This window comes from Vitis riparia, chromosome 9, assembly GCF_004353265.1.
Source record: "Vitis riparia cultivar Riparia Gloire de Montpellier isolate 1030 chromosome 9, EGFV_Vit.rip_1.0, whole genome shotgun sequence".
Classification (NCBI taxonomy): Eukaryota; Viridiplantae; Streptophyta; class Magnoliopsida; order Vitales; family Vitaceae; genus Vitis; species Vitis riparia.
Window position 1 is genome coordinate 473,827 of NC_048439.1, and position 102,571 is coordinate 576,397.

The 102,571-nt window shown below is 37.0% G+C and overlaps 10 protein-coding genes across 15 annotated transcripts; 7 read left to right on the plus strand and 3 right to left on the minus strand.

Moving 5' to 3' along the window:
• Positions 1–6,981: 6,981 nt before the first annotated feature.
• LOC117921540 lies at positions 6,982–20,934 on the plus strand. 3 transcript variants are annotated; one of them, XM_034839450.1, is made up of 12 exons: positions 6,982–7,309; positions 7,448–7,533; positions 7,646–7,859; positions 7,944–8,126; positions 8,236–8,335; positions 8,432–8,462; positions 12,914–12,956; positions 13,499–13,651; positions 14,585–16,679; positions 16,858–18,253; positions 19,178–19,261; positions 20,429–20,934. In XM_034839450.1, the coding sequence occupies exons 3-12, from the start codon at positions 7,801–7,803 to the stop codon at positions 20,491–20,493; spliced, it is 4,209 nt and encodes a 1,402-aa protein (XP_034695341.1). In that variant the 5' UTR covers positions 6,982–7,309; positions 7,448–7,533; positions 7,646–7,800; the 3' UTR covers positions 20,494–20,934. The 3 variants fall into 3 exon arrangements, with proteins under 3 accessions (XP_034695341.1, XP_034695339.1, XP_034695340.1); XM_034839448.1 differs by having other exon boundaries at positions 6,983–7,309; positions 16,837–18,253; XM_034839449.1 differs by lacking the exon at positions 7,448–7,533 and having other exon boundaries at positions 6,983–7,309; positions 16,837–18,253.
• Positions 20,935–22,365: 1,431 nt separating this feature from the next.
• Positions 22,366–28,634, plus strand: LOC117921696 (ABC transporter B family member 19-like). Its single transcript, XM_034839656.1, has 9 exons — positions 22,366–23,679; positions 23,822–23,876; positions 23,983–24,158; positions 24,297–24,461; positions 24,548–24,843; positions 24,933–25,249; positions 25,367–25,590; positions 25,685–27,616; positions 28,208–28,634. Exons 1-9 carry the CDS (start codon positions 22,480–22,482, stop codon positions 28,553–28,555), a joined length of 4,713 nt encoding a protein of 1,570 aa, XP_034695547.1. The 5' UTR covers positions 22,366–22,479; the 3' UTR covers positions 28,556–28,634.
• Positions 28,635–29,290: 656 nt separating this feature from the next.
• LOC117922215 lies at positions 29,291–32,963 on the plus strand. Of its 2 annotated transcripts, none has more exons than XM_034840263.1 (5): positions 29,291–29,581; positions 29,959–30,692; positions 31,428–31,664; positions 31,900–31,991; positions 32,125–32,963. In XM_034840263.1, the coding sequence occupies exons 2-5, from the start codon at positions 30,045–30,047 to the stop codon at positions 32,735–32,737; spliced, it is 1,590 nt and encodes a 529-aa protein (XP_034696154.1). In that variant the 5' UTR covers positions 29,291–29,581; positions 29,959–30,044; the 3' UTR covers positions 32,738–32,963. The 2 variants fall into 2 exon arrangements, with proteins under 2 accessions (XP_034696154.1, XP_034696156.1); XM_034840265.1 differs by having other exon boundaries at positions 30,014–30,692.
• Positions 32,964–34,015: 1,052 nt separating this feature from the next.
• LOC117922216 lies at positions 34,016–37,501 on the minus strand. 2 transcript variants are annotated; one of them, XM_034840267.1, is made up of 4 exons: positions 37,140–37,501; positions 35,564–36,226; positions 34,668–35,015; positions 34,016–34,521 (listed from the first exon to the last, which is right to left on the minus strand). In XM_034840267.1, exons 1-4 carry the CDS (start codon positions 37,359–37,361, stop codon positions 34,246–34,248), a joined length of 1,509 nt encoding a protein of 502 aa, XP_034696158.1. In that variant the 5' UTR covers positions 37,362–37,501; the 3' UTR covers positions 34,016–34,245. The 2 variants fall into 2 exon arrangements, with proteins under 2 accessions (XP_034696158.1, XP_034696157.1); XM_034840266.1 differs by having other exon boundaries at positions 37,116–37,501.
• A 1,522-nt stretch (positions 37,502–39,023) lies between these two features.
• On the plus strand, positions 39,024–43,649 carry LOC117921965 (25.3 kDa vesicle transport protein). The gene is made up of 6 exons (XM_034839909.1): positions 39,024–39,205; positions 39,962–40,174; positions 40,681–40,841; positions 40,959–41,105; positions 42,816–42,892; positions 43,205–43,649. Exons 2-6 carry the CDS (start codon positions 39,987–39,989, stop codon positions 43,286–43,288), a joined length of 657 nt encoding a protein of 218 aa, XP_034695800.1. The 5' UTR covers positions 39,024–39,205; positions 39,962–39,986; the 3' UTR covers positions 43,289–43,649.
• A 427-nt stretch (positions 43,650–44,076) lies between these two features.
• On the minus strand, positions 44,077–50,453 carry LOC117921964 (3-oxoacyl-[acyl-carrier-protein] synthase II, chloroplastic-like). Its single transcript, XM_034839908.1, has 13 exons — positions 49,455–50,453; positions 48,487–48,692; positions 48,192–48,395; positions 47,780–47,890; positions 47,583–47,678; positions 47,369–47,414; positions 47,202–47,281; positions 46,654–46,722; positions 46,452–46,536; positions 46,172–46,326; positions 46,009–46,089; positions 44,657–44,716; positions 44,077–44,521 (listed from the first exon to the last, which is right to left on the minus strand). The coding sequence occupies exons 1-13, from the start codon at positions 49,837–49,839 to the stop codon at positions 44,405–44,407; spliced, it is 1,695 nt and encodes a 564-aa protein (XP_034695799.1). The 5' UTR covers positions 49,840–50,453; the 3' UTR covers positions 44,077–44,404.
• Positions 50,454–56,041: 5,588 nt separating this feature from the next.
• Positions 56,042–59,780, plus strand: LOC117921713 (zinc finger CCCH domain-containing protein 62-like). The gene is made up of 9 exons (XM_034839673.1): positions 56,042–56,303; positions 56,406–56,524; positions 57,014–57,128; positions 57,237–57,298; positions 58,178–58,229; positions 58,352–58,463; positions 58,562–58,660; positions 58,751–58,869; positions 58,952–59,780. The coding sequence occupies exons 1-9, from the start codon at positions 56,128–56,130 to the stop codon at positions 59,457–59,459; spliced, it is 1,362 nt and encodes a 453-aa protein (XP_034695564.1). The 5' UTR covers positions 56,042–56,127; the 3' UTR covers positions 59,460–59,780.
• A 572-nt stretch (positions 59,781–60,352) lies between these two features.
• LOC117921991 (peroxisomal (S)-2-hydroxy-acid oxidase GLO4) lies at positions 60,353–66,319 on the plus strand. The gene is made up of 12 exons (XM_034839942.1): positions 60,353–60,440; positions 61,928–62,075; positions 62,161–62,285; positions 62,366–62,412; positions 62,486–62,563; positions 62,716–62,840; positions 63,039–63,096; positions 63,672–63,734; positions 64,085–64,154; positions 64,500–64,600; positions 65,628–65,732; positions 66,010–66,319. The coding sequence occupies exons 2-12, from the start codon at positions 61,933–61,935 to the stop codon at positions 66,187–66,189; spliced, it is 1,095 nt and encodes a 364-aa protein (XP_034695833.1). The 5' UTR covers positions 60,353–60,440; positions 61,928–61,932; the 3' UTR covers positions 66,190–66,319.
• LOC117921992 (peroxisomal (S)-2-hydroxy-acid oxidase GLO4-like) lies at positions 60,356–76,018 on the plus strand. Of its 2 annotated transcripts, none has more exons than XM_034839945.1 (12): positions 60,356–60,440; positions 71,162–71,309; positions 71,386–71,510; positions 71,591–71,637; positions 71,711–71,788; positions 71,941–72,065; positions 72,318–72,375; positions 73,366–73,428; positions 73,784–73,853; positions 74,110–74,210; positions 75,182–75,286; positions 75,568–76,018. In XM_034839945.1, exons 2-12 carry the CDS (start codon positions 71,167–71,169, stop codon positions 75,745–75,747), a joined length of 1,095 nt encoding a protein of 364 aa, XP_034695836.1. In that variant the 5' UTR covers positions 60,356–60,440; positions 71,162–71,166; the 3' UTR covers positions 75,748–76,018. The 2 variants fall into 2 exon arrangements, with proteins under 2 accessions (XP_034695836.1, XP_034695834.1); XM_034839943.1 differs by lacking the exon at positions 60,356–60,440 and adding an exon at positions 67,685–67,986.
• Positions 76,019–76,165: 147 nt separating this feature from the next.
• Positions 76,166–93,210, minus strand: LOC117921990 (protein PHYTOCHROME-DEPENDENT LATE-FLOWERING). The gene is made up of 12 exons (XM_034839941.1): positions 92,858–93,210; positions 91,718–91,799; positions 91,526–91,590; positions 83,313–83,396; positions 82,714–82,794; positions 82,320–82,481; positions 82,130–82,228; positions 80,726–82,047; positions 79,420–79,643; positions 79,184–79,332; positions 78,172–78,210; positions 76,166–78,071 (listed from the first exon to the last, which is right to left on the minus strand). The coding sequence occupies exons 1-12, from the start codon at positions 93,020–93,022 to the stop codon at positions 76,494–76,496; spliced, it is 4,050 nt and encodes a 1,349-aa protein (XP_034695832.1). The 5' UTR covers positions 93,023–93,210; the 3' UTR covers positions 76,166–76,493.
• Positions 93,211–102,571: the final 9,361 nt, after the last annotated feature.

Here is a 102,571-nt window from a genome sequence, read left to right on the forward strand (position 1 = left end):
CAACCCACCCCCCCCCCCCCCCCCCCCCCCCCCCTTCAATCAACAACACAAGCTCTAATCTTGTGAAGTAAACCACTGATAAACAATGCATACCCTTTTAAGAATCAAGAAGAAACGGAGATATACGATAAAAAAGAGGGAAACTTACACAAGTTTCAGTGGCCAAATTGAAAGTGCTTTTGAATTTGACAACAGTGACTTCATCACTTAATGGAATTGTGAGCTTGTCTTTTTTTTGCTAGCACCCAGGTCTTTTAATTGATGAGATGTCCTAAAGCCAGGCTTTAGCCAATGTTTAAGGTATAAAGCCTATGACAAGATAGTTTGTCCTCTCTGTGGAATTTGATGATGCAAACCTTTATAAAATTTGCTGCTTGCTTTACATAAGGAGCAAGTCCATAACAACTGAGATAAAATATTATTGCTTGATGGTGCAATGGTCAAATGTCTTCTAAATAATTACCTAGATGGAAGATTGGGAATTCTTTATTCTTACTTTTAGCAGGAACAATTGTTTAATATTTCGAGAAGGTAAGAATTCAAATACTAACATACAAGCATCAGATTTTCTTGCTTCCAAAGGTATCATAGGATGCGAGATTTTCGGATAAGCAATCAACAACAAGCCCATTACCAAAAATCTTGAAGATAGAAAGGGAAATTGGGGTGTCGGTGGAATTAGAACACTGGACAAAGCACCAAAGTGGGATCATAGAGAAAAGGTTGATACTTGATAGTAACATCCCTACAGGTCCAAGGTTGAATGATGTTCAGTTTCCCATAACAAGCAAAAATCATGATTACTTCAGAGAAAATCATGGAAACCCTTTTGCTCATAAATCCAAAAATTCAATTCCCATAACAGCTAAACAATTTGATTTCAACCCAGTTCACTCTTTCCCATGTCAATCAAAATACAGAACCCTATATGCCATTAAAATAAAAATAATTAAAAAAAAAAAAAAAACACAAGAGAACCCAGTCAACGAATCAATCCAAAAACACCAAAGAGTGATAGTGCAAAATCAAAGAAAGAAATCATCACACTTCATAATAAACAAATGGAAATAACTGCATGAAATTTTGCTCTGTAAAATTCCCAAAAAAAAAAAAAGCCCAGAAAAGCAAACGTTAGAAATTTAAACGAAGAAGCACTTACCTGAGCTAGAACCAGGCTTGATCTTGAGTTGGTGATCTCCGGGAGAAATCGGGAAATAGTAAAGAAATTAATAGGCTTGAAGCAGATGGATAAGAGAAACAGTGGTGCCCTTCTCGGCGACCACTTTCCGCCGGAGTCGGAGGAAGTAGCTCAGTACAGAAAGGTGTCCGATCCTGGAGAATTGGCCTCCTCCTTCAGTGTTTTTCTTTACTTTTTTGTTTCATTTTTAGTTCTAGCTTTTTTTCTTTTTTTTTTTTTGAATATTAGAATATCAAGTGTTTATAGATAAGTGATATGATTATATTTAGTTTCAAACAACTAAAGGAAAAATGTGATGAAAGTAAAATAAAGAGGAAAGGTGAAGAAAAATATAAAAAATTAATAAATTTAAAGTTTATAAATTATTTTTATGTATTTCTTTAAAATCATTTCACTTAGTTTCATCTATTTTATAAAAATTAAATAATTTTAAATTGTATAAATTTCTAACTATTTTTAATTATATTTTATTTTATTTTGTATATTTTATCGTGAAATCAAATATGAAAAAAATCATTTTCCTTAAGTTATATTTGACTCTCATAAATTATTAGGGAAATAAAAAATTTTTAAAAATATTTTATTATGTTTGATTGTATTATGAAAAATATAAAAAAATATAAAACATAATTAAAATAGTTAAAAACCTATGAAATTTCAAATTATTTAATCTTTATATTAAATAATTAAAATAAATTTAAATAACATATAAAAATAATTTATTAATTTTAAATCTAATTTTATTTTATTTATATTGTTCCTCTCAAAAAAAATTCTTACATTCCCTTCAAATTTTTTGGAAATAAATATAGTTTTAATATATATTTTTTTTCTTTTCTTAGTATTTTCTAAGAATCAAACATATTCTATGAAAATCACTTTGAAGTGATTTGGAAAAGGGTTGAAAGCAGTTCCTTGTGATATCTAGCCAATTGGAAACAAAATTTAAATCATGTGTGTCACCTTATAAATCTTTTTAGATAATGACTTGCTCTTCATTAAATATAAGAGTTGTTGTTTGTCTAATTGAAAAGTTACGGGTACGTCTAAAAAAATTTGATTTGTGACAAGTTAGGCTTTTAAAGACGATAGGACCACTCAAGTGGGGGTTAAGTGCAATCAAGAGCTCATGTCAATTTTGCAAAAGATTGACATAATATTTTCGGGACTTCATGCAAATCCTATCTAGAAACTTTGAGATACTGACATCTTCAAACTCTATACCTATATAGACCTTATTATAGCCTTTTTAGGGTTAAAGGAGATTTTTTTTATTGTTGGGATTGAGAGAGTCTCGTTAAGAGAAAATTTAACGAGCCATACCATTCTCAATCTCTCATTTGAATGATTCATTCAAGAATATAGGGTTGAAGGTTTGCATCCCTCTAGCAAGACTAAAGAGTATTCATTAGAATAATCGAAGGTTGTTACGTCACGAATGTTGATCAAGTTGTAAATATTAGAGAGTAAGTCTTTAAGGTAAAATGATTAAGTAAATTTATGTAACTTTATCTCATATAGTGAATTTAGATTAACGATTTTAGACCATGTGATTTTTTATCTCCATAGTTAGCATGAGAGTTTTTTACATAAAAAAATTTTATTATCTCAAGTATCTCTTGATTATATTGACTGACTAGATATTTTATTTATCAATACTATTTTGTAAGGAAAAATTATGTATAAGATATAATATTTATTTTATAAATTTTTAGTTACACCAATCCACCTCGCTCGACCCACTCTGGTTTTTCATAAATGTTTATAATATATTCCTTGCTAACAAAAGCACTATAAACACATTAATCAACGTTATTTTCAATTAAAGTCATAAAATATAACTATCATTGATTATGTAAGAAACTCCTTTTAATCACGTTCACACATTTTTCGTAAAACCCACTAAAACTAATAATAAATAACATCTATATAGAATGAGATGAGTTATTGTAAATGTTAATCATGACCTATATTTCAATGGGATGTAATAAAAATATCATGTTTATATATACAGTGAGTTTTTCTTAATCATGTAAACGCATTTTAAAGTTATTAAGATTTATTGGATAAAAAACAAATAATTTTGGAATAAACCATTACAACTTACAAGTTACAAATATATGTCGGGTTTTCTATATTGATTTTCAAATCATATATTGAAATAATTTTTTCAAAGTTTTTGATATGATCGCATTTTTGAAAGGCTTTGAGGTAATAGGTTGGAAACTAAGATGCTTATAGTATAGCTTATTATTTTTTTCTTGGCCACTTCATTATTATCATCAAGTAAATAACAAAAAGGGTAATAGAAGCAAATCAATGGAACGCCGTTCTCTTTCTCCCCTACTCATTGTGGCATTAGTTTCCCCATTTTCTCTCTCTCTCTCTCTCATTTTCCCAGTAACCAAACACATTTTCAACAGATTTCCTCTTTCATGATAAAGACGTGGCGAGCAACCATCTAATTTGATGCCGTAAGTCAATGGTGTACAGGTGCCCCCACCGACCATCCAAGTGGTGGGTAACCACTAAATTCAAATGCAAACCCTTAGAAATTTTATTTAAAAATAAAAAATAAAAAATAAAAAAGAAGGTCGACTCATCATGCAATTAGGATTCTTAGATCCAAAATGATTCAATGGCCCAAACCCATTGACCACAAATCCATGAAAGAGGGCCCACACACATAGTGCAATCACAACCGTCAAATTCCTCATCATAACACCCCCAAGATTACACTCTTTTTTAAGCTTAACCTCAAAATCATCCAAAAGTCTACAAACCCAAATCAAATGATTTTAATTAATCATTACATAATTACATTACATATAACATAAAGTGCCACGTGGCATTCAAAAAGCTCAAGTGATCAATATATAAATATTTGTTTAAATTTTTATTTAATTTTGGATAATGGGGTTTATTTTTTTTATAAAAAGTAAGTGATACGTGTCAAAGGTGTCAACTTCAACCCAACCAAAGCAATCATATTGGCCACTCAAAAAAATGGGTTCATTTCACACCCGGATGGGGGACTGGCCACATGGCCTTTGAAAGTGAAAGTTCCAAACTATTAAAAACAAAAGAAAATCATAGAAAAACCAAGAAATCTATGCCAATGACAAGTAGCTTAAAATTGGACTGTTGCCTGTTGTTTGGGAGGTGGGAAAATGCCCCCTCCCAAATGGGCAAAATGAAGCCATTTTCAATTCAATTAATGCTTCGACAAAAGTAAAATAAGCAACCAAGAAAACTATTTCTAATATTGTATATATCATTACATCATTTGAATTTTTTAAATACATCATACGACCAATTTCATAACGAAAATAATTTTATTTATTTATACTTCGATCTAGATCTCATTTATTTGAATACGAAATTCATTTTTTTATATATCAGTTTCATATTTTTAAATATTTTATTTAATATATTAGGTTTTAACTAAACAATTCAAATTTGAAGTTTGATACCGTACTACCTTAACAATTTTTTTTTATCAATTATTAAAAAAAAAAAACATAACAGTTAAATAATCTTATATTAATTAATCCCGATAACTCTTATAACTCCCTATTTGTACAATTTTAACATATTTTTCAAGTTTTTTTTTAAATTTCATATTAAATTTTTTTTATATCATAAATTATTTTTAAAAACTTCCTCACTCTTATAAAATAACAATAATTTAATTGAGATGTGGGTAATAGATAAAAATATAATAATAATAATAATAATAATAATTTGATATTTTGAATTGGGTGTTCCACAAGTTTGATAACAAAGGTAAAATTTTTGTGAATTGGGTCTACATCTTTGTGTGGAATAAAAGTCAAAGTGAAAATTTATCTTTAATTGATGCCACCACATAGAGTGAAAGAGCAGCTGACCCATCCAAACAGTGAACTAAATTGGTTGGTCCAAATCTATTTATTCCATTTTGCCTACTTTTGAACTTCCCTTTATATGGTGAGTACCGAGTACTTACCTAGCCAAGGGCTATCCCTCCTCTACGACCTCTCTACAATTTAACTTATATCAATAGGTGAGAGCCCATATGATCTAGGGTTTGGAGACACATAGGGCACCTACCCTATGGAAAATCTAATCACAAATTTTAGTTTAATTAAAGCAAAGCTACCAACTTAGCATTTTATTATAGTAAAATCCACATCATATAAATTATTTTTAATAAAAATAAAATAATTATGATATTTTTAAAAATGTTAATTAAATAAAAATCCAATTTTTTCATATAAATTTGAGGAAAATGATGGCTTTCTACATTTTCAAAATTATGATTTGATCCTTATAAAATATGATTTTTTTTATTTAAAAAAATATTAAATTTACTCTTAAACATAAAATTACTCATACTACAATATTGGACCCAAAAAAATTTATCAAAAATCTTATTATTATTTTTTACATTCCATATATAATATCTTAATTTAAAAATATATGTATATATATAGGTATTTTTATTTTTATTTATTTTTGGTCATGATCAGTGTCAGGTTTTCCTGGCAGATGATCCAGGGACAAATATTTTCATTGTGCAGAGGGCATTTTCAAAAATAAGTGGACAAGTGGCTCTTTTGTCCTTCTGAGGGGTATTATGGTAAAGAAATATCAATCATTTTTTTTAAAAGAATTTTGAGAAAAATCAGACTCGCGGCTTGAACCGCACGATGTGTCGACCTTTGACTCTCACTTTCAAAAGCTCCATTTTTATTGAACCGTTAAATGTAGAATCTTATTTTCAGGGGGAATGTAGACAGTTGGGTGAGGCTTGATTGCCTGCTGAATTTACCCAATTACCCCTCCTCCTCAATGTGGTCCAACCAAGCCCCTTAGCTTTCAAAGTAAGTGTACAATCATATCCTCCGGCATTGGTCCTCCTTCTTTCTTTTTACTATTATTATTATTATTATTATTATTATTTTAAATATGGATATGAATTTGTAGCAGATAAAGCCCTAAACTAATTATTCAATGAGATTTAGTATTTGATTTTTTTTTGAAAGAGAATTTACAGAATTGATTATAAAAAAATCATTGCATTTATGAAATGCATAAATATATCATTTGATTATGGGATTTATTATTATTACTTATTAATATTGTTGATTTTAGACATTTTCTAACATAATTTATTTATATTTTGAAAAAATAGAAATTCCTATTAATTAAAAAATATTAAATATCAAAATCATATCAAGTATTTTTGGATGTTAAACTTACTATATGATTTCATTGACCAACCTAATGTTTTAAATTCCACTTACATTTAACTAATTCAAGGAAGAAAAAAAGGTAATATTATTCTTACTATACCACTTTTTTTTGCCCATTCTCATGTTGTAAAGGTTTTTATAACGATTTTAAAAGTACTTATATTGACATAAATAGAGAGTTAAACAAACCCTCGACATTAAGGTCGATGATCAAATTTGATATCATTTATAATAATTTACACCTAATTATGTAAATATTATCGTACTGAATTAAAAAAATTATTATTTCTCTCGTATTATATCTATGTTATTACAATGGTAGAAGAAATGCAATTATATTATTTTACATTTATAATTTATTTTTCTTAAAAGCGTATTTAACTTTTTTTTTAAAAGGAAAAGGGTATAATGGTAAATTAGAAAGGAGGGAGGTGAAGTCCAAATGGGTAATTCAAAATGGAGAAAAAGAGAGTGAGTGTCCTGGGGGGTAATCCTTGTTCAGAATTAAGATTACAATTAAAATTTTGTCTGAAGCACCCACCACGTCCACCACCATCACTCTCTTCTCTCTCTCTCTCTACTGTATCTAGAGAGAGAAAGTTAAAAAAGAAAGAAAGGGAAAAAGAAAAAATAATTTATCATTTTGAGAAAGGAGTAAAGCGAAAACCTTCACCTACGAGACTCCATTGGTGGAGGGTAGGGTTTTCGTAAAACCAAAAAAACATAAAACACAAAACACAGCAAAATTCACAACACACACCGCCACTCTTTCAAACCACCCACAGAGGGAGAAGGCCGGAATGTCGGTTCCCACATGACCCGATTCGGGCGATCCGGTTCAGCCTTCCGAGATCTCGCCGCGTCGCCTGCTCAGGTGAGTTCCGATTTCCGACGATCCATTTCGCATTTGCTTCAATTCTTTCTCCCACTTTCCAGGGTTTGGTGGAATCAGATCTGGGTTGCTTCTGATTTGTGCTTTGGTTATGCTTCTGTTTGTGGTTTTTGTGGGTAGGATTTGCATTTTTTGGATTGGTCGATTTGAGTGGCGTCGGTGTTTTTTTTCCTCACTCTTTCCGTCTCTAATTTCGTCTCCAATTGGTGGGGTTTGGTGATTGGTTGGATTTTTTTCAGTTTGTTTGTTTGTTTGTTTGCTTCCTTTTTTCTTTTGTTTTTTTTTTGTTTTAATGTTTGATTTTTTTTTTGGTTGCAGAATCTACATTGTGGTTCTAAGGTTTTGTTGGTGGGGTTTTTGATGGTTTTAAGATTTGATTAATCAAGATTATCGCGATCTGCGCTGAGAAGTGCATACATTTGATTATATGAAAGAGGGCGCAGAAGAGGGAGTGTGAGTACAATCGAAGGAAAATGAAATCGGACGGGGCTCTTGACTATGCTGTATTCCAGTTGTCGCCCAAGCGGTCAAGGTGAGGATATTGTGGATGGGGTTTTATATTATGGAGATATTTCTATATTTGGTATTGATGTTTGTTGGGTTTCATTTTGGGCAGATGTGAATTATTTGTTTCCAGAGATGGAAACACTGAGAAGCTTGCATCGGGATTGGTAAAACCATTTGTGACTCATTTGAAGGTTGTGGAAGAACAGGTTGCATTGGCAGTTCAGTCTATTAAGCTCGAAGTTGAAAAATATAAAAATGCTGATTTGTGGTTCACTAAAGGAACGCTGGAGAGGTATGCTGATTTTCTGTGGAAAATTATTCGGCTTCTTGTGAACAGAGTTTGAAGTAGAAGTGGGTCTATTTTCGGCCTTTTGATTTGATTCGAGCTTCTTGTTTTTCAGGTTTGTGAGGTTTGTTAGTACACCAGAGGTTTTGGAACTGGTCAATACATTTGATGCAGAGGTGTCTCAGTTGGAAGCAGCCCGGACAATCTATTCGCAGGTAGGAGCTCCCAGGTTATTCATTGGAGAATATTTGCAATAATAATCCTGTAGCATACCCTTTATTTTACTGAATTTTGGGACTCTTCTATTTCAGGGGGTAGGAGATCCAGTTTCCAGCGCATCAGGTAGGTCTCATTGCTTTGAATGAACTCTTACAACTTTAATTTGTCTAAAATTACTTCCATATAGAATTTAATGCTGGTCCATTCTTTTTCTTTTTCTCTGTACCCTTTTAAATACACATGTAACTATGGTGTTTACATGAGATTTTGAATTCCTTATATTTCCTTGTGTGGCATTCTTCATTATGTATGAAGAGGAATCATGTCTAGTTCATTCCTTCCCATTTTTCACTTTATCTCTGATGAGGCATAAGTGGGACTGCTCACGGAGAAAGTTACTAGAAACAGAGGAATAGTTGCATAGCTAGGTTTAGTGATCTACCAATGACAGTAGTGGTTTTTGATGTCTTGGTTAGAAACCCTTAGCAGGATGGATGAAGTGAAGAAATATTTTTTTGGAGCGTTGTGTTCAATAAATGCCATGTCATTCACTACATCATGTTGCAGGTTTGCTATGTAGGCAGCCCATTTTATATAGGAGAACCTTAGATTGTCTATCTACAATTAAACAAGTTGAGCTAGGGTTTCACTCCTTTATGATAAGCAGAGGAATGAGGAATTAACATTGTGGCTGTGAGAATAAAAGTGAGAAAAAGGAAAAAGAAAAAGATAGAGAAGAAAAGATAAGGAAACCTTAGAGCCTCACTAAGGGCTTCTAGAGGTTTCACTCTAAAAGCAAAATAATGGAGTTTTACCATTGGAAATTGCAAGGTATGCAAAAACATAATATTATTCATCATAATTTCATTTTATAACAATTAACCTTATTCATAGGCTTTAGGAAGCCCTAAAAACTCAATTAAATGATGTCAAAAGAATCCTAACCTTACAATAACTTATTATGATCCTTAGTTCTTTCTCAGAACTCCTAAAACCTTCCAAATGATAAAATGAAAAAGAAAAGAAAACCTTTCTTTCTAGAATTAAAAAAATTAAAAAGTTATAGGAACTTCTTGTAATAGGAATTTCTAATAAAGAAGATTTTCTAAATTCTAAAATGATTTGAAACAGAAACTTCTAGAAAAAACCTTTTTTTAAAATATAACAGCTTAACTTAAATAGAAATTTCCAATAAAAAATTCTCAAATTTTAAATGAGGCTTACATACCTACTAATTACTAATTATGATGGTAAAGAACCCAAATTAGCAAAATCGTCCTTTTTTTTTTCATGAGTATACCTTGAAGACTCACCTCTAGACACTGTCAATGCTTGGTAATATTATTCAAATTTAAATTGAATGATGTCTATATGCAATAAGAAAAATAAGAACTTTCCTATTAGAAAAGTAAGAAAAAAAAAGAAGGAAAAGTGAGAGCTTAGAGATGGCACCAGTAGGTGATAAGAGAAATGTGACTAAACGTGAAGGGCATTAAAAGGATAAAGAAAGAGCCAAATAGGATGGATAATGATTCAATAAGGAAAAACCAATGGTTTAGCAGAAGATTAGGTTGATGATGGGGCAAGCAGGGAAGAAATAAGGCCTTAGTTGATTGTGTATAGGTTGATAAGGTTTCTTGTGGTTGAGTTGTATGGAGGAATGCAGTTGCCAATTGTGACCTCCCATGAATTTATCTGCTCTTGGTAGCTTGGACATAAATGCAAGAAATTCTTGCTTATACTTGTGCTAAAATAACTTCTGTTTCTTATTTTCTTTTTCCATAGTGGTAGGAGAGGCTATGAATTCTTGAAGTAATACCTTAGACCTTAAATATCTCAACCTTAAAATCAAGCTTGAAAACAAAATTGAGTGAGTTGAAAAATTCATGTCTTGTTCCTTTGGTGGCTGCAATGATCCATGATTGTAAGCCTGGATTTTAACTCAGAGTAGTGACAATGTTAAGGCATTTTTCATGTGCATTAATGGTTATGGGAAGGAATTTTTAGGATTGTGGTGTTCATCTATCAGCCATGGGAAGCTCATTCTAACTGTCCTTCCATAATATGAATAACATGGGACTATGCATGGGTCTAAAGAACACAAAACTTGATTCTTGGGTTGTGGATTAGTTTGGCACTCCATGTTAGGTTCCTTAAGGATGGAATTCTTGCTGGAATGGCTTGGGTGTCGCTTACAGAGGGCGTCTGTGAAACACTTGCAAAAGTAACTTTGTGTAGTCATGCTCAGCTGCATGTTTATCTTCTGCAGTGAAATTTAAAACTAAAATTGATGTTTTAGGCTGAGTGGTACATGGTTTTGCCTCTCTTGGTAACATTTTTCCAGATTGTTCTATCATCTGTTGGCTTAACATGCGGCTTTGAAGTTGAATTGGTTTTTGTTTCTATCCCCTTGTTGGCACGTCTTTTTCCTTTTCCTTTTCCTTTTCCTTTACAGCAGGGGGAAAGGCGGTTTAGGGATGTTGTGGGGAGACAAACATATTTGAAGATTTGAAGTACAAACATATTTTAATATCTTCAAATCTATATTAAAAGGATGCTTTTTGTGCTCTGTATTCCATGTTAGAGACATAATATATCCATGTTCTCTTTCATAGTTATCTTGGATTTCTACCATTTAGATGTTATTATATCATACGGCTTCTACTTGCCATTGTTTTTTTTTTTTTTGATAAGTAAAGGTTTAAGTTAATTCTACTTGCCATTGTTATTCCGTCTTTTTTTATCATTCTCATATTCACCACACTTTGTTAGTGGGGTTTTTTGTTTCCTTTTTCTAAACTAATATACAACTCTAAAACAGAATTTTTGGGCTTAGTGGGTTGAATTTTTTGATACAGAAACAAAGATTATTGAAGTGTTTGTCAGCTTGCCATAGGCTTTTTTTTTTTCCTCAACAGGAAGCATACAAATTTTATTGGAAACAAAATGAAGAAATATAGAGAAGGGTATGAGATCCTTGAACAATATCAAAAGGAAAGAAAAAAGGGAAAAAGAAAAAAGAGTATTGGACATCCACGAAAGAAAACCAGACGAGGGCACAACAGGAACTTAATCCACTTTCAAAAGGAAAAAAAAAAAAAAAGAGAGAGAGAGAAGACTCAATATGCTATGGTGCTGTTAGGGTGTCACTTTCCTCAGGGATAAAGTTGTTAGAGAATAGACCAATAATTTAGGAACTGTCAAATTGAAGTGGTTGGTACTGTGCTCTCCATGTCATTGGCTGCCTCTTTTTCGTAGTTGTTATGGGGATGGGTGTTGTTGTTGTTGGAGACACAACCCATTCTCTTCTTTTATGGTTATCTTCAATTCTATCTTTTGGAGGTTACCATATCAAACAGCTTCCACATGTCCCATTATTTCTAATACTCCCATGAACTTGTTGGTTGCATTTTTTTTAATTCCTTCTCTCTCTGAACTGTTGTATAACTATAGACATGACTTTGGGCCTATAAAGAAGGATAAGAGATCCTTCAAACAAAACCCACTGAGGAAAACCCATTAAAGCAAAGCTTAAATGAGAACCAATCCAGTCCCAAGAAAACAAGCTCTCAATAAGCTAGACATAGTGCTGTTAGACAGTTCATAAAAGCCAAAATTATTGGAAAATGGGCGAAGAGTGTAAAAACGGACTCTGGCATGTGGAGTGACAAACAAATGGAGAAACAAACAAATGCTTTACCTGTTACAGAGGCTTGAACCCAGGATTTCAAGAACAGTTTTTGACAAAAATATTTCTATGCTGTCTAATGTCTAGACAACAAACTAATGGTCAAATAACACTATTCAAAACAAGTGCACTGTTAAATGCATCTAGATATGCATGACATTTCTTTTCTACCATGGGGCCAGCCTTTAAGGTTATTGAAGGCTGTCAGCCTTGCCTTGCAAACTGGATTTGAGGAAATAAAATATATATAGAGAGAAAAACACCATTTGCATGGTGACTAGGTTCTATAAAAAAATCCAAGTAGAGCCAAAAACAAGAATTGTGGTGTTTCACTTAGGAAATCAAGAAACTACAATATGAGGTAAAAATTTCCATATTAGGAAGATTTGGAATTGGTTAGGGAAGTGTTCATTTAATTCTTGTCATTTGTAAATAATTCACAAATTATTGGTCTTACTATTTTCTTGATGGTTTTATTTGGTGAATTGTTGTTTTTAGAGAGGAGAAGAAAGTTTGATATCTGAAATCGTTTTAAGTGAATTCTGATATTGGTTAGCTGTACATTAATGCTGTGTGTTTGCTTACATTGGCTCCTTTGCCTCTCCTTTCCCAATTTCCAATGGCAGCTCAGCCATGTTGAAGTTGATACTGAAGAAAGAGCTGAAATCATAAGTCTTGTTTTGGAATATTTTATTTGTCATATTAATCTTTAAGCCGCAGTTTTGGCGGCTTTTTTAAATACAATTTTTATCCTTTACTTATCAAAAATAAAAAAATAAAATTTATTTGTCATATTAGCGAGCTGAAACCATAAGTCTTGTCTTGGAATATTTTATTTGTCATATTAGCTTGTTTACACAGTTGCCGGACCTGTAATTTGTTTCAGGTGGAGATGTAACAGGATCCATAGCCGCAGCTGACGCAACCAAGTAATACCTCTCTTTCTCTCTCTCTTTCCAGTTTGCTTTAGTTGCCAGGGATACATTATTTATTTAGATGTTAGCACAAAATGTTAGTGTTTGAAGCAGGGAGAACCTGGATAATGACCATGCCTTTAGATGAAACTGGATGTTTATAGTTTACAATTAGAACTGAACTGCCTGTCAAACCAAAAGAAAGAGAAAGTATCCAGGACCTTCATTGTGGCTGGTGTGATACAACTACCTATTCATATTTTTCCATTCTCAAAACTTAAAAGCCAGTAAAAAAAGAAAATTACTTGGATTTGTAAATAATTACGGAAATTTTTTAACAATTAGAGAAATAAATTTTGAATTTTTCATTTTAATGAAGAATTACCATTTTATTTATTTTTACAGTCAATTAATTCTAGATGAGATAGTAGAACATGAATGGGTGGTTAAACGGAGGTGTACCTGATCATGCTAACATTACGCGAATCACCCTCAGACTGATGTGTTGATGATATGCTGAATGTCAATCTAATGCTCTAATTTTCCCATTTACACAGGAAGGAGCTCCTGAGGGCCATTGATGTACGACTTGTCGCGGTTAGACAGGACTTAACCATGGCTTGTTCTCGGGCATCAGCTGCTGGTTTTAACCCAGAGACAGTAGCAGAACTCCAGATCTTTTCTGATAGGTTTGGTGCCCACCGGTTAAGGTAACAATTCTGGAATCATGTCTTCAGGCCAAACCTTCGTCTCTCTTATGTCACTTTTAGCATTCTTTTTCTTGGTAGCCTACTGTCCACCAGTGCAATTTTTTTTGAAATTTGTCCCCAGAAAGTGTGGACATGGAAAGGGTTTTGCTTGATTTTCAAATGAATTATTATTCTAATATCTAGGAAATTTAAGGGCCTATTGGGCAATTGTTTTTAAAAAACAGTTTTTTGTTTTTTAGAACAGGAAACAATGCTGAGAATTTATTAGCTCTTTTCTTGAAAATTTCCATTTTTCTACCGGGAGAAAAATTCATTATTAAACTTAGTCCTCTTTATCTTCTCTCTTCCCTGCTTTTATCATATTGCTTCATATACCATCAAATGTCTGGTTTGGGATTTGTTATTTTATCGGAGGAGATGAAGTGGGCCTCTATTGGGTTTTCTGGGCCCGGATTCCATTTCCAATATGTTGCATGATCGTACAAATACTTGGGTGGGCCACCATGCAGTAGAGTGGGTCCAACATGTGTTATGGTTGCTGACATGCTGTTGCATTACCATGAGAGTCCCCATATATATATATATATATATATATATATATATGATATATGGAGCGATGGTTCTTTCTGTTGGGCCCACCGTACTTGCTAATCAAATCTCAAAATCAGTTTCAGTTATCACACTCTAAAAATAAAAATGATAAAAACTATATAAAGTTAAAATAAATTAAATATTTGTTCCGAAAAAATAAAGAATAAAATAAAAACCCTGCATGTCACAATATGGCAGGTACAGCCGGTATGGCAGGTGTGGCAGTTCAAGTGCTGTTTTCTATTTTTCGAAGTTCGATCCGAAAAATTACAAAAAGAAAAAAAACTATTTATTTCCTAAAATGTAAAAATATTTTCTTATTATTTTTTCTTTCCTCCGCAGTGAAGCTTGTAGCAAATTCTTTTCATTGTGCCAAAGGCGGCCGGACCTCATCAGCACCGCAACATGGAAGGGCGGCGCCGACGACCGAGCCGTCAGGTCATCTTCCGGGTCGGACATGTCCATAGATGAGCCGCCCGAAAACAAACAGCCGGCGGCCCAAGAGCCTGAAGTGCCGAAGCCCTCCACGTGTCAGCCAACCAAGTCCACCACACTCAACTTCCCTGGTCGACGTAGCCTAGGCGAGAAGGAGAAGGAGAAGGAAGGCGACGGTGGTCCCGAGAAAGAGACTCCGACTCCGACTGAACCGTCGTCAGCGTCTTCAATTCAGGGGAGTCAACCCGCGAGGCGACTCAGCGTGCAGGACCGAATTAACCTCTTTGAGAACAAACAGAAGGAGAGCTCTACTAGCGGTAGTGGTGGAAAAGTCGTGGTTGGGAAGTCCGTTGAGCTGAGGCGGCTTTCTTCTGACGTGTCATCCGCTCCGGCGGTGGTTGAGAAGGCTGTTCTAAGGAGATGGAGTGGGGCCAGTGACATGAGCATTGATTTGAGCTTCGAAAAGAAGGATACGGAAAGCCCCTTGTGCACGCCTTCTATTTCTTCCCTTCCGCAGACCAAATCTTTGACCGATACAGCAACTCCAAATAGTGCCGAACCCAAGGGTGTTTTCCCCCCTAGACCCTGTGATTCTGGGTTCAAAGATCCATCGAATAGTGGGACTGGGTCGGTCTCAGTCCGGGCTGACGACCATCAAGCAGTTTCACAAACCCAATTCAGATCTTTTCAGGGTAAAGCAGAGAAGCTTGGTTTTACCAATCATTCGGCTTTGCAAGAGAGGTTGAAGGGTTCCTCTGCAGGTGAAGATCACGGTGTAAATAAAGATCAGGTAGCTTCTGAGATACAGTCAAAAGTTGTATCTGATCGGGCTGAGCCCGCAGGATTGAAAAACCAGGGCTCTGCTCTCACTCAGTTTGGAGTTTCTTCCAATAGAGTGGATGATGCTGGAAGTAGAGATCAGGCAATTGCTCAATCGGGTTTTTGGGGCTCTCTGAGACAAGCTGTAGAGGTTGCTCCGAATTCTAAGGATTTATCAAGTTCTCAGGCTCATTCCAAATTGCCCTCCGGGCAGCTGGAAGGTGGAATTGGTTCAAAAGTTAGGGAAGCTTCGTTGTCTGTAACAAAAGGGTCTGTGGTTGATGAACTGACTCCTCAGCCCCAGTGGAAGTCCTTTGTAGGAGAAATTGAGGAAGAGGAAAAGAGAGATTTGGCATCGTCAGACAAGAAACCCACAACAGTGGACGATTCTACACTGCAGAGAATGAAGTTCCAGAAGCAGGTTTCTGGTCCTGAACAGATCAAGAAGTCACAAGTAAAGAGGGATGAGAGCAGTTCCTTTTATGGGAATACTAAGCCTGCTTTTGCTGGTAAAAGGGGTTCAGATAATCAAGAGAGCTCCACTTCGTTCTCAACTGCACCTATAGAACAAGTTCAGAGGGTAAGGCAGTCTAAAGGAAATCAGGAACTCAATGATGAGCTGAAAATGAAGGCAAATGAACTTGAAAAGCTTTTTGCAGAGCACAAGCTTCGAGTTCCGGGAGATCTGTCCACCTCTTCAAGGAGAAGCAAGCCTGCCGACATGCAGGTGGAACCAGTAGTAAGTTCCCAGTACAGAAAACCCACAACTGAGATTGATTCTGCACAATTTCCTGACAAGAACATGATGACACCTGTGGGGAGTTCCAGTAATTTGGCAAAATTCAATGTTAGTCCAGTAATGAAAACTGTAGATAATGAAAATTATGGAGATACTCTCAGGCAGAATCTCTCTGAGCTTGGTTTTTCAGATGATTCTAGAGGAAAATTCTATGATCGGTATATGCAGAAAAGAGATGCAAAACTGAGGGAAGAATGGGGTTCTAAGAGGGCAGAGAAGGAGGCCAAGATGAAGGCTATGCAGGATACCCTTGAACGCAGTAGAGCGGAGATGAAGGCCAAATTTTCATTATCAGCAGACAGAAAGGATTCGGTATCCAATGCTCGTAGACGTGCTGAGAAACTCAGATCGTTCAATATGAGATCCGCTATGAAGAGGGAGCAGGTATTCTTTATTTTGATCATCTTATGAAGAAATAAGTCATATGATTATTAATTGGTAGATTTGGATGCTTTTTTTTTTTGAAAATTTTATGGTCAGTTTATTTTTTTTTTCCAAGTATCACTTGTAACTGGCAAATCATTGGTTTTCTTTTTGACAGTTGTCAATTGATTCCATTCAGAGTGAAGAGTATGAAGATGAATCTGCATTTCTTGAACAGAAGCCTTATGGTCAAGATAAATTGTTTAGTGAGGCAGCTTTTGGAGATAGTGCATCTAGGAGCACCCAAACCAAGAAGTTTTTGCCTAACAGGAATTTATCTTCAGCCACCCCTCGCACCTCAGCAACACCAGTTCCACGGTCATCTGCAAAAGCTCTCAATTCTAGTTCTGGGAGGCGAAGAGCGCAATCAGAAAATCCCCTTGCACAGTCTGTTCCCAACTTCTCTGATTTCAGAAAGGAAAACACAAAGCCTTCTTCTGGAATCAGCAAAGTAACACCGCGATCGCAGTTGAGAAGCATTGCCCGCACCAAGAGCAACAGTGATGAGATGACTCTTTTCAAGGAAGAGAAGCCAAGGCGATCTCAGTCCTTGAGGAAAAGCTCTGCTAATCCTGTAGAGAGTAAGGACTTGTCTGACTTGAACTCTGATGGTGTGGTTCTGGCACCATTAAAATTTGATAAAGAGCAGACTGAGCAAGGCCTCTATGACAAATTTTCTAAGAATGTGGAGTCAAAGCCTTTTCTTAGGAAGGGCAATGGCATAGGTCCTGGTGCTGGAGCTAGTATTGCTAAGTTGAAGGCCTCAATGGCATCTGAGGCTTTGAAAAATGAAGAAGAATTTGATGAGTCTGCCTTTGAGGTGGAAGATTCAGTGGATATGGTAAAAGAGGAGGAGGAAGAAGAAGAGTTTGAAACCATGACGGCAGAAGATGGTACAGATATGGATAATGGAAAACCAAGACTGAGCAATGAATCTGACAAATCAGGTAATTCTGAGTCTGAAAATGGTGATACTTTAAGATCTCTATCTCAAGTGGACCCTGCCTCAGTAGCTGAGTTGCCTGTGGCAGTTCCTTCGGCATTCCACACAATAGGGTCTGTGCAGGAGTCACCAGGGGAAAGCCCTGTGTCATGGAACTCTCGCATGCATCATTCTTTTTCTTATCCAAATGAGACCTCAGATATTGATGCATCTGTGGACTCTCCAATTGGAAGCCCTGCATCTTGGAATTCCCATTCACTTACCCAAACAGAGGCTGATGCTGCTCGGATGAGAAAGAAATGGGGAAGCGCTCAAAAACCTATTCTCGTTGCCAACTCTTCCCACAACCAATCTCGCAAGGATGTGACAAAAGGGTTTAAACGGTTATTAAAGTTTGGAAGGAAACACCGTGGGACAGAGAGTCTGGTTGATTGGATATCTGCTACAACTTCTGAAGGAGATGATGATACTGAAGATGGACGTGATCCTGCCAATCGTTCATCTGAAGATTTGAGGAAATCGAGAATGGGATTCTCTCAAGGTCATCCATCTGATGATAGCTTCAATGAAAGCGAGTTGTTCAATGAACATGGTAACCTATATGTTTCCTGATCTTTCAGTATTTGAGCATCTTTTTTTAAGGCTGCTTACATCAAATCAAGATTTAATTTGTTTTAGTAGAAATGTCTACAGCAATTTGCTACTTTTTTGAGTTTATATTTTTTTGAAGGATTGTGATGCATGTCCACACCTTCTTTCCTAGATATGAAAAATTATTATATTCATAGGCATTTTTGAACAAGGTCTCTCCAAACTCGTCTTTAGTTTATGGGATAATTTTAATTTATATGATTTAGTTCAATCAAAGGTGTTGTTTAGAAGAATGATCTCAATAGATCAAGTTCAGTGTCTGCAGCCTTAACTTCAACTCCTCTTCTCTATGAGGGAGTTGCTTAGGCTGCAAAGGTGCCATTTGGTGGTTCCATGAGCCCAAATGACTGTTTAAATCTCTACCATTCAATTTTTGAGTTCATTCGGAGGTCCAACTGGGATTCCTAATGTTGCTGAGCAATTAATCTAGGAAATGATTTGAGAACAAAAGAAATCTCTGCCATTCAATTTTTAGGTTGAGTTGGAGGTCCAACTAGGATTCCTAACGTTACAAAAGCTGAGGCTCATCTATGAGTTGATTTGAGAACAACCATAAAATCTTTGTTGTGCATCTCTCTCTTGTTTTCTTCCTTTGGGAAATTTCTGCTTATCAGAAACTGTTCTCAGTTTAAGACATCCTTTTCTTTTTCCTTTTCATATTCTACCCTTAAGCGAAAAGAAAAAAATCTAGCAAGCTTCTTTTTCAACAACTTTTTGTTTCTCAGGTTCAAACTTAAAAGAATGTTGTTTTATTTTATTTGTGCTTTATTTTTCTGTTTTAGTTTCCTTTTTATGCTTATGTTGTAGAGCAAGATATATGTCTAGATTTACAAGTTGAAAACTCAGTGCTGCTTTTTTCTTACAGTTCAAGCCTTACATAGCTCTATCCCAGCACCTCCTGCAAACTTCAAACTGAGGGAGGATCATCTATCTGGAAGCTCTTTAAAAGGTGAATGCTTATCTATTCTTGTTCAGTAGTTTGTCCTTGCCTTGTTGACTGTAGCTTTATGATTGCTTTAACTCTTAAGAAACACTGCAGTTGTGTGCAAAAAAGACATCCCATTCTGTATTTTTGTGGCAGGGATGGTATTTCTTACCTGACCTGACAAATCGCATGGGGTTGATGTCTGCCTTTCCAGCCCCATCTGGTTAGGTTCTGATATCCTCCTCTATGTCTCATTTATGAGTTAAATCTGGTTCATGTTGACCCTATCATAAGCACATTCTCTAGCATCACCAATTACAATATGCATCAGCTTAGAAGGGCACTCAAATGGCAACATGATTATCCTGGGAACTGCTGTAGGTTTGAGATAAGTAGTCCACTGTCATTGATTCAACATGTAAATACTTCAAACCAAACTTTAAAAACAAACTTCATGATTTGGTTATAACAGTACCACTGTTAATAGAAGGCCCACATTAGATTTAGAAAACAAATGCCAATTGCTTCCTTTTCAGTCAAGATCTCAGGTCCTAAACACTCGTGTATGGTGCAATGATTGGTAGTTATGGTATTGCCAGTGGTAAAAATGGTTCTTCCTAAGGGAAAAATGCATTGTTCTATTACAATCTGTTGCACCTTATACATTGCTTTGGACCTAAATTACTATTCCTACCTAGCTTGTGATAGTGATTTATTATCCAGTATTACAATAAACTAATATTGATATTTGGATAACATGGAGAAGAAGTGGGAATGGAAATTTGGTTTTGGGATTGAGTTTGTTCACCTTTCCAATAAGGACGGGGCTTTGGTCATTTGTGAAATTGTAAATGTTTGAGCTCAACCTGACTGGAATGACTGCCACCTTCGTATCTAGTTACATTGGCATGATTGAATGGGTTCTAACCAAGACAGCTAGGGTTTTTGCCACTCAGCAAACTTTTTTGAACCCAATATTATTATATGGCTGTTTAACTGCTGCCACCCCTATACCAAGTCTATGGTTGATGCAATTGAATGCTTCCTTTCTAACTGCATATCTTGGCCTTTGGAATTGACAATTTTACTTGTATATTGTAGTCTTTTGCATATATCTGATATAAATATATTAAATCTAATATTACATGTAAATGATCAATCATTTGTTCTTTTCTGGTCTAAATTTTACAGCTCCACGATCATTCTTCTCACTCTCATCCTTCCGGAGCAAGGGAAGTGACTCAAAGCCCAGATAACTGCCACTGAGAAAAACCCAGAGCTCTGAATGTCTGGTTCATCATCAATGGTGGGGTGTAAAGGATGATATATATATATATATAAATAGAAAATGCTTGAGGTAGGCACCATACAATCATATATAAAAGACCTACAATGCCATCTTGTATACTCCATGGATCTGTCAGGCCTTCCTCACAATTTAGTCAGTTATTTCTGATAGTTGTGTTGAAATATGTTGTATATTGTATTGAGCAAAAAGTCGCCAATTGGTGTGACATCATTGTGATTTTGGTAGTCCAGGGCATTCTTTTTCTCCTCTTCATTTGCTCTTTAGCCTTGTGTGATGTATATCAGAAGTTGAACTATTGTTAGAATCAGAAATGTTGACAGTTTTAAGAAGAGTGATGTGATTATGCGGAGTATAAGCTTGTAAAATATGGCTACTCTTTGTCCTATCATCATCATCATCATCATCATTGTCATCTTCTTGACTGCTGCTATTTTTCTGGGCTGTGATCTTGGTTGGACTTGTGGCCATGGAGAAACAACACATTTACTTCCTATTATTTGATTTCTGAGATTAAAGACTTAGATAAGGGCATGTGCTATTTGTTCATTCATGTCAAATGACAGGTGAATTCAGTAACTAGTGGCTGATGAGCAATATCAAATTATCCATTTTCTTTTGTCTTCTGTTTGCAACTAGGAATGGAACACTTCCAAGGCTGTGTTTGAAATGTTGGAGTAGAGAATGAGAATGAGTATTGTGTTGGAATTGTTTTTCGGAATGGGAATAGAAACAAAAAATTCATTGTTATGGAAACCAAATCAATCTGCTGTATTGTTGTTTTTGTCTTATTTTCATTCCTATTCCATGTAGTCCAAGGGAATAAGGAACTAGAGCAAGAAATTCATTCCATTTTTGATACGTTATTGCCTCTGGATTATTTATTAAAAATGAGAATAGGAATGAAAAATCAATTATCATGGAAATGGAAATCAGCTCTTTTAGGGATTTTGATTCTTTTACTTCTATGCATTTGGTCTAGGAGAATAAGTACTAGAATGAAGATGAATCATAATATTATGAAGAGAAAAAAAAGTTACAATCTCAACAAAAGTGAGTTTTGGTTTTCACGAGTATGCCATTTTTATTCCTATTATTGTTTCTAATAAGTAATCTAAATGCAGTAATAAATGTGAAATAGAATGAATAGGTTCCTATTCCTCGATGCCAAACATGCCTAGAAGAATTCAAAGTAGGTGAAATTTTCACTTTTAACTGCCAAACCTTTTTGGTTTGTCCTTACATAGATTATGTTCATCATGTTCTTGTCATTTGCAGTTCATTGTCTGATTCCATTCATCTGGTTCCATGGTTTGGCTAAGACACAACAAACTTCCCCTCTCGGACACTAGGACACAGTCATTTACATGAAGGCAATGAAGAAGAAAACTTCCCCAAAGTCCAAGAGCAACATGAAAATTAAAATAAGTTGCCGGACATATGACCATATCTTGAATCAAACATTCAAACTCCATCACCATCTTCTGTACTTCCTATGAATGACATTTGGGTTGACATTGGTTCTTGAATATAGAATATGAGGTCAGACACATATTAGACTATGCTCTGTTTACTTTTATCACAGGCCGGCTATGATCATAGGGAAAAATGATTGGATCAACATCCGTTTGATTCAAGAGAAATGATCAGTTTTTTAATCATATTCTGCAATAAAATATAGTGTTAAATGGTTTTCCAACTTTTCATTTTCGAAGAGAAAGCACATAGAAGCTTTGTGGAAAGCCCCCCGGAGAGAAAGACAACTCTGTGAGGCTGGCTGTGTTTGATGACTTTAATTTTTTATTAGGCGAAGGAAACAAAGTTCTATGTATACTAAGCCTCCAAATCTGTCATAAGGTTCTCATTGTTTTACTCTCTTCCATTTCATGTCTCTGTTCTCTTTTCCACAACTGACCCCCACAAGTTTCCCATATCCATGGCTGACTCCTCCTTTGAGACAGACTTCTCTCTCTCTGGCCACTCCGGCAACTATCGCCGACGCCACCACCCTACACCCGTTAGATCCAACCATGCATCTAGTTCATTCACATGGTTCAGCCCTCTCGACATGTCTCAAAATTACTATCCAAGAAGACTCAGACACCACCCTTCTCCTGCCAGCCCTTTTTCCACAGACAATGACTTGTCATGGCAAGGTGAGCTTTCATGGCAGTTTGAGCCTTCTGGGTGGCAAGATAACCGCAATCTAGGTGCAGTATTGAGCCCTTGGATTGCCACCCCTTCTTCAGATAGACACCAGTCGTTCCAGAGGTCAGCCAATGACTATTATCTTTCGCATACTTATGGTGGTTTCCAGAGCTTTACTAATCCATATTATGAGTATTCTGGCTATGGTTCAGTGCCATCCAGGAGGCTTGAGCTCCAGAGCTATGTTGATGGGGATCATGGAAGTTCATTTTTTGGAAGGCACTACACTTCTGGTGAGTATAGCAGGTCTCATGGATTTCCTAACTTGGGAGCCATCAAGGAGGGGAGTCCTGGACATCATGGTCCTTTGGCAGACAAGGATGAGCTTAGTTTGATCAAACACACCTCCCCTGAGGAGTCTGAACTCCAAATAAGCCTGTTTGAGACTGATCTGGGTCATCACCAGCATGAGGATCCGCGCTGGTTTTCTGTATCCCACGCTTACATGGATGTTGAGGATAACAGCGTCAATGTCAGTCATCATCATCATGATGGTGGGCATCGTCATATAAAGCAGGAGGTGGACAATCTTGACAATGGACTGCATAGTTTTAGTCCTAGTTTTGAGAAACATGGCCATCACGGCCATGGCTATCATGACCATGGCCATGACCATGGAGTTTGGAAATCAACCAGTCATCATTATGATACTGATGAGGGGTACAATGACAACGACCGGGATTCTGCATACGATGAAGATGAAGACGACGAGGATGATGGAATGGCACCAAGGTCAGTGGGGCTGTTCAGCTTATTCAGGTATTCAACAAAGTCGGATATACTTCTTGTCATCTTGGGCTGTTTGGGAGCCCTGATTAATGGAGGATCTCTTCCTTGGTATTCTTTCCTCTTTGGTAATTTTGTGAATAAGATTGCCAAAGAACCAGACTCAAACGACAAAACTGAGATGATGAAAGATGTTCAACAGGTAAGAGTTCCTTTGTTTTTCATTAGTTTATGAATTCCCATCAGTTATAGTGATATTCCTAGTACAATTTCTAAACTGATCTTTATGTCTTAACTTTGAACACTACTCAATTTTCTTTTCTTGTTCGATATATAATCATCAGATATGTCTGCTTATGGCTGGACTAGCAGCAATAGTGGTGGTTGGAGCATACATGGGTAAGAGGAAAATGACAATTTACATTTCCTTTCATTGGGAATTTTTTAAGTCAATTTCAAATATAAATCTGTTCTATAGATATCATTCTGATTACTGGGTTGGCAGAGATCACTTGCTGGAGAATTGTGGGGGAGCGTTCATCTCAAAGGATAAGAACAAAGTATCTAAGAGCGGTTTTGCGCCAGGATATTGGCTTTTTTGACACACAGATCAGCGCAGGCAATATTATGCATGGAATTTCAAGTGATGTTGCACAAATCCAAGAAGTGATGGGGGAGAAGGTTTAACTCTAATCCCTTCTTGCCTTAATGCACTAGCTTTTCATTTAGTATTTTGATTAGTTCAAATTCATTACTTTGATTTCAAGTCTTCCCCTAAGGATTAGTAAGCCTGCAATGTGTTTCTGTATTGAATTGCAGATGGCTCACTTCATCCACCATGTATTTACCTTCATCTGCGGTTATGCGGTTGGGTTCTGGAGGTCATGGAAGGTATCTCTAGTAGTCCTCTCAGTCATCCCATTGATGATGTTCTGTGGTATTGCTTATAAGGCCATTTATGTCGGTTTAACTGCAAAAGAAGAGGTGAGGCACAGAGAATAGTACAAAACTAACCAAGTTGAATCTCATAGGGACTCTGTAAAAATTTAACTATGGTGCTTTGTTTTAAGGTTTCTTATAGGAGAGCTGGCAGTGTAGCTGAGCAGGCCATCAGTTCAATTAGAACTGTGTTTTCTTTTGTTGCTGAGGATCATCTGGCTGAAAGATATGCAGAATTGTTGCAGAAATCAGTGCCCTTTGGGGTGAAGCTCGGGTTTGCAAAAGGTGCAGGCATGGGAGTAATCTACCTAGTTACTTATTCAACATGGGCATTGGCTTTCTGGTATGGATCCATCTTGGTCGCTAGAGGAGAAATTTCAGGAGGTGCAGCCATTGCCTGTTTCTTTGGAGTCAATTTAGGTGGCAGGTAATGCCTTCTTCCAAATGCACCTGAAATTTTTGTGTTTTCTGCATTCATTTCTCAATACATTTTCAATACTGTAACTCTTTGCACAGAGGCCTGGCATTGTCATTGTCATATTTTGCTCAATTCGCCCAAGGAACCGTAGCAGCAAGCAGGGTGTTTGAAATTATTGATAGAGTCCCTGAGATAGATCCCTACAGCCCAGAAGGAAGGAAGCTCCCAAGTATCAGGGGAAGGATAGAGTTCAAAGGTGTTACTTTTGCATACCCGTCTCGTCCCACAGCTGCAATTCTCCGGTCTCTCAATCTAGAGGTTCCATCTTCAAAGACCCTTGCTTTGGTTGGTTCCAGTGGAGGTGGCAAGTCCACCATTTTTGCCCTTATAGAGAGGTTCTATGACCCTGTAAAGGGTAAGCTGATCACCATCTTATAGTACTAGTTTAATGATAGACTGATAGACTGATAGGGAAGAGGCCGATGTTTGGTTAGTTTCATTCCTAATGGTTGAATTCTAAATGTTTTCTCAGGAATCATCACCTTGGATGGTCATGATATAAGGACCCTGCAAGTGAAGTGGCTTAGAGGTCAGATAGGCATGGTAGGCCAAGAGCCAGTCCTCTTCACCACCAGCATTCTCGAAAATGTGATGATGGGGAAGGAGAATGCCACCAAGAAAGAGGCCATTGCTGCTTGTGTTGCTGCCAATGCTCACAGCTTCATCTCTGGCCTTCCTCAAGGCTATGATACTCAGGTGCAAACCACACAAACATTCACATCAGCATACATAATTGCAGTCTTTTAACTCTTTAACAACTCTTACTTATATGATGCCTAATTCCTGGCAGGTTGGAGACAGGGGAACCCAACTCTCAGGAGGCCAGAAACAGCGCATTGCATTGGCTCGAGCCCTGATCAAAGATCCCAGGATCCTCCTCCTAGATGAGCCCACCAGTGCTCTAGACCCTGAGTCTGAGTCAGTAGTCCAACAAGCCATTGACAAGATCTCTGCTGGCCGGACAACCCTTGTCATTGCTCACAGACTAGCAACTGTAAGAAATGCGCACACCATTGTTGTTCTTAATCACGGTGCAGTTGTTGAAACTGGTAACCATCATAAGCTCATGGAAAAATCCGGGGCCTATTACAATCTTGTCAAGCTTGCTTCTGAAGCTGTATCCAAGCCTTTGTCAAAACAAGATGGTAGTATTATTAAGGCCACTAAGTTTCCCTCTTATGAGAGGTCAGTTTATGAAGTGTCAAAATCAAAGTACATGAATGAAGCCTCAAGATCAAAGTACTTAACATCTATGCAAGAACAATACAAAGAAGAGGAGGAAGAAAAGCCAGAGCCAAAGCCTGGGAAAGTTCTAGTTTCAGAGATATTTAAGTTGCAAAGGCCAGAGCTTCTGATGCTTTTACTGGGGTTTCTCTTGGGCATGCATGCTGGTGCAATTCTCTCCATTTTTCCCTTTATTTTAGGCCTAGCCCTTCAAATATACTTTGGCGATGACACATCCAAAATGAAAAGAGAAGTGGGTGTGCTCTCTTTAGTAATTGTTGGGCTTGGGTTTGGGTGTGTAATAACCTTGGTAGGCCAGCAAGGTTTCTGTGGCTGGGCAGGCACAAAGCTTACCAAGAGGGTGAGAGACCGCTTATTCAGATCCATACTAAAACAAGAACCGGGTTGGTTCGATTTCGACGATAATTCGACTGGAGTCCTTGTCTCTAGGCTCTCCATTGATTGTGTCACTTTTCGATCAGTTCTTGGTGACCGCTTCTCAGTCCTACTAACGGGGTTGAGCTCAGCTGCTGTTGGTCTTGGGATATCATTCTTTCTTGATTGGAGGCTAACTCTCTTGGCTGCAGCTCTCACTCCACTCACCCTTGGGGCAAGCTACTTCAGCTTGATTATCAACGTCGGACCAAGATTAGATAACAGTTCTTATGCCAGAGCTAGCAACATTGCTGCTGGGGCAGTCTCAAACATAAGAACAGTGACAACATTCTCAGCGCAACAACAGCTAGTCCACACCTTCGATCAAGCCTTATCAGAGCCAAAGAAGAAATCAGTGAAAAGGTCACAAGTCCTAGGCCTAGCTCTTGGATTTTCCCAAGGGGCCATGTATGGAGCTTACACTCTAACCCTTTGGTTTGGTACTTATCTTGTTAAAGAAGACAAAACAAACTTTGGTGATGTGTTCAAGATCTTCCTCATTCTTGTGATGAGCTCATTCTCAGTTGGGCAATTAGCTGGTCTGGCACCTGACACTTCCATGGCTGCGACTGCAGTTCCTGCTGTTTTCAGCATCATCAACCGCAGGCCGATGATCAGCAGTGATGGAGAGAAAGGTAGGAAGGCTGAAAGATCAAAACCAGTGGACGTAGAGCTGAAAATGGTGACTTTTGCATACCCTTCTAGGCCAGAGGTGACTGTGTTGAGGGAATTTTGTCTGAAGGTGAAAGGTGGCAGCATGGTGGCATTGGTAGGGGGAAGTGGGAGTGGGAAATCAACAGTGGTATGGCTGATACAGAGGTTTTATGATCCAAACCAAGGGAAGGTACTGATGGGAGGAGTTGATATTAAGGAGATGAATGTGAAGTGGCTGAGGAGGCAGATAGCTTTGGTGGGTCAAGAGCCTGCATTGTTTGCTGGGAGTATTAGAGAGAATATTGCTTTTGGAAACCCTAATGCTTCATGGGCTGAGATTGAAGAAGCTGCTAATGAAGCTTACATTCACAAGTTCATCAGTAGCCTCCCTCAAGGTTATGAAACACAGGTACCATCTCTAATCCATTCAAGTATGCATTGGTTCATTAAAGACAGTTTTTCCAAATATATAAACTTCTCATTGAAGAATTAGTATTCTTACATTTTTGAAAGAAGATCCTTGTTTTGATTTTTCAACACTATGTTTCGTTCTTGAAAAATTCGAGAAAAAGAAAATAAAGAAAAAGAAAAAAAATTAAAATGTAGATTTAAAATTAATAAATTATTTTTACATTCTTTTTCAAATTGATTTAACTTATTTGTCCTTATTTATATATAAAAGATTAAATAATTTTAAAAGATTTAAAATTTTAATTATATTTGAATTTTTATATATAATTTTTCATGCTTTTTGTAAACCAAACATGGTAATCAACTGCAAATTGATTCCATTTTGATCCAGATATTAAAGCTGAAACTCAATCAATGCTTATTTCCTTTATTTATTGAGCCTACATCCAAACCCATAAAAGATTGCCTGTGAAATTGGGCATTAGGGTTGTAACCCATTACCAAATGAAATTAAATTAGTAGCTTAACAATGGATTAGCATACCATCTATTGCAGATGTGACCCACCTCCTATTTCCTTTGAAATGCAGGTTGGTGAGAGTGGGGCCCAGCTATCTGGTGGCCAAAAACAAAGAATAGCAATAGCAAGGGCCATATTGAAGAAATCCAAGGTGCTACTCCTAGATGAAGCAAGCAGTGCGTTGGACCTTGAGTCAGAGAAGCATGTCCAAGATGCCTTGAGGAAGGTGTCCGAAAGGGCCACAACCATAGTAGTTGCCCACAGGCTTTCTACCATCAGAGAAGCCCATATGATTGCAGTAGTTAAAGATGGTGCAGTCGCTGAGTATGGCAGCCATGACACCCTCTTGGCTTCCCATCTCAATGGTGTCTATGCTAGCTTGGTTAGGGCTGAGACTGAAGCCAGTGCTTTTTCTTGATAGCAATCAACCCATTTAAACATCGCCAAAATTGACTCATTAGCTTTATTACAGAGAAATCGAACTTCATCTTAATATAGTGATTGTAAAGTCTAAATTCCATGTCATGCAAAAACATATAATAACCAGCCAATATTGATAAAATTATTTAGTTAAAAAGTATTTAGAATCAATGTTTTACATCTCTCGAAAATTAGATGTTTCTATTTGATATCCATAACAGGTGATGCTTTTAAACTAATTGAATTTAAAGCGTTAATGATGCTTTTGAACTAGTTAAATGTATTTTAAAGCCCTGAAGACACGAACAATATCAATTCAAGATTATTAAGTCTTTGTGCTATGATTTTGTCAATTTTTATGATTGTAAGTTTCTTAACCAATTTTAAATTAACAAATTGAGAAAATTTTAGTTTAAATGATATTAAATTATTAGTCATAAACTTTCAATTTTGTTATGACATGTTCTAAATGTTTTTTTTCTCTCTTTATTTTTTTTTTGGTTTCTGGTTTTTGATTTTGTTTTTTTTTTCTAAAAGAAAAGGAATGCCAATAAAAGAGCCAAATTTCAAAGGAAGTGAATGTGACTACAAACATTCTCCAACATGGCCCATAGGTGAGGGTTGAGGAGGCATACAAGAAGGCTCACCTTTCCAATGGCTCCATTCCCTCTACTCGAAAAGGGAGATGCCACCAGGAAGAGACCCACAAATTTCTCACCAAAATAACCCTCTAATACTCTAAGGAAACCTCCCACATAACCTTCCCATACAGGGTACATTCAACATTTTGCATGGCTCTCAAGGCCCATATGCCTAATTCTCCCATGTAAATACGTTCTCTTACCTTTGAAGCCAAGTGAAATTGATGGTTACGTGCCTGGCATGCAAAGCTAAAGAGGTTGTGGTTCAACGATGGAGAAACTACTATCAAACCTGTCCTGTTCTCCACCATCTTTGCAACACTTGTTTCTTCCTTCTCTTCTCAGAGTGGCCTCTTCAGTTGCCCTTTTTCTGCTTCCTCCAGGTATTTATCACATATTTCAATTGGGTTTTCTCCATTTTATTGTCTTCAATTATCTTATTAGTATTTTGATTCACATGAACTGCTACTGTTACATTTCAAAAGGAAATTACTAGGAATGTTACCTTAGGAAAAGGAAGATTAGAGTGGGAAAATGATTGGGTTTTGGGGTTGTTTCATGGAAATTGGATGAACCCATTGAAATTTCAGAGGGTTTTCAGAGTTCATTTCTTAAAATTCCATGTTTAGAACAATGGGTTTATCCAATTTTTCCTGGGACATTCATGAGGCTAAACCCTAAATAATTTTGAGGGTTTTGGGTCAAAAGATCAGGTAACTGATACTACTATTTGGTATTGCATTGGTTCTGTAAAATACAGATGATCTGGGTAAACTTTCTGGATTTGTATCAACATAAATTCTTGGTCTAGACAGATTTATTTTTGGAAAAGAGAGGGCAAAGGGAATGGCATCATTAACACCCGGGGTACTGCTTAAGCTTCTTCAGAGTATAAATTCCAATATAAAGGTTCGAGGAGAATATCGGTCTGTCCTTTTACAAGTGATCAGCATTGTTCCTGCCTTATCTGGATCAGAGCTGTGGCCAAACCATGGCTTCTTCATAAAAGTCTCGGACTCTTCTCATTCGACATATGTTTCACTATCCAAGGAAGACAATGAGCTTATCTTAAACAATAAATTGCAGCTAGGCCAATTCTTCTATGTTGATAGAGTGGAAGCTGGAACCCCGGTTCCAATTCTAGTTGGTGTGAGACCAGTTCCAGGAAGAAATCCATTTGTTGGAAACCCGAAAGATTTGATGCAAATGTTGGTGCCTTCTGAGGGTCCTGTCCAAGTTGATCATGAAGGAATTAATGGCTCAAAATTGAGTGAATTATTGGAACCAAAAGAGGAGAGTCCAAGACAGAAAATTGTTATCAAAGAGGAGAAGGTGGTGGTTGCATCTAGGTACATGCAAGGTGTTTTGACATCAAATTCAAAAGTAAATGGAGTGGATTGCAATGGTGGAGGGAAGAACAATGAGAATGAGAATGGTGGAGCAGGAAAAAAGGTTGGATTGTTGAAAGGAAGACAGCAAGAGCTTAAAGGTCAGGTATGATTCTAGCCTAATATCCATTTCAAAGGCACATAAACCAGATTTCTTATTACGAGTCATTACCTGTAAGTCTGCATAAATATGAATTTTCAATGCAAGTTATATAACGGTTCAATAGCCTACGAAAATTTATACTTGCAGGCTGCGATTGAGAGCTAATGGGATACTGTTTAGCATTCTATATGCCCTAGTTGTTCTGTTTATTGTTCATCTCTTTATTTTTCATTCAATTATTTTCTCTTCTATTCCCATAGTTCCATTGTCATCTTTCTTAGTCACATTTCTGCAAAATAGCACTGTGTTTTAGAATCCAGTATCATGATCTGTTGTGTGGTTGGGCATATTACAATTATTCGTAACTTGTGGGCTTACCATTAGACATTATGACACCTTGTACTGATAGCCTAAAGACAAAAAATACAAAAAAAATTGCAAAATTAATGAAATCACAGTTGAAAAAATCGAACAAATTTCTGTTGAGTGGAGATCTCACACAAGAGTGAGATGTTGGCTCCTTATGTTCTAAAGGAGGATGAAACCTGGGAAGTGAATGACCAGAATATTGCACAATGTATGCATGGTGCAGGTTCTTTAGAACCACTTTTACTGCTGCCAAAGATTCTTCAAGGAAATGATGCAATATTCTATCAAGCTATTCAAAATCATAAATGTTTGTTTATAAAAAATGTCGTGTTCCAAATTTACTGACAGCCACTGGTACTAGCATTACAGACACACTCAATGACTCCGATGCGCAGTCAACAAGATGCACTTGTATCAAAGCCAGAGGTTGCTGTATCCAATGCCAAGGAGAGTGCAGTGCCTGTGAAGGGCACAACTACAAAACGCCCCACAAGCAAACAGGAAACCATCAACTCGAATTGTTTGTTAAATCTTAAAGATAAAAATCATTCATCTGAGAAAATTTCATGGATGTCTCTGCCTGCCAACCTTCTGAAGCCTGGAAAGGTACATTTCCTCTTTCCTCCACTTGGTTTTGATAAAATAAGTCATATGGTTTCTATTTAATCAGTCTAGTTATATGGATATTAACAAAATTCGTGCTGTGAAAAAAGGCATTGGGCTACCAAATAGAGTCAACATTGATGCTTGTCATTAATATCCAAATAGAGAAATTTTACTAACTTCTGGAATAAAACTTCTGAAGATTCTTCTTTCTTCTTCTTTATTATTATTTCACAAGGGAATGCTTAGAAGGAGAAATTTAGCTTCTTTGATTGCAGCAGAAGCCCAAAAGGAGGCATCCACAGCTGCAGTTCTTGTCAAATGCCTGGGGTAAGCATTCCTTCATTTTCCATATTGAATTTCATCAACTTAGAAAACCATGTTTTCCTCATAAGGCACGCATACATTTATAAATTTTTACAGTTCTTACTTCTCTTTTTCTTTTTTGTCCCTTCTTTTCCAGTATGTTCGCTAATCTGTGCTCATCTTCCTCAATGGAGAACCCCCACCTCTCTCTCACAAAGTTCTTTACACTCCATCAACTCATTGACCAACCAAATGCCACAACCCAATTGAAGGATAAATCCCTTCATCTGTCTAACAATTCATCTCCACAGGCAGATAAATCTAGTAAAAAGACAGGTCTAATTCATGGTAAAAGTGCATTGAAATCTGCAAAGCCCTCAATAGAGCTAAGTGGGACTGAGAAACTAGAGTGGGCAAAAGGGGATGGTGCCAAAGAGATCAAAGAACTGAAAGAGATTCTCTTGAATGAGACACAATCTTGGTTTTTGAAATTCTTGGAAGGAGCATTGGATGCAGGGTTTCGCATCAGCACCATGGAGAAGAAAAGTAAGGAGATTGTAGGGCGGCGAATGGAACCTGACAATCACATTGCTGTCACATTATCACAACTTAAGCATGCAAATGAGTGGTTGGATAAACTAAGAAGCAAATTGAGCTCAGAAAACAATGAGTTAGTAAAGACCATTGATAGGTTGAAACAAAAAATATATGCTTGTTTGCTTGCTCATGTGGATTCTGCTGCATCAGCTCTAGAGAGCCGATCTGGTTGATTCAGCAAAAGGGGATGACTTTAGGATTGTAAGTTTCTTTCTTGCAAAGGAATAACTTAATATTTAAGGCAATCTGCATTGCCAAGTAATGATAACTTAAGCCAAACAGAAGCTACTGTAAGTTTGGCCAAACACGTTTGAAATACAAATATGTTTAAGTTATTTGTGTACCAGAACAAATAAGGCCATTGAGGCTAATTTCAATAAAAGCTTGAGAATTCATTCATTCCCTTGATATTTTCTGTCATAGCACTATGTTCTGATCAAGTAAAGGGCAGATTGTTACTTCCTTTCCTCTGGGGGAATGCCCAATGTGCCTCTTTTTCTCTCATCCAGCATTACCCAGAAGAATCAGATAACCAGTCAGCCCCAGCTGTTTGGAGGACTAGGCCAAAGTATTATTGGGTTGAGATGGTCAGCTGCCTAATATTGAATTCAAGCTTCAAAGACAGCTAGTAACTAACTCACCTGCGTTGTCTTCTGTCCTGCTTGATCATTCTAAGGTTTCGGTTATAGGGGATAGGATCCAAGTGGGAGAGCCAGGGCACATGTAAAATCTCAGATCCAGGTGCTGATTGATCCAGCATGTGCCCTGCTTCTCCAGCATGGTTTAGCTACCCCAAGTAGGTTACTTGAGCATCATAACAACACTTGGTTTTGCAATTGCCTCAATGAAAGAATGTCTCGAAACCTGAAACAAGTCCTGCAGCTAAGACAAAGGGATCATGGTTAAGTCACAGGATTCACACAAGTTCTGATATAGTGTCATTATGGAGGAAAAGTTTACTTATATTCTATAAGCCATGATGATTAGCTTACATGGAACCAACCAGTGAGGTCGGCCAGCATTTTTTCTTGTATGGTTGAGGGTGGGTGGTTGGTCCAGTGGCTGGACTCATAAAATCAAAGTGTTCTTTAAGCAAATCCAAGATGCGTGTGGAAAACAAATGAACTTTGGCTGAGTGACTGTTGAGGTTTGGCTGCCAAAAAGGCAGTCCATGAGGTGGTGATAGTACAATCAATTTCAAGGAAGAAATTTACCAGATGCCGACATAAGGTATTCCCTCAACCAAAGGCCGGTCACCCACCATTGACCAATTTGGAGATCTAAGAGGGCTGGAAGTTCTAAATTTATAATGCCGGCCTGCCGCTCAACAAAGGTATTCAGATGGCTAAATTGTTTATTCATACAATTATTATCATACCATAGTTCGTTCAATCATCTTAGGTGACAGACAGAATGTTTCAATTTGGAATGGCATTTGAAAGGGGAGCAGATGAAACCGAAAAATATTAGCAGTCAAGATTCCAATTCATATATTTTCAATCCACACTTACACAAGTACCTCACTCATTTGACGAAAACAGCAGCAAACAATAATAACCATCTTGCTATCTACAAAATGTTGCTAAAATTTACGTGTACCACCAGTCTTTCAAACTCTTTTATATGAATCTATGTCCATCTCGAAAGAAGCATCATATGACATCCATTGAGTACAGAAGCCTTAATACTGTCTGAATGTCAGGTTCAAACGGCCAGGACGGAGATTTGTTTCTTTCAACAGGACCTGAGGAGAAGTATTTGGGAGAATGGAAGCTACCCCATGAAAAATACGTCTAGATTCACCCCCGAATATCAAAACATCTCCTGATTTCAATAAAACTTTGTCTGCATTGAAAACATCCCTCTGATTACTATATAAGAATTCTGCAGAGTCGCCAATGGAGAAGGAGACCACTGGTAGTCCTTTCCGAAGAGTCTCTTCTCTTTCGTCTCTATCCTGAATGGGATAAAGCAGATGATATCAATGAGTTCGCTAAGTGCAGCAAGGTTACAGAGCAGTGATGTATTTGTCAAGATAAGCCAGTGATTTGTCTAAAATGCATCCAACAAGGTGAATATGATGACATACTGCTTGTTACGAACCTGATGGAGACCAAGACGACCACTAGTTGTGTAAAAATTGACAATACAGATGTCTGGTGTCATCCAAGGAAGTTCTTTTTCCACCTTGCTTGCTTCAATTTTTTCTTTCGAAAGAAGTGCTTGTGAATCTTGGATTGCTTCTTTAACCAAATGAAAAAATTCATCAGGAATAGGAGGTGGTTTAGCATTATCAACTGGTCGTTCATCTTCATATTTGCCCGTCTCAGGGTCCCAATTCTTTCCAAGGCACATCATCTGCAAATTCAGTTTTCCTCCATCTCGATAACCAGGTTGGTAGAAGCCTCCAGATCCCAGACCAAGTTCTCGACATTTCTTTACTATTTTAACCTAGAAGCATATAAATGGTCACAACAAGGTCAGCAAACATGTAATCAAAGAAAAATGGAAAGAGAGATAGCCAAGCCATTTCTTTAACATCTGAAATCTTTTTTGTTGAGCTAAACTAATTAGGAAGTGATAGATAGAAATTAAACAATATGGGTGCTAGTGTGTTGGTTGAAAAGGACTCAAAGGTCTAATCTATTGGCTTGAATATGGGCCAACACCAACACAAAGAACAAATGTTCAGATTTCTTACTGACCAAAGAGGGTGTCTCGTTACCACTATTCTGGTATAGTCCAGAAATTTGCTGACATATTTCTCTGACTTCAACTATCTACAGATGACCTTTTGACATGAAATTTAGAAGCCAAATAATGGTGATTTGTTCTATTAAATGTCTCTAAGAAATGGCAGGTAGGTTATCATATATACCTGGAACTCAAAATTTTGCTACATGTCAATGAAAGGAAACTTCAGTTACATTCTTGGCATTTAAAGGGGAAGGACTTAACAAATCATACTATAAAAAGAAATGAGAAACAAATAGCAGTACCTGATCACTGGAGGAAATGTAACCCTTCAGAAGAACCATTCCAGAACTTATCACGTCTCCTTTTAGCCCTTCTTCAGCCCGCTTGCTTTCTCTTCGCTTTTCTCTATTCTTTGAAAGTAAAGGAGCTTTTAGGACTATGGAAGTTCCAGTTTTCACTGGGCAGATATCAAAAGGCTCAACTACCCCTGGATGCTCAGAAAGCTCTATATTTCCAGTGCCTATGGTCTTGCTAAGAGAATTTTTCTCAAATTGGGGTCCTTTGTTCTGGAAAGGCATACTGTTAATACCATATTTAATTGGAGTCTGAATCTGAGACTCATTCTGCAGGTTTTTAGTATTTTCTTTGAGTGAGAGATCAGACAATGGGGGAAGGTGATTCTCATGGGCTGAATCTGAAGCAGATGAGCACCCAGATGGTTGTGAGCTACTGCTTGCTGTCTCTAGTGGATTTTGTCCATGCTGATTTATACCCATATGGGAAAGTCCTTCGTTATTACCAGATGACGGCCGATCCTGCTTGTAAGAATGCCCTAATGTGAGTTCATGCTCAGATTGCCTTGAAATACTACCTGGTGACGGCTGCTTTGGAGCTTCCCTTCTGTTAGGGGGTGTTCCATCCTTGCACTCAAGAGCATCATTAGTCGAATGTCTTCCAGCTCCAACCTGTAGTTTGGAAAAGAAACAATGCCCATGAAAGCCCATCTGTAAATCTTCACCTTGCTATCATCTATAACATATAGCGAAATAAGCAGTACAAAAATAGACAGAAAATAACAAACTTGGCAATCAATGTTACTTAATACAAAAGTTTTCTTCTAATTGCTTCTCTTTCTGAACCTCAGGGCATCAAACCACAATGGAAAGAGTCATAAAACACAAAACCATGCCCCCAAATTTGATGTTTTTTAACTATCAATTTAACCCAAAACACTTAATCCCCTAGGTGATGGGCTGATAAAGTACATTAAACTAATTAACACTTAGGTTAATGGCCTCAACACCCCTAGTTACGTCCAACCTCTTCTTATACACATGTTCAAATGATTTGGAATAAAGTGGTGATGTATGAACCCAAGACCTTCACGAAATTAACGGTCCGTTTGGCAACATTATCACGTACCGTTCTGAAAAAAAAGTCTTTGAGAACAGTTCTTAAAAATAATTCTCAATTGTTTTCAGGAACAAAACAGTTTTCTAGGATTATTTTCCATGAAAGTACTGCATCCTTATGCACAATGCAAAATTTTTCAGTGTATTTTTCGCATTAAAAGCACTGCCAAACGGACACTTAAGCTGCTCGTGAGGAATGGTTCTAGCTTGATATATATAGTCAGAAACAAGATATGTAATGACACATTTCCACATTCAGACGCCATGCATGTAAAATTCTACAATTCCTACACTAATATCCACACCTGAAACACACAAATCATAAAAAAAAATCATACAAGATCACCAAAACCGGCAACTGCCCAATTCAAACGGCACCGTCTCACTACGCGCAAGATCAGAACAAATTGAGAGGAAATTGAGAGGGATTCAATTTTCTTACGGGTACATAACGAAGTGAGGTTCCGGGTACATCACGAAGTGAGGTTCCGGGTACATCACGAAGTGAGGTTCCGGGTACATCATAAAGTGAGGCTCCGGGTACATCATAAAGTGAGGCTCCGGGTACATCATAAAGTGAGATTATGACCCCAGACCGCGAGGATCGTCCCCTGTATCCTCCGGCCCTTCGAGCACTACCCCGGTTCCCCCTGTATCCTCCGGCCCTTCGAGCACTACCCCGGTTCATGTTCCTTTCCCGGAGAGCGAATCAGAGGATCGATTTGGCGTGAAGAAAACGGCAGAGATGCGATGGGGTGTGACGCAGGAGAATGGGAAGTGATGTAGAAGAAATGGAGTGACAACAGCTTTCCTCTTTCGATTGGGTATTTATTAGTAATATGGTGATGCTTCAGATTCCCTTTCCTCTTAACTTCCGGTCCACGTTTCCTTCCGGGGAATTTCTATGTTTGGTCCTCAGGAAAATTTAATGGAAAATGCAAAGCAAAGAAAATAACGAGAGGAAAAGCAAAAAGAGAGAAAAATAAAGGAAAATAAAAAGTAAAATTAAAGATGATAAATTATTTTTATTTGTTACTTTAAACTCATTTTATTTATTTTAAATTATTAATATAAATATAAAAATTAAATAATTTTAAAGTGTATAAATTTTTAATTAATTTTAATTATATTTAATTTTTTTGGAATATTTTATATGACAATCAAATAAGAGAAAATAATTTTTTTAATATTTTTTTTTCTTTGTATTTTTCGAGAACCAAACATAAAAAAAATGTCAAGAAAACAAAAATGAAATAGTGAAAAAGTAAAAATTAAAAATAAATATAAAGTTTATAAATTATTTTAAATAAAATATAAAAACAATTTATTAACTTTAAATTTATTTTTATTTTTATGCTATTTTTCCTCTTTTTTTTTTCTTTTCCTTAAATTTTTTATTAAACAAACACAACTTTAATATGTTTTTTCTTTTTTCTATTACTTTCCTAAAATCAAACATAGTTTTAGTTTTGTTTTTAGTTTTTAGTTCTAATTTGGTTAACTTTCTATATGGTTAAACACCTGATTAAACTTCATCGATTGATCATAATTCTCCCGGTTCGTCATCGATTAAACATGAGATCAAAATACCCATTAATATGTATATTGTTGTTTTAAGTCATGGAATCTCACCACTTTAAAAAGAAGTCAAGAGTTTGTTAGATATATAACATATAATACCAATGATACTACTTTCTTTGTATAAATAATGTTAAATACAAAATTTTAAAATATATTTTTTATGTTTCAAAATTTTCTTTTAGTGCCCTAAAGAGAACTTAAAATACTGCAAATTTGTTTTAAAAATCACTTTATTGTTTTAAAAAAAAACCTAATAAAAACTATTAACATATTATGTTTTGTTTTTGTTGTTGGTTATTTTATTTTATTTTTATTTTGGTATAATATTTTTTTAAATAGTGACTTATTCTCAATTAAAGATTTGAGGTTGTCATTTAATTAATTAGACCGTCACATATAAGTTTGAAAATGTTTTAATAAAAAAAAGTTACTTTCTTTTTTTTACAAGATAGAGTTGGATCAAAAAATTTAAAATTGAGTAAAATGTGTTGGTTATTTTTCGAAAAGTTGAGATTTTATTTTTTAGAGAAATTTTTGTTTCCAATATGTCGACTCTGAAGCCTACATATATATCTTTGAAATTTCGGGCAAAGATTCACTATACAACTGTGAGGGCTGTGAGTGTAAAATCAAAGGCTAAATTGGGGTTCAGCCTAATTTCAGAAGCCTCAGAAGAGTTACTGAAATTATAGAAAAATTCAAGGACCAAACGGCAAATTAACCGACCAGGAAAGGCTGGTGTTCATGAAAACAACCATCGCATTAAAGGAAGAGTCCAACTCGCCTTATATTTCCCTTCTCTCCCAAAACCCTATTTAGGGATTCTCTGTCTTTTTCTTTCATTTTCTTTAGGTTTCTCGCCCAGATCGGACGCTCTCTTCATCGTCGAAATTAAAGAAAGAGGATCGGAGGGAAGATCCGAAGAGGCAGAGGGAGACAAACGCATGAGAGGTATTTCAACATCTATCTAGATCTACATCTTATGCTATCGAATTTTCGAGTCTATATGCCATATCGCAATTGGAAATTGTGAATTCTTTTTAGACAATTTTATTGATGATAGTTTTCAGATGCGGAGATTGAATTGATAGAGTAATTTGATTTGCATGATTAGGGACTCTGAAAAGGCATAATGGTGCAATTTCAGGGCTTTGAATGACATAATTTGATTACGTTAATAATTTATGGGGATTCTAGGGGAAGAGCGTTGGTTTTTATCACGTATGATCATAATTTTGCGAATTATGTGCATGTAAAAATAGCTGGATTCCTTTGATTGTGCTGCTTGTATGACAAATGGCAGAAACTGAGTGTCGACTATAAGGATAAAATCTTAAGATTTGTGTTTAGATTAAAATCTTTAGAATGTGACAAAAGTTGAGGCAATAATCCGATAATTGAAGAATTTGTTTCATTGGATTATTGGTATATTTCTTTCACATAGGATTCGCCAAGGACTTGAGACTGTGGATGGCAGGTCTAAAAAGGAATACTGTTACTATTGGTAAGCAGCTATTATAGAGAAATTCTGAATTAATGCTGCCTCTTGTTTCACGGGGGTTGTTATATGAACAATTAACAGATCACTGCCTGAAGTGTTTGTTACTGTACCTATGTTTGCATCTCAACTTGGGTCATATTTGACTTGTTTTCCCTTTCTGGCTATGCGATTTTGATGTTTGAGACATTGCATTTGATCTTGTATAGCTGAAGACTTTTGAAGAAGTAAAAGATGGTGAAGTTGACGTTGATTGCTCGTGTTACTGATGGGCTTCCACTAGCAGAGGGACTTGATGATGGTCGGGATTTGAAAGATGCTGAATTCTACAAGCAGCAAGTGAAGGCCTTGTTCAAGAACCTCTCAAAAGGCCAGAATGAGCCCTCAAGAATGTCAATTGAAACCGGCCCTTATATTTTTCAGTATCCACTTGCATTTGTCTATCTGATGTGCTTGTTGTTGTATCTTATTTGTAGAGTTGATAATCATTTTTCATTCTTGTGAAATTTCTGGTCTTGTTGGTAATATGTGCATTTTGCTCCATGGATATAGCTTATAAGTTCCCTATTAAACTTCTGTACACTGTCTACAGTATCATGAATTATGAGATCTTGTTGAAAATGCCTTCTGCTTCATCATGCTTACCCAATGTGCACTGCTACTTTTGATCTTATTCACGCAGACAAATGTAATAGTTTCAAAGACTAATTTTATGCTTACACATGTACCTTGCTAATTTTGGAAGTTAGATCTTTCCTAGAGAATTGACTCAGCTTGGGAAGCCTCTACCCTTTTTTCAGTCAAATGTGGTATTCCTGTTATTATTATTGTTATTATTATTATTATTATTATTATTATTATTATGATTATCATCATTTTATTCAGGTGTACACCTGAATGTTAATGTTACCTTGACCAAAGTTCTCAGTTATATTATTGAAGGACGTGTTTGTTACTTGACAATGTGTGATCGCGCTTATCCAAAGAAACTTGCCTTCCAATACCTGGAAGATCTCAAGAATGAATTTGAGCGCGTTAATGGGAATCAAATTGAAACTGCTGCAAGACCTTATGCCTTTATTAAATTTGGTGGGTTTTTATTTTTCCTTTCTATTCTCTAGCTAATCGTTATTTTGTCAATCTTGTTGTAGGTCTTGCTTTGCTGAGTTTGAATTTTTCCTTTTTCTTTTTGGTTGTGTTTTAAAGATACATTCATACAGAAAACAAAGAAATTGTACCAGGACACCCGTACTCAGCGTAATATTGCAAAACTGAATGATGAGCTTTATGAAGTCCACCAAATAATGACTCGCAATGTGCAGGAAGTACTGGGAGTTGGTGAAAAGTTAGATCGTAAGTTGCTATTTTTATTTTTAAGTACAGTACTTCTCTTGGATCCAATTGTTCCAGTTTTTCTTAATGATTTGTACAATGCATCTACTATATACTAAAGAGAAATGCCAAAATATTCTATTAGGAGCTGCAAAATTTTAATATGAACTGAGAAATGGTTGCAATTTAATAATGCATATTTAAGTGCTATATAGATTCAGAGATTAGTATATTCCCATGATTGTGTCTCCCGGAGTGTATCTCAGCAGTATTTCCCTTTGTCAATCAATGGGTGGTACCAAGTTTGAGCCTTTGCAGTATTTAAGTGGTGTAGGGAGGGACAGGCCCATCTCACATAGGGATGGCAACGGGGCGGGTTCGGGGCGGGGCGCCCCCCTCCCAACCCCGCCCCGTTTATTTAAAGCAACTCCCATCCCCGTCCCATTTAAAAAATTAAACGGGGCGGGGCGGGGCGGGGCGGATGGGTATGCTACATTCCCCCGTTTAACTTTTTATTTAATTTTAATTTTAATTTTTTTAAATTACTTTTAAAATTTTTAATTATATTAAAATAAATATATTTTATAAATAATTAAATTATTATATTTTTTATAACTTATTTTATTAAAAATAATTTATTCTTATCTATATATTAAAAATAATAAAATAAAAATTAAATTAAATTAATTTTAAATTAATTTTAATTTTAATTTTAATTTTATATATAATCGGGGCGGGGCGGGGCGGAGCAATACCCGAATCCGCCCCGGGTTTCAAAAAAAATCCCAAACCCGTCCCATACCCGTTTAGGAAAATAATATCCCGTCCCATTAGGGGCGGGGCGGGGCGGGTACCCGAAATGACCCGCCCCATTGCCATCCCTAATCTCACAAAGGGTTTGTTTTGCTGGAAATTGTAATAAAATGCTATCCTGTCAGTTCATTATTAAAAAAACAATAAAAAATGTTGAACAACCAATTTGCCTAAAAGTTTAAGCTTGTAGGTTTAGGGTGACAATGGATATCCTACTCTCCAACACCTTCCCTCGCAGCCTCCATTTTTGGGCTTAATATATTGGGAAATGAACATGCAGTGGTAAGGTTTGAACACTTGGCCTCTAGCCAAATAAAGCTGTGATACCGTATTGAACAACCAATTTTACCTAAAAACTGAAGCTTGCAGGATTTAGGTTCACAATGTATATCATGCTTTCCGACTAAAGTATTGTCTCATGATTGCTTGCTTGAATTCATTAGCAATTTTACATTCATCACACACTTCTAGCACATTCTGGTGAAATATTCTCTACTTTTGGCTTGATGACAACATTGATTAATTGCTTAGGGTGCTAACTATGCACAGCCTCTATGCCTGCTTTTTCGAAGCATGGATTCTCTGAAATTACTTTGAAATTGCTGTTGCAGGCATGGGGTATGACCAATTAGCGGGCACCTCAACCTAACTACCCTTTGGCCACATATTTGAGCATGTCTGGGTAGAGGTTGGAGTAGAAGTTTGTGACCTTAAATCATATCATGTTAACACCAACTCAATTGCAGTCACCCTATTTTCTCATGTGATTTTGTTCCCATGTGACACTCTGCTGGTTGCCTATTTTTTTATGCCTATCTCCTCCTGTTCATAGATATTTTTGATATGTTAAGTTTCTTGTTTAGTACTTATTTAGCATATCCTGTGTAATAAAATTTGTTTCTAATTTCAATATTGCAGAGGTCAGTCAGATGTCCAGCCGGTTGACATCAGAATCTCGCATATATGCTGATAAGGCAAGAGATCTAAATCGACAGGTTAGTTTTATCAAATTATTCAGTGGTCCACATGAGATCCATCCTGTTCCACCTTTTGGGAATGTTACTTTCTGTTGATGAGGGATTTGGCTTTGGCATGGATGTTCTCATCATCATGCTCAACCTGTGGTTTTCATGACCCTCATTTGCGATCCATGAGCAGAAGAGGAGATATGCTTGCTTTTGTTTTTCTTATGTAGGCTAAAGCTGGTTCAATTATGCCTCTACAATTCGATGTTTGAAATTTAGTATCTCCTGTAGTACATATAACTGGGATCCACATCTTATGAGCTAATGTGACTATAACTGTAGGCTTTGATTCGGAAATGGGCTCCTGTTGCAATAGTGTTTGGAGTCGTCTTCCTCCTCTTCTGGATCAGAAAGAAGATTTGGTGATTCCACTGCCAGTGATGCGGTTTCTGAAACTTGTTGCACAAATTTCTGGCCTCCTATCCATCACAACGAGCTGTCTCTTGTGGCATAGCATTCCAGGCTTTGAAGACTTCTGATTGGGTGCCTTATTCACATAAAACTCCTCAATCATGTTTGAAGGTGACCTGCTAGTTTTTGCTTGTGGCACAGTCGAGTCACGAGGACTAGTGTTATAGGTGCCTCTTAAGAGCGGAAACAAATGTGGAATTTTGTAAGAGGCCTTCTTTATAAAGACCGCCAAGATATATTCACTAATATTAGAAAGATCTTATTTCATTTTTCCTTCATGCAGGTTCTCATTCATATACATACATTAGATATTGTTCATTTTGGTCTCTTCACTGTCTCATTAATCACTCCCAACAGAATTTCAATACACTTTTCTGATCACTTACAATCATGGTAGCTTTTGTAATAAATTAGGGAGAGATCAAATAGCTATGAATAGAACAGGGTTGGGTCAAAGCTCAAGGGCAAGGTGAACAAGGGCTCATCTTTACTAAGAACATGAATCCATTGCTTTGTTCTTCCCTGATAGTGATTTGATCAAGTTGGATACTGCTTGTGCCCTAAGGATGATAATAGCTCCATCCAACAATGGCCGCATCATATGCAACAACTCTACATTTTTCACAACTTACAGATGAAATAGTCTATCAGATGGAAAAAAGCCTCCCATGCCCAGAAACAGCCAACATTGAGCTCTACTCCCAAGCAGTTTGATCCGACTCCTAATGACCAGTTTAGGTATCTATTGGAAACCAGCCAACCATTCAAGGGGTTGCAATCAACAAACTGTGGCCAAGGCAATATGAACCTCAGTCAAATGTATAGCATATATTCCCTACAAGATTTGAGAATGTTTATACAGCTTCCACTACTTGCCTGTTCTTACTCTTTATGAATTCGGTAAAGAAAACCAGCTAGTATATATCAATATCATGTTAAATCTAAGAAGAACAAGTGAAAAAAAATGAGGTCAGCAACTGTCTATGGCCTGTGATCTTAGTAACCCATATGTCGGCATAGCTCCTCTCTCAGAATTACAATGGATCTCTACAAGCCGCAACCACATTGCCTTCACTTGTATGGGGCAAATAAGATGGATGAGTTGTGTCCTCCAAAGCCAAATGAGTTAGACAGAGCCACCTTTATGTCCAACCGTTCCTTCTTAGAGCCCACGAGCAAATTTGTGTCCTGATTTAGAGTGTTTTCCATATCAGATGTAAACCTTAGAGCACATTTTGATAGGGTATAAAGCTGTGCACCTACTCTAATGGCATGTGTGTGTGCATAGATTATTCATGTAGTGAGGAACCAAGAAAAGCTTACCACGCCTTGGTCAGGATTTTCAAGATTGATGTTTGGATGGACCCATCCAGTTTGTATTGCCTGCATTTGAGAGGAAAAAGCCAGTTTCAGAATTAAAGTATGAAATGGAAGGAAAAATACCTTCAATTCTCCAGGGCAATTCCTGGCACCAAAAAGAGAAACATAGATGCTTTCCATCAATTAGGGACCCACCTTTTGTTTCAAGCATGTCCATCAGTTTATTTGGTAAATCAAGTCCTTTCCCTCCTTGGGGAACGCTAATTTTAAGGTTTTTTCTTTCATGCGGTTCCACAATTATCATAAATTCAAAAATTATGGAATCATGGTCATCAACCCAAGCACCAATGGGCAACCACATTTTCCCCACGATTCCAGTTCTGGATCCATGGGATATGGATATGAGAGGAAACACAATCCTCAACTGACTAGTCTCCTAGACTGATTGAAGAAAAACTGACTGGTCTTCTTGGTTCACACCCTTTTAGTAAGGACAAACAGAATCTTTAGTAGGAAGTAAGCCATGAATTGGAATGCCAAATATACATAAGATGATGGCAATATCATAAGTTCAGAACTTCCATCATTTTGGTTTCATATGCCAAACATTAGGAAGTGAATGCATTGAAGGGAACTCATAAACGTGAATTAGAACAGCTAGCTAATATACCAAAAGAAACCAATTACAGGTACCATGAATCACTAGCATCCACCAAAGGATAGGCTACAGAGAGTTTATTTTACTGTCTTCAACAGTGTGTGTACAACTCCTAATACAAGTTGTTTTTTAGATAAGTGAGCGCAGATATATTAAGAGGCAAAAAGCCACAAAGCATACAGGAAGTATACATAGCAGCCTAAGCAAAACAAAAGACCAATACACTCACCAACCCTTAAGGAACAGTAAGCCATTCCAAAAAACCTAAGAGTGAAGAGGACTCCTCTCCCATATACACCCTAGCCCAACTCCACAAGTTATAAACAAAATAATTTTTCAGCTTCTGAATAGCTAAAGAGCCCCCCTTGAAAGCTAATCTATTTCTCTCCTTTCAAACCGTCCAAAAAATACACAATGGAATGGAAGTCCAAATCTTTTTCCTCTTTTCCCCCACAAAAGGGCCCCTCCAACTAAATAACATCTCTTTAATTGTCTCTGGGAACACCCAATTAGGCCCAAACAAGGCTAGGACAATCTCCCAAAGAACCCTTACAACTATACAGTGTAAAAGAATATGATTTACATTTTCCTCTTTACAACCACACAAAAAACACTTGTTGAAGTTCCACATCATGTTTTGTTCAAATTATTTGAGTGATTTCAGTATATTGTTTAGCAGAATTCAGATGCTGATTACCTTTACTGTTGCAACAGCTTCTACAGCACCGGAAGCTCCTAGTAGGTGACCAATCATGGACTTAGTTGAGTTTACTCTTAGCTGAAAAAAGAGAAATCAAATAAAAAATGATAACAAAATCATAATAAAATCTTACGAGATATATAATGTAATTTCATATAACCTTGGGATTCTGGCCAAAACAACGAATTAGAGCTTGGAACTCTTTTAGATCACCAGATGGGGTTGATGTAGCATGTGCATTTATGTAATTGACATCTTCTCTAGCTACCCCAGCTTGAGCTAAAGCCTTCTCTATGCAAAGAACCACACCTGTCCCTGATTTTGGGAACAAAATCGCGAGTCATTAATTCAAATCTCAACCAGCCTTACAAAGTTTTTCCATGACTGTAGTAGCATTCTTCAAGATGAAACTTATTAGCCTAAAAGCCATGATTGCTCACCTTCTGGATGAGGTTCAGTCATGTGATAAGCATCACAAGTGAAGCTTCCACCCAAAAACTCTGCATAGATATTTGCACCTCTTCTCTGTCATACAAGTAAGAAAAGATATTTAAGCTGAAAGTACTCAGCCATATGAAGCAGCTTTTGAAAGAGCCTCTATGTTCAGTACATGTAAACAAAACTGAGTTGCAGAAAGTATACCTTTGCATGTTCTAGCTCTTCCAGCAGCAGGACCCCAGCTCCCTCTCCCATGACAAACCCATCACGATTCTGCTCAGTTAAAATCATACCTCATATCAAGAATTGCATCAAGAGGAAGAATATAGAATCTTAGATTTGGATAACACGAGTATCCACCGTCGTCACAATCATTCCAATGGTATCATGCAAGAATCTTAATGGTATCAGCTAATCTAGAGATTATATGCAATATTTTTTTGACCAAATCTTTCACTCTTAATCTTTCCTGATTTTGAAAAGCATATGGTTAAATTAAGCACGTATCTTGACTCTCATCATGCTAATATAGCTTTGACTGGCAAACATTATTGCATTTAGGTTTTGACTGATAAACTTCTGCGTGTTTACCATGCTTGTTTATGGCCAGATTAACAAATTATATGTGGCAAATAGGGCAGAAACATATCAAGAGTCAGCTTTCTATTTCATGTTGTGGACCCAAGGTTGGCACACTTCATGACATAAGAAAAAGGTTGACCAAGTAGAAGACTGAAAGTTTGAAATAATACAATATCCCATGGGCGTGAAGCTTTTGCTGGATCGCTATTCCTCTGTGAAAGAGCTCTGCATGCCACAAAACCTCCCAAACCTGCAATCAAATCATCACATAAAAATGATAAGTTTGTTAAGATGATTAACATAGACACATCCAGAATGAGAAAGGCATAAATAATACCTATCGGTATAATTGCTGCATCAGAACCACCACAAAGCATCATGTCCTGCAAGTTTCCACATGTTAAAAAGCTCGTTTCTGAAAAATGTTCACTCTGGTTTTTTCCACATTTTAGTACTAGATACTGAATAAGCTGGAATAAGCTCCTACAAGAAATTCAGAATTTACATAAACTCGCATCAATGTGTTGGTGAGACTAAATTGGGCCACCTACTGTTTCACCTCTGATGATATGGTTTGCTGCATTAAGTATACAGAAATTGCTTGTTGCACATGCTGTAGATATTGAGTAGTTTGGGCCCATCCATCCCTGCAGTTTAGCATTTAATAAAAACAAAAGATCATGTTTAACAAATTTGGAATACATCATAAATCTATCCTAATTTTCCAGCAACATTGACTGTGACTTACCAAATCCATTGCAAGCATAGCAGAGCCCATATTAGTTGTAGCAAAAGGCACACAGAAAGGGTTCATCTTCCTATATGAAATCCTTAGGGCTTCAATAGCATCATTAAAAACCTGTTTAAAATAGACCATTATGCCATAGGAAGTAAGCAGAAGAATACTTGAGTATGGAAATTGATGTTGATTCATGGATAAATCTGGAGTATGATGGTAAGGTGTAAAACCAGTTCCGTGATGTCTCCCATATCTGTGGTTCACCTGGCACTCATTAAGAGGCTCTGTACCATCCTATTTTGTGCCAGGAGATCTTCAGAGCAGTGGCTAATAGAAGAAATTTGGTTTTCAAAGTGTCAATTGTCAGTTCTTGGCAAACAATCTTTGTTTGTGCCTTATGTGCATGAAAGCTTAGACTTACCTTCATTCCTCCCATTGCAGAGCCTATCAAAACCCCACATCTAGCTTTGTCTAACTCGCTCATGACATCTTCAGTTACACCACCATCAGCCAGTGCTTTCTTGCCTGCAGTGAGCATATAAAGCATAAATTTGTCTGCCCTCTTAGAAAGTTTTGGCGCAACCCATCCATCTGTTGAGAAAGACTTGATTTCTCCAGCAATTCTCTGTTTAAAAAAAAATACATAAATAAAAAGTAGAATCAACATCTGGGACTGAACCATCACTGCAAGGGTCAGAGAATTGGTAAGGACCTACCGTGGGAAACTGAGCACAGTCAAACGCCTCTATCTCACTTATGCCACTAACACCTTCAAGAAGATTATTGTAGAAAACATCCAGATCATGACCAACTGGAGTTACAACTCCCATGCCTGTCACAACAACCCGCCTTTGCTTCGTAAGAGGTTTCTTCTTTGCTGTGACTTCTGCTGCAGGCTTCACAGCCACTGCCATATTTTTGTCTAAAACCATAAAAAAAATGCACAGATCACAATTCGGCATGCATGATGAACATTACCATCACTAACTACCACTAGCAACATGCAGCAGCTCACTAATTACTGAGCTTGTGTACCTGGTGGGGGGCAGGATGTGGGGTATTTGTACATCATTGTTAGAAAAGAGGCGTTATTATGGTGCATTACACCGCCTACATCACCATTAATTGGTTTAAGATATAGAAGTATGACTATAATAACTTATCTTCTTTCTCCACCAACTTCTATTGCTTGAAATTCTGCACAATAATTAGATTCATGGTACCTGCTACTTTCTCTCCATAAATTCACAACAACAGACACCATTTAAATTCACAAGTCCTTATTCCCACCAATTAATGAGTGGGGAAATTTCAAGCACTAGATTGAACAAGATAACCACCTTGCTTGTACATTAGATCTCAAACCTCAAAATCATGTACTAAGATAAACAAGGAAAAATTGTACAAACTGCATAGATATTAGGCCCCCTTCAAGAGCCCACATCCTTAAGCTAAACAAAAACAATTGAAATAGGCATCAAACAAAATGAACTCAGTACCCTATCTAAATATACCCTGCAGAAGATCTAAGAGGATGGATCAGGTAAAGTACTATCAAGTCCAAAGTTCTTTGTAAACTATAGCAGAACCTGATAATTTCAATTATAAAAGAAAATGCATAAAAGGAATCAGCAATGATTGAAACAATATAACAAAATCCTGGCAAAAAATTCAGAGTCATTACCAGAATGGGCAGCTCGATTCATGCGCCTTTGCCTGTGATTCATTGGGGAGGGCTTGGATCCGAAGAGTGAGAACCCATTGTCGCCAAAGAAGGCCAGAGATGAGGAGAGTCCTTTGGAGCTGGAATAGGCCTCGCAGGGCTCGAAAGCGAGACAAGAGCTCATCAGATTGTGGATACTGGACCCATAGAAAGATGAAATCCAGCCACTTGAGAAATAATCAACACCACCATTGCTGCATTGTAGCCTTCGTTTGGCCCACCGACTCAGTCTCTTTGGTGTCTGAAACATTGACGATTTCAGAGGGTGGTCTTTCTCGCATGCCACTGACATGCAAGCTGCGACAAGCCACGTACAGAGAGGAGACGCAACAGAGGAAGCCGCCATTGAAAAACCCAAGCCAAACCAAACAGACCCAGATAAATAATTCAACAACCCAGCAAGAATTAGCAAGAAATACAATCAAAGCAGAGAAGAACCAATACAGCAAGCCTTGAAAGCCCAAACCAAGCAAACCCAGATAGAAAATTCACAGAGAAACGCAATCAAAGCAGAGGAGAGTCGCCATTAAACAGCCCAAGCCAAACTAAACAGACCCAGACGGAGAATCAAGAACCCAGGAAGAACTAAGAGGAAATGCAATCAAAACCAACCAAACCAAACAGACCCAGACGGAAAATTTACAGAGAAATACAATCGAAGTAGAGGAGACTCGCTATTGAAAAGACCACGAATTCAGCCAGAATCTAAAAAACCAAACAAAAACCACGAAGACCCAGATGGGAAATTTAAGAAGGAAGGGAGTGAGAAGTGAGGAAATGGGTGGATTTCATATAAAGAAGAAGTGGGGTGATACGGGAGTTGGGATCAGAGGGAAAGAGCAGAAGGGAATCGAAGCGCTCATGGATGTGAAGCAGTTTGAAACACCTGGGATTTTCACCAAATCTGAGTGGTGTGAGATGGAGGATGGAGAGTGAGTATACAAAATATGCAAGAATACAAATGGATGGATCTCTGATCACAAATATGTGTAACAAATAGGACTCCTGTACGTCCTTGTAAAAAGACCCTTTACCAGTTTATCCTATAATATCAGGTTTTCACACAAACATTTTCTAGGGAAAATAAGAGAAAATTTACTATATTCTTTTATATAAATAAGTCATAAATATTAGCCCTTACATATGAATAAAGTAAAGTATGGCAGAAAAAATTAGAATGCTAATTTGTTTTTGGAAAACCAAAAATTTAATTATTATTCAAAAATTTTCCTTTTTGTTAAAAAAAATAAAAATTGTCAAAAAAATTTTACTCTCATTTATCAAAATTTTACATTAAGAAAGAATGTCCAAAATATTAATCTTGTCGGAAAATATTTTGGGACCCATTAAAAATTAAATTCATATATATATATATATATATATATATATATATATAAATGAATGAATAAGAACTTGATATTTAAGTATCAGGACTCAAGAACTATGAAGCAATGAAGATGTGGGTAGAATTGAACTACTTTTTGAGGTGCAATATGATGATCATATTTATTATCCAACAACTATGCAGGAGAATTATGAATGGAAGAAAGATTGCAAATTCTAGCAAAATGACAGTGAGGGAGTGATTTGAGGTAAGGATTTAAGTGGGTTTAGTGATACCTTTGGCTTCATTTTACTTCTCACAAGTCACAACTTCCATTAAAGTGAGTCAGAGTTTTTGAAAATGAACTTTATTTGCTTTACCAAACAAATTAATTCCAAAAAAAAAAAAAACCCAAATCAAATTGTTTAAAGTGGTTTTTTTTTTTCATCTGTTCTTCCTTCTTTTCCCTTTACAATTCATTTTTTTTTCCTCAGATGTAAAAGTCCATGAATTTATTCATATGCCCATGTTTTCTTCCATACCTAAATCTAGAAAAACCCTAATTCTAATCCCTGAATCCATTCCTTTCATCCTCTTTTAGGTGCCTGCTGCTTTTTTTTTTAAATGGAAGGGGATAAATATTAGGGTTAGTTTTATTTATTTATTATTATTGATTTAAATATTTAAAAAAAAGATTAATTGATTAAAAGGGAAGAAAATATCCCAAATTTGTAAAACCACTATCTCTCATTTTTGAACTTAAAGAATGACCAATTTTTAACATAAATACCCTTCAATATATTTACTATTTACATATATGCTTTAAAAGAAAATGCTATTTTTATAAGAAAAAAAGTAAAAGTGTTCTTGTCCAAAATTAGTAATTTTTTGAGTAAAAAAAGTGAAAGGTTAGATTCGTAATTTCATACAAATATATATATATATATATATATATATATATATATATATATTTGTCTCTTTTAATTGATTATTCCTAAAAAAAACAAGGAAATCAGGATATATGAGTAAATTTATATATTCTTTTATATTTATGGTAAATATATAAAAGGGGGATCATTGAAATGGGAGGTGTATATAAAATTCATAGCTTTAAAATTCGTGCGCAAATCAATCCAAAGTCACCTGTCCTTGAAAATGCTTTCATCTATTAAACATGGAGCATCGTGACAGCAATCCAGACCATTGGAAGTATATTATAAATCTAAGCCGTTGGACGAGGGTATAAGCAAGTAAAGCCAAAGTGACCAATTATGGAAAATGCTTAATACATTCCTTAAATATCCATTGAATGTGAGGACATTGATTAAAAAAGGATACCCATTTACTGTTGATCTAAAGCCTTGATAGGGTGAGAATGAGAGAGGACTTGTTCTTGAATTCGAGGGCTTAAGATCAAATGAAGCACTGCAACTTAAGAGAAAAGATGAAATTTCATTGGTTTTGCTTGACAATTAAGCAATGGTTTTTATATGTCATCATCGAATTCTAAATGCCTTTTTTATGTCATTAATTAGGTTGAGGGATTTGTTTGTGGTTTCTTTACTATATTAGTTCGGTATATACAGAAAATGAGATTAATCAAGTCATGTCATATATACATTTTAAATGTTATTTTTTTGTACCTAAATCCAATCTTAGTCTTATATTTGATCTTATTTATATGTATTTTGATCTCATAAATTTATATCTTCCTTCAATAATCTAGATTTTATAATCGTTGGAGTTGAGTTGGGGTATTCAAGTGGGTTGACCCAACCCGACCCAATAAATGAGAGAAATAAGGGGAGCAGTTTTTAAAAGTTTAAAATTATCAAAAAAATTGTTATTATTAAATAAATAAAAAAGTTTAAAGAGATTATAAAGAATTCACCGAAATGATTTAATGATTTAAATAAATGGAGTTTCCCAAATATTAAACTTTGGGAAAGGTAGATTATAAATTAGTATGATAAAGTATGGTAAATTTGTTAAAATGAATTAACATGTTCACTGAAAAAAAGATTTCTTCTTCTTCATCTATTATTTTTGTTTTTACAACATAACAATCAAATCTCGATTCTTAGATTTTTTGAATAAAACATCAATTTTTTTTTTCTCATAGAGCTATCTCCCCTTGAAAAACACCATAGATAGAGAAATACATCTTTTTTTTTTATTTATTTTCTCCTTGAATACAAAATAAACATACATTTTACTTTTCAAGAAAAAAAAAATCATTTCTTGAAGTTTTTTTTGTTCTTCTCCGTGAAAATAAAAGTCAAGGCTCTTATAAATGAGAGAAATAAGGGGAGCAGTTTTTAAAAGTTTAAAATTATCAAAAAAATTGTTATTATTAAATAAATAAAAAAGTTTAAAGAGATTGTAAAGAATTCACCGAAATGATTTAATGATTTAAATAAATGGAGTTTCCCAAATATTAAACTTTGGGAAAGGTAGATTATAAATTAGTATGATAAAGTATGGTAAATTTGTTAAAATGAATTAACATGTTCACTGAAAAAAAGATTTCTTCTTCTTCATCTATTATTTTTGTTTTACAACATAACAATCAAATCTCGATTCTTAGATTTTTTGAATAAAACATCAATTTTTTTTTTCTCATAGAGCTATCTCCCCTTGAAAAACACCATAGATAGAGAAATACATCTATTTTTTTTATTTATTTTCTCCTTGAATACAAAATAAACATACATTTTACTTTTCAAGAAAAAAAAAATCATTTCTTGAAGTTTTTTTTGTTCTTCTCCGTGAAAATAAAAGTCAAGGCTCTTATACTATGAGACAATAATTGTTCTTATATTCATAATTTCGTCCAAAACTTGAGAAGAAAAAATTAATTAATGAAACAACTAATTGAGATTCTTGGGTATTTCAAAAGATAACCCAAAAATCTTATTTTTCATTAATAATATGTTTTTAAAGAGATAAGTTGCATTTTCGAGAGGTACTACTCCCATGCTTTAGTATTTTTCCTTTATTTATTTTGGCTTGGATAAGATATTTAAGAAATACTTAATTGGATAAGATATTTTTCCTTTATTTCCAATGAGGTACCACTCTCATTGTGCTCAGAGCTTTGACCCAAAATAGTGCTTTTTAAAAAAAAATTCCAAAAAATAAAGTTGTTTTGAAAATAATGCCCGATCTAATGCGTCTGTGCCACATAAGCTGCCACGTCATAAAACCGTAGTTGGTGACTACGGTTTTATTTTTCTAAAGTGGTTAGAAACCGTAGTTACCAACCACGGTTTTAACTTTAAGTTTAAAGCCGTAGTTAGTGACTACGGCTTTGACTTTTTTTAAAAATGGTCAAAGCCGTAGTCACCAACTGCGGTTTTAACTTTATATATATTTATATATAACTTTAATTTTTTTAATAAAAATATTATATTATTTTGATTTTAAATATACTTATTTTATTATTTTAAAAATAATAATATATGAAATTAAATAATTGATATTTTTAATTTGATATAAATATATTTTTAAATTTTAATAAAATAATATACTCTATATTTAATATAAATATATTTAGTTAATTATATTTAAATATAAATAAAATATAATAAATTATGAAAGCCTATTAAAAAACAAATAATATAAATTATTATATTAATTAATAATTTTTTATATACTATATGTAAGTGGTATATAATGTCACATGTATATAAGTTCAATTAAGTTTAAAATTTATCATATTTTAATTTAAGTTCATAATATTATATCGATATGATAATAATTTATTTATATATTTAAATAAATATGCTAAATTTTAAACTTAAATTAAACTTTTATATATATATATATATATATATGTGTGTGTGTGTGATATTATCTACTACTTACATATAATATATAAAAAAATTATTAATTAATATAATAATTTATATTATTTTTTTCTCCAAATAGGCATTTATAATTTATTTATTTTAAATAAACATAATTTATTATATTATATTTATATTTAATTTTAATTAAATAATTATATTTATATTAAATATAGTGTTAATTGTTTTAATAAAATTTATTTATATATTTAAATAAAAATGTGATAAATTTTAAACTTAAATTAAACTTTTATATATATATATATATATGTGTGTGTATGTGTGAGGTATTATATACCACTTATATATAATATATAAAAAATTATTAATTAATATAATAATTTATATTACTTTTTTATTTTTCTAAATAGGCATTTATAATTTATTTATTTTAAATAAATATAATTTATTATATTTTATTTTAATTAATTAATTATATTTATATTAAATATAGTGCCTATTGTTTTAATAAAATTTAAAAATATATTTTTATATCAAATTAAAAATATCAATTATTTAATTTCGTATATTATTATTTTTAAAATAATGAAATAAGTATATTTAAAATCAAAATAATATAATATTTTTATTAAAAAAATTAAAGTTATATATAAATATATATAAAGTTAAAACCGCAGTTGGTGACTACGGCTTTGACCATTTTTAAAAAAAATCAAAGCCGTAGTCACCAACTATGGCTTTAAACTTAAAGTTAAAACCGTGGTTGGTGACTACGGTTTCTAACCACTTTAGAAAAATAAAACCGTAGTCACCAACTACGGTTTTATGACGTGGCAGCTTATGTGGCACAGACGCATTAGATCGGGCATTATTTTCAAAACAACTTTATTTTTTGGATTTTTTTTTAAAAAAACATTATTTTGGGTCAAAGCTCTTGTGCTCATCTACTACTCTGGATCCAGACAAACTATTCACTAGACCTTAAGTCCTCATTTCAGATGACGATAAATATGAACGACTATAGGAAACGAAATGACAATGAGGGCCCATAAGACATTGATTTTGAATTTCATTTTTTTTAATCTTAAAAGAAGATTATGCATGAGCTAGACATTAAGGATTAATTAACTCAATATTTTTTATTGATTGATTTAATTATTTTAATATTTTTTAACTTATTTTTCATATTAAATGCAACAAGTAATTGATTAAGATGGAATGGTTACAAAATTAGTTTTTTTTTAAAAAAAAATTAATGTATTTTTAAATATTTTTTTAGAATATCATGAGAGATAATTTAAAATATGAAAAATATTTTGATATTTTTTAAAAAAAGAATGATATTTTTGTTAATCTTTCTTTGTATTCAAAATATTTTAGCCGTTTTTCCTCTCATTTGCAACGGTCGCATTTTTCATCAGACAAACCCATCCAAAATCTTTGACAGAACCTCTCTTGAAAAGAGGGATCTCAGAAGATCAAAGACCCAAAGAACTCATCAATGGCGCCTTCTGAGCAACTCCCTAATGTAGTTATGGAAGAGGATGATTACAGTGAAACCGAAGGATCCGACTCTGAAGATTCGAATGATTCCCAAGATGACCCAACATATGACATTTTTGAGGAAACTCAATCTGGGTTTTCAAATCTCTCAATGGAGAAGAAGTCAAAATCTCGGTTAGTGTGTGTTTATGCTGTTAATCAGATTTTTTATGTTGATTTATTGGCAAAACCTTTGTCTTTGTGTTGAAATTTATTTGGGTTTTTTCGCATTTGCAGTATTCAGAAAGAAACGGATATGGGTTTTTTGGAAGACCTGGATGAAGTGGAAATAGTTGCGCCAGTGCTTGATGAGAAAGATGAGAAAAGCTTTGAGATGGTTCAAAAAATGATAGAAGGTCAGCGAGAGTTCCTTTCTAGGTGTTACCCTCTGTTTGGTTGCTGAGAAACCAACGACAAGAAAGTAAAAGGAAGAAATGTCGATCTTTTGTTTATGTTGTTTCGGCTTCCAAAGAGAATTAAAGCTCGATCAAGTACTTGTATTACTAGGAAAAAAGGCGTTTTCGTTTTGGTTTTTTCCCCTCCCCTCTAATCCCAGATGATTAAAGTCCCACATTCAAAATTAATTTTCTCTTCTTTGCCTGCATTCTCAAAATCCCAACAGAGCAAAATTCCATTTGCAGAAGAAATCTCAAGTGAAGTAATTGTACGTAAGATTCAATTGGGTTGGGTATTTTGCTGTCTCAAATCCAAAATAATTAATAATCTAAGCTTCATTTTTATTTTTATTTTCATTTTCATTTTCCTACCATTTCTCATCAACCAAAAAAGTTCTATTACAGGTCTCTATATGTAAATATGACTTTTATGTTATTCCTTTGTGGTAGCTGGTCAGTTAGAGAAACTGAAAGTGGATCAATGCAAGGTTTATTTGAGGAAGAATGGATTGAGACTCACAGGCAATAAAGAGACACTGATCCAACGCATTAAGGAGCATCTAGAGTAATTTCATTTTCTTGTATTTTGATTATTCACTTCTCACAATTTTTTTCCCTTTCCTTTTTTAATTTTCCTGACCTCCTATACCTTAATTTTGATTCTGCTTCTCAGTATCATAAATGGTGGTGGTGAGAAGAAATACCCAGTCTCTAGCTTTGTCCTGAACTGTACAGGTACACATTTTACTTGTATTTTTTCTCATCAACTTGAAGGCTTTAGTGATTTTGATATGACATATGGGTGGTGTTTGGTGTTTAAGTAGAACTATCTTCGGATGTTTCATGTCATTTTAGTACAACTTCTGGGTTGTGTCCCATCCAAGATTTGGCATACTGGGTTCTGGTGATTCAGTAAAACATCTTAGGATCCTGCATGCTACCGGGTTTTTTGGGCTTCGGCTCTATTGGGTTCTGTAATTGATTTCTTAGTAGCTGGTTTACTTGTATTTTTTCTCATCAACTTGAAGGCTTTAGTGATTTTGATATGACATATGGGTGGTGTTTGGTGTTTAAGTAGAACTATCTTCGGATGTTTCATGTCATTTTAGTACAACTTCTGGGTTGTGTCCCATTCAAGATTTGGCATACTGGGTTCTGGTGATTCAGTAAAACATCTTAGGATCCTGCATACTACCGGGTTTTTTGGGCTTTGGCTCTATTGGGTTCTGTAATTGATTTCTTAGTAGCTGGTTTGTTGTGGGAGCATCACAAACTAGTTCACACAATTACACAAAAATTATGCTTCAGTTCTAGGTTGCTCCTGGATCGAGTCTTGACCATCTCATCTGAAAATCAATTGGTATCCAATAAGGATAGGCTAAGCCTTTTATAGCATTTGACCACCATCATTTGGGTGACCACCATCATTTTGGTGATCCATACTCATGTTTAAGAGCAGCATTGTTTCACCCCCAATAGTTGTGAATAAGGTTTTATAGATATACATTTTCTTTCATGTCCAAAAATATTTTGCTTCAATTCTAGTTTGTGGTTGCTTGGAAGACTTCAAATATATGCCTTTTCTTTCATGTCTAAAATGGGGTGTGTTTGCAGGGGATGCTTGCACAGGAGATGTGGTTATGTTTGAACAAAATGTTTATGAAATGTAGGTGTTTTATCCATTTTGCAGTTGATCTATGAACAATCTTGGGTTTTGCTTTTAACTGTATCCCCTTGATATAAGCTTTTGCTAACTTAGAATTTCCTTCACCCACTTGTTCTTCTCAGGTTCAATATAGCTTCTAGGAGTGCCAGTGGCCCTCCATGTGGTTCCAGGATTATTGCAGGCCGCATCGTGAAAGACAGCTATGGTGCTGCCAAACAACAGCATACATTCACGGTGAGCTTAAAAGACGAAGTGTATAAGCATGGCAGACTTGCTAAGAGATTATCATTGAGGTGTTAAGATTATTTACCTTTTTGAGGCCTATTGACCAGATTGAAGTCCTATGGAGCAAAGGCGAGAAACCGCTCCCCCCACTTCATCCCCTACTAATTAAGGGCCGAAACCTCTATCGTTTGAAGACTCTGAGACAGGTTTTGTACCATATAAAACCGCTCCATTGTTATTCTTCTTTATCAACTATTCATATTAAGTGAATAACTGATCTTCAATCTCAACTTTAGAGATGGGAAGATGAAGGGGAGAGGCAGAAAGTTTTAATGGATAAGCATTCCAGGGGTTCTCTTGCCAGGTCTGACAGAGAAGCAAGGATCCAAGAGAAGGAAATGCGCAAGAACAATAGGTATTTTGATGTATTTATCACATAACATGAACTGCAGATAAATGCCAATTTATCTTTACATTCTGAGGCTTTGTATGTGTAGGCTTTTGAAGGTTACCAGAAAAGCTGAGCTGAAGAAAAATGAATCTCTGTCGAATCCAACAAAGCCAGGTTTATCAGTTGATTCAGGAAAATTGGTTCAACCTCCAACACAACAAAAGCAAAGCAGCTATCAGGTTCAACAATATCCTCCGCTTCAAAGGGAAAATTTATGTCCCAATACTTGCAAAGAAAACATTGGGGTTCCACAGAATATGCTTAAGTTTCCTCAGGAAATTCAGCACAGTAAGCATGATGGGTGTTTTGCTAATAATCATAGCCATAGGGAACCATTGAGAAGCATGAACCATTTTCCTCCAGTCATTCCATCACAGAGGGGCTATCCTCCAATGACCCCTTCATGGGGCTATCCTCCAATGCCCCCTTCATGGGGCTATCCTCCATTGAGTTCATCATGGGGCCACAGCGACAACAAACAAGTATGCAGACATTATGCTAAAGGAAGATGCTACTTCGGAGATAACTGCAAATTTTTGCATGATTTGAGATAAGAGAATATGTGATCCAAGGAGTGAAATAGAGCTGATTGTACTGCTGACATCCTGAAATATCTGTTGCTAATCCTCCAAAATGTCTATCTCAGAGAAGGGGTGGACATACTATTTACAGAAGGGAGGAAGCTATTTTTGGAGACAACCACAAACTTTTACTTGTTTGAGAGATTGTCATCAAAGGAGAGAAATTCAAGTGGTTGTGCTGGTCTTCTGAAATTTCCATTGCTCATGGCATTTTGTGTAAATTGGGGTTCCCTTTGGGACAACCCTCTCAGATTCTTTTGCAATCAACGCAACCAGAATTCTATTATCATTTCATCCCATGAACCCAACTACTCTTTTTCTCTTTGATCGAATAATTGAATATGATTAAATCAAAACATGAGAGTATGATAAGTATTATCTACTTTTTTTCTATCTCGGGATACATTAATCTTAATTTAAAGTTGAGAAATATATATTTTATTTAACATAAATTTAAATAAATATTATTATAAAATATTTATTAATATTGAAATGTAATATAATTTTTTACTTTAAATAAATATTTATTTTATTTAAAATAAATTATATTTTTAAATATTCTTATTAGATATAATATTGGATATCACGTTTATCGGATAATATCGAGACCATGTCTTGATGATATTTTCTACAATCCTTCCTACTACTTCGCTAGATTCGTTGTATGGGCTTCTCCGTCTTTTGATTCCGACTCGTTCGCCGAGGAATCAATGGCGTGTAAAGTTTTAAATTCCGAAACGACGCCGTTTTAACGTCTCTTGCCATGTCATAAGACTCTCGTAACCATAATTGTCCACCCAAATGACGATCATACCCTTGTAATGCTGACAAACAAGTCCACCATGTAAAGCACACTCCAGTGATCAAGATAAGCCAATGACATTCAAAACATCTTTCAGTAGCAGCTCATCTTTTCAATCACTGCTTCAGAAGCTCTCCTTCTCAGAATCAAAGGTATATATATTCCTTTTTTCCTTTTAGTTTTTACTGATGATCAACATTATTTGATTCTCTTGTGAATTTGAATATGTACGTATATACTGGTGTTTTTTGCTGGTTCTAATGAACCCAGATAATTTATCAGCTGTTTTCATGTTTTTCGTTTGGAAGTTTTCAACCCATAAGAAGATTTGATTTTTCCCCTTAGTAGAAGAGCTGAAGGGTGTGTTTTTGTCTTCTGATGGCTAGGCTATTTGGGTACCAATTGGAAGCAAGAGAATGGATATTTTTTATTTTTTATTTCTTCAACCTTCAAAATGATACAGCTGAACTTCTCACATGCTTATTTATAGAATCACTTATGCAGAAAATGAGTGATAAGACCTTTGGTGGAGTATGTATTTCCTCCACATATCCATCGATAAGAGACCAATGTGATTGAACATCGAGTAAGGCTACATTATGGATTGGTTTCTTGTTGTTTTGATTCGTGGGGATAATATGCAGTTCACTTGCTGTGTCCTCTTAACACCTTTTTGCTCTATCTTTGTGTGATATCCCACATAGAGGAAAAAGTAGACACATTTTAAAGCCTTGCCCCAACCTAAAGCGGACAATATCTACATGGTTGAGAGTGGGTTGCTCAACTTTATCTATCACCTCTTTACTCTTACTTTGGTAACTCGGCTCTTACCTCTCAAGTTTAGCTCGTTACATTGACATCCTGGCTTTTACCTTTTGCTGATACCTTTCACTTTTGAGGTTTAGCAACCTACATTGTGGCTTTGCCTGTATCAATGATAAGTGGCAACCCTATAAGAAAACGAACCGAATGGGTTATGTGGCATAACCATACATCACTAAAGCACTAAAAGCATGCAACTTCATGTAATGTGGAGTTTTCTAGGTTCATAATCTCTGCAAATGGCATATTTCAAGACTAGTGATGTTTAAAAATAAAAGAGGCCAACTCATGGTCTTCATATAAACATTGAAATTTTGTTCAACTTTTCATTTAAAGAAATACAGCTCAGGGATGTTTGGAAATCTAATGGAGTGATTGTTATGTTCGACTTTAGCTATGATTCATCAAGTTATGAATTAGAAGTACACATGTTTGGGTCCCTTGCTATTCATGGTTCCATTTTCAGGATTGGAGCAATAGTTCTATTTTATTTTACCTAGACCTTCTTATGTTAAGTTTTCTATGCTATATTATGCCTTTTCTATAGTCTCAATATAAAAAGAAGTTTGGGTTACTTGGAAACTTGAATTTATCTCATTCTAATTTGATTCTATTGTATAGAGAAGTGAGTTTTTATCACAAAAGAACTATGAATTTTAAAAGGTTTTGAGTAGGAAGTGTTGAATCATGGTTGCCAAGTGGAGCATCTTCTAAGCCTTTTGAAATTTATGCATGTGATGGTTACTTCAGATTTATGCAGTTGCATATAGGACAAACTATTGGAAAGCTAAACATTGTTTATTGTCTGTGTTTCCAGTACTAATGGCAGATGAACCAGTCAATGTGAATGAGTTCCAAGAACTGGCTAGACAAGCACTTCCAAAAATGTACTATGATTTCTTCGCAGGGGGTGCTGAGGACCAGCACACGCTAAGGGAGAATGTAGAAGCATTTAGTAGAATCACGTAATGTTCTTGACCTGTTATTCTTAAAGTGGCAAACAAAGCAAACAAAATAAAACATTTTACTATCTTTTATTTATGGCTTCAGGTTTCAGCCAAGAATTCTTGTGGATGTGAGCAAAATAGATATGTCAACTACTATATTGGGTTATAAAATCTCATCACCCATTATGATTGCTCCAACCTCTTTGCAAAAGCTGGCACACCCTGAAGGTCTAGATTCTCTTGATAGAGAATGAACTTGAAATATGTTATGCAATATTTAGTACACTTATATTTTGTGTTGATTTCAGGAGAGATTGCAACAGCCAGAGCAGCAGCTGCATCTAACACCATAATGGTACTAGTGTATCTTGGTTTTATCGTATCAGCTTAGTCAAGATATTTGACTACTGAGTTATTTTTCTCTACAGGTGGTATCCTTTATGGCTACCTGCACTGTGGAAGAGGTTGCTTCCAGCTGCAACGCTATCCGATTCTTGCAATTATATGTATTCCACTCTTCTTAAGCTCTTCTGAATTCAAATTTCTTTTGCAAACTTCCATTTTTCTTTAGCAACATCAATTTTCGCCTTTCTTTCTTGGTATTTTGTGATCCCAATTTTAGAATCTCAAGTTGGATTTGTTATCCATCTGCAAATAGGTATTTAAGAGAAGGGATATATCAGCTCAAGTAGTGCAAAAAGCTGAAAGATACGGATTTAAGGCTATTGTTCTGACTGTTGACACTCCAAGGCTTGGTCGACGGGAGGCAGACATAAAGAACAGGTGAAATATCATCTCCTTCTCTGACACTGTTTTTCTGTTAAATGTGTGTCTGTTCCCTTGATAGTGCTATGATATGCCTAATCTGATGGGATAAGACATTGGTTTAGTTTATAAGAAACTCTTGTTTTCTATCATATTGACATAGTAGCAATATTCAATGCATAACATGGAAAAGAATCTGCTCCAAAACTTTTGCAGAATGGTTTCACCTCAGCTGAAGAATTTCGAAGGTCTCCTAACAACTGACGTTTCCAATGTAAGTGGAACAACAAAAAAAAAGGAAACCAGTTCTGTGCATTTAAAATTTTCCTAGAAGTAATGTATGAACTTCTTTTTCTTCCACGCCCCCCCACCATTTTTTATTTTTTTTTCTGGGTATATGAATCTAACAAACAAGAGGCTTTTATACAACATTCTTAGGCCTTGAGTGAGGTATTTTTTATATTTTTGGCTTTAGCTAGAAGCTGAAGTTGTAGCCATGATTTCAAAGAGCAATAATTGGAACAATGAAACGATCTATTTGCTGAAACCAATACTGATGCACAGGGTGTCCCACTCTCTGTTTCTCTCCTTCTGGTTGCCATTTTGTCAAATGAAAAATAGGAATACTCTTTTTATATATGAAATGCATAAAGAAATATGTGAACACTGCATATTGCATCCAACTAAAGAGACCATATTTTATCTCAAACCATAGTTTACAATATATTTGATGGGCAGAGACCCATGTTAATGGTTTACCTGATTACTGAAATTATGTTGTAATGCGTCTTAGCAAAAAATGATAATAATGATTTTGTCAAATTTATTTGGTTTTTAAAACTTTTGCAGGACAAGGGTTCAAGTCTTGAAGCTTTAGCATCGGAGATATATGATGCTTCTTTGTCTTGGAAGGTATATGCTGATAAACTAATTTGGTTACTGTATAGTATGTTTCCTGAAAAGCTCAGTGAGGCGTTACTCTGACCTTTTATTTCTAGCATGAACACATCACTTTAGGAAGTTGTGTGAATTCCCATAATAGAACAATTCTGTGGGTTAATTTATCTCGCCACTTTACACAAAAGGTTGAGGCAGGAGCATAAGGCCATGAAACTATTAGCTGCTCTTAATTTTAATTCTGGCTGGGTGGACACTCAAACCAAGATTTTGAACTTAAAATGTACATACTGCAATACACCAAATATTGAGGTAATGTTCTTGAGTTTCTATTGATTTTAAGGAGTACATCATGAACTTTGCAGGATATAGAATGGTTAAGATCTATCACAAACTTGCCGATTCTGATCAAGGGGGTACTCACTTGTGAAGATGGTAAGCTCAAGGCTCTATTTTATGATGTTTGCACTATTTCATTTTAATTGTATTCCTCCAAAATACAAGCATTGATGCTTTTGTTTAGTGAAGCATTCTTCCATTGTCTTTTTGGTCTAACTCTTACCTCCCCCTGCCCAAGGAAAAACAATAATTCCCCTTTGGTACTACACTTGTCTTCTAATGTTTGATTGTTTCTGTAGGCCATCAGAAGATCCATTTAAATGCTGCCTTTGTTTTTTTTTTTTCTTCAATAGTTGAGAGATAGTTTAATCTTTGTTTATTTATTGTGCAATTTCCCCATGGTTGAACAAGATTATTGATTCTGTATAATGCCACTGGCAGCAATTAAGGCTGTGGAAGTAGGAGTTTCTGGGATTATCGTCTCCAATCATGGAGCTCGCCAGCTAGATTACGTTCCAGCCACTATTTCGGCCCTGGAAGAGGTGATTCTCTTTTTCTGCCTTTATGGAGTTGCTCTATTTTGCAGATACAGTGCTTAGATTTGCAGGCTTATCAAGACCTTAATCACATGCATGTTTTTAACTATCCATAACCTTTTCAACATTTCAATATCCCTACTCTACAAGTGGCTGATATAAATTTCTCAAAATTTTTGTCCGTGAGATCCAGGACTTGCTTCTAATTTCCACCATCTTCCTGAATCAATATTGATATAATGAGTTCCTCTGTATTTTCAGAACCTTAATGTGGTGTGTGGACATCAATATTTTATTCCTTGATTGCAAGTAATAAAAGCCAGTTCACAGATTTATAGTAATAATAGGTGTGTAAAAAACCACACTTCTCTGGCTGGAAACTGAAGTAATTAACAAGGAAGGATATATATTTAACAGTTTAGTTTCAATGAAACAATCTATTTTCCATTTTGTTTCTTCTAATCTGACCAGTCTTTACTTCCCATTTTATTCTGCTAATCCTCTGTCAAGACCAAAAACAAAAATGGTAGCTTAAGCATTTACAAACATGAGATAAATATAAATTCACTGACTGAGAAATAGGTAAATGTGCCCACTCACCTAAACGCATGAGTCCAGAGTTTCTCAAACTCCATTGGTCCCCATCTTCATTTTTGCTTCGTACACTTTATCATGTGGTTTATACACTGATATTAGAGTTCATGAAGCCATGTTGGTTAGCGAAATTCAGAAGAGAATGGAATGAGCAGCACATAGAGAAGCACTAATTGTGGTGCCCATATGTATTACCTGGCATTTGGTTGTGGGTTAGGATTAAACAAGAACTCATAGCAATCTCCCCTCATTAAAAGCCTTTTCCTATAATTTATGCAGGCATCTGAAAGCAAGAAATGAATGTTGACTGCATTTCCCATGGGATTCTTTTTTTTTTTTTGGAATTTAGTTACTAGTAGGGAGTATCCTGTTTGGCAAAGACAATTTCAGTTAGCAATATCTGATAAAGAAAGTGAGCATTCTTGTTAATCCTGGTCAGGTGGTTCGAGCTGTTGGAGGGAGGGTTCCTGTTCTCTTAGATGGAGGAATACGGCGTGGAACAGATGTCTTCAAGGCACTAGCCCTTGGTGCTCAGGCTGTTTTGGTAAGGTTTTCTCCCCCAACTGTTCAATTGTCTGAAGTATGGGCTTTGTGCTGCACTTCTCTTTCATTGTCACCATCATTTTAACACATTGGCAACCTGCTATAATTCAGCACAATTTCTCTCTGGGGGTCTAATCCTCATGGATATGCTGCAGAATACTGGGCTGAACCACTATAGTTGTATCTCAAACGATGATTTAACCTCCTCATATTTGCTTTGTCCTGCTTGCGGCTCTCGGTTTTCATCCCTACTTATCTTGTTCATGTAATTCTTTCAGGTTGGAAGGCCAGTAATCTATGGGCTGGCTGCAAAGGGAGAACTTGGGGTGAGACGGGTCCTTGAAATGCTGAAGGATGAGCTCGAGATCACCATGGCCCTCTCAGGCTGTTCCAGTGTGAAGGATATCAGCAGGAGGCATGTGAGGACGGAGCGAGACAGACTCCAGTCCATGCTGTAACTCGATGTTGTAAGTTAAAATTATATCCTGCAGAAGGATGGTTGAATAATCTGTACCACATCTAATAATGTGATGGAGTTTATGCATTCTACTCTTACTCAATAAAGGAAATTGGTTCCTTGATGCTCTACTGCATGCTTCATTTAACATTATGCAGATAAGCATTTGTTCCCAAAGTCCTCTCGTATGAAAATACGAAAATTATAGTTTTTGCTTCGGCTTCAACTTCCTGCTAAGGCAAAAAACAATCTGGATTAGTTGTTCCTCTACCAAAGAAATGGGCTTGGTACATTTTCCTAGCCAGATGTTGTATTCCCATAGAAGAGTTGGATCTTTTGGTAATTGTAGCCACAGGGCACCATTAGGAAGGATGAACCATTTTCCTCACTAAACCAAACAAAACACCCCCCTTCCCCACTCTCCTGCCTACTCCATTCAGACAAAACCAGCAACACCCATGTGTTAGTTCAGGGGCCTTCATCAAAAGAACTCCATAGAGAAAAGATGAGCCAATACCCAGGTTTGTAAGTTCAGTGCCATTCATCAGGATCCTCCATCTCTACAAAATGGGAAATACCCAGGTAGCTAAAGTTCAATGCGTACCTCTCCAGCCGTCTTTCCCATCCGGTGGTCTAACTTTCCATGTCATAATTGTTGACTTTACTATTTATGGGATAGCATAAAAGATTAGATAAGTTACGGCCCAACTTATCTATTTGATGTTCAACTAAACATGAGACAACAGTAAGATGTTATTCATTAATTAAGGTATATGGTAAATTTTTTTATATTCCTTATTTTGCAAAATAGAAAATTTTAATTAAATTTTAAATATTATAATCATGATATCATTAAACCTAATAAAATTCTCATATTTTATTTAATAATAAATATTAGAATGCAATATAATTTTTACTTTAAATAAATATGAAACATTGAAAAATAATATATATTTTATTTCGGTTTTTTTTCATTATGTTATATTATTGCATATACTACTACATTAAGATTTCATATTTATTAGACATAATATTTAATTACATATTTTATTGAAAATGATATCTTAAAATCTTTGGACAGGTATTTTCCATTCAAGAAAATGTGATATTTAGGATATATTTTATATCATATTCTATCCATTTAGAAATCATTCTTATCCGTTTTTTAAATTTTTGATAACTTTTAAATATTTTTTAATTGTTTTTTAGGAAGGTTTTCAAAATATTATAATAAATATAAAGAATAATTAAAAATAAAATCTATTTTAAAATTTTTAAAAATGCGGAAAACAAGATAAGAATACATTAAATTTCCAAATAAATATTTAATTTAGAAAATACTACATAATTGTTTTTTATTTTGGAGAACTTTTTTGAAAACATTTACAAAAAAGACCGTTAGTTCCCATACATATCAATTGTGAAGTGAGGTTGATGATATTCTAGAAACCTGAAGGAGATGAATGATATTATCACAAACCTCAGGGAGGTAACTGATATTTTCTCTTCCTCCTGCTTCGCTTTGTTCGCCGCCTTTTCCGTGAGTCACTCGCCGAGGAATCAATCAACACGAAGGCTCGCAAAGTTTAAATTTCCAAACGACGTCGTTTTAACCTCTCTTGCCGATATAACAGCCACCATTTGCCCTCGAAAATGACGATCATACCCTTGTAATGTTTACAAACAGGTACACTAGGAAAAGCACCAGCGATCGGCATCATCCAAAGACATTTCTTTCAGTAGCAGCTCATCTTTTCATTCACATTCAGGCACTGCAGAAGCTCTCTCTGAATCGAAGGTATATTTACTTATTTTTCTATTTTCTATATATATATATATTACTGATTATCAACATTCTTTTATTCTCTTGTGAATTTGAATGTGTATATATATAGCGGTATTTTGTACTGGTTCTGATGAACTCAGATAAATTATCAACTGTTTTCATGTTCTTAGTTTGAAAGTTTTCAACCCTTAAAGAAGATTTGAATTTTTCCATCAATAAAAGGTGTGGTTTTGGCTTCTGATGGCTGTTAAAGTGAAGTTTATTAGCGTATTTAGGTGTATATTGGAAGAATATTGTGTAATTGCAACTGAATGAGGAATTTTTTTTTTCTTCTTTTCAACCTTCAAAATGATACAGCTGAACTTCCCCACATGCTTACTTATGGAATCACTTAATGCAGAAAATGAGTGATAAACCTTATGTGAAGTGTGCATTTCCTACACATGTCCAACAATAAGAGACCAATCTAATTGAACATGGAGTGAGGCTGCTTCAAAGTTCAAATGTTGGGACAACAATGTAGAATGGATTCTTATCTGAAGATGTGGTCCAAATTTTCGATTCAACCCTAGTCCACTATCAATTTGGATTGGTTTCCTGTTGTTTTGATATGTGGGGGACATTATGCAGTCCACTTGCTGTGCCCTCTTTCACCTCTTAGCCCTAATCTTTGTTGTTCAATTGTGTCTTTTGCCTTGTTGCTCTTACTTTGGTAACTCTGCTCTTACCTCTCACATTTTAGCTCTTACCTTGACAACCCAGATTTTTACTCTTAGTAATACCTTTCACTTTTGAATTTGAGCAGCGTACATTGTGGCTTTGCATGTATCAATTATATGTGGCAAATCTCACCAAAGCACTAAACGCATGCAACTTCGTGTAATTTGGAGTTTCCTAAGCTCATAATTGTAGTGAATGGCAAATGGCAAGACTAGTGATATTAAAAAATAATAAGAGGTCAACACACGGTCTTCATGTTAACCTTGAAATTAATATAAAATGTAACATTGCTCCTAAAAAGTTCAGTCTAGGCTGGATAAAGAACATGTCTCTATAATTCTCCGTTTTAGCCAAGCTTTGATCAGCAAATGGGTCCTTAGTTGATGTCATCTTGACATCATTCATAATCTTATCTTCCATGCTTATTTTTTATGCTTATGATTTGGTGCCATTTGTGGGAACAATCTAGTTATAATTTTTACAAAATTTCCTTTATACCACTTTTGAAGTTCCTGGCTATTCCCTTGTTAATTTATCATCCCTAGAAACCTTTTCATATTTTACTTCTTTTATGTACTACCTTAAACTACTACTTCTTCAGCATAATTTTCTGCATCAAAGACCTTCGAATGCTCATTCTGAGATAGCAAGGCAATTTTATCCTTACTAAAGCCTTCAGAACACCTAATTAGGGGTGGCAAGCCAGTTTCCACCTTTATGTACCTAAGTGAGGTGACAGCATCAGGCTAAAGGCCTTAGAATGCCTATATAGTGGCAGTGAGGCAACTAACACCCTTATGTACCTAAGAAGAGGTAATAGGGTACAAACTGAAAGCACTCAAAAGACCTAACCAGAGGTGATCTGATATAACCCAGGTTCCCTTAATGCCTAATCCAAGGTAGAGAGGCAACTCAAGCCCTTTCAGCGGCTACTCAAGGCAGTCAATGAATCTGCCATTTTTCCATCTTTTAACCACTCTTCCTGAGCGCTTTAATGTCTTTTCTTGCTAGCTCTTCTTGTTGAACTCTCAGTAACTCTTCTTTCTTTTTCCTTTTTTTCTTTTAGATAGCTAAATTTTTGTCTCCATGGACTTGAAGCCAAACCTCCCACAAACCCATAAAAAATTAACATCACTCTCTAAAAATCTCTTCTTGGACTAGATAAATATTAGGTCCCAGTTAGCTAACCTTAACAAGGAAAGATCCTTGGCAGACACCATGCTGACATATTGATATTCTTATTTTCCATGCTTACATCTTTGTGCTTACAGGATAATTTCCTTATTACTTTTCTTACCTTTTTTAGTTTCCTATCATCCTATGTCATCTTGAAGTTTCCTATCTTTTTATTTTTGTTGCTAGGCTTTGTGTTTATTTTTGGTAATTAAGTCATGTTTCTTATCTTTTTAAGCTTCCTATTTTATTTTCATGGTTATTTTTGGTTGTTAAGTAATTAAGAGAAAGGGAGGTTTCTTACCCTTTGGTTTTTCATTTTAGGTTTCTTTTGTAGGTTTCTTGGTCTCTTTAGGTTTTTCTATTTTACTTCATGTTTACCTTACCATTAAGCAATTAGTACAAGGTTCTAATTTTTTAGGTTTATATTTTATGTTTTCGGGTTTGTTTATCTTTTCATCTTTTGTATTTTTTTCATATTAGGTTTCCTATTTTATCTTCTTGTTTATCCTTGGTAATTAAGCTGTCACAATTTTTTATTATTTCTAGGATCATGAAGGCTACAAATACTTTATCATAGCCAAGTCTTAGGGATTGATTGTTATTATTTGGTTTTCTTTATATTTTATTACAATTTGAGTTTTCATTTTTTTTTCTTGTTCTTATTTGATTTTTTTACTTTTTAATTGAGTTATTTCTATGAAGGTGTTATCTTTTGGTAAGGTGACATTGTTGTTGGAATAATCAACAACTGGTACGATAGTTCACTTGTTTACCTATAGGCCCAAGGAGCAGTTGAACTACTTTTCATTTTAGGAGATCACATTTAAGGGGTGTGTATAAATATAATGGAGTGATTATTTTGTTCAAATTTAGCTATGATTCATTTTATGAATTAAAAGTACACATATTTGAGTTTCCTGCTATTCGTGGCCCCATTTTTCGGATTGGAGCAATATCTTTATTTTATTTTTCCTAGACCTTCTTGTGTTATGTTTTCTATGCTAGGATGCCTTTTCTTTAGTTCCTATATATAATTAAGTCTGAGTTGCTTTGAAACTTAAATTTATCTCATTCTAGTTTGCTTCTATGTTATAGAGAAGTGAGTTTTTATAGCAAAAGAACAACAAATTTTACAAGGTTCTGAGTAGGAAGTGTAGAATCATGGTTGCCAAGTGGAGCATCTTCTAAGCCTCTTCAAATTTATGCATGGGATGGTTACTTGAGATTTATGCAGTTGCATATAGGACTAGCTGTTGGAAAACTAAACATTGTTTAATGTTCATGTTTCCAGTACTAATGGCAGCTGAACCGGTCAATGTGAATGAGTTCCAAGAACTGGCTAGACGAGCACTTCCAAAAATGTACTATGATTTCTTCTCTGGGGGTGCTGAGGACCAGCACACACTAAGGGAGAACGTAGAAGCATTTAGCAGAATCACGTAATGTTCTTGACCCGTTATTGTTCAAGTGGCTAACTAAATAAAACACTGTACTATCCTTTATTTATGGCTTCAGGTTTCAGCCAAGAATTCTTGTGGATGTGAGCAAAATAGATATGTCAACTACTGTATTGGGTTTCAATATCTCATCACCGATTATGATTGCTCCAACCGCTATGCATAAGTTGGCACACCCTGAAGGTCTAAATACTCTTGCTAGAGGATTATCTTGAAATATGATATGCAATATTTAGTACATTAGTGTTTTGTGTTGATTTCAGGAGAGATTGCAACAGCCAGAGCAGCAGCTGCATGTAACACCGTTATGGTACTAATATATGTTGGTTTTATCGTATCAACTTTGTTGAGATGTTTGACTACTGAGTTATTTTTCACTACAGGTGTTATCCTTCATGTCTACCTGCACCGTGGAAGAAGTTGCTTCTAGCTGCCATGCTGTTCGATTCTTGCAATTATATGTATTCCATTTTTCTTAAGCTCTACTGAATTCAAATTTCCTTCACGAACTTCCATTTTTCTTTAGCAGCATCAATTTTTGCCTTTTTTGCTTGGAATTTTATGATCCCAATTTTAGAATCTCAAGTTGGATTTGTTATCCATCTGCAAATAGGTATTTAAGAGAAGGGATGTATCAGCTCAGTTAGTGCAAAGAGCTGAAAGAAATGGATTCAAGGCTATTGTTCTAACTGCTGATACTCCAAGACTTGGTCGAAGGGAGGCAGACATAAAAAACAGGTGAAACATCATCTCCTTCTCTGATACCTTTTTTCATTAACTACATGTTTATTCCCTTGGTAGTGCTATGATATGCATAACCTGATGGGATATGACATTGGTTTAGTCTATAAGAAAAAATTTTCTTTTCTATCTTATGGACATTGGATTTGATTCGAAAAACTATATTGATTTTGAATATAAAAGTCAAGTTTTATATTTGCAATATCTAGTGCATCATATGGAAAAGTATCTGTTCCCAAACTTTTGCAGAATGGTCTCACCTCAGTTGAAGAATTTTGAAGGTCTCATATCAACTGAAGTTGTCACTGTAAGTGGAACAGTTGAATAATATCTTCCAGTTTTGTACATTTTAAATTTTCCTAGAAGTAATGCATGAGCTTCTTTGTCCTTTTATTATTATTTTTTTGGTGGCATATGAATCTAACAAACAAGAGGCTTTTATACAACACTCTTAGGCCTCATTTGATATATATTTTTTTTTTTGGCTTTAGCCTGAAGCTGAAGTTGTTAACCATGATTTCAAAGGGTAATAATGGGAACTATGAAATTATTATTAAACATCAAGAACTTTTTTCATGAACTAGAAATGAGCTTCCATGAGAAACAACATTGTCCCTGCTTCAGTGCAAGGCTTTTTTAGAGCTAGAAGTTCTTGTTTTTAAAATTACCCCAAACACATAAGAAACACTTATTGGACTTTCAAACACTAGACTCACCCCAATCCCAGCCCTTCCCTTTTCAGCTTGAGCCAAGGCCCAGGGTTGTGATTAGGTTTCATGCTGCTAATTGTACACTTAAATGTGGGGAAGTTTTTCTTTCATACATGCATATGATCACATGCCACTTAAAGAGCACCTACCTTACAATTTAATGGAAAATTTATTGCCACAAAAAAAGTTCCTTGTTCCAGGACCACCATTGGGTTTAAATGGTTTGAGCTTGTATATTTATGAAAATGGTATATTTGCTGAAATAAATACTGCTGCACAAGGTCTCCCTCTCTCTGTTTCTCTCTTTCTGGTTGCCATTTGGTCAAATTAGAACAGGCATACTCTTTTTGCTTATGAAATGCATAGAGAAATATGTTAACACTGCATATTGGATCCAAAATAAAGAGACTGTTTTATCTCATACTGCAGTTTACAATAGATTTGATGGGTGGAGACCCATGTTATTTGATCTAAATCATGACCATCAACTGGTTTATGTGAATACTTAAATCATATTGTGATACTTTTTAGAAAAAAACAATAATAATGATTTTGTTAAATTTATTATGTTTTTTAAAATTTTGCAGGACAATGGTTCAAATATTGAAGCTTTAGCATCAGGAATGTTTGATGCTTCTTTGTCTTGGAAGGTATTTGCTGATAAACTAATTTGGTTACTGTATAGTATGTTTCCTGAAAAGCTCTCATGGAGGTGTTAATCTAACTTTCAATTCCTTGCATGAAAATATCACTTAGGAAGCTGTGTGAATTATGCAGCCTACTCATAATAGAAATATTCTGTGGGTTATCTCACCACTTTACACAAAGGTTGATGCAGGAACATATACCCATGAAGCTCTTAGATGCTCTTAATTTTAATTCTGGTTTGGTGGACACTTAAACCATGGTTTTGAACTTAAAATGTAGATACTAAGATCCACCAAATATTGAAGTAATGTGCTTGAGTTTCAATTGGTTTTAAGCAGTGCATCAGGAACTTTGCAGGATATAGAATGGTTAAGATCTATCACAAACTTGCCGATTCTGATCAAAGGGGTACTCACTTGTGAAGATGGTAAAGCTCGAGGCTCTATTTTATGATGTTTGCACCATTTCATTTGAATCCAATTCTTCAAAAATACAAACATTGATGCTTTTATTTAATCAAGCATTCTTCCATTGCTTTATTTGTCTGTTTCTTACCTCCCCAACCCAAGGGGGGAAAAAGTGACTTCGCCCTCTGGTATTACATTTCTCTTCTAATATTTTATTTATTTTAAATTTGCCCATGGTTGAACAAGATTATTGATTCTGGATACTACCACTGGCAGCAATAAAGGCCGTGGAAGTAGGAGTTTCTGGGATTATTGTCTCCAATCATGGAGGTCGCCAGCTGGATTACGTTCCAGCCACTATTTCAGCCCTGGAAGAGGTAATTCTTTCTGCCTTCATGGATTGCTCTATGTTGCAGATACAGGGTTTAGATTTGTAGACTTATCAAGACCTTAATCACAAGCATGCTTTTAAATATCCACAACCATTTTAATATTTCTATATCTCTAATCTACAAGTGGCTGATATAAATTTCTTAAAATCTTTGTCCTCAAGCTCTATGATTTGATTCTAATTTCCACCATTTTTCTAAGTATTGATATTTAATGAATACCTTTGTATTTTCAGAACCTTAATATGGTGTGTGGAGAACAATATTTTATTCCTTGATTGCAAGAACAAAAACCAAAGCTGTTCAGAGATTTATGGTAGTCATATGTATGTGAAAAGCTGCACTGATATGTGTGTTTTTGTATTCAACGTAGAAGCCCAGAAACTGAAACGCTTAGCAAGGAAACATATACATTTAATGGTTCATTTTCAACAAAACAATTTATTTTCCATTTTGCTTCATCTAATCTCACCAATTCTTTACTTCCAATTTATTTCTGCTAATGTTCTGCCAAGACCCAGAAAAAAAAGGGTAGCTTAAGCATTTACAAACATGTGATAAATATAAATTCACTGGTGGAGACAGGTAAATGTGCACACTCACCTATACACAAGTCCAGAGTTTTCTCAAACGCCATCCGTCTCCATCTTCATTTTAGCTTTGTACACTTTGTAATGTGGTTACACAATGATATTTAAGGTCATGAGGCAACATTGGTTGTGGGTTATGATTAAACAAGAACTCATAACAATCTGCCATCATTAAAAGCCTTTTTCCTAGAACATACACAGGCATCGGAAAACAAGAAATGTATGTTGACTGCATTTCCCACTGGAATTTTTTTTTTTTTTTTTAATTTAGTTTCTAGTAGGGAGTATGCTGTTTGGCAGAGACAAATTCAGTCAGCAATCGAAAGATATCTGATATAGGAAGTGAGCATACTTGTTTATCCTAGCCAGGTGGTTCTTGCGGTTGGAGGGAAAGTTCCTGTTCTCTTTGATGGAGGGATACGGCGTGGAACAGACATCTTCAAGGCACTAGCCCTTGGTGCACAGGCAGTCTTTGTAAGCCTTTCCCCTCCAACTGTTCAATTTGTATGAAGTATGGGCCTTGTGTTGCACATCTCTTTCTTTGTTACCATCATTTTAACACATTGGCATCCTCCTACAATTCAGCACATAATTTCTGTCTCTGGGGTCTAATCCTCATGGATGTGCTGCAGAATACTGGGCTGAACCACTACAACCATATCTTAGAACAATGATTTATGCTCCCCATATTTGCTTTGTCCCTGCTGCGTCTCTTGGCGTTCATCCCTACTTATCTTGTTAATATATTCTTGCAGATTGGAAGGCCTGTAATCTATGGGCTGGCTGCAAAGGGCGAACATGGGGTGAGACGGGTCATTGAAATGCTGAAGGATGAGCTTGAGATCACCATGGCCCTCTCAGGCTGTTCCAGTGTGAAGGATATCAGCAGGAGGCATGTGAGAACAGAGCGAGACAGACTCCAGTCCATGCTCTAACTTGATGTTGTGAGTTAAAATTATATCCAGCAGAAGGATGGTCAAATGATCAGTACCACAACGAATAATGTGATGAAGTTTGTGCAATGCCCAGATTTGATATTACAGACTCTGCGTCAAATCATAAACGGTGCAGCACAAAACTGATGCTATTTTGGTACTTTGCTGGAGACAGCATTCTACTGTTATTCAATATGGGGAATTGGTTCCTTGATTCTCTTCTGCATGCTTCCCGAAGTTCTCTCATATGAAAATTATAGTTTTGACTTCAGCTTCCTGTTAAGGCGAAAAACAAACTGGACTTCTTGTTACTTGAACAAAGAAGTGGGCTATACCGCAGCTTCAAGCTTTTAGCAAAAAAATGAAAATTATTTTCAATTCGTATCAATAGTTGTCGCATGGGCATATTAAGAATAACTTAAACCAATGAAAATCTAAATATATTTCCAATCCACATAGCAGGTAGCCTAACAAGTGACGTATTTCTTGACAGGGTTCTGGGTTGTCCAACTGCAACCCAGTATGAATGAGGCCTTCACTGTCAAGTTCCTGTGCCACATATCAACTTCTAAGTACTTACACTTATTTTTATTTAATGAACAATAAATACATGACAAAAATTTTGATCTTCACATGGATGCAACCACATTTTCCTAGCCAGATGTTGTGTTCCTACAACCATCTGCCCAAGACAATTGGGGTTCTAGCCACCGCAACTAGAACATGACCTCAAGCTGTGTCCTTTACTATGTATTGCTCACAGAGTTGCTCTTGTTGACGCCTTGCAGATCCATAGGGGAATTGGTAATACTGCCAACCGAGCCAAGGGTCTGTGAGCTCAACTGTGGGCTAGCTGGACAAGCCTCTGGATTACCAGTACCCATGGGATGGACAGCACCAGAGCTCATCTGTTGTGGACTCATTGGGGTTCGCTGGTTCATCTGCTGTGGGCTCATGGGGGTTCGCTGGTTCATCTGCTGTGGGCTGGCCTGCTGTTGTTGCGGCTGCTGCTGCTGGGGTTGTTGGTTTAGTTGTTGTGGAATTCCCATGGTTGAAGGAGAGCCTACTTGTGGAGGTGAAACAACAGCCTGTAGTGGTGAGGTGGTTTCTTGCTGGTGCTGCTGTTGTAGCTGCTGCTGCTGCTGCTGCAATTGCTGTTGCTGTAATTGCTGCTGCTGATGATGTTGCTGCTGCATCTGCTGTAAATGGAATTGCTGTTGCGGCTGCTGTTGCTGGTTCATGTAAAGATTCATCCCCGTCATCAGCTTTGGGGGTCCCATTGGCCCCATTCCTGTTCTCTGCATTGGGTTCATAGGACGGTGCAGATTCTGGCTCAGCATTGGAAGACCAGTAGAACCTGGGTGTGGGTGCATCTGTCTGGTTCCTGTCATGCCAGCTATGCCTGCCTGACGGCCACCTAAAATTGCTGGGTTCTGCATCATTCTAATTTTTGCCGCCATGTAATTATTTTGCGTGCCTAATTGTGGATTCCGAAATTGACCTAGCATATTGGTAACACTTGAAGCCTGATTCAGATTCATTGCATTCTGACCCACATTGCCCATGCTAGAGATAGGCCCCATTGGTGCTGAAATTCCAGTACTTCCCATACCCCTTGCACCCCCAATGCCCATGACATTGCCCAAACCTTGGAGGCTTGCAATGTTATTGCCCATGTTTCCCATATTCACAGCTGTTCCAAGTCCCATCATCATTTTCCTCTGCATTGGCTGCTGCTGTTGTTGCTGCTGCTGCTGCTGCTGTTGCTGCTGCTGCTGCTGTTGTTGCTGTTGCTGTAACATCTGGAGTTGGAGAGTGGCGGAAGGCTTGTTGACCATGTGATTGCCCAACTGCATGTTTGAATTCTGTCCCATTGCACTTAGGTGTGAGAGTGAATTTGTTGGAAGCATAAGAGATGATCTCTGGAACTGAGAATGCTGCTGTTGAATCAAAGACTGTGGATTCTGCTGCTGTGGCTGCTGAAGTGATGGTTGTGGATCGAGCTGTTGTGGCCTGGTAGGCAAGGAAACCCCAGTCAAGAGTCCTTGCGATATCTGTAATGCTTGAGCATTTCCAGGAGGTAGCATCCTTGAGTTTGCTAGAAGATTCTGGGATGCGTTTAAGGGCGTATTGCCACTATTAGTCGGTTTTGCCACTTCATTGTGAGGCTGACCTGAAGCTGTTTCTGAATATTGCTGCATCTCAGCTGCCGAATTATTAGGAGAGATTCCAGGAGCATTAGATTGATTGCTTGAGGCAAGATTCATGCGAGCTGGCTTTGGTTGGACACGATCCTCCATAAGATGATATCCTTCACGGTTCATCTACATGAGAAAACCACACTACACTAAATAAAATGCAAACAGAACCTGCACTTTAAAATCCAAATTTCTGAAGTTACAAAACCATTTTTGAGAAACATACCAGTGAACAGAACTGTGCTGCAAGCAAGTCCGCGAAGTGCTGTTACATGAATTAGTCAGAGATACAAGTCAACAGAGAGAGAGAGAGAATGAAGACAGAGATGCTGACATAGATCATAGTGAGGAAGGTCCAAAAAGTAGGGGAGTAAAAATCAATGCTGCTTACAGACTTTAAGCCCAGTCCAAAAACTATCCCTTCCAATAAGAAGGCAAGTGGAAGACGGGAAATCACTGAGGAATGAAGGACATTAAGATTGTAATCTACGGAATGTTTAAGTGCTCATTACGGTCTTTCAAAACCAGCCATAGACAAAGCAGAGATTGAACAACCATTGAGTTGTTGAGAACATTTCTGATGAGGTGGTCAGTAGCCTGAACACAAGAGTTGACCTAAACAACATATTCACACTGAAGAAGTGGAGATGAAGATGATGGAAATGTATAGACTGGAACAATGACAATAAAGTAAATGCTGAACACAAAATGAAAACCCTAGGAGTAGCTCTAATCAATGCTCATTTGAGTTCTTGTTGCTCGGCAACACAAAAAAACCCATCTGCCAGTTTAATCCTCCACATCTTGAAGCACATAAAACTCCATCATGGAAGATCATTGCCTTCTTTTGGGTTAAAAGGTAATAAAATAAGAGAGAACCAACTAAAAGAGTCTCAAGCCATTGGGATATGTTCCATAATGCAACTTGAAGGTCATTAAAGAGGATGAGAAAACCCAGAAAAGGGGAAAAAATGGAGAGAACTAGTCGGGAGTAACCTAAAATCCCTTCGTAAAGATATGACCAGTTAGCAGGACAGAACACCAGATACATTGTTTTGCTAACCCCAAATTACCGGGAATGGAGAATTATTGATCAGTTCAAGAAGTGGATCGGTGTCAAAACGTGAAAATGTCTAAATATATAGTTAGCAACACTACGCCTTTTTTTTTTCTTTTTCTTTTTGATCAAATTAGCAATGCTATGCATCATAAAGTATATTTTTCTGAATGGAACTCACAGTATTGGGCAATGTAGAAACATAATCCTCTGCACTCAGGAAATCCCCATCCACTACATCTCCATGATGCACTGCTACACTACCATCATTTGCCTTCTCTGACATGATCATCGTTGACCGTGCCCTGGGAACAACAGAGACAACACTTCCTGCAGTGGTAACAGTGGCATAATTAGGCTGGGGAGAGAATAAAATGTTAGATAAAGGCAGGAAATCAAACTATTCAAATCCAAAACCTTGGACTACACGCTCTGCCTGAACAAAATTTAGGACTCGTAGCTTGCAGACATTCATGCTGCCACCTGCAAGTGACTTTGATAATGGCATTTTGCATGTATCATCTTTGATATCCTCATTATGGGAAGCCATGGAGAGACAACTCAAGAGCTTCTGAGGAGAAAATGTGGGTTTCTTGACGGGGTAATCCTCAACCTTATTCTTTTTACAATTAAGTTGATGCCTGAAATAGAAGCCAATTAAAAATGCCCCAGAACTCACAAGAAAAGGATGAGACCAATTATGCTACCACTAGTATAATATTTAAAGAAACATTCAAGTCAGATAAGAAAATTTGAACAATTGATGCATCCTGCATATTCATATACCTAGTGACATAATTTTTTATACACATTACTCCTGGCATAAATGGTAACATATTAAACCATCCAGTCCATCTAAACTTTGTCCTTTTGTAGGATAAGGAACCAAGACAATGCAAAGGACCTGAAATATAATCAATCTCAAACTAAGACTGCAACTCAAGTGGGAAGCATCCAGTTGAATACCAAGTCAAGCTTCACCTAATTTGGAGATTTTTATCCCATGAGTGGATTAGGTCATGTTGTTTGAATACAGTGACTAACCAATGCATTTAAAATTTACATATTTTTCATTCATTAATATCTCAATTACATTTTCAATTGATCAAGCATACATAAAGAAAAAGTCTAACAAAGAAAGAAAACATCTATAGATGGAAGTCAAACTAAGTTGCCTAGAGAACATAAAAAACTTCAAATAAACATAAGATGTGAACAATTATGGTTTTCTATAATAGAATGTGGTAAGAGTTCAATGAAGGTTCCCTATTATGTTAGCTATCACAAGAAGGGATGGTCTATTTTCCCTCCATATTTTGTGTTACCCAATTGGATGTGGCAAAAAACAAAATAGACACAATATACCATTGCTAAAAATATCAAATGTTAAGGTAATTTCCCACAACCTCAACCCTAGTTTGAGTTAGGATTTTTCAACATGACTTTCCCCTTTTTAAGGTCAGGCTCAGTTGGTTCAACGTGGCCAAGTTGCAAAGCCAATCAAACCAGACATGTTTATCTAGTTACATCTTAACTCAGACTAAGTTGCTGAATGGAACAAATGTTACTGTCAAAACACCCAGGATAGGTGCCAAAGGATACAATTGTGTTTCTTTACTCTGTTTACCATATTAGTGAGAAACAACAAATAAAAGCTCTACCATATTAGCGGTGAAAAGCAACAAACAAAAGAACTACAATATTAATTTCATGGACATTATACCTCATAACCACTATTTCAATCTTTGAGAATTTATCGAGCATGGTTTGATCAGCTGAAGGCGGGGTTGCAACTGAAGGACTGTTGGCATTTGATGGACCGCTCATATTACCAACACTTGCTGGAGACCCAACTGCAGGGGCCTTGGGGAGCGAATTTGATCTCCGCTTGGGAACAATTTGCATCTGGTTTTGCCGTTGCACGGAATCATTTGCACTGGAAGTCAAAGATGGGGTGCCAACAACTGGAGGAACTGAGGTGACTGCTGGTTTATCCTTTTGTGATGCTCCAAGTACAGCAGTGGTTGCAGTTGGTCCAAATTGGGGTCCTAATGAACCACTAGAAAATTCACCAGATTTTGATGATAACGGAGATTGGACCAAACCCTGAGCAGAAACCCGGGGGCTTTGCACCAATTTCCTTTCCTTTCTTGGATCTTTCTCAATGTGCTGAGTTATATTATTCCAGGGTGTCTGAAATGAATTGGATCTCATGAATGGGATCTGCTGTGGCAACCTTGATTGAAGTCGTGACTGCTGTGGGTCCAGATGGTTTGATTCTATTTCTCCCATGTGCATATCATTTTTAACCCGGTTAAGTTCAGGCCTATCCAATTTCTCCGTCTCAGCAAATGATGCTGATGCAGCCTCCTGGTTTAAAACCCCATCAAACACCTGCTGAGGATACTTTTGAATGCCAGTATTTGCATATGGATTTCCCCTTGCATTTAATTGATGCGGTAACAGGGCGGCATTTTTCCATTGTAAATCTGATCCATGGAAGCTATCCATATGTGGCACTAAGTGCTGCTGTTGAATACCTTCAGGACCTACCGCTGTAAGCCTTTGTCTCTTTGTCATATGAGATAAAGGTGAGAGTTGATCATCTTGATTTTCTCTTTTTCCATGCACATTGTCAGTGTATGAGATCATCGTGTCCTGTATAGAAGAGGAAGCACCTGATGCATTCACAACTGACCCTGAACCATGATCCTGCATAATTTTTGGGTTACCAACACTAGCTTGATACTTTGATCGGGGAGATGCCAAAGGCAAAGCTGGATTAGAGGCATCTTGTACAAAGCTTTTAGGTCCTGGGGTTAAAATATTGATTGGACCAACATTTTGGGCAGCCAGATTCTCATGCACATGCTGTGCCATCACGGCACCTGACATGGGTCCAGAGTCTCGCAACCTACCATTTAAGCTTTCTCCCGCTCTATCCATGCTAATTTTCTTCACATGGATCTTATTACTAGATGTAATGTTAGCTTCTGGCATCTGCCTCAATCTCTTCTTCCGCACACTGCTGAGAGACAAATTAAGCTGCAAATAAAGTTCGAGGATTCAGTACATTGAATCAATTTTTCCTGCCTAAGATTACAACATCAACCTTTAGTTTTAATACCTTAGCAGGAACTGGTTTTTCACAGAGTCTGTCCAACTTAGGAGAGGGATCTAAACAAAGTTGTGGTTGCAGTGCTTTCAATATCCGGGACTCTACTTCCTAGAAAAAAATAAACGACAATTCATAGATTGTTGTGTCCTAAAGACATTATGAATTTTTGCAAGGGAAGAGAGGAGTGGATCATCCTTACCATTAGATCACCATAGGTCCAGGAGTTGTCTGAGATCAATGGGATGTCCTTAACCACATTCTCCAAGGACATCCTAAGACACACTTTATTAACAATAGGCAACCCATCTGCACATGGAACACTAAATCCTGGTTCAGATGCACACTTCCGATAATCTCGCACCTGGAAAGGTCCAAACATTGTAGAATTAGCAACCACAAAAGCAAGCTGTTATAGATGATTGCTACCTCCTGTCTAATGAAACTCTTTGAATAATAAAAGATATGAAAGGTTAAAAAAGCTACAGATCAGTCGATGAAAGCCATCTAGCCAGCAAGATTAATCTATGGCACAGAGCAAAGATCCCCAGTATGAGATACCGGCGACTAGGCACAGATACCGGCAAGTTACTCACCTCACACAGAAGTGCCCCATTAACATATTTGCAGGGTATATCATCCAGAATATCTCCAGGCAATCTGCCAGACTCAATTGCCTCCAAGTACATAAATAAATTGAGAGGGAAAAAAAATTAGTAAAAGAAAAGCTTATGCAAGGATTAGAAAATGGTGAACAAGTATATAATCATTTATGATGCAGATGACAAGGAATTTGAGCTAATTTAAAAAGTCCAAGATACCTTATCATTTAAAGACTAGAAATAATAAAAGATGAAGTAATTCTTGAGAAAAACAGGTTTTACTTTTCCACTTGCACTACATAATACAAATTATCTATTACACAGATGAGTCAAGACCAGATGCAAAAATAAACTAATAATATTGTGTACTTTTTTTGCTTATGACCAAAATTCACATATGAATTTCATCACCCAACTCACAGATCTCGTCTCAACTGCATGATTGATGTTTTGATTCAAAAAAAGTGCATATGGGACATATCCAAGCTTCTCATTTCTACAGATACAGCAAGCTTCTAGCAGTGGAGCATGAGATAAATGGGCCGGCAAGAAATACAAAAATATTTCACTAAAACGATAGATAAGACACTTACTGAGAAGAGAGTCTCTGATGTCCTATCATATGGATGTAGCAACTTTGGGACATCTTGAAGCATTGCCTGATGTGTGGTTTCATTCTGAAAATTCATAAATTAGAACTTAGACATATACTAGAAATGATTACACTTTCTCTTGTCAGATTAGGTTAATTACATGGGCCTTCCCCTATTCTCAAATATTACATTTAAATTAACCTAAGCAATAGAGTTTTGCTTGCATGCATTTTTGGGCTGGGATGGTGGTGGGGTGGGGATGTTGTGGTGTGTTGGGGAGAGCTATGCCACATCCTTTCACATCCATTTCCATTTTCTGCTTCAATTCCTTTTCCACCATTATTGACAGAGGGTTACTCTCATCCCTCTTCCCCAACATCTGTTCATTGCCATTACCATCTGAGCAAGATGCAGCTGCCTATTTCTCTCACCAATTAAAGTATCTACACATCAACACCATATTTCAGCTCCTTCTATAAAACACCACTTTAAACAATAAAGCACCACCACTAGAACAGTGGACCCTCTCAGGTTTTCTTCTCAATTTCCCCTTATTTCTAGCTAAACCAGGAAGACCCACCTCCATCAAACGGTTCAGAAAAAGCAGAACCAATCAACAAGGCATAAGAAGATGCAATCAATGACATTCACAAGTCAACCTAGCTATTGGGTTTGTTAGATTGGAAAGAAGAAGAGCAACAATGAATTGTTGCTTTGATCAAAGAAGAGCAATTATTATTTTTTTTGATAAGTGAGCACAAATTGTATTCAAGGGCAAAACGCCACAAAGCATAGAAGGAGTATACAACGCAGCCACACCCAAAAACAAAAGTAACAAGCAGCCTCACTGGCCCTTAAGTAGCCGCTAGCCACTCCAAAAAGACTAACCCATGTACACTCTAGCCCAACTCCACAAGTTACAAACAAAATAATTTTTGAGTTTCTGTATATCCAAAGAACCCCCCCTAAAGGCTAATCTATTTCTTTCCTTCCATACCGTTCAAAAAATACACAACGGGATGGAATACCAGATTTTTTTCCTCTTTCTCCCCACAAAAGGGCCCCTCCAACTAAATAACACCTCTTTGACTATCTGTGGGAACACCCAATGAACCCCAAACAAGGCAAGGACAATTTCCCAGAGGACCCTGGCCACTATACAGTGTAAAAGAATGTGATTTACATTTTCCTCTTCACAACCACACAAAAAAACAACAATTAGGAAACTGCCACCCTCATTTTTTAAGCCTATCCAAGGTGAAGATCTTCCCCCACGTAGCCTCCCAAGCAAAAAAGGCAACTTTGGTTGGGACCTTGTCCACCCAAATGCATCCAACCGGGAAGGCAAGGGTATTGGGAGCAACCAACAGGTTGTAAGCATGTCTGACTCCAAAGGTGCCTTGACCCCCACCTCTCCAAACCACTGAGTCCTCTTCTTGGGAGATCCTGAAGTCCCTCAGCATATTAAACAAAACTCCTATTAAATCCAGCTCCCAACCATTAGAATCTCTAGCAAATCTGATATTCCAACCCCCTTGACCGAGGCTAGAGTCCCACACCTCATTGATCGTTGCATTCCTATGCACCGCCAAGGCAAGTAATTGAGGAAAAATTCTGGACAGCGTCTTGTTACCACACCAGTGATCAGTCCAAAATTTTACCTTAGTCCCCTTACCCACCTTAAACATTATGTTATCCCAACACCAATTTGCCTCCTTCAAAATCTCCTTCCACACCCCACTCCAAACGCCCCACGAGCTTCATTAGTCCGCCAGCCAAAGCCTTCTTGACCATACTTCACCCCGCTCACTTTCTTCCAAAGTATGTCCTCTTCAAAGGCAAACCTCCAAATCCACTTGCCCAGCAAGGCTTTGTTAAGGAGATCAATCTTCCGTATACCTAGCCCTCCATTCTCCTTTTGAGTACACACCACCTCCCAATTGATTAGGTGGATTTTCCTTTCCATTCTTCCCTCTCCCCAAAGAAAGTCTCTTTGTAACTTTTCAAGCCTTTTTGCCACTATCTTGGGCATTCGGAAAATGGACAATTGATAAATAGGAATGCTGGCCAAAGTGCTCTTGATGAGGGTAATTCTCCTGCCCTTAGAAATGTATTGTCTTTTCCAAAGGGCTAATCTTCTCCTCATTCTTTCTTCCACCCCATCCCACATAGATATGGCCTTGTGGTGGGCTCCAAGGGGCAGCCCCAGATAAACTGAAGGAAGAGCCCCCACTTTACACCCAAGCTCCATTGCCATTTCCTCAATTTCTTCAACCTCCCCAATAGGAATTAATTCGCTTTTAGCTAGGTTTATTCTTAGCCCAGAAGCCGCCTCAAACCAAGCCAAAATCCAGCTTAAGGAGGTTAGATACTCTTTCCTAGCTTCACAAAAGATGATTGTGTCATCAGCAAAGAGTAGATGAGAGACATCCATCTCCATCCTCCCTCTTCCCCAAAGGCTGCAACCTAAGATGAACCCCCTAATAGCAGCCCTTCTTATGAGGGCACTTAGCACTTCCATACCTAGGACAAAGAGATAAGGAGATAGAGGATCTCCTTGACGCAGCCCCTTGGAACTCGAGAAGAAGCCTGCTGGCACCCCATTGACCAGGATAGAAAATTTGGCAGTTGAAATGCACCACCAAATCCACTCCATCCACCAAGACCCAAAACCCATCTTGTGCAAGACCTTCATGAGGAAATTCCAGTTAATGCTATCGTAGGCTTTTTCAATGTCCAATTTGCAAATCAACCCCTTCTCCTTACGCTTGTGCCAGAAGTCGATCACCTCATTAGCTATAAGCGAGGCATCCAAGATCTGTCTACCCCTCACAAAGGAGTTCTGGTCCACTGAAACCACCTTTCCTAGGACCTTCTTCAGCCTATTTGCCAACACCTTGGCCAAGAGTTTGTACAGTCCTCCTAATAGGCTGATAGGCCGAAAGTCCCCAAGGTCCTCAACTCCCCCTTTCTTTGGAATTAGGACCAGGAAAGTGGTGTTGAGGCTTTTGGCAAAAGATTTTTGCTCAAAAAACTCCTTGAACAGATCCACAATCTTCTCCTTCACAAAGTCCCAACAGAATTTCCAAAAGGCCACTATAAACCCATCCGGCCCAGGAGCTTTGTCACCATTCATGTCCAACAGGGCAGAGTGGATCTCTTCCTCAGTGAATGGCAACTCCAAGCCTTCAGCTTCACTGGAATTTAGACTTTGGAGGTGCAGCCCCTCAATATCCGCTTTCCAGCCTGGCTCTTCAGAGAGCAGTTGCTGAAAAGCGTTCACAATCCCCTCCCTCACCTCCTGCTCCTCAGTCCTCCACACCCCGATGATTTTAATTCTGTCCAAGGAATTGTTTCTTCGATGGGCATTGGCCATCCGGTGGAAGAATCATGTATTCTTGTCCCCTTCCTTCAGCCACAACTCCCTTGACACTTGTCGCCAATGAGTTTCTTCCAACAGAACCCACTTTTGAAAGTTTCCTTAGCTTCCTTTTTCATCTCCGTTTCACTTACTGAGAGGCTCCTTTCACTTTCCACCCTATCCCAGAACTCGAATTGCTGGAGAGCCAAGTTTTTGTTAACTTCCAGTCTTCCAAACACATCCTTATTCCAATTTTTTATTTTCTGTTTCAGCACCTTTAGCTTAGAGGCCAATCTAAAACTGGCCTTCCCACTCACCCCAAACCCCTGCCACCATCCCCGAAGAAGGTCCTTAAACCCATCCACTTTCAGCCACATGTTTTCAAACCTAAACGGAAAGGGGCCTCGTTTTAACCCGCCACCTTTCAGCAAGATGGGAAAGTGGTTAGAAGTGGGCCTCAGCAGCCTGCTTTGGACAACCCCATAGAATTTATCAAGCCAGTTCTGGGTCACAAGGTATCTATCCAGTCTAGCCCAAGATTGGTTGTTCCTACCCCCACTCCAGGAAAACACACCACCTTGCAACGGAAGATCTAGAAGCTCTAACTCATCAACTACCTGGGCAAATCTTCTCATTGCACCACTTATCCTTCCCTAACTGCTCCTTTCTCTTTGGGAGAGGATGACATTAAAATCGCCCCCTAAACACCAGGGGTCATTCCAGATGCCTCTAATTGCCCCTGGCTCCTCCCAAAAAGCCTCCCTGTCCTCCCTAGAGAACGGCCCATAAACTCCTGAGAAAATCTAGACGAACCCATCTTCCACATTCCTAAGCCTACAGGAAATAGAGAATTGTCCCACCTCCATCTCAAGCACTTCCAGGGTTCTTTTATCCCAACAGATCAAAATTCCACCCGCAGAACCATGAGCATCCATGGCACCCCAATCCAAGAACCTCCCAGAGCCTAGACTCCTCACCACACCCTCAAACATTGATTGAATTTTTGTCTCCTGGAGACAAAACAAGTCCACCCTTTGATTCCTAATCATGGCCTTAATCACCTTTCTTTTGGAGCTATCATTAGATCCCCGCACATTCCAACTTAGCAACCTTAACTTCATTATACTTCCAACATCTGGCCCCCTCTTTCTTGCTTACCACTCTTCTGCTTCTTCCCCCCCTCGTAATTAATGGAGTATTCTAGTCTTTTCAATTCCCTTTCAAATTTCGATTTGTCCAGAAGAACTTTACTATGGACTCTTTCCCTCCTTTTTCTGATCTTGACCAAGAAATCCAAAATGTCCTTCTCCAAGCCTTTTGTCGAAAACCCCAGGAACTTGCTGAATCTGGCCAGTTCACTATCCTCCCAATTGACCTCCTCCCATCCTCTAGCTTCCTGTGGCACAGTACGGACCAAACATAGCTCCTCTCCACATTCTCCATTGCTGCCATTATTAACCTCCATCAACTCCCAACTAGTTACAGCCCTCTGCTCTGTAGACCCCGGGCCATTGACAATGCAGCACTGAGTTTCCCTCTAGGCTAACTCCCAACCAGCCCCAGAAAAGTCGTAATACTCCCCCAACGGAGTCCGACCAGAAATAGAAGAGGGAGAAGAAGAAGGAACAGGAACCAACAATCCAAAAGGGCCAGAGGCGGTCCCATACCTCAGAGCTTCCTCCAATAAGGCACCGTTAGTCTTCGAATTCTCCACAGAACGTGGTTCCTCCTCCACCTGCTTACTCAAGTCGTCCTTCAACCAGAAAAAGGAGATGCCAGCGTCTGGGCCCTTCAGAAGGCATGGGCCAGTCCATGCCAGGGGGCAGGCCTCACTAGAAGGGGCTAAACCCTTAGCACCAGGCAAACGCGGGCCTCGGCGTTCCAGCCCAATCACCACTAAAGGCTCCCTTGGCCTTAGCCCACCCCAAATCCTTCCTAGGCAGCAGCCCAGAGAAAGACAGCCCAGTAAGAAGCGGCCCAGACGACCCAGAGCAAGACGGCCCAGCCTCAAGACCAGCTGGGTCAGGCCCAGAAGACCCAGAGGCCAAGTCAGAGCTCCAAGGGGACTGGGCGAGGCCCGTCACACGTGGCCCACCCAAGAGAAGCTCCACAAGTTGCCCCGACCCGCAAGTCTGCCCCCGCGTCCCATCGACAGACTGCGGCAGGGCCTCGAGCCTAGTGACACCGCCATCCTCCATCACGCGCTTACTCGCGCGTGCATGAGACTCACCCCCAACCTCGCCTGCTATTGCAGTCTTCAACCCTCTCAACCCTACCGACCCCACTTTCAATACTGGCCTAACCTCCCACCAAAAGGTTAACGCGTAGCAGAAATCTTCAATCCATATTTCCACCACGTTGGGAAGCTCTTCTCCGTTCATCTTCACCAGAATCCACGCCCACTGCAACTCCTCTAACTTCTCTGTTTGGGAGTCGACTGCGAGGAACCCCCCACACTCCTCCCCTATCCTTCTTAGGATGGCCTGATCCCATAAGGAGACGAGTAGACCCACGATTCGCACCCATTCCTCACGCCTTTTTTCCCCCTCCGACAGGCACCCCGTCTCGGGACTCCATTTTTCCAGGCGAAGAAGGATCCCCCCCACCGAAATGCTTCCAAGGCTTAGGACATTCTCAACTTCTGCCAATAGTTCAAATTCTAGCAGAATCTTACCCCTCTCCAGTTTTGCAATACCTAGGTTGCCCTCCAGTCCCCAAGATTTTGCCAAGAGGGTCCCCCAGCTCTTCAGGTCATCCCCCCTCCCTGAATTAGGGTTCCAGGACCCAACCAAATAGTGACCCAATTTATTCAAGTTTCGGCTTATCTCCTTCTCTCTAACTGCCACCTTGATCACTGCTCTTCCTTTGCTCATCAACTGTTTGATTACTTCCGCAAAGGTTTTCGTCATAATAGGCTTCAGCAACATCACTTCGTCCTTCTGGCCTTCCTTCCCTTCGTTATCGATACCCAGACGCCGTAGCGTATCCACCATTGAAGTCCAGCCCCTCACTCCTCCTCTCCCTTTAGGGATAAAAATGCTGAAATTTTTATTCTCCAGGTCCACAACTCCGAATCGAATGAAGCACCCACCTTTGTTTTCATCGCGCACCATTGAATAGGCCCTCCCATTTTCCTTCCAGTTTCTTCCCCATTTTCCAACACTCGTGTCCTTACTGCAATGAACCAGACCTTCAAGAAAAAGCCCTAGGATCTCTGGTCCCATTCTTATCCACGACGAGATCCCTCTTTTCCTCTCCACAATCATAGCTTGCATTTTGCCCTTCTTTTCTTCTACCTCAATCTCAAAGGTTTTCGACTCCACACTAAATCTGCCCTTCCTTGAGCTATTTCGAGGCCCCGAGAGGACAGCTCCCTCTACACTCTCACTCAGGCTCGAAAGCCCTCGCTCTTCTCCATCACTCCCACTCAGACGCAGAAGCCCTCTCTCTCCTCCATCGCTTTCCCTCAGGCGCAGAAGCCCTCGCTCTTCTCCATCGCTTTCCCTCAGGCGTAGACGCCCTCGCTCTCCTCCATCGCACTCGGTCTCCCTCACTCTAGCCTTCTCTCTCTCTCTCTCTCTCTCTCTCTTCCATTTTCTCCAAAAAAAGATTGTTTTTTAGATTCATTTCATCAAAGAAGAGCAATTATTCATGTTAATGAATTATCATTTCTGATAAAAATAAATAAATAAGAACGGCAACATGCTGGTTTTTGGTTGAAGAGTCATGAAGCTCATGGGGTTGTTATTTATCAATAGGTAAATATTCAATGTATTAAAAGTTACTAACAAAAGGGCGTACTAAAGTATACACAGTGTATATGATCATGGGACAATAGTGACTCCACGCTGTTCTGATAAAGATTTTGGTAAAAAGATAGTGGAGGCAGGAGATTCTGATATAGAAAACCCAGTTACTGGTTGGGATGCAATTTATCTGATAGGGATTTTAGTAATTAGATAGTGGACTTTTTAAGGACTCAACAATAGAAAACTATTTAAAGTAGGGGTTTCAATTTATGTGGTAGTAGATTGCTGAATAGATCAGGATGATTCATCAAAATATGGAAGCCAGATGATGCAGTTCTTCAATCAGAAGCTGGAGGGTGGGTCAGTGTACAAAGTGAAAGCAAAGCAGTACCCAAACAAGGCTTCCCGGGATACTATCAGATTTTAGATCGGACTTCATCACTCAAACCTCGCTTGCACTCCACTACAGGATACATTAAGTTCCTTGGAAAGAGTCTGCTTCCATGGCGAGCCAAGCAGTTTTAACTGTGGAACATTTGTACAAGCCATGGAGATGTTGTTGCCTATAATTAGAATAAGTAATGGAAGGGCCATTCAGAAGGCCTCTTCAGGCTAAACACCTTGTCAAAGTACTGATGTATAAGCATTAGCACTTTTTGAACAGCAGAGAAGAGATTGGGTGGCTGTGGTGGTTGTGGGTAAAGCATCTTTGTTTTAATTTTTCTCAATTCCTTTTTCCTCAATGGGTTTTTATGGCTAGAAAATCCTACCTTACCTTTAAAAATCCATCGCTCCAATTTTATCCACACCCACTTTGAAATATGTCTCTTCCTTGGTCTTTATTTTATTTTTTTTATCTATTTAAAAGAAGGTCCTAGGTGACCTATGTTTGGGTAAAAGAATAACTAATGCAAGGGTAAAGAGAGCACCAATTTATGTTAATGTAAATGACAGCTGGTTGCAGAGTGAAGCTAGGTCAATGCAATTTTAGCTAAACTGCAAGAGAGGGGAGTGTAGTTTTCCCATACACTATTAAATGGTGCATAAACTTCTAAATGTTTTTTTGTAATTCACTAATACATCCATAATTGTTTTTGACAAACCTCTGACGGTTTTCCAATAAAATATCCATCTGGGAAGAGGTTCAATGTGAAGGAAACTTCATTATCTGACAACAAAAGAAAGAAACAACACACTCAGGATGTTTACATATATATGTAAATAAATGAACTAATTAATTAATTAAAGTAAAATCAATCTAAAGACGACCCCTGAAACTAGTTGTCATTTCCTACCTGAAGGTATAAGAAGTCCTCCAGAAGAGATAGATGAACCAGAGATACCAGCAACATCCTCATCCCCCTCAATGATATCAGCCTATATCACAACAAGAATCAAATTAGCATAGAGAAAGGATATATACTTACCAAGTCAATCAGCCAACCTGATAATATCTCACCCACAACAGTCTAATGTGCTTTCATCCAAGGTTTCTCAAATAATCAATATGTTAATGCACTAAAAAGGGAAGAAAACATACTGTTTTTTAGGGAACAAGAAAAAAAAAATTGATATTCAAAAATTTGGTTGAACTTACACGTTACACCATTTTGGACACCACAACTTAAAAAAATCACAGGTACAAATTAATTGATATTCAAAAACTTTAATTTCTTATATTTTCTCAGAGCAGAACAGAATGGAAATGAAAGGTTCACATTTATAAGTTTTACATTTCCTTTTATATGCATGTATAATTTTTATTTCTCTAGATAGCATAAGGGAAACTCCATGAAAAGCTAAAGAATACTGAATAGATTGATCACCCATTAAAAACACGCAAAAGGGAAAATCACTAACTACACCAAACAGTGACAATTCATAAAGAAACTACCAAAATAAATTATATTTACTGAACAAAACCATCTTTAACCGAAGTTGCAAAACCACCAAATAGCCATGCTTAGTTTGACTGCACAGAAACCAGAGGAAAAGCAAAGAAAATTTTGGATCCGACGTTCTAAGCTAATCAGTTGTGTTGTGCTTAATACAGTTAAAGCTTTCATATTTTCCAGTCATAAAGAGGGATCTAAATCGAAAAATTTTACTTCTTTTCTCAGCATACCTTCCCTTATCCACCAAAAAAATCAATTAAAAGTTCAAGGAAATAACTACTAACAATCTAAAGTAGCAACAGAACAGAACCACCATTAAGCTGAAACGACCAATTTCATAGAAAACATTCATGATCCGTTTGGTTGCTGAAATTTATGATCCGTTTGGTTACTAAGCCACTCAATCGAGTTTAAAGCTCTCACCTTTATCAAATTCCAAGCATTAAAAAAGACAAAATAAATCAACTCCTTATTTTCTTTCTTTCCCACCTTTCCCTCAGCAACCAATCAAAGCAATTTAAGTTTAAGAAGAAAAAATACCTCGAGCTTTCGCGTGGTAGAATTCGAAAGCGATTCATTCCGGTCGGGAATTCGCGAATTCTCCTTCGCAATCTCCTCCTCCTCCTCATTGAGGGGAGCATCAGATAGGACAACCTTGGGGCAAAACCTACTACCGGTCTTTGAGATTTTGAATGAAACCCCCATGTGGATTCGAGGCCTTAAGATCCTAGACTGTTTGGCTCATGAGAAAATGAGGAAAAGTCTGAGTAATTTGCTGGAAAAAAACCCTCCAACGTAGCGGATGAGTGAATTTGTTCGAAGAAATCGCAGAATATCTGACATAGAGAGAGAAGAGAGAGGAGAGAGAGGACACGCGGGGACTGGAAATAAGACTTAAGGCTCTGTTTGTTTATCAGGTTTTGTGACTTTTCAATAGTTATGCTTCTTCTTTTTTTACCTCGTCGAGAAAGAAATTAAATTTATGATAAAAAAAAAAAAAAAATTATTGGAAATTAAAAGTAGATTTTTTTTACAGGGTGTGTTTTGTTTTCATTTTGTTGGAAGTGTGGAGAGATTTTTTCGACTCATTAATTGTGACGTGTCAATAATTAAACTAATAACATACTAACATGTCACATAAAATAGTTCAATAAAAAATAAAAAATAAAATGTTATAGTGATAATTAAAATTAATGATAATTATCATAACAAATAGAATTTATCTCTAGAAAAATTAATTCTGATAATTAAAATAAATTATAATTATCATAATAAATTAGATAAATCAAAATATGATATCAAAATAAAATTCTTAATCCTATAAATGGAGGATTCCTCTCATTTTATAGGATACTTCGGAAAATCAAAGAAATTTTGGAGAGCTCTTAGAGAGATTCCTCGAAAAACTTTGAGAAAATTAAGAAATATTGATGTACAAATTTTTAGTACACCACGTGAAACTGAAACAAGTTCTAGTCACAAGACTTGAAGCAAAGTGAATGAAAACTACTTTATTCCCTAAGACAACTACGGTTTTTGAAACAACTTCTCTCAAAACTCCATGAATCTCCTTCAAACTCCTAAAAACATGGTTGAACAAGTGGGATCACACCAATCATGTTTCAAAAGGCAACTCTAAAGCCCTCTTCAACTAAAAAATACAATAAGTCTAGCAATGGATCTATGTCTACATTTCCATGTAAAACCTTAAATGTAACACAACCAACAATAATTGATCATGTTACTTCTTCTAATACCATCATGTCAATCATGATGACAAACTCAATTCAACTAAAAAAGTAAGGAGCCTCAAAACATATATGAGTTGAAAAGTTTACAAGGATGTTTATCTTACATCCGTAGATTTACATCCAATCTAGTAGGACGATGTCAACCATTCAACCGACTTATGAAGAAGGGTGTTCCTTTTGAGTGGGATGAAGCCTGTTGAGAGAGAGAGAAATAAGAAAGACCTTAATTCTCATTAATGTAATCATCTACTTACAATTGAGAAATATATATATATATATATATATATATATATATATATATATATATATATATATATACAAGGTTAGGAGTCCTAACTACCATACATGTGTCCTATATTAACAAGGAAAGGTTATACACTATAAATACATTATATTCAACACCCCCCCTCAAGCTGGAGCATATACGTCATATGCACCAAGCTTGTTACAAATATATTTAATCCTATGACCTCTGAGAGATTTAGTGAAGATGTCAGCTAGTTGATCATTTGAATTAACAAAACTTGTAGCAACACATCCTGATGCGATCTTCTCTCTAATGAAATGACAGTCAACTTCAATATGTTTGGTCCTTTCATGAAAGACTGGATTGGATGCAATATGTAATGCGGCCTGGTTATCACATATGAGTTTCATCTGTTCATCCTTTCCAAATCTCAACTCTCGAAGAAGATGTCTCAACCATATGAGTTCACATGTTGCCAAAGCCATAGCTCGATACTCGGCTTCAACGCTAGATCTGGCCACTACATCTTGTTTCTTACTCTTCCAAGATATTAGATTACCTCCAATAAAAACACAGTACCCTGAAGTGGAACGTCTATTTGTGGGTGAGCCAGCCCAATCTGCATTTGTGTAACCAACAACCTGAGTATGACCTCTGTTCTCGTACAACACACCTTGGCCTGGTGTACTTTTGATATATCGAAGAATGCGGATTACGGCATCCCAATGGCTATCACATGGTGACTGTAGGAATTGACTAACAACACTCACAGGAAAATAAATGTCTGGACGAGTAATGGTGAGATAGTTCAATTTACCTACGAGCCATCGATATCTCTCGGGTCTCCTAAAGGCTCCCCCTGTCCTGGTAGAAGTTTGACATTCGGATCCATAGGTGTGTCTACCGGTTTACAGTCTAACATACCGGTTTCTTCCAGGATGTCTAAAGCATACTTCCTTTGGGAAAGGAACACAGCAGAACTGGATTGAGCTATCTCAATTCCCAAGAAATACTTGAGTTTCCCCAAGTCTTTGGTCTGAAAGTGGGTAAAAAGGTGTTGCTTTAGTTTCTGAATACCATCCTGATCACTGCCTGTAATGACGATGTCGTCCACATAAACAACCAGATAAATACACTGCCTCAGAGAGTTATGATGATAGAAAACTGAATGGTCTGTTGTACTGCGAAGCATGCCAAACTCTTGAACAACAGAACTAAAACGGCCAAACCATGCTCGAGGAGATTGTTTCAAGCCATATAGAGAACGGCGTAACCTGCATACTAAACCAGACTCCCCCTGAGCAACAAAACCAGGAGGTTGTTCCATATAAACTTCCTCGGCAAGATCACCATGAAGGAAGGCATTTTTAATATCCAATTGATAAAGAGGCCAAGAACACATGGCAGCCATGGAGAGAAGCAGACAGACAGAAGCAATCTTGGCAACATGAGAGAATGTGTCACCATAATCAGAACCATAAACCTAAGTATAGCCTTTAGCAACTAAGCGGGCCTTAAGGCGATCAACCTGACCATCAGGACCAACCTTAACTGCGTAGACCCAACGACAGCCAACGGTAGATTTACCAGAGGGTAAAACAACAAGATCCCAAGTGTCATTAGAGTGCAGAGCAGTCATTTCATCCACCATTGCCTGTCGCCAGCCTGGATGGGAAAGAGCTTCATGGGTGCTCTTTGGAAGAGAAACAGAGGATATAGCAGAAACAAAAGCAGAATAGGGTGAAGATAATCGATGATAACTCAAAAAATTGTAAATAGGATGAGGATTACGAGTAGAGCGAGTACCTTTCCGAACAGCAATGGGTAAGTCATTAGGAGAAGGCAAAGCCGGGGCAGGTGAAGCTGAAGGGATAGGAAGTGAGTCAGCAGGTGCCTCAGCAAAAGGGAGAGGAGCAACGACACGAGGGCGACGATGATAAACCTGAAGTGGTCGATGAGGCATAGCATCAGGTGAAGAGACAATGGGAATAGGCAATACTTTAGAAACAGGAAGAGACTCAGAAGTGGTGGAAAAGAATGGTGAGTCCTCAAAGAAGGTGACATCAGCGGAGATAAAGTATCGATGAGTCTCAATGGAATAACAACGATAACCCTTCTGAAGTCTGGAGTATCCTAAGAAGAGACACTTTATGGCTTTGGCGGAAAGCTTGTCCTGTCCAGGAGTGAGAATATGAACAAAGCAAGTACAACCAAAGACACGAGGAGGAAGGAAATAAAGTGGTTGGTCAGGGAAGAGAATGGAGTGAGGAATCTGATCATGTAAGACAGAGGAGGGCATACGATTAATCAAATAACAAGCGGTAAGAACAGCGTCCCCCCAAAAACGAAAAGGAACATTACTATGGAGGAGGAGAGTACGAGCTGTCTCAACAAGATGTCGATTCTTGCGTTCAGCTACCCCATTTTGTTGAGGAGTATGAGCACAAGAAGACTGATGAAGAATCCCATGATGAGACATAAACGAAGTAAATGGGACTGAAAAATATTCCCTGGCATTGTCACTGCGTAACACACGAATAGAAATATTGAACTGGATTTGGATTTCAGCATAAAATTTCTGGAAAATAGAGAATAACTCAGCTTGATTTTTCATTAAAAATAACCAAGTACATCGAGAATAGTTATCAATGAAAGTGACAAAATACTGAAATCCTAAAGTAAACGCAGTCCGACAAGGACCCCAAACATCAGTGTGGACAAGCTCAAAAGGAGACTTTGCCCGATTATTCAAACGCTTTGGGAACGAGACACGAGTATGTTTCCCAAGCTGACATGACTCACACGGAAGCGACGATAAAGTGGAAAAACGAGGGACCATCTTCTGAAACTTGGAGAGACTAGGGTGGCCCAGACGATTGTGAATGAGGAGAGGAGCATCGGTGGAAATGCAAACTGCAGGAGATGAATCCGAGGTGAGGTGATAGAGGCCTTGAGACTCACGTCCTATGCCAATCATCTTCCCCGTACTTCGGTCCTGCAAGGTCACAAATTTATCAGAAAAAGCAATAGAGCAATTAAGAGTACGAGTGATTTTGCTGATGGAAATAAGATTAAAAGGACATTCAGGAGTATAAAGGACAGAAGTGAGAGGTAGAAAAGGCAGAGGGAGGGCCAAACCAATACCTTTAACCACAGTTTGAGAACCATTAGATAAGGTAACAGTAGGTAAAGCAGGGGTAGTAGTAATAGAGGAGAAAAGATCCTTATTACCAGATAAGTGATCAGAAGCTCCAGAATCTAGAATCCAGGGTCCAAGAGAAGATGTGTGGGTAAGGCAGGCAGAGGCATTACCAAGCTGGGCAACAAAGGCAACAGAAGCCTGAGATGCGGAAGAGCTCGGAGGCTGAGGCAGCGGAGAATCAGAGGACTGGGCCACATGGGCAGTGCGAGGAGGTCGTCCATGTAACTGATAGCAACGATCGCGAGTGTGGCCAAGTTTATTACAATAGGTGCAATGAGGACGTTGACTTCTACCTCGGGTACCACTACGGCCTCCTCGAGAGCTAGTTTGAGAAACTAACACGGAAGAATCTGAAGTGCTATCAAATAGCAAAGTCTGAGTGGAGGAGATATGGAGGAGGCGAGCAAACACATCATCCAAGGACGGAACTGATGAACTACCAAGAATCTGATCGCGGACAGGTTCAAGATCCGGACGGAGGCCAATAAGAGTAAGAACCATGAAGAACTTGTCAAGCTGTGTTTGTTGAGCCCCAACATCAGGAGTAAGAGGCATCACAGTCAAGAACTCCTCCTTAAGAGAGGCAATCTGGCCAATATAAGTAGATAGATCCAAGTCATGTTGGCTGATATGGACAATAGCAGAAGCCACCTTATAAAGACGCTGGATATCATTCGTATATAATCCTTTGGCTTGAGTCCAAAATTTAAAACAAGTTTTGTAGGCCCGAAGATGAAGAAGAATCTTGGGATCAACCGATTGCCATAATACACTACATAACTGTGCATCTATCTTCCTCCACTGTACGCGGTCAACCTCAGGGATATCTGCCTCCTGTGTAATCAAGTGATCCTCATATCCTTGACCCATAAACCAAAGTTCAACACAGGCAGACCAGGAAAGATAATTGTCACTGCCAACCAATTTCTCCGAAGTAATCATAGGAGATCCAGATATAACAGCGGAAAAAATGGAATTTTTAGTAGTCATATCTACTTATCTGGAGAATGAAGTATGTTTGGATCGAAGAGAGCCCTAATACGGCTTCAGATTGCGGTGTGGCACCATCGAAAAAGGGAGACGGCCTCAGATCGCGGCGTGGTACCACCAGAAAGGTAGAAGAACACTTTCCAAGGCACGTGCAGGGATTGGAGTGGAGAAAAAGTAGTCGGAGCTTCGCCGGAAAGACTGTTTGGAGGGCCGATGGAGACAAAAATCCCCAAAAGAGGTACGTACAGGGCTCGGATGGGAGAACCAGGGAGGTAGGGAGGCTGGTCGGCGTCAGGCGAAGCTGGAGGAGGAGGTGCGTCGCCGGAAAAGGCCTCACGCGCCCGCAAGCGCCGGCACGTGAGATGCAGCCGCCGGCCGGAAAATTGCGCGTGGCCGGCGCGTGGATGCTCTTTTGGTGCCTTCACAAAAGTTAGAGATCTCCTCCAGGCGCTCCTTCTGGTATGGTCGGTGTCGGAAAAATACGTCGCCGGGAAAGTTCGCCAGAAAAGTTCGCCGGCGGTGAGTGGTTTCTGTCGACGATCCGACTGACCGGAAAGTATTGGGAGATGGGGAAGGTGACCGGAATGAAACACGATCACCTGAAGGTTTCCCGGAGTTGATGACACGGGAAACAGGAAAGAATTAGGTTTTCTTCCTTGGCTCTGATACCATGTTGAGAGAGAGAGAAAGAAGAAAGACCTTAATTCTCATTAATGTAATCATCTACTTACAATTGAGAAATATATATATATATACAAAGCTAGGAGTCCTAACTACCATACATGTGTCATATATTAACAAGGAAAGGTTATACACTATAAATACATTATATTCAACAAAGCCTATAGATTAAATAATATCTAACAAAACCTCCTATGTTTAGAGCTCTTATACCAAGTTAACTACTTATCCTTCACATTGTGGGATAAGAATGATCTTTAAGATCATTACCCACCCAAAAAAAATGATGAAGGAAAAGAAAATATCTTGTATTATTTAAGTCAAACACTAATAGGTGCCAAGCTAAACCATTCACCAATAAAAAAGTTATGTAGAGTATTGTTCTTCTCAAAAAAAAAAAAAAAAAAGGTTAAAACATTATTTGGAGCATTTGATTTCAAAAGAAAATCCTATCAAGTAATTATGTCAAGACCAGTCTTATCACGACAGTTGGCAAAATGGTCCCTTTTACTACAAAAGTTTGAATTTATTTACATCATTCAATGAGTCATAAAAGGCCAAACATCAGTTGATTTCCTAATAAATCATCCTATCATAGTAAATTGAGAGCTAATTGAAACTTTATCTCCATGACAAATGTTTTATGATGGAGCAGCTCATCGTGAAGGGGGCCGGTGTTAGAGTAGTATTCATTACCTCAAAGAGAGATATTCTCGCATACTCCTTCACCCTAATTGAAAAGTGTTCAAACAATGTGGCAAAATATCTAGCCCTAATACTTGGATTGGAGATAGCTATGGATGCAAAGAAAAGACACATTAAAGTGTTTGGTGATTTAAAATTAATCATAAATAAGTTCCTTGGGATCTATGAGGTGACAAACCAAAGTTAATTTTATACTATCGCTACATAATTAGCTTGTTAGGATGGTTTTAGGATATCACCATTGAACGTATTCCGAGGAAAGAAAACAAGCAAGCTAATGTTTTAGCAAAGCTTGCATCTTCTCTTGATTTACAAGTAAAAAAAAAAAAGTAAAATCCCAATATGTCAAAGTCGGGTTGTGCCAACAATTTTTGAAGATGAAAATGATAAAGAAGAGGCTAACCCTATACCTATTTTGAGGTTGTAAAAGAAGACTAGAAACAACCACTTATCAAATACTTAGAAAACAAGAAGCTCTCTAATGATCCATGTCATAGAATTGAAATACAACAACGAGCACCTCAATTCATTTACTACAATAATATGCTTTATGGATGGTCATTTGATGGACTATTTCTTCGTTACTTAAGAGAAGATGAAGCAACCAACGCTTTAAAACAAGCATATTCACAGGCTAACTATGGTTGAAAACTTTATGAATTATGCAAAAAGATGTCAAGTTGGTCAAGTTCATGCAAACTTTATTCATCAACCATTGGAGCGCTTGCATCCTACAACCGCTTCATGGCTTTTCAATGCCTAGGGACTTGACATGATGATATGAATCACACTAAAGTCTTTGAAAAGTCATGCTTATATATTGGCAGTTTACAAACTACTTTTCCAAATAGGTAGAAGTTGCATTGCCTAAAGAAGTAAAGAAGGAAACTATTGTCATGGTCATTTAAACTAAAATCATTTATTAGTATGATGTTCCTCAATACATCATAACTAATAACAAAAATGTTCTTACAATACTTTGATGAATAAACTATGTTTAAAGTTTAGGTTCAAGCAACATAACTCTTCCACATATAATGCACTAGCTAATAGTCTTGTTGAAGCTTTTTAATAAAACTCTATGCAATTTAGTTAAGAAAATTATTAAGTCAAAGAAAGATTGGCATGAAAAAATGGTGAAGCACTTTTTGGCATACCAAACTACTTAGTGCACATCTATTCAAGCTACCCTAATCTCCCTTGTATATGGAGTTGAAGTTTTACGTTTCCTTAAACATCAAATTTCTTCATTTAGAATCATTATCTAAGAAAGCCTAATAAGTGAGGAGAATGTGTATCTTCGACTTTCTGAATTATAAACACTTGATGAAAAGAGGCTTGAGGCACAACAAAAAATAGATGTTATCAAGCACGCCTTTTCAAAGCTTTAAACAAAAATATATGACTTAGCTCATTTCAAAAAGGAGACTTGGTGCTTACTATTTGAAGACTAATCACTACTACTCACAAAACCAATGGAAAGTTCTTGCTGAAATAGGATGGGTCATATGTTATGTAACAAGTCTATACCAATGGTGCCTACAAGATCATTGTTGAAGATGATCTAAAAATTGGACCAATCAATAAAAAATTTCTCAAATGCTACAACATTTCAAGACTTGTTATGCTCTTGAAAGCATGGGCCTAAACTGCACATTACTCTTAGCCCACATGAGTTTAAACTATGTATAACACAAAAGAAAAAAAAATTCAAAACGATTTACTAATTTGAAAACTTACAAAGATGACTTAGGCAAAAGGTAGAATATGCTCCCAAAATTAAAATCTTTAGTCTTATCAAAAGTTTTATGTACAGTAAGTATTATTTTGGACAAAAATTAATTAGGGCCTCTTGGGTGATTATTTCTTAAAATAGTTTTATATTTTAAAAAATAGAAAATAATTTTTAAATTTATAAAATACTAAAGGTTTGACTCAAAGTGATAAAGATAACTAAAAGTGCGACTTAGGGCCAAATGATAATAGAGATAATTAAAGGCATAGTTCAAAGTTGAACGATAACAAAGTCAATAACAGATGCAACTTAAAATCAAACGATAATAAAGACAACTAAAGGCACAACTCGAAACTAAATAATGATAAAGACAACTAAAGACACAAGTTCAAGTCGAACAATGACAAGGACTATGCAAGCGACTTGAAGCCAAGTGATGACAATGATAATTAAAAGTGTGGTTCAAAGCTAAACGATGATAAGAACACCTAAGGTTGTAACTCAAAACCAAAATATTGACAAAGACAAAAAGTGATAAACACAACCATGAAGATTAAACTACTAGTATAAATAACTAATGTCATTGTTATGATGATTGGAAACAAATAAGATAGTCATAGGAATCAAAGGATGACTGATGGAAAGTTTTGGTGGACTTTCGATAAAAACAATTTTTTCATTATTGGTTTTAAATGTAGGTTATTTTTTAAAACAAATTTCATGTGTTTTTCAATTGTTTTTTAACTAAGCATCTTGAGCAATAATTGAAAAGATAAAAAAATACTTTGAAAACTTTTACATTTTTCAAAAATCTACTAAAACTTTAGCAAAGAATAAACTGAAAAAATTATTTTTGATATGTAAGTTTCCAAACATGATTTTTCCCCTGAAAATAATTAAGAATTATTTTATAAAACTATATTTTGAAAACTTTTTTCTAAAA

Excerpts from the sequence above, each read along its gene's own strand:
- LOC117921992 (XM_034839945.1), top strand. The coding sequence starts at position 71,167 with ATGGCAGCTGAACCGGTCAATGTGAATGAGTTCCAAGAACTGGCTAGA. Across the intron at positions 72,066-72,317 it reads GAGGCAGACATAAAAAACAG|AATGGTCTCACCTCAGTTGA; the intron begins GTGAAACATCAT and ends AAACTTTTGCAG. Across the intron at positions 73,429-73,783 it reads ATGCTTCTTTGTCTTGGAAG|GATATAGAATGGTTAAGATC; the intron begins GTATTTGCTGAT and ends GGAACTTTGCAG.
- LOC117922215 (XM_034840263.1), top strand. The coding sequence starts at position 30,045 with ATGGCATCATTAACACCCGGGGTACTGCTTAAGCTTCTTCAGAGTATA. Across the intron at positions 30,693-31,427 it reads AGCAAGAGCTTAAAGGTCAG|ACACACTCAATGACTCCGAT; the intron begins GTATGATTCTAG and ends CTAGCATTACAG. Across the intron at positions 31,992-32,124 it reads GTTCTTGTCAAATGCCTGGG|TATGTTCGCTAATCTGTGCT; the intron begins GTAAGCATTCCT and ends CTTCTTTTCCAG.
- LOC117921696 (XM_034839656.1), top strand. The coding sequence starts at position 22,480 with ATGGCTGACTCCTCCTTTGAGACAGACTTCTCTCTCTCTGGCCACTCC. Across the intron at positions 23,877-23,982 it reads GGTGGTTGGAGCATACATGG|AGATCACTTGCTGGAGAATT; the intron begins GTAAGAGGAAAA and ends CTGGGTTGGCAG. Across the intron at positions 25,250-25,366 it reads GTTCTATGACCCTGTAAAGG|GAATCATCACCTTGGATGGT; the intron begins GTAAGCTGATCA and ends ATGTTTTCTCAG.
- LOC117922216 (XM_034840266.1), bottom strand. The coding sequence starts at position 37,361 with ATGAACCGGGGTAGTGCTCGAAGGGCCGGAGGATACAGGGGGAACCGG. Across the intron at positions 36,227-37,115 it reads CCTCACTTCGTTATGTACCC|GTTGGAGCTGGAAGACATTC; the intron begins GTAAGAAAATTG and ends TCCAAACTACAG. Across the intron at positions 35,016-35,563 it reads ACATTTCCTCCAGTGATCAG|GTTAAAATAGTAAAGAAATG; the intron begins GTACTGCTATTT and ends ATATGCTTCTAG.
- LOC117921964 (XM_034839908.1), bottom strand. The coding sequence starts at position 49,839 with ATGGCGGCTTCCTCTGTTGCGTCTCCTCTCTGTACGTGGCTTGTCGCA. Across the intron at positions 48,693-49,454 it reads GAATCGAGCTGCCCATTCTG|ACAAAAATATGGCAGTGGCT; the intron begins GTAATGACTCTG and ends TTATGGTTTTAG. Across the intron at positions 44,717-46,008 it reads AAGCTGTTGCAACAGTAAAG|GCAATACAAACTGGATGGGT; the intron begins GTAATCAGCATC and ends TCTCAAATGCAG.
- LOC117921990 (XM_034839941.1), bottom strand. The coding sequence starts at position 93,022 with ATGGGGGTTTCATTCAAAATCTCAAAGACCGGTAGTAGGTTTTGCCCC. Across the intron at positions 83,397-91,525 it reads TTATTGGAAAACCGTCAGAG|AATGAAACCACACATCAGGC; the intron begins GTTTGTCAAAAA and ends ATGAATTTTCAG. Across the intron at positions 82,048-82,129 it reads AAAAACCAGTTCCTGCTAAG|CTTAATTTGTCTCTCAGCAG; the intron begins GTATTAAAACTA and ends CTTTATTTGCAG.
- LOC117921540 (XM_034839448.1), top strand. The coding sequence starts at position 7,801 with ATGAAATCGGACGGGGCTCTTGACTATGCTGTATTCCAGTTGTCGCCC. Across the intron at positions 8,336-8,431 it reads CCCGGACAATCTATTCGCAG|GGGGTAGGAGATCCAGTTTC; the intron begins GTAGGAGCTCCC and ends CTTCTATTTCAG. Across the intron at positions 19,262-20,428 it reads ATCTGGAAGCTCTTTAAAAG|CTCCACGATCATTCTTCTCA; the intron begins GTGAATGCTTAT and ends TAAATTTTACAG.
- LOC117921965 (XM_034839909.1), top strand. The coding sequence starts at position 39,987 with ATGGTGAAGTTGACGTTGATTGCTCGTGTTACTGATGGGCTTCCACTA. Across the intron at positions 40,175-40,680 it reads ACCGGCCCTTATATTTTTCA|TTATATTATTGAAGGACGTG; the intron begins GTATCCACTTGC and ends CAAAGTTCTCAG. Across the intron at positions 41,106-42,815 it reads AGTTGGTGAAAAGTTAGATC|AGGTCAGTCAGATGTCCAGC; the intron begins GTAAGTTGCTAT and ends TCAATATTGCAG.
- LOC117921713 (XM_034839673.1), top strand. The coding sequence starts at position 56,128 with ATGGCGCCTTCTGAGCAACTCCCTAATGTAGTTATGGAAGAGGATGAT. Across the intron at positions 56,304-56,405 it reads GAGAAGAAGTCAAAATCTCG|TATTCAGAAAGAAACGGATA; the intron begins GTTAGTGTGTGT and ends TCGCATTTGCAG. Across the intron at positions 56,525-57,013 it reads GGTTCAAAAAATGATAGAAG|CTGGTCAGTTAGAGAAACTG; the intron begins GTCAGCGAGAGT and ends CCTTTGTGGTAG.
- LOC117921991 (XM_034839942.1), top strand. The coding sequence starts at position 61,933 with ATGGCAGATGAACCAGTCAATGTGAATGAGTTCCAAGAACTGGCTAGA. Across the intron at positions 63,735-64,084 it reads ATGCTTCTTTGTCTTGGAAG|GATATAGAATGGTTAAGATC; the intron begins GTATATGCTGAT and ends TGAACTTTGCAG. Across the intron at positions 65,733-66,009 it reads TTGGTGCTCAGGCTGTTTTG|GTTGGAAGGCCAGTAATCTA; the intron begins GTAAGGTTTTCT and ends TAATTCTTTCAG.